The 113,163-nt window shown below is 36.1% G+C and overlaps 7 protein-coding genes across 7 annotated transcripts; all 7 read left to right on the top strand.

Moving 5' to 3' along the window:
• Nucleotides 1-11,992: 11,992 nt before the first annotated feature.
• Nucleotides 11,993-68,450, top strand: LOC118262451 (acetylcholinesterase). Its single transcript, XM_035573808.2, has 5 exons — nt 11,993-12,137; nt 48,269-48,353; nt 58,404-60,213; nt 63,378-63,553; nt 65,418-68,450. Exons 3-5 carry the CDS (start codon nt 58,436-58,438, stop codon nt 65,546-65,548), a joined length of 2,085 nt encoding a protein of 694 aa, XP_035429701.2. The 5' UTR covers nt 11,993-12,137; nt 48,269-48,353; nt 58,404-58,435; the 3' UTR covers nt 65,549-68,450.
• Nucleotides 68,451-73,188: 4,738 nt separating this feature from the next.
• Nucleotides 73,189-76,407, top strand: LOC118263051 (uncharacterized). The gene is made up of 8 exons (XM_035574808.2): nt 73,189-73,238; nt 73,394-73,483; nt 73,834-73,972; nt 74,480-74,619; nt 75,085-75,145; nt 75,515-75,626; nt 75,753-75,848; nt 76,225-76,407. The coding sequence occupies exons 2-8, from the start codon at nt 73,411-73,413 to the stop codon at nt 76,282-76,284; spliced, it is 681 nt and encodes a 226-aa protein (XP_035430701.1). The 5' UTR covers nt 73,189-73,238; nt 73,394-73,410; the 3' UTR covers nt 76,285-76,407.
• A 4,136-nt stretch (nt 76,408-80,543) lies between these two features.
• On the top strand, nt 80,544-83,716 carry LOC118263052 (uncharacterized). Its single transcript, XM_035574809.2, has 7 exons — nt 80,544-80,662; nt 80,972-81,110; nt 81,560-81,699; nt 82,162-82,222; nt 82,535-82,646; nt 83,115-83,210; nt 83,561-83,716. Exons 1-7 carry the CDS (start codon nt 80,590-80,592, stop codon nt 83,618-83,620), a joined length of 681 nt encoding a protein of 226 aa, XP_035430702.2. The 5' UTR covers nt 80,544-80,589; the 3' UTR covers nt 83,621-83,716.
• A 669-nt stretch (nt 83,717-84,385) lies between these two features.
• On the top strand, nt 84,386-87,847 carry LOC118262973 (uncharacterized). The gene is made up of 7 exons (XM_050697236.1): nt 84,386-84,529; nt 84,938-85,076; nt 85,749-85,888; nt 86,189-86,249; nt 87,170-87,287; nt 87,377-87,472; nt 87,693-87,847. Exons 1-7 carry the CDS (start codon nt 84,448-84,450, stop codon nt 87,768-87,770), a joined length of 714 nt encoding a protein of 237 aa, XP_050553193.1. The 5' UTR covers nt 84,386-84,447; the 3' UTR covers nt 87,771-87,847.
• A 713-nt stretch (nt 87,848-88,560) lies between these two features.
• Nucleotides 88,561-93,688, top strand: LOC118263150 (uncharacterized). Its single transcript, XM_035574960.2, has 8 exons — nt 88,561-88,621; nt 89,117-89,203; nt 89,723-89,861; nt 90,386-90,525; nt 90,832-90,892; nt 92,446-92,557; nt 92,848-92,943; nt 93,569-93,688. The coding sequence occupies exons 1-8, from the start codon at nt 88,594-88,596 to the stop codon at nt 93,632-93,634; spliced, it is 729 nt and encodes a 242-aa protein (XP_035430853.1). The 5' UTR covers nt 88,561-88,593; the 3' UTR covers nt 93,635-93,688.
• Nucleotides 93,689-95,569: 1,881 nt separating this feature from the next.
• On the top strand, nt 95,570-100,848 carry LOC118263164 (uncharacterized). The gene is made up of 8 exons (XM_035574974.2): nt 95,570-95,645; nt 96,205-96,291; nt 97,191-97,329; nt 98,013-98,158; nt 98,317-98,377; nt 99,224-99,335; nt 100,171-100,266; nt 100,733-100,848. Exons 1-8 carry the CDS (start codon nt 95,618-95,620, stop codon nt 100,790-100,792), a joined length of 729 nt encoding a protein of 242 aa, XP_035430867.1. The 5' UTR covers nt 95,570-95,617; the 3' UTR covers nt 100,793-100,848.
• A 1,288-nt stretch (nt 100,849-102,136) lies between these two features.
• Nucleotides 102,137-106,638, top strand: LOC118263085 (uncharacterized). Its single transcript, XM_035574868.2, has 8 exons — nt 102,137-102,197; nt 102,794-102,901; nt 103,280-103,436; nt 103,997-104,142; nt 104,619-104,679; nt 105,201-105,324; nt 105,913-106,008; nt 106,349-106,638. The coding sequence occupies exons 2-8, from the start codon at nt 102,802-102,804 to the stop codon at nt 106,436-106,438; spliced, it is 774 nt and encodes a 257-aa protein (XP_035430761.2). The 5' UTR covers nt 102,137-102,197; nt 102,794-102,801; the 3' UTR covers nt 106,439-106,638.
• Nucleotides 106,639-113,163: the final 6,525 nt, after the last annotated feature.

The following is a 113,163-nucleotide window of genomic DNA, read 5'->3' as shown; positions in this document are numbered from 1 at the left end:
AACACAAAGAGTTGTTCTGTGCAGGAAGCAACGCCTTAACACGTTTCGTAGCAGTCAGTTGCCCAGCCACTGCGCTAACTGTCTACTGTAATCAAAAGTCATTTCATAAAATTTTCAGAACCCAGTCGATATAATACCAATTTAAACTAAAAACCTATTTGAAAAATTAAAGAAAACTCGAGAAAACCCGCATATTCTAGCATATAGCGTGAAGCCATTAGCATATCGAAATCAGTTATAATTCTCGTAGTGGTGAATGCAATACCGTTCGCATTGCGCCACTACTGGCCATTATGCAGATCACGACCTAACTACTGCTGGCTGTTCTGATTCATTTCTGATATAGGCTCACTAATAAACATAAAATTCTAACTAATAACTATTAAAGCACACTCGCCTATTAAGGCCCACTTTATTTCAAAGCCTCATAAAATCTTACACATCAATTAACTAAACAGAAAAGATATTGGAAATTGTAATTTATTTAATTAATAATTGTAACGAGATATTCAAAAACGTAGTAGAATTATTGGCATTTTAACTCAATATTAAACTCTTTTTAAAATCGTGGAAATGGTCATCTTTGGCGACTGTACCTTAATATAAATGCGAAAGTAAAAGTATTGTTTGTTTGATACTTCTTTACTTTTTATTTAGGCTTACTGTACACGACATGATGAGGAAAGCTAACTGACGGCCGAAATTGATTTTTAATTTTTTTATACAATTTGACATTAACATAATTTGACATTGTTTTATATATATTTTTTTCCTTTTATATTTTTATATTTCCTTTTAAAATTGTTAGTTTGAGGACCGTGTGAGACTTTTGCTAGTCATTTTATTTTTAGTAAATTATATTCTGACAGTTTGAGCATTTGTGTGGCCTACCCAAATGTTCTTTTGGTTGGTGTTGTTCGTCGGATCATTCAGCAACAGCCGTCAGCTGAGCTGATTGTAAACTGACACATGCGTGCTGCCATCTGAACAGGTCCGCTCAAACTGCTGTGGTTCTTTCCTCAAAAGACCACTACAGAATCAACTTGCACGGTTCTCCGACATCTTTAATTGATTTTGTCTGGACTTTAAAAGAGACTATGACCTCTGAGTTTGTTTCGGCATTTCTTCTCAGAGTAGTCAGATAGGAAATGCCGGCCTCATCTAGTTATTTAAGAGATTGACGTGTAAAAGTGTTATTTTATAACCTATTTGCAAAATAAATATCATTTATCATTTATCATTTAACACCCTGTCATCATTCCTATTGCAGCCCGCCTATCATTATCTGCAAGACAATTTTATTAACTATGCCACCGACTGTTGATAAAATTGCAAAATATTATTTAAAAAAAACGATCAGTATAAAGGTACCCGATCACTATTATCTATGCGTAGAGCGGAACTATGCAGCGATAGCGCCCGGAGCTATGGGATTATGGGACTTCTCATTTTTCTCTATAAAATTCATAGCCGATGGGAATTTATTGCCTCGTATCTCTTCTATCTTTTAATAGACTTATGCAGCTCCGTATTTTACTATGGAGATAATATGTTTAATAGTTAAAATGTGTGTTTATTGTTATGTGATGTTGTATGTTGAAGCTATGTCTATAACAGTGTTAAGTTTCCACCATAATTATCCTAAATTTTCAATAGAACTTTGCAATGATAACTAACAATATACTTTAGTTTTATTATTGAATACCGTCACGCCTTCTATCCCCGAAGGGATAAGCAGAGGTGCACATTATGGCACTGTACAATGTACACCCACTTTTCACAATTTATGTAGTAAATCCCATGTAGGTGGTGAGCCTATTGCCATATATCGGATACGTTTCTAAACTCCGTGCTACTACTGAGAAAATTTCGAAACATGGAAAAAAACCAGCAATAGTTTGCCCAACCTGGGAATCCAAGACCCCTTGCCCTATTTATTTCAAATTGAACTTTCATTATTCATCGATTTCGAATGGAATGGATTAAAACTGCCCACGTAGATAGAACATTTTAATAAGATTAGAAAATATCTCAGTCGGGATGATCAGTTACAAATCTGTTTCCCGCGTAATATCTCAAATGTCAAATGGAAATAAATCCGATTACGGTCTTATGACTTCCATTGTAGTCGGAAAAGTTAAATCTGCGCTCACTTTTTAAAAGGCTATGTAGATAATATAATTTAATTTGAATAAACTTAAATGTCAAGATATGTCTGTACCTTATAATTAATGTTTAATCTGTGACCGGGACCGATGGTTGACATTTGAGTAATTCTTTTTTTAAATGTGACCGTTTAACGCGGCCTCCATCTTAGAATTTTTGCACGGAAATATTATGTATGTTCTTGAATAGTGAGTTTCGTGAATGGGGTAGCAACCTATTTTATTTTGATATCTGTCTGGTAGATTATTATAAAACATTTGAGACGTATTTTTTCCTACGTTTTGACTAAAAAATGTGTCTAAATTTTTTTAATTATCTAATATTGATAGACTAATTAGAATTTTCATACCCTGTACTGCTCCATTACTTATGCGAAACTCAAAATAATGTACCAAGTATGAATACTTGGTATAATCTGCGTATTTACTTGTAGGAATAAAGTGAATTAACTATTGATCGGCCATGACTACCTTATTTTTCACTTAAGTACACCCAATAATGTGTATGGTCGAAATGTAGAAAGAAATCAAAAGAAATATAAAACAAGAATACTAAATTCAAGTCAACAATGAATACTAATTTCGAATAAATAAATGTTTATGACATAATTGAGGGTCCAACGTTGGACAGTGGACTGGATGGAGTGACGGTTCCGACCGCGTTTGATGCGGTCTGTTGCCATAATTGACGAGTAAATCAATCAATTACGACTGTGGTGAAATCAGTAGTTGACGGGCGTGCGGTCAACGCTCGTCGACAACTCGGGCTACAGTCGGAGCCTGTAATTGCGTATTCCCTTTACATTCAATAAATCCAATGTAAAATTCATTCGACTCTATAATTGTGTGAACAGCTGCGTAGGTTGTAATTGATTTACTTTAAACTATACTAGTTTCGCGTCTGGCTTCTCTTCACGTTATTTACATAGGATTTTTGTTACAATTTAATTTTTTCATCTTTTTTTTTTGTAGGCTACTCTATAGTTATAGCTCTCAGTGTTTAATGTGGAACTTTCCTGATTACTCGTAGTATAGAATAGATTTAGGCAACGAAGATGACATTCACAACCAACCAATTTCCTTAAGGCACCATACTAAAAGATTCAACATAATCACTAGAAGAAGTACAATACCCATTCTCAATCTCACCCCAGTATCATTAAATCATCATTATTTTAACTAAAACGCTGACTGCGTTGAATAAAAAGTGGAAGAAACCCTACCAATAGCCAGGGGCTGATTCAGTGAGCGTCCAACGTAAGCTGACCTCCCCTAGCCCCCGCACAAAGCGCAAATTGAAAGCCCGGCAACGTACCTAAGCTCTGGATAAATTGGACGACCTATTCACGTGGAAAACGGTTGCGATTCAATTTGATTTTGAAATAGAATTGTTTCATTCTCGTTACTCGATAAATGCATATCTGTAATTATATGGAGTCTGTTAGTGTGTTGTTCGTTCGTGTTTTATGCTGAATCTATTGGATTATGCAACATGTTTTAATCTTGTTTTCTGTAGTTTACTAGAATTTAGTTGCAGTTTGTTTTGTCACATTTTTGTTTCAAGAGTATAGAGATGCTGAGAAGTATCGGTTAGGAAGCACCACATTCTTATTATGTGTATATTGTTTGACCAGATTAACTCGACGGCCTCACAGAAAACCGACTTGATATGACGCTTGCGTTGTGTGAGTGGTTACCGAATGCCCAATTACCCCCTTTCCCAATCCCCGATTCACCAACAACCCTTAAATACCAAGCCCCCAAACGGCAACGCACTTGTAACGCCTCTGGTGTTTCAGGTAATTAGACGACCCTCGCTTTTTCTAACTACTGACAATCTTCTAACCCAGCAAATTTTAAACAATCCTAACCTACCTAAGAAAAGGGCAAGAAAAAAAACAACCTCCAAAAAGCAATATACCACTAAATACACTATCCATATAATAAACATTCCTGCAACGAAATCCCGTACAAAAGCACAGGTGTACAGTAATTGAAATGGTGGAGATAATGAATTGCGCTGCAAACTCGCTCCAGTAGGGAATATTAAATATTTTCATTTCACTCTGCAGTTATAGTTTTGCATGGAGTATTTTTTAATTAAACGCTGTAGTGATGTGGGAGCGTCGATGTATTACAAAGGCGATAATGCATTTATGTATGGTTTCGAAGAAAATAAGAGGATGGATGTTTTATTGAACTTAAGAGCAGCGGATCAAAATATCTTGTCTGCACTCACTGGTCATTGATCAATTTGGTAGTTCTCGTTCATTGCCAATATTACGTGGATCTATTGTGGAGGGAAAATGATCCGATGTCTTCCCCCACCTTGTTTGAGGCGACAGGGAGTGTCCTACTCTTACTGCCACTGTACAATGTACATCTACTTTTCACCATTCGTGTTATAAGTTCCATATAATAGTGGGTGAGCCTATCTGGCTCGTAAAGCAGGAGTAGGAACGGGGTGGTTTTTAGTCAGTAAGAGTCTAACAGCTCCTCTCAACTCGCTCGAAGCGAGGGAAGCCACTACATGATTTTCCTCCATAAAAAAGCAATACTTTACTTAAATATCTATTTTTATTCTACGATAAACCCAAAACACAAGATGTCAAACATTGTATAGAACTTTCATTACAGATATAGCAAAGACTGACATTATTCTGGCAAATTTATTTAAAGCAGTGACTTGTGATCGCTCTAATAATAAACTTTGTAAACAAAATAATTAGTGTGTCATGTAAGAAATTCTATTAATACAACGCTTATCTACGATTCGTCGCGCAAAATTAGAAAACTTTTCTGACATTTCGGTATAGACATCGCGATCGTTCATCGACCTTGTTGATTAATCCGGTTTTATTTCAATCAACTTGCTTAAAGTTAAATTGATAAGTACATATAACTAAAGTAAGATAAAATTACGTCAAGGGCGTTTACTTTTTTGTATATTACGTATTAGAGTTGCCGCAAGTGTTCTTCTCAAAATGACCCATTTTGAAATTGATCGATGACATCGTCAGAGTCGCGGGGAACCAGTGGATGCAGGTGGCGGCTTGTCGTTCTATGTGGACGACTAAGTGGTAGGCCTTTGTTCATCAGTAGACGTCTTACTGCTGATGATGATGAGCGCCCGCCAGGCGCTAGTGAAACATCATCGCATCGCGCGCTTTCAGCTCGCAGTCGGCGCGCCGTAAGCATGCTGGCACCTAGCGATAGCCACAATTAGCAACCACGCTGTGTCGAAGCCGAGACGGAGCCGTACTTCTTATATGTGTTTTGGTCTTTACAGATTATATCAAACCCTCTGATGTAGAGGAGGCCCGTAATCTAGCAATAGACTGTGATTCAATCTAATGATGTTTATGACGTTAAAATCTTACTAATAAGCGCTAGATTCGTAAAATTTTGTTAGTTTGTAAATAAAAAAGATTGTATATGGCAGTTGCTATTGTGTACAGTGTGTTTATTATATTAATGTGTAAAGTTAGTCCCAAGTATATTTAGTTTGCTTGGAAGTAAGTGCGACGCTGCAGATGTTTTGACTTCATACCTCGAAGGTATTATTAACTCTAATTAAATTTCGGTAACCTAGTTTTCGTTAGTACTTACTTAAAACTTTTTTTGGTTTTCAGCTTAGTTTTTTTATACTATAAGCCGATAAACGAGCAGGCGGGTCACCTGATGGTAAGCAAACGCCGCCGCCCATAGACACTCGAAATACGCCACCTTTTGGGGGTTAGAAATTTAAGGGCTGTGGGGACTCGGGGATTAGGAAGATTGGAAAGAGGGGTAATTAGGTCTCCTGTAACCTCACTTATACAACACAACGCAAGCGTTGTTTCACGTACGTTTTCCGTGATATCACTCCGGTCGAGCTGTCCCATTCGTGCCGAAGTATGGTTTTCCCACACTTAATTAAGCTGAAACCGAAGTCTAGGCCGAAAATACATACTTAAGGCCGATACCAAACTTCTGGTATGAACACAGCCCCAACCCTAAAACCTTTTGTCTGGTAAAAAGCAGATTGAATTGGAAACGTTAATAACGTTCGCCGTTGCTTTGTGCTTCAAATTCATTGTATTCCTATTGCGATGTGCATTTTACTGTTTAGAATTATGCTGTTTATTAATTAATTTCCCCGGTCCGTAGTCCGCGATGGAACAAAGGAATAGTTCAGCTTTCCCGGATATATCATATTTCATTATGCATTCGCATTGTTCTCGCATAATACGAAACGTTTTTGGAATACCCGATTACAATATGAATTTTTGGGCTACGTGACATTTATTGTATGTGCCGTTTAATTTATGGGCTAGTTGAATTGAATATGTGTTTATTTTAATAGTTATCGTGGAATAATTTGTAGATTTTAACACATTTCTGAAAGTATAATTTGCGAGTTATAACATTCTATCGTTGACAGTTTACTAAAGTAACTCAATAAAGAAAATTCTCTTTTTTTCTCAAATAAAAGAACATAAGTCTCTTGACAACATAGAACCATTATTTCCATATATTTACACGAAACACAATTTGTAGACAAAACGTAACACTCTCATAAAAACAGTTCAACCGTCTGTCGTAGTAAAGTGCTACGTATTTGCTACGCCGCTACGGTGCTACGACGCTACGCCGTAGCAAAGTGCAGTCATAAACTTTATTACCCAGATTTTTATGTGAAATGTTATTAAATGCTGCTATTTTGAACATATTAAAGTGAATGTCTTATAGTGCTCGTTTCTATAGTAATTTGTTTGTGAAATATCACGGTTATGAAACGTGATACTCGGGATGAGAAGAATCTCTGAATGGAGAGAATAAAGTCTGAATGAGATGAAAATGAGAATAAGTGTGTCTGGAAGTTGTTTTTGCATATAATGAGATGAAGCTTTGGTAGCAGGTGCAAGTAGCAAAGGTGTACATCATGAAATGTTACACTCATTTTTCTTTAGATATGTTATAAGTAAGTCTCATGTAATAAGAGTGACCTTTTAATGTTATAACACGGATCCACAAAGTATTTTCAAAAACCAGTAACCCTATGATATTTCATTCGAACCCAATATCAGATTTTTTTCTCACTAATGCAATACAAGTCAATCACGTTTCACAGATCACTATAAACCTTCTCATTGAACGTTTGTTTATCAAGATCCCATTATCAAAGAACAGTTCGACGCGGTCGTTATCAAAAATAACATGTACATATGCAGGTGCATTGCCGACCGGGCCGTGTCATCACTGGCCCACAAAGTTGGGAGGCATTCTTGTTAATTCGTCGTGTTGCGCACCGCACTGCAGTCGGTTAAAGTTTAACGTGGAGCCGTTTACGTGACGCTCACGTTGTGCTATCGAACGTGGCTTCATGGTATCTGTGTGGCTCTTGGCTATCAGATGGAAAAACTTTTTGTGTGTGTATGTTTGTTTGTGTAGTGTAGATGTTGCTTGCGTCATTGTATCTGGTGTAGTGTCTACTATGAGGGAATTGTGGAAATATATATTTAATCATAGGTTTTTTTTTGTGAATATAATATTTTGAGGTTGGAAATACGTTTATAACTATAAAAATTATAATGATTCACTTTCATGAGAAATAAATGTTTATTTTTAAGATGATTATTGTAATATCTAAGTGAAGATTACTATTATTACAAAAAAACTGAAGACACAAATATATTAAAGGTAATAAAGTGATTTTGAGATAATTCGGTCATTAAATTGGAAATTATTTTGATTTTATATGGAAAAACTATGTATTATGATTATCTATCAAAATCACGATCGTTCTACTTGTTTTTGATTTCAAAATTATGGCAGTCTTTGTACATATACATTATGCCACAAATAGAATGTATGAAGTATTAAATATCGTAAGCAGATACATTCAAATGAAATAAAAGAAAGAAAAATGCCTGTGGCATTATGTCCGCCTTTGTACCATGCACCTCTAGCTACCCCTTCGGGGATTAAAGGGTGTGACGATATGTATACCATGCATTAAGCTTAAATAAATAAAATATAGTCATTCATAAACACATTTCAGTCTCCGAACACACAAGTTGTCTACATGACAATTAACCTCGCGGATCGATATAAAACGATATTTCTTCAAATCACTAATAACACACAATAATATTATTCTTAGCCGGTTCTTGGAAGGTAAACTTGAAGTTACTGCTCTACTGAAAAATACATGGCGAGCAACTTGTGACCGTATCTTTATATGCGGCACACGATACAGGCTACGGAATTTTGGTATTACTACTTTTTTGAAATGGAACAAAGGTACTACAGAGGTAATACAGGCATAAAAAAAAACACTTAAAATACCTGATAAGTGGAGAATTTAATTATATTTCATAGAAATAATTTACCTCTTTGGAGTATTAAGATATGGAGTTTGATTTTAACAAAGTTATTACTTTACACTTTGGAATGAGCACCTAGCATCACTGACTGACTGACGGACAATTCAATTTGACGTTTCAAAACTGCTTAATTAACGGTTAATTGAAATAAATGCTTAGACTTTGGACTCGAAGTAATTTAAGATATGTTTATTCGAAAGAAATGCGTTTTTAAATGAATAAAATCAGTATTACGTTACAATAATACACAGAAGACGATAAATAAACTAGCATACACATGGACCTACATCTCCAAAAAGTCAATAATAAAGGTTTCCTCTAAACGCGAGCCTGACAACATGGTGTCGCTGCGACCGGTTCGAAGAATTATATATTTATCAAATGGCAAATTGAGCTAACATTTCTGGTAGTAAGTAGTGAATGTAGTGGATGTACGTCACGGTACGTTGTACGTCTGTATCATCATTGTAAGATGAAGAACATGTTTTTTTTTTATGCGTCCTGCATATATTTCATAGTCTATGAAACTGGTTATAGTTCACCAGATGCATAAAAAAGAAATAAAGAAAATTATTTATTTAGGTGCCAAGGAATCGAAATCGATCGTTTACTCTGTATAACGCTCAAATCATTAAGCAGATAAATAAAAAGAGAGAAGATGTGAATGACGTATTTATATATTTTTTATGGAATTGAGGGCAAACGAGCAGGTGGGTCACATGATGGTAAGCGATCAGCGCCAGCCATGGGCACCCGTAACACCAGAGGAGTCACAGGTGCGTTGCCGGCCTTTTAAAAGGAATACGCTCTTTACTTGAAGGTTTAAAGGTCGTATCGGTTCCGAAAATATACTATATTACTGCAAATACGCAATGCATCAACAAACCACATTTATCAAACTATACTGACACAAAATACTCTCCAGAAATATGTTCAGCGAACCAACACTATCAGATATCACACGAAAGGTATTGGGTTCGTGTATAACAAAGTTTCATCTCGTCTCATTGTGACGCGGGCAGCCCGCGGCGGCGTCCAGCAAATTATGCATGTGCCCCGTTACCTGACCGGCTCAATTGAATCGTAATTGGACTACATAATAGCACCCTGTTTCTAATTCAGTGTGTTGTGTTGTGATCTTCATTATGGCCATTTTGTGGTTACCTTTGTATGGTTTGGAGATTATTGTTATGTGTGGCTTGATGGTCATTTTAAAGGGTGGAACCTAGCGTCATTTGTGTCAACTTAAAGTTAATTGCCTGCTATTTCCGCGGGTGTTATGAAAATATAAATCGTTTAAGGGACTGCATACATGATAAACTACTCGTTGATAAATATGAAAATGTAACCTCCAATCCATTTGTGCACCTTTGCCTACCCCTTCGAAGATTAAAAGGCGAACGCTTGATGTCATTAAATAATGTTCTACCTAATGAAAAAATACATGAATAATGCTTCATACGTACACATCATAAAAGCTCAATTCAGAGCAATTTATTGATGCAAATCAATCCACCCCGACTCTATTGTGTAAAAAAAGTAAAATAAATTCTCGTACAAATGTATAGAGGCAGTATGAACCGTCCCCCGGTGCACCAGGATCGTCCATCTCTCTCTTATTCTATCTCTTTCTACCCTGTTCCTAACTCGCAAATAAATACAGAACAGATATCAACCTTTTTTATTTTTATCTAATTTATGCGTGACCATGTTTCGAAATAAACTGGCCTTGCTTGTTGCATTGGAAACGGGTCGATTTGTGGAATTCTACAATCATTGAACACTTTTCCGACCTTAAGTTGGAAAATTCTCATCCCTTCGTCTGGAATTTTGGAGACATTATTTCATTCTTTGAGTGTTTTTTTGTAAGGGGGTAAAATCATCCAATTACCTCTCCCACCTTGGGCGGGGCGAGAGCAAGTGTCAGACTCTTACTGACTAAAAACCGCCCCGTTCCTACTCCTGCTTTTCTAGTTGGAGCCCCGGTAAACCCGCTAGGTAACCCGCAGCTTCGGATCTGGCAATTCTTTGAGTGTAGTGGTAGAATATTAATCGATACAAATTGTTTTGTTTCTGTTCAATTTTGTAATTCTAAAAAACATTATGCGAGTACATAAGTGCTTAATACTTTTGGCCAAGGTTGTATAAGACCGTAGAAATCTACAGTTTTCCAACTATGTTATTCGATATAGTTGAGCTGTGTAAGACGTTGATATTCCAGGATAGTTGTTGGGTGAAATATTGTCGCTACAAGTATTTTGTTTCCAATTAGTGGAACCAATGCTTTTAGTTTTATATGACGTTTAGTTTAAGTAAACAGTCTGTAAATCCCTCCAAAACCTACAGGTACAAGCTTACAAGCTTGTCAAATTTTCCGGGCTTTAAAAACAAAGGTTATACTTATATAAAAATCACGGTTTACTCAGGTACATTAATAGAGAAAAATTATTAAGTCACAAAGAGACTTAATAATTTTCAGTAATATGTCTCACGATAGTTATTATAAAAATATACAAAGATGTATAGATTTGTTTTATCGCTAAGTGTGAAGTGTCAATATTGCTAACCTTGTAATATCAAGTCATTGACAGTACAAGGTTAGAAATATTTTGCCATTTTTTATCTTTCAAAAATAATATGATTAGATATGAGTATCGATCACAGAGCGGCAAGAACTTCTTGAGTATCAAAGTTACCCGTACTCACTAATACTGTGACCTTCACTAATGTCTGGGAAGTCCTCCTGGAAAATTTCTCCACAAGTTTAGTACGAGTAAGCACGTTGTTGAAATGAATTTGCGACATTTAACATTCATGTTAGAGATACAAATGACAAGTTCCACGAGAGGTGTTCGCTTTCCCCTCTTACGACTGCAAAAGCTAACATTTCCCGGCGATATGAATGTTTCATTCGCTCTCGCTTATAGTAGTGTACCGGCATTACCGAACACAAATGCGTATCTCCATACTGAGACACACCCTCTTTGTACACACCTACATATACTACGTACCGTTTGCACTATCATGCATTTTAATTGATTGCCAATACTGTACGTACGTCGGTCTCGGTACCGACTGACCATTCGACCGAACCTCCCCCCAATATCACCCACCTAAGCCCCAATATCGTACTTGTACCTATCATTGTCCCCGATCTGTGCAATCATGGAACTTAAATCCAAAATCTATAACGCTAGACTTACTATCTGGGCGGAAAATTTATTTGATAACCATTATGCTTTGCTTTGATGACATCGCTTAGTTACGTTTGTAGCATACATTGCTTGTTTGGCACAGTACGGTTAGCGTGTATTGTTCGAAGAGCGCGCAATGGTGAGGTGACTAGGAGAGGATCTCGCGAGAGCTTTGCATGTGTGTGTGGAGCAGGCTAGGCCCACAGATCGGGCCCACAATGCACGTTGTTTATCCGCTAGGGCGCGGGGGTGCGGCGCGGGGCGCGGGCGGCGGGGCTCCTGGCCGGGCCCAGTCAGTGAGTTGCCAGCGCTCGCAGCAGCCGCACGCGACCGCGAGTGCATCAGTGCCCGTACACTACAAACACTGACACTCCGACCTTCAATCCGTGGGAACGAGACATCTATATCAGGTAAGGTTCTTTTTTCAAAAAGGATCGGTTCCGCATGTTTTCCGGTTTTTTTCAGGACCTTCAGGAGTGAGATCGAGATGAAAGTTATATAATATTAACTAATTAACGACGAGATCGTATCGACATCCCATCCGAGCAGAACCGCGGTAACTGGCGAAAAATTGTAATTAGTCGCTACGCGGCCACACGTTCCCGTAGCGGCGTAGCACTGGCGTAGAAAACAATGCGTTTGGGATCCTACGAATTTCGCCACGGAGTTTAATTTCGCGGAAGTGGTATTGTTACGAGAGAGAAGGGAGTTCTTACTTCGTACGTAGTTGGGTATTTTTTCACGGTCAAGCCAAGGACTTTGTTGGGGGTGGTTGATGTTGGAGGCTGAAATGGGTGTCACAATACGCTGTTATCCCACGGCCTAAGCGTTCGTACGAGCGCTGTCATTTTGTCATAATTGTCCTGAAAGCCTCGACCTTGTTCCGTAAGCGCACCATGAGTTCTTTGTTTCCGCGGACTGTTTTTATGGCCGCGGAATGTTTTATTATGCATTTGTTAGAGGTCACATCCAGTAATCTTTATCGGTGATGTGTATGTTATTATCGGCAGGTTTTAATAGAAGTTGGGAGTCATTTTTAAGGTTGATATTAGCTGAGCGTTATTATTGATATTGAAACGTTGTAATTACTACATAATTATTGCTAATCAGCATTATAATGTTCTGAATTTGGATAAACAATTAAGCATTAATTATAATATAAGTAATTTAGCTACTAATCATGTACCTGGTTGCAAAAGATTACTTACAAAGCCAATACAACTGACAGGCGTATCCAAAAGCATCTCTACTTACCTTTTCTGTATAAACAGACGTGTCACATGATTCTCAAATTATTAGGACTTGAAATAACAGAGTATATCAGTTAGTTGAATCGTCACAGTCGCAACAGTCCGAAGGGGAAGAGTACCGGCTGTAGTAGTTAGCATTTGACAAACGACTAGCACAATATTTTAGCCAATCGTCGCTCTGATACACTTTGGGGATATGATTGTATCACTACATTCATATTCTGCAGTTATTTGGTACACAGGAATATTAATCATGATCATTTTGTTGTAGAGTAATTGCTATTCACATCTTAAAAGGTATTGATGAGAATATACGGGACAGCGGCACGAAATATCACGTTTTTCAGGAAAATCCTATTCCTGAAATTATTTTTCAGTAATTTTGTACAGGTGAGCTTAGTGACATACACTGGGCATAATATTGTGTTAAAGAGCTATCTTATACATTTTTATCAATTTAAGGATGAAAGTTTTTGCACACAATTTAAACAGGGCTATCAATTATCATATTAGCTACAAGATGTACACTGCTACACATAGGTTGAGAACGAGGGTTTAAAACCTTTTTTGAACAAGGACTATTTATTAAATATTTTTGTTAGGCCAGGGGCCACTATTACTATTACTTTTCTTATGTGGTCCCTCGTAAGATTTTCTCTATAGTTATGAAAATGGGATCTCTTGTTTAGCAGTGGCTCTTATTACTATTGCTGACACTAACTTTAACGACCAAAAATGTTTATAAAAATAATTAAAATGCATGGTTAAGTACATCTGTATATGTGCTATATTCATCTTTAATTATTTAATTAATAAATAGAAATATACTTAGTAGTCGGAATCGAATATTGTAGCAGGAATAGACTACGATATTCGAGTACAGCTGAAGGTTTCAGCTTCAAAACCAATCTCGGGAAAGTAATGTTAAATTATCCAAACTTACTCTATGTGAAAAGCCCATCCTGTATTTTGACTAGTCTAGGAATTTCATAATTCATTATTAAATAAAGTTGTTCAGTACCTAATTCAATGAAAGACTCGACAACTAAAAAAACCAATTTAATTGCCATATTTTTATAATAACTATCGTGAGACATATTAAATTAAATAAAAATCACGGTTTACTCACGTATATTAATGGAGAAAAGCTCTACTAGTTTCGAGTCACAGAGGGACTCTTCACCATGAGCAGGTGACTCGAAACTAGTAGAGCTTTTCTCCATTAATATTCACGTATATTAATGAAGAAAAGCTAAACCGTGATTTTTAGTTAATTTAGTAAGTAGTAGACCGGGTTTTTATTTAATTAATCGCCATACTAAAGTTTACATTAATTTCATCCTTCGAGATTCAAAATCCACGCAGACGAAACCACAACCATGTAGCTGGTAACACACATACTCGTACATACATATCCACGGGACCCTAATCCGAATATGAGTCGAGTTACCGGCGCCTTTCCATCACTCATCGTGCTGTCAACGGTCAGGTTATTGAAATATCGGCTTCCGAGGGATATGACTGACCTTCAGTCGTGCAAACACTGAAATATTATAACCAAGTAAACCTTCACTTTAGGTTCTCCAACAGCTATTAGAAATGCTTCTTCTATTATTGGGTTTTTTAACTTCTGGTGATAGAGTTGGGAATTGTGCTTTGTAAGTAGGTCTTCTGCCTTATATTGTTTTGTGATATGACATGGTTGTCCGGTGGTTAAAGACGCCCGCTTCTTATACATGAGATTGTTCGAAACCTACCAACGTGACCAAGTATCAATTTGACTTTTTCCGAGTTAGATGTACTTCCTAAGATTATTTAGACACCACTAACAAACGGTGAAGGAAAACGTCGTGAGGAAATCTGGGCTTATAATTTCTAATTATAAGTTTAAAGTCGTCGACTCGATTTGAGCAAGCGCGGTGATTAATGCTCAAACCTTCTCCGTGTGAGAAGAGAGGCCTTTGGTCAGAAGTGGCCACTAATAGGCTGATTTATAAGTCAATCATAAAATATAGTCATTATTTCCAGCAGTTGGTTCGCTCTCCAAATGCTCTCCAAAGTTAATGTTATAAAGTAAAATTTTATCTTCAAAGTTTTTCATTTTTGATTTATTTAATTAGGAATCTTAAATAAGGATTCATTTACAATATTGTGTATGTTTATTTAGAAATTTTAAGTCTCCATTAAATACGAGACTAATATGACATCTTGAAGCATCCGTAACGGATGAAGGGAATTTATCCGTATTGTGGTTCCTTGAATTTACTGCCTTTAGTATAAATACTTATAGTTACTTATAGAAGGTGAAAGACTTTACTTTTTAAAACAGTAAGTACATCCATCCGTAATATTCCGCAGAGAAACATGGCCAACATATTTCTGTTATTTTCCGGTAGATTTTTCCCGAAATTCGGTTTGCATTAAAAGGCTCAGCGTACTAAGACTCAGTTCGCGGGTTGCTTGCCCGCTACGTGACCAAAATACTGCCGGCAACTTGAAATGAGGGCACGGAATACTTGTTTAGGATTTTCCGGAATCTTAACTTAATGTAGTGTTTATTGTATTGGTTGGAGGTAGGACTATGTTAGCTCTTACGCAGTTTTAGCTAGGTCTCATTTTTCTTTTTTCCTGACCTGTTTTCCGCTGAGTTGAGATGTGTCCGTGGTGTGTTCAGTAAAAATGGCTGATTCTTCATATGTTTTTTACTTGGGCTCATTACACACTACTTAAGAAGATCTTGAGGCTCTTGATCAGTCTTTTTGAGTTCATAATACATCTGGAACTGAGTTAAGCTCCGTCAAATTGCGGCCACCGATAGTTGTGAAGTTTGCTTTCTTACAATTGCCACAAAGAGTGATTCTAGGTGTTTAACTATGCCTTTAGCTTATTTAACTTTCTTATTTACCTGCAGTGCTCGGCTTATCATAGCCAATGCTTTATTCATTTCCATTAGGATCATTAATGAACTAGATACTTTTTAGCAAGTTTGCATTGGCTCGCGGACCCATAGTCTATTTACTATTAAGATATTATCAATTTCTTCCGCCTTCTATCAATGCACTTGAGTCTGTCTGTTTGTCTGTCTGGCACGCTTCCCGTCTCACGATCCCTACTTAACCATTTGTCTTCATCGACAGTCTGTTACTGTCTGTTGTTCTTTAGTCAGTTATGTAAAAGCTTTAGTACCTATATTATTGGGTGAAGATGGAAATTATTGTTTCCTTGAATTAGTAGAGATGTAAATGCAATTATATTTTTGCTTGATACAACGTCTTGAAACTGGCTTACACTCTGTAATATATATACGTTTTCTGAAAACATCTTGTCAATAATTATCACGGAACAAAATAACGACAACAAACAAAAAAAAAAATGGTGGAAAACATTGCAGAAAGGCATGACAAAATGTTTCACAAAAAAATCTATTAAATTTTTAAACCACGTTCAAATTGTCAATTGTCAACCAGAACCCTAACTAAATAAACAGCAAGCATTTAAACACAATCACCCCATTTCTTCAACGACAGTCATCAACATGATATTAAGCACAGCTAATTCAGCTTAAATCTTCCATAGGTCGGTGCTGACTCATCCCCGGCCTTGCAGTTTGCAAGAGCTCATAATATTCGTATATTTCGTCCCCGTGTCGGCTCCGTAGCCTCATTACCGTTCACCATGACATTTATATAACAACGTTCCTACCGTCCAAATATTTGTTAAACACCGCCATTACAGTGTTTGTCGTTTTCGCCTGAGTTATGCTAGCTTTGTTTATCAGTGAGGAACACCTGCTTTATGAGTTGTTCAAGGATTGTTCGTGTGTGCGTTAGTTGTCAGTGATCAGCTTAATTGATGATGTTTGTGTTTTGGTGGTTGAAGGATGATTAATGATTGTGGATTTGTGTTTGATTTTAGACATTCGCCTTTATATTCGATTTTAGCTCTGTCTTAGTTTATGTGTCTTAGCAAATGTTTAGGTATAACGCCTTAATATTCTTTTGCGGTATAAATCAAAATCATTCGAACAATCCTTTCAATAATATAATGAGAAGAATGTTCTGGTTAGTTGAATCTCCTTTATGTAGGACATGGACATGTAAGACATGGAACAATAAACCCCTGAAGAAAGAACCAGTTCCCAATATAGATCCGTAGGCGTTTGACGGACATATACAGAAATAGCTCCATCACAATGACAAGAGAACGCTGACAAATCACGTGGGTGTCCAAATTCTTAGCAAAGTCCTTAAAAGAAAAATCCATTCACATACGAAATAAACTTAACACAATGATACGTGGGAGTTCCTGAGGCACCACTCGAGGGAAGAAAGTGCTCTTTCTAGCGTACATCTTGCAAAATGACAGTTCTTATATTATCCACGTGATGTAAATCGGCCATATTTGCAAGGCTGAACCTTGAACCCGTTCCACCCACGCTCAGCCTTTATTTTGGTGAACGCCCACGCATCGCCAGCCAGCTGATTGCTACGTGATAATAAACTTTATTATTCCTTTGACCTACTTTTGTAGTGCTCTTACTATAGCGTAGGTTATGATAAGGAGTTTTTAACAGTCCCGTCAAAACGAGTGGGTAGATTTGTAGGGGTGTGTTCGTAAAAACTTCGGAAGGTATTTCAAATGCGACTTACAGGAAAAATATATGTTTGTAATAAGGCTTTTAATAAGGAACATCGTTGTAAAAAATAGTAGTGCTGTCCTCTATTTTACTTTTTATTTCAAACAGTACAAGTTTGCATCCGACCAGTTAAAACATGTGCACTTTAATACTAAATAAACTAAAACAGTGTATAAAAGGCAGCTCGATACAAAGTAAACAACACCACTAGTCAAGTTATCGTTTTTTATTCCCATGCGACGGGCAGTTCACTAAATAAAACGACGTCGACCAATCACGGCATTTGCTTGTAACTGATACACCAATTAGCGAGCTAGCTGACGGAAAACTGAGAGGATCCTAATGAAAACGTATTTGTTTACGTTTGTATAGATACTCTTTAGTAAACAATGCTCGGGGCTCCGGAAGTACTCTTTAGATGTTTTTCAATACGCAAACAAACAGGGTTGGAGATTTTGCTTGAAGATTTTAGATATATCTTAGAACGTTGTATCATAATTGCCTCGTTGACCTAGTGGACACAGGAGAGGTTTTGAGTTACGGGTTAGAAAAATATGATTTTCAACAACAAATAGCTCTAGATTTGAAAGCTGTAGTGAGAGAAAAATAGGGGTATCACGGAGTATTATACAAAACTGGATATTGGTGTTACATTATTCTCACATAATTGAACCAACGAAACAATGTAACCAAGAATTGTATTGTGAACCTGATTGAAAAAGAGTAACCTATGGAGTTTCTTGCTCGTTCTTCTCCATAGAAATCTACATTTTGGAACGAGCAAATAGCTTCACTAGAGGACTGATCGATAGACAGAGCTTTAGTTTTTTTTAATATTGTAATATTTGCTTTGACGTTCAAAAGTGCCTTCTCGGTCTATTTGACCTTGGCTTTGAAAAATGATTAGACTTAGTTATCATCAACCTTTTCTTAAAACATGACAAAAAACAATGATTGACTTAATCCATTATCGAATACTATAGCTAATATTAAGAATCGCCATATTATTTCTAGGTATTGTAAAGTATGAAGCACTTAACCACCACGTTGTAACTATCGTCTGACATTGAAGGAGTTTACCATTGTTTCCACGAAAAGTCGTCTGATTGCCGACCAACGTTACGTGGAACAACAATTTCTGGAAGTGGCTTCGTTCTTCGATCTCAAGGTCATTGAATAAAAAGCGCATTTTGTGGAGGACGAGGATGAATTGTTTATGTCTGTTTAAAGTTCAGGTTAAATGTCGACTTCGATTGTTGTTTGAATGGAAAAGGAATTTGGAATTAATGTGAAGATGTTTTTCTTTGTTTGATTTGTTTGTTTATCTTTCAAGTACGAGTATGATGGTTGGATTATGGATACGTTTTTGGGGTTGAATAAGAAAGTTTACTGTTATTGTTTTATATGTAGTCTTTTTTTCTTTATAAGATGAGATATTGTATTTATGTTTGTATATGTAATTGATTTCCAACTAGAAGCTTGTCTTACTTAGCTGGTTTACAGAACTGTACTGCTATGGAACAGTAATAGTTATTGGATTTTACTATTTACACAGTAGAATTAGAAGAGGTTTTTAGTTCCAATTGGAAAATACATAAATTGATAAACATTTTAAAATTTATGAACTGGAATAATCAGCATTACTTGTCTTATAAGCAACATTAACTGAAAAAAAAAATATTCCAACAATACTCAAACAACAATATGAAGTCGTTTCCAGTTCACAGAAATCATTGGCGACTCTTTCTTCAACCACACTTGACCTTCTGATTCCGTGAGTCGCAGCGATATATCATCTGTTTGCGGGTAGATAGTCCTGCCAACATTTATTATAGCTTTTTTCTTTCTTTATTTCGATATCAGAACTATGTCGAGGTTCGAATTTACTTGTAATATTATTTCGGTGTTTGGAATAAGACTTAAAATGGTAATGGCCGTAATTTGGTGTTTTAGGGTTTTTTTTCGTTTCTTTTTCTTTATGTTATTGAAATGTTATGTCTATTATTTATACTTTAAATTCGTTAATGTTTGAAAGTTAGCTTGGTTCCTTATGTTTTAAATCAAATACTATTTTATCTAGAACCTTAAATTCAACCGTATCATTGTTCTCATTGTCAACTAACTCTCTAATAGTTCTGTTTCAAAAATTTCCGCAAGGAGCTAACCTGGGTCCACCTCATTTTTATACCACATCATAAAACAATGCAAGACACTTTCCATATTCACCTTAATTATTTTTATTTGTAAATACTTTTACACAAACTCTAGTTAATGAGAGACAGAATTCTTACAGTAAAACATAGTGTAGGAGCTGGGAACCAAAACCAATCCCTTGATCTCTAATAACAATACTCATTCAGATGTATGGAAGCCCTTCTACCATGTACCTTACACAGCTTAACCTTAAGACCCGAACAGGCCCAAACATCACGTTTTATTTGCCGAATATGAACCTTTTTTATTACAAGGATCGAAGTAAATCCATCATCAGTTCGTGTTGGAAATATTTTGTTTTTCTTTCTATGGATGTTTTCGTATGAACAGGGTTTTGGATGTGGGTTTTTAAAAAGATAGAATAATAATTTGAAGTTATGATTAATCCGTTGTATTGATGACATTTTCTATTTTTTTTTAAAGGAACTTTGAGGAATTTCTCTTTTGCCCTGGGTGCGTTTACAAACATACGATTTCACATGCTCATGACATCCACACCCGAAACAACAATTTTTGGATCGCACTAATAGTTGTTCCGTGCGGGAATTGAACACAACCAAACGTGCACCGTCTCATAACACAATCGATGCTTTTCTGACGTAATTTTTTTTTCATTTAACATAGATCTATTGGTGAACTTGTTGGATTGAAGGAACGAATGACAACAAACAACTACGTTTTAATTTTTTTTTTAATATAAACCAGTTTGCGATTATCGGAGTATTCGTTTGCAAAATGTGTGGCATTGGAGTATCAACTAGTACATATTGATCATTATATTATTCTTCGTAACATTTCATGGACTTCTGTTGGCCATGGACATACCTGTAATTCTCCATTTGCCTTCAATAAAACTGATTTCTCAGTACCACTTAAATTTTGCTATTAGAATATCACTTATTTAAAATTATGGAATACCTTGAAATGGAGCTTTTCCGACCACCAAGTATTATTATAATGTCAAAAAATATATAGTCAAAATTTAAAGAAAAAAGACAGAAACCATGCCATACATTAGAATCATATTTAAAAGAAATAAACTTATTAAAAGTACCAGAGACTAAAACCATAAAAAAAAAACAAGAAACGACCACAAATCGAATGTACCAGAACAGCATTCGAATCCAACGAACATTCCGCGCTCTCTCCGGCCAATTACACTCATCGAGCGCTAGTGTTGGAAGGTGCTTGAGTTCAAAGCCATAGTCGAATATCAGTATCTTCATAAACGATGTAAATATGAGCCAAATAACCAGTTGATTCGCTAGGGTTGTGTCGCGACCGCGCCACTGCCGCAGCACACGCCGCACTGCGGTACACACGGCGCGATTCTGTCCGGACAACCCGAGTTGGTTCGAGGAACACCGATATCATTTAGATTTTTGGATAATTTCTGCTAAGTGTACGCGTGATTTTGTTGAAAATCTACCTAGAATAAGAGAGCACAAATGTTTATAGGAGAAAGAGATGTGTTTAGAGACGTGAGAGAGTTCAAAATTGGTATCAGAAAATGTTCACTGAGGTAGCGAATGTCTAATTTTAATTTTGTTTAATATTGATCTATGCTCATGTTGCTAAGAGCTAACTGCCTCAGAACAACAGCAGTATTAAAGAAAATAATATTTTCAATCATAATACCACTATTTCTTTTCATTTGTTATGACTTGGAACACCGTCTCACGACACCACAACGAGCGTAGTTTGAAAACATTACATACAAAAAAATTCGCAGCATCATCCTCTGAAATATCGATTTAAAAAGGTTTTATCACATTAAGGGCTATACGTTATTCCGTGACACAGTGATCCGGCGACCTTGTACGAAACGGGACCGTTCCCGACACACCGAAGGGATTTATAATTTTTAATTTAGCTCTAATAATATGTGACGCGTTACTTTTTTGTTTTCCAATTTTCCGCGCGAAATTAAATAATGGATGTGTGACGTGCCCCCGCTCGCTTTATTCGAATTTTGATTTTGGAATCTGAAAGTGACAATCTGTTTATTACAATATTTTTTTTTGTTATCATTTTTTTTTTATTTTGTTTGTATAACGAACTTTTTGGAAAGATTAAAAATATGTAACAAATCGCACCCTTAGAATGAAAGTGACCGAATTCAAAAACTGCAAGTTGTGGGAAATGAGCCAGAAAGTCTCAAACAATTATAGTATAGAATACATTTTAGTATATATCTTCCGTATTCCGATTCGATTGATTTTTACGAGGTTTATGGATTAGTTTTTTGGTTGTAGAGTATATTTTATAATTATGATAAAATCTAATGTTACAGAAATTTTTTGTTAAGTCACTTTCATTCTTACTTTGAAAATATGTAGTTTTACTTACACAACAGGAAGAAAAACAAAAAATAAAACGAACTAACGAAATAACTTACTATTACGTTCAAGTCCACGTTTTCTATTCCCAAACCACATTCTTTTTTTTTTGGTACGGTACACACATTATTTGACCACTAAAAACGGCCAGTAACATTATGAAAAAGGCAACACATGCATTATAAAGGAGGTCCACTCAAAGCGGTCGGTAGCAGGGTACCTTAGGACTAGTTACGAGTATATTAGGCATGAATTGACGGTACAGCGGACTTACTAGTGGAGAATTCAAGGCTCTAATTGACACTCGTTCAAGTTCCCTCTCGTCTATTTCAAAGGAGTAAATTGTATGGTAGCGAGATCATGAAATGATTGAAGGCAACATGTTTGAAGTATTTAATATGATATGAGTGTTTCTGATAAAGAAAGTTGTAATACAATAGCAATATATCGTCACATTCTTATATTCCCGAAGAGGTAGGCAGAAGTGCACATTACGCCACGTAATGCCACTGTACATACAATGTACACTCACTTTTCAACATTTGTCTCATCTAATATGTCCCATCTAATCTGTAAGCCTATTACCATATACCAGGCACAATTCCAGGTTACGTGCTACTAAATTATCGAAAAGTTGGCCTAGTAATACTTTGCCCGACAAAGGAATCAAACCCGAGACCTCTTGTCCAGCATTATATTTAAGTGTAGGTTCTTTTTGTATAACTATTTCCAGGACTATGTTGATTGTCTGTTTGGTTGTTGATTGATATTTTAAAAAAGGTGAATTTTTTAGGCGTTTTTTGCTACCATTTATCGATTAACACTTTCGTTAATGATTTCATCTAGAGTACTTATAATCCCAATTTTATCTTAACAACTCATATTATAAACATCATAAAATGATTATGAAATTAGAGTCAATGGTTATTGTTCGATGTATTTAAGTTTAAATTGGTGATTACATTTTATTTGAGTGGAAACTCAATTTTAGATTGTCATAGCCATAGTAATATTTACAAAGTAGCTTCTGCTAGCGGCTCATTCGCGTTCCGTTAAAAAGTATCCTATCTCCTAAGTCAGCATATTTACTGTCTGTACACCAAATTTCATCTAAATCCGTTCAGTAGTTTCAGCGTGATTGACGGACAAAAATTTTTTATACTCATAATATTGGTGTGAAAAGGAACGGGATGGTTTTTGGTCAATAAGAGTCTGACACAGATTTTCCCCCTGAAAAAAATGACCCCGCATTGAGCAAGCGTGGTGATTAATGCTCAAGCCTTCTCCGTGCGAGAAGAGGCTTTGCTCAGTAGTGTAAAAATGTAGACCAAAAACGTATCACTAATAAAAATCATTATAAAACAACAATAATGTGTTATTTAGTAAATGAACCTAAAAAGTTTTGATATAAACAGCGACCAATTATATCGATATAAAGAATTCTTCGTGTTTAATAACCGTTTTCCGTGATAACTAGTTATTAATAATAACCTCGTTTTAAAAACATTTAGGTTATTTTCGTTTCGTTTTTTGTTTATTTTAGAATTGAGTGAGATGTTACAGTTTAAGTTTTAATTTATTAATGTGATTGTAAATTAATATCTCTATTTTAAAATACGTATTTTAAAGTAGAACTTTTTCCTTCCAATAGAAGAACAACAGCCCCATTACAGGATACAAAATTCACACAATGAAGGAGCTACAATGTTTACAGGTTTTGCTTGTCCTTTAAACTTAAAACGAAATTATTAAAATGAATCGGTTTTATAATGTTCTATAGTTTGATTGTCGCGTTGAGTAAAGTATAGTACTGACTTTAGTGGTTTACAAGTTTTTAATAACAGCAACGCAATGTAAATAAAAATAGGCTCTTAGCCTATATCTCCGTGTTTTGTTCATCATTCACAACTCGTTATAAGTAACTGCTGGACTATGTGCCTCTTGTGGGTTTTTTTATTGGGACAAACCCACCCCAATCTTCCAAACCGCTGCAACTGCTGTAAGCCAGGGTCTATAGCGTCTCAGAGACATGAAGAATTGTCTTGGATCTCGCAACGAAATAAATCAGAAGAAATAATTGGAGGAGAATAAAAGAACTCCTGATGGTTTGCCATAATAATTTTCATATTGCTCAGGCAGGTTACGGATCCTCCAATTAAACCCTCATAAGTAGAGGAGGACTGTAGTCCAGCAGGAAATTGCTGATGATGACGATTGATGAAACGCAAACAAGATTTTCGCCTGAATACTGAAACGCTATTCAATTTTAAGTTGTACTATAATATCGTGCTATCTCTGTCATTTTTTAAAGAATTAATAGGGGCAGAAATAGTTTTGAGAGCGTCTTAAAATTGAGTAGCGTTTGGGTATTCGGACATTAGACTTCTAAACCTTTTAAAGATCTCCATTACACCAAAACACACGCATATTCTATTCTACACGAATATAAATAAATCGGAAGCGGCTTTTTGCCTCAGCAAACGAACAGGCGCGGTCGTATTACAGCGCCGTGTGTTTATCTATAATGGAGAACGCACTAATATTGTTAGATAGAACAGGCCTTGGACATTCTAGACTTTTTTATTCCGCGGCTTTGTATTTTTTAGGTAAAAGGTTTTTATTATGTAACGTTTCAATGTTTTTGCCTTGTTTTCGGTTGTTGAAAGCGTGATTATCGAACAAGGGGTGCTAAGTTTACACCTATCAAGAAAGTCAAAAGAGGATCTTATAGTACTGAGATCTATTCATTAAATGACATCTGTCTGGTAGATATTTTAAAGTTAGTACTGTGTCCACCGTAATTTCAACTAGAAGGCTTAATACAAGTTTCTATTACGTTTAACGAGGTCGAAACAAGAGCGTGTCAGGCGCTCTGATTGGTTGGTTCACTCGCGCCGGCCAATCAGAGCGCCGAACGTGTTCTCGTTTCGTTTTCGTTCAACGTAAAGTAAACTCGTACTGAGGATATTGTATCCTTGGTACTTTCATAAACTTACAGTAACTTTACCACAACATTTTTTCTTTTATTTTCGAGAAACTTTCCAAGAGTTTTGAACAGAAGTTTTTAACTTCTAGTTTCGTGTGTCTATTAGGTAGACAGTATTCATGCGTCATAAGCCGTTTAGTAAAAATAATTTCAGAAAAAATTGCCTTGTTTTTTGTTAGACATGTTTTGTACACTGAAATGTTAATTATATTAATTATAGCTTTTATTTTGTGTTATGACGTCGGAGTACAATACTTTACCTCTATTCTTCCTGCGGGTATACCAAGAACCGAAAAGTAAAATATAACCACATTAGATGAACGAATGAAAGTGTGTCATGCATTACACTAGATATATGTATAGAATTAGGTCGACTTAACCTGTAACCTGTACCCTTAGTACGAGTTTTACGCACTCTGATTGGTTCGTTTATTGGAGCCGACCAATCAGAGATCCGAATGCGCTCTCGTTTCGATTACTTTAAATGTAAAGCAAACTCATACTAAGGGTCCTGTATATGTGTTGTGTGTGAGTAAAATGGTGTGAACAGGACTGTCAGTAAACATACCGACACACAAGTTTGATTTGAAAAGTTTTCGTTGATACCACATACATACCAACGTACATATAGGACAGATATGTTGATCCAATGCACGCAGTTACATTGAAACTAAATCCTTATTCGATCGGAATACAGTTTCATTTCGTTTGTTTATTTTATTGACAACTTTGTAGTAAAAATCTACATTATGTATTTATAGGATAGATTATTGTGTTGCTGCACACAGTTACATTGGAGTTTAATCGCTATTCGATGGAAATAAAGTTGCATTTCAAATGATTTGTTTATTTTTTTAACTTTGTAGTGAAAAATTGTGTTTATTTAGTAGCGAGAGATTACATAGTTGTTTCGTACTCGTGTTTCAGTTTGTATTCGCGTTAGTGCAGAACATATCACGTTTTTATTGATTGTATTGTTGGTCGAGTATCTGCTATTATATGAAAAGGTGTTTTATTTAGTCCGCATAAGTGCCATTTTAGACAAGCAATGGTTGTGTTGCAATTTTGCCTGTGTTTGACTATATGATGCTGAGTTTAATTTCCACTTAAAATATTTAATATTTTGTGATTCTTAAAAAAAGTATATTTGCCCCGATTTTTATCCCCGAAAGGGAAGGTGTGATCCACATTACGACACTTAATGCCACTGTAATATCAACTGTTCATCGTTTGTGTTATAGGGGGTTAACATAACCTATTGCTATATACCGGGCATAATACCAGACTCCGTGAATAAGAAATTTTCGAAATACCAAAAAATAAACCAGAGGCTGTGCCTGACTGAGGATCGGGGAAATCGCATTTTAGACCCCTAGCTCGGCAGTAGTCTTAATATTTAGTTTATCTTTAATACTTCTTGGTTTAAAGCAGCAAAAAAAGTAAATCATTTCAGAATCAAAAAAGGATTAAAATCGCAACAAATCACCTCTTTTCTGTGCAACAACAGGCATAATATTTCTTACAGACAAACACAGAACCCTTACCATATATAGTAGAACAAAATATCAATATTTCACACGTATCCACTGAAGCTCAGTAACCTAGCTGGAAGGACCCTAATGTTTGACTATCTTCCTAACATAGTATTCAGATAGAATCAGCATGGAGATAAAATATTCAAGTTTCAGTATTCCCTTCAGTAAAATCCTTCGGAGTCTGAGTTCTTGTGTCCATTCTGGCGGTCAACGTTTTGTTCTAGTCTATGTACATAAGTATATATAGGTATAAGTGGTATGTGTTATACTTACTTGTGTGTGTAGGTAGATACTTATTTATGTGTTTCAGTGAGGTAGGCAATTTTATAAGTTTGTAAACTGACATGGTCATTGCAAGGCGATCATGGTGCTTGCAACAGTCCCGAAATGTCATAAACTCATACACAAAATAAACATGGTAAATATCCCGTTTTAAGTTCTAATGTTAGGCAATTTTAATTGATGTATGCGGTGATTATTTATGATTCATTTTATTGGTTGATAAAGAGAAGTTTCAAAAATGAATAAGTAAAGTCTAAGTAAAGTTCTACATAGCATAAAAATAATAGAGGTAGCAGACGTTTTTCGACCACAGCGCCACCTACCGTACGCAAAAAATGTGCAGAGTACTAAACACGCCTTACTCACGCAGAACGTTAAATTGGTGTTATCAAAGAAAAATGGTATTGAATACATCATATAGAAATATTATATCAGTACATGTAGAAACAATAATATACCAGTAACATATATGTGTATGTAATGGATATATGAGGAACAGGCAACTAATGAGCTCAATTTGAAAGAAACACGTATCGAGTGTAGGGGAAATAAAATATATGTCATCGAATTTAATTCAAGTATAGCTATAATATATGTGTTGCTACGACAATGTATTACTTTTAATAAGGATTTTGTGTAGTTAGATGTGAGTATATGAAGTATAATCTCTTAATAATTGACTCGCAAAAAATTAAATTATTTCTTAGTAAAGATTTTATTCCTAAAACAATTGCTTAGAACTGGGTACCCATTAAATTTGGTGGTAAGACATTAATACTTTAAACACATCTGCATAAAAAAGGTTCTAGCTGAAGTTTGTGATTCGTGTCGTGTAGTGTTAGTGACAAATTCTATTTTAATGAGTTAAAATAAAAATCCAGCGTTTAAGCAGAAACAGCGCCACGAAAAAAGTAGTTGTTTTACAAAAAAATACTCAAAGTACCAGTCTACCAGACGACAACAGAGTTCTAAAAGAAAAAACTAATTCATGTCCCAATTAAAATAACCAACAGCAAACCACTGCAAACCAAATAATATCTTCGAAACTGTTCTAGAACTGTGCAAAAGGCTTTACGGCAATACTATATCTAGGTTAGACCGGGCACTGCCTGGCAATCAGTCTAAGTACTCCGGTCAATAGATGGAGCCGTCACTTTGTGCCAAACTGGTCAGCCAAGCTTATACATGTACCGAGTGAATGCATGAATGGATTGCAAGGCTTTGAGTCGCTTGTGAATTGTGTTACATAGCATTTATGTAATTGCTATGTAGAATGTTACATAAAGGCTTCGTTTGAGTGATCATTAATTGTCACATAGAGAGTGTCTATATATTTATCTACATACAGACAGTCTAGTCAGTAATTATGTAGTAATCTGATTGGGAGTACTAATTATAGGATATTCTAATTATTATGTTATCGGCTTACTCACATAACTGTTTGACGAGAAACTCGACTAGTTTTAAACCATGCTAGAGGCTCATATTCATGAGCAGCATTTCGCGACACACGACACGGCGATTGTCGCGCTGCTACTGAATTCCTCGTCAAACAGTTACGTGAGTAAGCCGATAACATAATAATTAATTTAGTATGTCTCACGAAAGTTATAACAAAATTGTAGAATGGGTATTCATTGTTGCTGTTGTAGTTAGACACTACGTTTATTATTGCATATTTTGTATCTACAAAGTATTAATATTATTAGTCAGTTAAGGTAAAATGAAGTCAGGTATGCAGGTGTTTTATTTTGCTCAAGTTTTTACTTACGAGAATTAGACTGTGTTTCTCTGTAGGTACTCTTTACTAGGTATATGTACAATTATATATGCAATTTCAAGATTGCGTTAGTAGATAAAGCGTAGAGCGTATAACAAATAATTTTTATTGAAATATTAATAATTTTTGCATACTAAGCGAGGTGTTCACAACGTAACAAAACATATCAAGCACCTATCTGTAGAAACAGCGAGTTGTTCATTTCACACTGCAACTAACACAAAACGTACCGGTAAGTACATACAGAACACATGTCTCAGTACCTCAGTACAACTGGTACAGTCACACTGGTACAGTCACACTCGTCAGTTACATACGGACTCATAAAGATGTCAATTGCTAACGGATGCCAGCACTGGGGTTATGATTGCTATGTCAATTCACCCGAACACCGCACACAACTTAAATTATACTATCGTGAACCGGTTACAGCCGCTTTTTACCGGTGATAACTGCTTTTTGTTTCCGTACAGGTGACTGTTTTCCTGTTGTTGTTGAAGGATGTTGTGTGTGTGTGTGTGTGTGTGTGATAGTTTTCTTAGTTTCTTTTTGTTTGTGTGTGTGTGTTTTTGATGTGTTTGGGTCTGGACATGGTTAAATTTTGAAGAAGGGATATAATTATGCTTATATGTATCTTGAGAGTAATAATTGAAACACATTAGAAAGATTTTTAGACTCAATCAAAATTGAGTTCTTTGAATTTGAAACATAGTTCTTAGTTCAGAACAAATTATCTACTAATAATTATTGTTTGTGCAATATACTAAATAAATTTGTTAACCAAATCATATAGTTTTATTTTCACTTCTTTACGGAAGTTTCTGAATCTAATAGCACATAATAAAAACCGCGATTCACGGCCGCATTAATATGAGAGACAGGGCAATTTAATTCAATAAATAATAATATTATGATCACATATCAAACGGCGATCACATAGTATTGGACATGCGAGTCACAATATGCGTATTAGCAAAGAATGGAATTAGGTGTAAAAATAACAATAATACTTAGGTATAAGATAAATTAATTTGTGCGTTTTTGTATGATATTCGTAATACATCTGGTGAAGGATGTGTTCTCTCGTGGATACATATATATTTTTTTATGGTAAAACCCGGTAAACGAGCAGACGGCTCGCCTGATAAACAATCGCCGCAGGCCATGGACACCCGAAACACCAGAGGTATTACAGAGGTATTACACGTGTGTCGCCGGCCTTTGGGGGTTAGGAATTTAAGGGCGTTTGGGGAATCTGGGATTGGGACTCACTTACACAACAAAAATATGCAAGCCTTGTTTCACGTCGGTTTTCTGTGAGGCTGTGGTATCACTCCGGTCGAGTCGGTCCATTCGTGCCGAAGCATGGCTCTCCTGCACTCAGCATGGCATTAGCATAACATCTCTATTTTTAAAGGATATAAAACGCATAATGTCAAAAATATTAGTGTGTTAACTATTTTATAACGAAGCGTTTTAACTTACAATGCCCATTATCAAACGTATTAACTTCAAAGGGACTTCAGTATGAGGACGTAATGTGCGGAATTCATTTGAGAGATCTTGAAAAAAGGCCAAGTGTTAAGCACTCTTAACCGGCGCGTTTGTATGACCACATATATGAACGAGAAGGAAACTGGAAAAGTATTTAAAGACCTTTGTAAATGTACCGTGGTTTCTATTTAAAAAACTACTAGTTAGTTCAAAACAAGACCTTAATCTGTTAACAATGGAATCACTTTTCGAACAACAACCAATCAGATTCAATCCGAACATGAATTCATATAAGCTTTACAGCGTAGTAAATAACACTGCAGTAGATCAATTCCATTTTCCAGTTATTACGTGAAATGTAACGAGAATTAATCGGGTCATTGATTCGAGTTGGCTACACGCCACGGTACATGCATTCTGCAAACATCTGCCAATATGTTTGCCTTCAAGTAAATAAGTCTTACAAATATTATTTGAGTTGGCATCTTGGCATTGGAAAGAGGTAGGTTGGGCCAACATTTTTACTTGGCTTGCTAAATATGATTTGGTAATAAAAGATAACATACTATGTGACTTACATTTTTAATGCAGTGTTCTTTTAGCCTTTCATGTTGACTGACTTAAAAGTAACTTATTAAATAAATAGGGTAATAGTAGAGTAAATACGCCTATTCGCGTCCATCCTATCCAAATGTTCGCACTTCGCACAGTTATTAGGGAAAGCCCTTTAAAATTCCCGAAAATAAGAAAACTACCATCATATTAATAGTAGTTACTACACAACTGTTTAGTCTTACACGTTTTAAGTATCTTACATTAATAGCGATCCATAAGATGGACGTGAACTGGCGATTTTACCCTACATACTCGTACATCTTTTAAATCATACTTTATCGTTGTTGTTCTTGTTCCTAAATTGTCTTGGTGTTTTACCCCTAGCTTTAAGTGGACTGAAAATTGCTTAATGACTAAGTATAGTTTTTTTGGCCATCATCATCAACAGCCTATAAGGTGGCCACAGCGGACCAAAGGCCTCTTTTCACACGGAGAAGGTTTGAGCATTATTAATCACCATGCTTGCTCAATGTGGGTTGGCGATTCCAAACAATTTTTTTTTGGCCATAATCAACATTAATATTAAAAAAAACCGCATCACACATTAAGCACACCTTTTTTAAAAGACTTCTTACAAAAACAACCAAAAATATTAGACCAAAACTAAACCACGTACCCTAAAACAATGAGCTACACTCAAAATAATTTATCGTTGACCTTGCACTGACGTCCAAAATCTATGTCTCAGTTCTGAATAACCTAGTTTGCTGTCTAGGAACATTCAAGTTAAATTTTATTAGCTTGTTATAATGCAGTAAAGAAATGAATTCGGCCTTATCTGCATTTGCGGGTGGCGTGACTACATTTTAAGGTCGAAAGTGACTGTGATGCATTGGCTAGACAAGTATGGAACTCCATACCGCCGAAAGTTTGCTTTGCTTTGTCCTTGCGCCACGATTTGTAGATAGTGTAGATTCTATCACTTTTTTCTTTCTTTTGTTGCTTGTAAAATTGTGTTACGTTTCTTTGTTAAAAAGGAAAGTGATTTTGATTTCTATACCTAACTAGCTTCCGCCAGCAGCTTTGCACGCGGTTCCTGGGATAAAACGTATCCTATGTGCTATTCCAGACCATAATCTACTCCTGTTCTACCAATTTCAAACCAATCTCTTCGGCCATTTTGATGTGATTGAGTAACAAACATACACATTAACGCAAAAACATTCGCATATATATTTTGTTTAGTTAATTTTGATGAATTCTGGTGTTAATTTTATACGCAAAATATGGAAAATCGATTTAATTTAAATTTTTTATGGGATAGTTCTATAAAATTAGAATTAAATCTTAGTAATAGCGCATTTTTCTTGTAAAAATACTGAAGTACTTACGGGAACCTTTGTTAAGGGGAGGCCTTTGTTCAGCAGTGGACGTCAGCTGATGATGATGATGATGACTTACGGGAACATATGAATGATCTGGAATTAAACCTATCCCAGACAGTATTCTAATAACAAATCGCTCAGCAACATAGCTTATCGCACCGTCCACTTGAAGAAAACGTTATGTAGCCGTAAAATAGTAAATTTTAATAGGTATTAGTAGGTTAACAGGGTCTGCGGTAATTAAGTCTGATACGATCTAGCAGTTGATGAGAAATCTTGTATGAACTTTGACGTTTTACAACAGCTCGCGACCTCGTCTAAGGTTAAAAGTACGGCTACGGAATATTGCTTTGCTTTACACTTAAATTAGTGCAGTGGAGTTATTGCCAATTTATATTTTTTTATTGTTGGGGTGTTGAGAGAAAATTGCTTTTTTGTAATTGAGTAGTTTAAACACATGAAATTGTCATGAAGTTATTTGTTTTTATCACATAAGCCGGTAAACGAGCAGAAGGTGATCCGTCTGCCTATCCTACCTGAATGGACACCCGAAACACCAAAGGCATTACAAGTGCCATTGTGCCAGTTGCTGGCGTTTTGGAAGTTAGGAATTTAAAGGTTGTCGAGGAATCGGGGATTAAGCCTCTGGTAACCTCATTCATACAAGGAAATACAACGCAAGCATCGGTTTTCTGTGAGGCCGTGGTATCACTTCAGTCGAATCGGCTCATTCGTGCAGATTGTCAATACTTTGCCCACTACGTAGTACTTAGTCATTGGTGCGATGACGATTGTAGTGGATAAAATACAGAAAAGGTTATTTTGGAGCCGTTACTTAAAAAAACCGAACAAAAAAGAGTTTCCACATAAAAATTAATTGGAAACTTCAACATGACCTACCAAACGGTACTGCCGTAGTTTTCCTAAGTAGAACAACAACTGCGCCACAGTTTTTTGGTCATGAATACATTTTCTAGGCACTTTATCAACTTCCAAAACATATGTGGGTGGTTCACATACAGCAGGTTAACAAAATGCATGTGCTGTGGCGTGTTGCCAACCCGAATCAGTGACCCGATTACTTCTCGTTGCATTTGACGTAATAGTTCGCAAACAGAATTGATCTACTGCAGTGTTATGTGCTGTGGTGCTTGTATTAGTATGTTAGTGTTGTTGTTTTGTTCTTTTTTTTTAACTGGTGATTAGGGGACTTAAGATGTGTGACAGAAATTTTGACGAGATATACTTGAATTTTTATATTTTTAACTCTTATTAAAATTCTTTCGTTTACTTGATTGTTGCATGATTAGAAAATTGGAGTTATTTTTCATTATCAGCAAAACCACCATCAGTTTTATCTTCGGCTTTAATTTGCTTGCCAAAAAAATGTTCTTGTTCAATGTCTTCTCTCGCCTTGGGCGAGGCTGCTTTTAGTCAGACTCTTACTAAGTAAAAACCACTCCGTTTCTACTCCTGCTTTAAGCCCCGGTAAACCCACTAGGTATTCCGCAGCTCCGGGTCACAAATGACCTTTACCAGCCAACCATAATCTTCAACCAAGGTCATCTGGCTCCAAGAAAGTCTACATCCACATCTTCACACAATTTACAGTTTCATTATTAGGGCATTTATAACGGCAGCTCTTGGCTACAAATCATAGCGTTAAGCTAGACAGGCTGGTCAATTAAGGGGGGATGCCCTCAACGCCACAAGAATATTAATTTAAAATTGACGAACTTTCCTTAAGTATGATGTCAGGAGTTTTGATTACTTTCCATCTTGTTTTTTTGCGGTTTTTCTTGAGGTTTTTTTGATTGGTTCATGGTTTGATGTTAGGAGTGGATTTTTGCAGTATTTTTATAATGTTGGTGTTAGGGAAGAAGATGATGCTATGTTAGTTATCTTGCAACGCCTTTTAACTCCGAAGGGGTAGGCAGAGGTACATATGCTTCTATACAATGTACACAATAGGGGGTGAGCCTATTGCCATATACTGGGCAGAATTCCAGTCTCCGTGCTACTACTGCGAAAAAAACCCAGTAATACTTTGCCCGACCCGGGAATCGAACCTGAGCCCCCTTGTACGGTACTCGTACTTGCGACCACTATCGTCCACAGCGTCTATCCTTATATGTAAATGGATAAACAGTGGTATATTACAGCCGATCCCCTTTAGAAACGATAATAACGTTACGAAACATAAGTCGAAAGTAATTTAAATCAGTAATCTCTTAAACCTCAACAATTTCCAAACTTTTCTATGACTTACAAACACAATGAAAACAATAACTTGGCGAAACAGTATTTTGTTAGCCCTATTTTCTTCTGTCTGCGGCATTAACGATCGATTCTCAACTTTATAGCTTACACTTACGGTATTATATCGTTTGGTGGGATAGAAATATGAAATATGAAATTTATTACCAAATTGGTAGTTACGTTGTAATGGTACGTCACGCAAGGGATAGGTGAGATTTATAAATTACGAACATGGCTTAATATGAGTTATTCACAGGTGTTTTATAGCTATTAAATAACTTGATAATTAATACTATGTGTGTGTGATTAATGATTTGTAGACGGTGGGTTGGATGATTGCTTTGTTTGTGTGTGTGGGGATATGGAAATGTGATTGTGTTTCGCTAAAAAGTAAAGGAAAGAAAGAAGATTTTTAACTTTATCTTCTGGATAATTAAGAAAAGCTAAGACTATGTATTTATTTGGCTGAGAGGTTCGTAGTAAATATTTCTTTTTTTTTAAGTCGTTGGCTCACATACTCGCTATGGTTTTCTCCTATGCCATGGGTGCGTTTACAAACATAGAAGTTCACATACACATGACACCCAGATCCGAAACAACAATTTGTGGTTCACACAAAGAGTTACTACGTGCGGGAATCGAATCCGACACACATTGCACGACAGCCGCACCAGCCACTGTAGCAGTAATGGTGCAGTGCAATATTATTTATATGATTCTTATAACCAACAAAACAAAATATAATTCTTCAAGTTAGGCTTACATTACCTTGACCATAAATCGAAAACTGAAACTACCCATAACTTAAAAAAGGCGCATCTAAAGCCACTAAAATAGCGTTCTAAAAATAAATGCAGCTTTACTTTACACCGTCTAAACAGTTTCTAAGTTCAATGGGTCAAAAGTCGAGTCACACATGCTCTTTGTAAGCAAAGGGAAAGCAACCCTCTGCGAGGCCAATTTCCGGATGCCGACACCGCTTGACGTATCTATTGCTACTCGCGCCATTGTTCGCAACTAAGTTTAAACTTTGAATGTTGGAATCGCATTCTATTTGTCTGTGATTGATTGTCTGTTTGTTTGTTAAGTTGGCTGCTCTGGTTGTTTGATTTTGAATTAGGAATTGATTGATTGTGTGATCTAGTATTTCTTATTAAATTACTGGCAGGTAAAATTATTTATACGTATTTTGAATTTAGAAATGGAATGCTGCTATATTTATATGTGCTATAAAAATGAATGCCAGTGTGTTTTTTACCGATTGTTTCTAGGTTTAATTATAATTTTGATTGACTCGTGAATCGAAAGCATCATTCAGTATTCTGCACTAATCAAGAGCTGCGGACTACCTAGCAGGTTTACCGGGGCTCCGGCTCGAAAAACAGAAGTAGGAACGGGATGGATTTTAGTTAGTAATAGTCTGACAGTCACTCTCGCATCCACTAAGATGGGAGAAGGTACATTAGATGATTTTTCCCCCTCAAAAAAAATAGTACTCTCGACACCCTCAGTTGCAATCACTCGATTAATAAGACCGTCAGGTTGGATAATAAATATATAGAACATGAACTATTAACCTACAAAGATATCTTAAAAGTACCTACTACTAAAATTCCTACCACTCTTTTAATCCAAAAAAGTCACAATCCCCAAGCTCGAACGTGATTGGTGTAATGTAAAGTCAAACGAACAAAAAGATACGAATCACCGTTCAGAATGAAACAATGCGATTAATAAAAATCAAATTAGAAATGGCGAACTAGGTCAACTCAGACACGTGACCTGTTAATTTTAATTAACCACGAAACTGGTTCCGTTAAAATTTATATAACAAAAGAGGTTTAATATGATTTTAGGTGCGATAGAGGTAACTATTGTAGTCAGAAATAATACCGAGCCTTTACCTGAATTGTAGTTCTATTTTGTTTCATATTTTTGAGGTTAGAAGCTTTTCGAACGATACGCTGTTTGAAAATTTTGTTTTGTGCCAGTGTTATTTAATATTATAATGTTAATATTCTGTGCTCATCATTATGAGAATGGAGACGATACGTCATTCTACGACGTGTTCAAAATTCTGTGTATTTTAAATAGCGTGTTCGGCGCTCTGATTGGCCGATTCATGACAATTTAGTGATTCTCTGTAATGACAGATACTTAACTGTCTAGAGGCCATGGGGCAGAGTATTCATCTTTGTAGCCAATTTGACAGACCTCTGATAAACCTCAAACTTATAAAATGCGATTTCCAATCTGCCTACTGAGCGTGAAAATTGTAGTCGATAAGACCTGACGGGTTACCGGCGTTCCAGCTCGAAGTGCAGAAGTAGGAACGGGGTGGTTTTTAGTCAGTAAGAGTCTATCACTTTCTCTCGCCTCATCAAAAGCGGGAGAAGTCATTAGATGATTTTACTCTTAAAAATAAGTCTCAATATCCATAGCCACATTACCCTAATAAAGATTTGTTGACGTCTTATCAGAAGTTCTAATAAAGGCAAGATAAACAATAGAATAGAATCCCTCGTATAATTCAGACATTCGCGTCGGTATACGGAACTCATTGGTCGTAAAAATATGATTATGGCGTACAAAAGGTTATTTGATTTGGCACATGCGAGCCGGGCCACAGGATTGACATCACTGGCGGTTGGCGCTGTATTGATTTCTACAGAGTTCGACTCGTGTATAAAAATTGATGATTCGAATTTTGAAAGTATGTATTTTTTTTGTGGTATCTGTGTTGATTTAATTTAAAGAGTCCTTCTCCATTCGAAATTTGAATTCTATACTTTGGAACGAGTACAACCTAGCCTCACTGACAGACTTCTTTGACTTTGTTGTTTTTATAAATGCGTATTGATTAAAATTTCTTGGAATCTGAAATGCAAGTTTGTGATTTGGAAGTTCTTGGTTCAAGGTTGCTTTTAGATTAGAAAAATTCAAGCAAATATCCTAATATTATGTGACTACTTTTATTCATTAGTTCTTGAGTCCCATATTATATTTATATTTTTTACTAAATCCGTTCATTAGTTTTCGCCCTTTTAATTTCATAATTAATCATATTCACACATTTTCTCTACCTACTTTTATACGGTTCATTATAATACCACTTATCGATCGTATATTTTCAAACCAAAACGCGATTTTCACGCTAAATTCTAGGCCAATGTGTTATATAAACAAAAATGTACTACAATCTAGTATAAGCAAGCAGCCCATGCTTACAGGGGCTACAAAAACTTGGGCCAAGTGTGGCAAGTTACCGGGCACCGGGTCAGTGTAACATTTAGTTGGACGAGCGAGTGGCGAGCCCACCTCACTCCGGCTCAACTACTTTATTAGACAGTACAGTTGCTAACAAAAATCATTTGCTACCGTTTGCCCAGCCAGTTGATTTCCAATTGGTTATTCTCGCTTTGTTATTAAGTTATCGATATTTTGTCGCTATTGTTTTTTAGGACGAGTGGTCGCATGTGCAATTGCCGGACAAGAGGTCTCCGGTTCAATTCCCGGGTCGGGCAAAGTATTACGGGGCTTTTTTCGGTTTTTCGAAAATTTCTGAGTAGTAGCACAGAGTCTTTTTTTTTGAGGGGGAAAATCATCCAAGGACTTCTCCCGCCTTGGGCGAGGCGAGAGGGAGTGTCAGACTCTTACTGACTAAAAACCAACCCGTTCCTTCTCCTACTTTTTGAGCCGGACCCACGGTAGGCCCGCTATGTATTTCGCAGCTAGTCCAGTATATGGCAATAGGCTCACCCCCTATTACATGGGACTTATAACACAATTGGTGAATTGGTGTACATTGTATAGCGGCATTAAGTGCCGTGATGTGCACCTCTGCCTACCGCTTCGGGGATAAAAAGCGTGACGTTGCTTTGTTTTTTACTGTCCATTGTTTGGTCTTCGCTAGTTTCATATACATATACAATGTAGTTTATGCATAGTTATACATTATTTATACACTTATAATGTGTTTGTTTACGTTGTATGCAATTTCCATAGTCCATTACTTATTCATCTTACGCCTGGTAGCAATTACCTTTAACGATAAGGCTACCCATTGTATATTATTGTTTTAATTTGTTATTTTACTGTATAGGTACTCGTAGATACGTTTTTATTGATAAAAATCAATGTTTAATAAAATATTTTCTATTGTTTTGTATGGTATTAGTATTATCAATTTTACGGTCCATAAACGATGTATTCTATTTATGATTAGTTTGAATATGTGTATTAAAATTGTAGGTATATTGTAAGTTTTTCTATTGAATGAGAACTATTAAATCGAATACATATCTACAATTAACAATAATTATTGATATGTTGCTGTACTAATTTCATAAACTTACGGATCGTAAAGAATAAAGTTATACACAAAGATTGGATCAAGTCAGAGGAGAAAACAGTTGCCGGAGTTTGTGTTTCCTGATGGGTATAACCTGGGTGTCTTCAAGGCTCGAGTAAATAGGTTGCTTATGGGACGTTGCAGACGTTCTCCATCGTAGGCCGCATCATCGCTTACCACGATAGATGAGTAGATGGTGGTCGAACGTCGACCAGTCAAATATTTATAAAATGCATATTTAAAAAAAGCTGTAATCTTTAAAGACTTCAGTTTAAAACGTTTATGTACGGTCTTTGACAACTGTGTAGTCCCTTAGTTAGGTCTCACGATACCCGCAAGAAGAGTGACAAAACAAAACAAAAGTATTCAACTCTATCACACGCACACGCCATACTTTCATTAACCTCACGTTACCACTTGTGTAAGCGACTGTACTCGGAGCTTCAGGGCGTGATGATAAGAAGTTTTTCTACGGTTGCCGCTATAAAAACTTTGCGATTGCCGTCGAGGGTGTGGCCGTCTTCAGCTCATTTCTAGCTCAGTTCCGCTCCACTCTTTCTATTTATTCGATGCCAAGTTTTAATTGACTAGAAAATAATATGCGAGCTGCTTCGTTGAGGTTTCTGGTTGCAAGTTTGGGTGCCAAGAACGTGAGGAGGTTGGATAATGTATTTATTAATGGCTATTTTGCTAAATGTTAAATGACTGCCTCTTTGGTCGAGTGGTCGCAAGTGTGACTGCCGGACAAGGGGTCTCAGGTTGGATTCTCGGGTCGGGCAAAGTATTACTGGGGTTTTTCAGTTTTTCGAAAAAATTTCAGTAGTAACACGGAGTCTGGAATTGTGCCCGATATATGGGAATAGGCTAGCCCTCTATTACATGGGACTTATAACACAAATGGTAAAAAGTGGGTGTACATTATATAGTGGCATTACGTGCCGTAATGGAAACCTCTGCTTACCCCTTAGGTGATAAAAGGCGTGACGTTGCAAGCATTTTTCTAAATAAATAATGCTTTTTATCTGTTTTACTCTACAAAGGGTTAAGTAACATATGACCGGTTCTGTGTATAATTTCTAACTACTATACGTGTATTTATAGATGTTCTGTAATCAATGATTCTACATAATTAATCAACCAATCAGACCCACTTTGTAGCAATTAGTGAATCTCTCTTCTATTTCCGATACCCTTATGATGTTGTGCAACGTGTAATTTATGTAATTATATAAATTTGTCTTTATGTATTATATCTTAAGGTGTAAGTGTACAATACTGTGTAACCACCACACGGCAGCAGATCTATACTTATATATATATATATATATATATATATATATATATATATTACATATAATATTATAAAGCTGAAGAGTTTGTTTGTTTGAACGCGCTAATCTTCGGAACTACTGGTTTGAATTTAATAATTCTTTATGTGTTGGATAGTCCATTTATTGAAGAAGGCTAGGCTATAAAACATCACACTAAAACCAATAGGAGCCGAGCAGAGCGGGTGAAACCGCGCGTAAGTAGTTAGTATTAATATAAATCTGATCAAGTTTTTAAAGAGGAACTTATTAGCAAACTTAGTAAGCTTCACGAAATCCTCATTTAGCTTGGCTGTACCCTGGTTTTAGTGAATAGGTCGCGTGCAGCCACGGCTGGTATTCCACTGAATATATTAAAGTCTTGTATCTTTTGTTTTTTCGCTATCCAATGATGTGTACGTTGCGATGACGCAATAGAAGCCGGAGTTTGTAGACCGCAGGGCAAAAACTGGGTTTGTGGGTAAATAATATTCATGTAGGTTTTAGTATTATTCTCTACGACGTAGGAATGGGGTTAGTAGAATATTTTTCTTAATAACTACTATTTGATTTAATATCATGGGTTGCGGAGAACCGTAGGAGTTACTGTTGTCCTCCCTCCACTCTTGTTTTACTCATTTCGGGAGGAGTCATTTAATGGCTCTTCCTCTTTACTAGACGTGAGACTGTAAGTAACTTTTTTTGCTATAGTCCTCATGTTTGAGTTTATGTTTATCAGAGACTACTGCCCAGTGTCTGTGAAATGTGTAGTCCCTTAGTCGACACCGAAGGAAGCAGGGAGACGCTGGATACAGGCCGCTTTCAACCGATCAATCTCATATACGGATAAATATTTCTTGTCTTACCAACAGTTATTAACCTTATTACAATCTTATATGTTACTTATACCGACTACAATAAACTCATTCAAACTAGCCATTACTAAACTATTCAATAAACACACACTTAATAGTCGTCTTTCGCATTTAATATTCATGTTCACACACACACACACACACACGTAACCCGCTACAGAACTTAGAACATGATGTGTAATTTGCTAGTGTAAACAATGGATCATCAATTATTAGAGACAGCTCATTGTCAGCGATGATTGATGGAGTATCGACAGGTGTAACTAGTGCTGGTGTAATGGTTGTAATCGTTACTCGGTCGGTAATGATTTTAGTGGGAGGTATGATTTGGGTAGTATTGTAGGCGTTGTTGTTTGGAGTTGTATTTGTAGGGGAGTTTTACGTCTGTTGTGTAATTAGAGTGTTAATGATTGGAGATGCCGTATAGAATTTGAGGTTATCGGAGACCCAATTACCCTCCTTTCCAATTCCTGATTCCTCAACAACCCTTAAATTCTTAGTCCCAAAAGGCTGGTAGTGCACTTGTAACGCGTCTGGTGTGTCAGGTGTCCATGGGCGGCGGCGATTGATTATGATCAGGTGATTCGTCTGGTAGTTTACTGGCTTATACCAACGGCACAATTATTTGTGTCTCCTCCATTTGACTAACACTCTCCTCGTGAGTTTCGTTAGAGATTATTCACTCATTTGATAGGGACGGGTTTGTGCCCCTTGATATACTTAAATCTCTTAAACAGGGGTTTTGAACATGATTATCATGCTTTGCATCTTCTTTCATTTAAAATTATCTTTTCACTTTTCAGGCGGATATGAAAACGTGATTGTTATATTATTGTTTTGATTTAGATTAATTTATAATGCAGTTTTTACACCCAAAGATTAAGTGCTACAACTACCATAAAACAGTACCAACTAAGCCGTGTTTTACCTCAGCAAATATAAGAAATAATCCTCCATCTTGCTCTTTTATTTCTTTTTACCGAGACTAACGAGAAATATGAAAAATAAAGCAAGTTATTGGAAGGAAATTAAGGTCGTGCCGTAGTCTTTAAGTGATTTACTGGTTAACTCAACGGACTAACTCAAGTGTTTACACAAGTTTCCTGACCAAAGAGGTTCTAGTTTAACGTCGAAGCAAAGAGTTTTTCGTTTGTTTTTTTTCTCTTCTGTCGTAGTTCCATTTTTAATTTGAAATTGCGCGCGAAAATTAGAGATTGGTGGTGTGGTTTTAATAATGTGGTTAGGTATTATTTTGTTTTTATTGTGGCTGGAAAATTTTTGAATAAAGAATTTAATTATTTTATTTTGAAAAATAGAATGTAACTCCTACTCTTAAAGGTCCCACAAGCCCGCATCAGCCCGCATCAGTACGCATCGTATGTAGGCATGATGCGGTGCGTACGATACGGATGATGCGGATCAATGGACGCAGTTGTATGAGTTTCTATACAAGAAAAACTAAAATCCGTTGCGTGCGGTGCGTGCGATGCGTACGATGCGGGGCTATGGCCGCGTACATTAAATCCTTTGCACACGTTACCTGCAATACGTCAATTTAATTCAATTTTTATTTCAATTACTTTCAATATCAGCATAAAACAACATTATTAGGAGCCCGTGAGGTAACATACATACATAAGAAGCTCCTATATGTAGATATACGCGAAAGTAGAAGTAAACATTGGCGACTTACGCAGTTAAGTAAAAACTCCGTATTTGTTCGTTCCCGGAGGCGCGGCCCGAAATCAATAGCTGACGAGTGATCGCACGTGTAGTACAGGGTGATACACCTTCAGGATACAGGGTGTTGCTGAATTGTAGTTCACAATTATTGCAGATTTTTATTTTCTTAAGCAGTAGGTAGGTAGATTATTTAATGTCCTAATAAGTAAAGATGCGCATAGAATGTTACAACTACTTTTCAACAGTTTTTTTGAGAAGGGAAAATCATCCAATGGTTTCTCTCGCCTTGGGCGAGGCGAGAGGAGTGTCAGACTCTTATTGACTAAAAACCACCCCGTTCCTACTCCTGCTTTTCAAGCCGGAGTCCCGGTAACCCGCTAGGCAGTCCGCAGCTCATTTTTCAACAGCTACATTTGAAAGAATTATTTTAGACTTTGCTACATTAAGCAAGAAATACGAAAATGCCAAACACCGTGATACCAAACTAGGGACGTTTCAAACAGTCGCTCATGACACCACTCACCTAACTATTACATAAATAAAACTAAACAATAACACTAGACAAAAAAATAAAGCTGTCTACATATCGACTGGCGCGTACATTCGCGATAGTATGGTCACGAACAAAAGGCGCGTCCTTGAGTCCGCCTGTATCCTTGAACCGGTCCAAGGCCACGAACTTTGCGCGCCGACTGTACCCTAGCGGGCGTAAACATGTGTGCACTTACACAGGATTCTAATGATGAGTCTTTTTGTGGTTGTGTGAGTTTATTTTTTTATTTTTGTTAGATTTTTTTTGTTGGTAATGTGGGAAAGTATGGAAGAAGTTGAGATATGATTGCAATTAATTTTAGATTCGTATTATTTGTAAGGGTAGAAAGGCCTTTGCCCTGCAGTGGGACGATCATGGCCGAAATAGAAATTGAATTATTTGTAAAATAAATATAAATATCGTTGATTATTATTATATAACGGTGTAATTTTATTATGGTAATGATATTTTCTTTAATATATATAATACATGTGTGATCATCATAAAATATCAATTTAACTAATTGAATAACTTAATTATTATGTTTTTCGGCTTACTCACGTAATTATTTGACGAGGAACTCGACTAATTTCAAGCCATGCTGGAGGCTCCTATTCATGAGCAGCCTTCCGCGACACAACGCGGCGACTGTCACGCTGCTAATCATATCCTCGTCAAATAATTACGTAAGCCGAAAAACATATTAAATCAAGAAAGTTATAATATATATGAATAACGTTGAAAATATTTTATGTAGAAAATGCATTTACATGACCCAAAACCAAAAATCAACATGAATCTGCACATTCAATGCAAACTCTTCGTTACACAGAAAAAAAAAACAAAAAAAAAAAAAACGAAAAAAATGTACTACGCCAAAACCTTTTCACATTAAAAAAAAAACGCAGCTCGCATTTCTACTGCAAAAAGGCTGCAGAAATATTTTCATCACCCGAGTACTTTCAAGCTAGTTAAAAAAAAAGTTTGCGAAAAAAAAACCACCGGTAGCCGGTTCGTTCAGAAAACTAGGAGTTGAGTTTAGTTTCAACGGAGAGGCCACTCGACCGGTAGCTTGGACAAATTGCACTCTAGTGGCTTAAGACCCTCGGGCGCAGAATTGAGACGTGGACGTTGCGCTTTTAGGGAAGATATAGGTGAAAAATTATGAGCTTTTTATTTAATTATTGTGTTATCGGCTTACTCACGTAATTGTTTGACGAGGAACTCGACTAGGTTCAAGCCATGCTAGATGCATGCATTTTATTTAATTGGTTCACATCACATCAACAGTCTATAAGTAGCCACTGCTAATCAAAGGCCTCTTCTCACACAGAGATGGTTTGAGCATTAATAACGACAATCAGCTTGCTCAATACGAGTTGGCGATTTCAAACTTATAATTAGAAATAATTATGAGCCCAGGTTTCCTCACGATGTTTTCCTTCACCTTTTGTCAGTGGGGTCTTAATTATCTTTGAAAGTACGTATACTCGGAAAATGTCACATAGGTACTTGCCGTTGGTAGGTTTTGAACGAGAGCGTATTTAGTGCTTTGATTGGTTAGCTTAATCGATCCGGCCAATCAGAGCGCCGAATTCGCTGTCGTTTCGATTACTTTAAACGTAAAGCAAACTAGTTGCAGAAAGGTTTGAATATTAGCAACAATAGTGTCAAAGTATAATTCAGCGCGTCGGGCCTGTCCATACCACGTTCCCGTATGTTTCCACATTAAAACTCCATTTTCCGCATTCGTCCGTCTAAATTTCAAATGCTATGCTGACTCTCTAAGGGTTTAAGTGTAATATTTTCCTCTTCACAGAATTTCTTGGCATAGTTTTTTTATTTAAGGAGAATAATAGATGATGACAAGTTTTTCTATGTAGGGATGTATTGAATTGTTCATTTGTCTTGTTGATTTTTTACGGGGACCGGTTGTTTATTTTCAGTGCTGGGTATATGTTTGGAAAATGGAAGTTTTCGATATAGTCCAGTCAAATTAGGTTAAATTAGGTAAGAATCTCGGAATGCGAGATACCCAGCTGTAATTTTGTATATACTTGTCTATTGACCCCCTAAAACTTGTCTCAAAACCTACATATGGTAGGGTGTAAGCAACCCTTAAAATTCAGGGTCAAAGGGCCCAAAAGTCGTTTTTTTGCGGTTTTTTCGAAATATCTCATTTCCTATGGGTTTTTGGTAATTGTATTCAATAGCAATATTGTAGCGTACAAAATTCTCTACAACTTTTGTATAAACTATTTTTCTTACGGTGAACCGTTTTCGAGATAGAGGGCGGAGAGCGCGGTCACTGCATCTCTTCAAAAATTTTTTTCGTCTCACCTATCCGTGATGGTTGTCTATGGATAGGACATTAAAAAATACGTCATGGTTCCTAAAACCATTTTTCGTCAAAATCAATCGTTTGAAAGATAGACGCTTCCAAAGTGGAAAAATGAGGTCTATAGAATGTGTCCTGCCCTCTAACTTTTAAAATAAGTGAGTAAGAAAACTAAAAAAATATATGCTGTAGATTTTAATGGAAACTTTCAATGAAAATTGGTTTGAACGAGATATCATAATTAGTTTTTAAGAATTGATTAAAAGAATTGAGAAAGTGGAAAATTAAGTGTGTTTTTATTAAAAATGTATCAATTCTTAAAAACTAATTATGATATCTCGTTCAAACCAATTTTCGTTGAAAGTTTTCATTAAAGTCTACAGCATATATTTTTTCTAGTTTTCTTACTAACTTACTTTAAAAGTTAGGGGGCAGGACACATTCGATAGACCTCATTATTCCACTTTGGAAGCGTATATCTTTCAAACGATTGATTTTGACGAAAAATGGTTTTAGGAACCATGACGTATTTTTTTATGTCCTATCCATAGACAACCATCACGGATAGGTTAGACGAAAAAAAATTTTTTTGAAGAGATGCAGTGACCGCGCACTCTCCGCCCTCTATCTCGAAAACGGTTCACCGTATAAAAAAATAGTTTATACAAAAGTTGTAGAGAATTTTGTATGCTACAATATTGCTATTAAATACAACTACCAAAAACCCATAGGGAATGAGATATTTCGAAAAAACCGCAAAAAAACGATTTTTGGGCTTGACCCTGAATTTTAAGGGTTGCTTACACCCTACCATATGTAGGTTTTGAGACAAGTTTTAGGGGTTCAAAATACAAGTATATACAAAATTACAGCTGGGTATCTCGAATTCCGAGGTGAATTCCTAAATTGACTGGACTAATATCGATCGCCATGCAGTAAAAAAACGTTTTATGTAATTATTTCATGAATAAAATGTTTTTTGTCTTTATGGGACACATGGAAAAGTATTGTGAAATAAGATTTTTTTTAAATATAACTTAAGAATAGTTATTTTCGTCTCGTTTTCACGTTGCACCAAGTTCCCGATGACGTTCTCATCGACTAGTAGGTATAACTCCAGGTTTTCATGTTTAAAAGCATTTCTGGCGTTTTAGAGTCAAGTGCCACTTCTGAAAAGAGCTCTTTACGATGCTTTCAGCGCTTTAAGTGGCCAAAGGGTATGGAGTTTGAACAATCGATGTCAAGTTCTAGATGTCGAATTTATATGACTTCCATTTTGTTCAAGTATCAATTACGCTCTTGTTAGTTCCGGGGTAACGCGGTGGATGGCGTTAGCTATGATAATTGCTATCTTAATTAGTGTGTCAAGGGGATTATGATAATTTTCGCTTTTAATTGGATTTCTTTGTTGATATCGGTTTTTGTTTTATTATGAATGGCTTCAGAATGTTTAGGGTGTATTCAGATCTCAGATCTCACTCAGATCTGATGAAAGCGCTGCTCAAAAGCATTTCGCCGATTTGGACGCGTGCATGAAAAATAACACAAATACAATACCACATTATTCATCAATAACTACGATTGATACACCTTAAGTAATCACTAGTACATTCCAAGCCTACTTCAAACAGAGGGAACTACGGCCTAGCAAATAAATCAACAGTAAAAGTACAATAATACTCTAGTGCTCCAGTCGAGTAGATATAATATGTCATTTGTTGAGTACAGTGACACACCACTTCTTTGAAGGAAGTTGGTAAACGAGCACATGTATCATCTAATGGTAAACTATTGGTGCCGGCCATGGACACTCGCAACACCTGAGGAGTTGCAAGTGTTGAGCTCTTTTGAGGATTGTGTATCTGGTAACCTCACAGACAACACAAAGCAAGCGTAGTTTCACGCCGGTTTACTCGGAGGCCGTGATCACGTGTATCACTCTATTCCAGCCCATTCGGTGTTGACTAAACAGCAGTGTAGATATTTTATAGTATACAATAAAGTCGCGGTTATCTGTCCCTATGTATGCTAAAATCTTTAAAAACTACGCAACGATTTTTGATACGTTTTTGATATTTAGTGATTCAAGAGAAGGTTTATTTATACACTTCACGTGTGCAAAACCGCGGTCGAAAGCTAGTTCAACTATACATTTGCTGAGTACAATGGTATACAACTATACATTTGTTGAGTACGAGTACAGTCGCGTCCAACAGGCAATCAGTTAAGTGCTTCAAGATTGAGGCTCGTGCTTGTTACTATGGGACGAGGGTGACTGTACTATGTAGTGGTAGTAGCTGGTATATATGTATAGCTATGTATATAAACGGTAGGGTTAGGTAATCAGGTGTATTGTGATTTTATACTGAAATTGATTATTTTTATAGGACATTGTGATGATTCAGTCAGTTTTTATTTCAGAATTTACAATTGGTGAATATTTGTTTCAGTAGGTATATTGTACAACACTCTTCTCTTAATTCCATAAATAAATAATCAACTTGCGTTTGATTCTTGGGAGGCCTTTGTTCAGCAGTGGACGTCTCTCGGCTGATGATGATGATGATGATGTGTGATTCTTAAAAGAGTTGATTGAGCTGTTAATGGAATGGTTAAAACATAGTGTAAAAATATTTACATTAACCATTACAAAAGGTTAAAGGTTAAAACCTTTTTTGTTTTATTAAATATGATATTGTAATTTTTCCTTTAATTTATTTTTGTATCTGTCTTGTTCCAGGTGGTGACGAATAGGATGTGAAGTGGTGTTCCCTGCTGCACACGCGCCGCTAGCAGCGGGCATGGCGACCCGGAGATAGTGCCAGGTGACGTCATCATACCATCATAAATTTATTTACAAAATGTGGAAGAGCCATGCTTCGGCACGAATGGGCCGGCTCGACCGGAGTGATACCACGGCCTCATCAAAAACCGACGTGAAATAACGTTTGCTTTATGTTTCGTTGTGTGAGTGAGGTTACCGGAGGCCCAATTCCCCCCTTCCCAATCTTCCCAATCCCCGATTTACCAACAACCCTTAAATTCCTAACTCCTAAAAAGCCGGCAATGCACTTGTAACGCCTCTGGTGTTTTAAGTGTCCATGGGCTGCGGCGGTTGCTTATCATCAGGTGATACGTCAGCTCGTTTACTGGCGGCGTGTCCTATAAAATAAATCTGTATTTTCCATCAAAAGTACAACGAGCTTCAGAATATTCTTGCAACTCCATTTTCCAAAATGACCGTATAAAAAAGTATAGCAAAAATGTACTGCATAGATAAGTTTCAGTAACATATACATACATACATACATATAAGGGTTAAATATGATGCTTGTCGTGAGGTTGGGCAGAGAAAAATATAATTAAGTCGTTTGTATGTCCCGGCACGGAGGCAGGCGTGCGGGGACTTTATGGAGTTCACTCTAGTGATGGTACGTGTGTAGTATCGATACTTTTATTTTTTTCTTTTAACTATGTTTTTCTACTAAATTGTACTGGTTTCGTGTACGTCCGTGATTCACTTGGGGTTAGTAGAATAACAGCGCAAGGCCCTGTCTTGCACATGCTGTCCCATTTCAAAATGCATACATTGTCATGTTTCTTGCGTGTCCAGTAAATTATTTGTTTTTGTTTTTTTCTTGTTAAAATTATAAAACGCAATGTATTGTGAAGTTGGGAAAACTTAACCTTTGATTTCAATTAGTTGAAATTATAGACTAATGTAAGTTCGAATGAGATGTTGAATGTCGTAAACTAAAATAAATAAGATTAATTATTAAAATATAAATGGTAGAAATAAAAATAGAATTTTGTGCAAATTGAAATCTCGACACGCAAAAGTATTAGTCTTTCAATCTTATTGTTTTGATGAGATACTAGATAAAAAATCTACTACGCACCTCTAATAAAGTAGTAAACAAACACCGATAAAACAATAACATATTTACAAAAATAGATGACGTCACAACATTGTTACGTTTATCGATAACTTCATCTCGCCACTATCGTGCGGGGCCTGCACTATGCTATCTCAACTTGACATGTCTCGTGCTTAAAAAGCGCCGGCTAAGTTTTTAATAACATCTTTCTTGTTATATTCTAGTTTATTTTGTCACGGAAACCCCTACTGGGGAAAAATGCTTGTGTACTTATTTACTTACTTATATTCAGTTCTTGGAACATTCTATATACTTAGTTCGTTTAGTTTGGTTGAGTTTTTTAGGTCTCGTTTTCAGGAAGGGATGGTTTTGTCTTTTGGTATAATGTCATTGCTTTTTTTTTTGAGTGGGAATAATAAACCAATGACTTTATTATTCTCACGGTCGCCTTGGGTGAGGCGAGAGGGAGTGTCAGACTCTTACTGACTAAAAACCAACCCGTTCCTATTCCTGCTCTTCGAGCCGGAGCCCCAGTAACCTGCTAAGTAGTCCACAGCTCCAGGAATGGTATTGCCTGATGGTTCAAATTCAATTGACCTTTCTTACTTGAACGTGAAAGATCCTTATGGAGCTTGCTCCTCATACTATGACCATTCCAAATTCCTCATCATCACCCTGATGGTGGGTCAGATCACAAAACCTCAAACTTATGTATAACTACTTACTACTTAAAATTAATCCTTTTACCCAAAATTCTTCCTGTTTCCATTCAACTCCAAAGATTCAAACTGCAATTTCGCTCCAAACATTCACTCACAAACTAAACTACATTACGAACGAACGTACGACATGAAATATCCCATGAATTGAACAAACACTCAAACACCACACATTCCTAGGAAGAGGCATTTGAATTTGAGGAATCCCAACAATCCGGGACCCTTTGCCGTCTCACTTACTCCTTACACAAAACATCTTTAAGAAATTCTCTGTCTCTTTCCAACGCAATATTCACAGTTTATCCTAGATAGTCAGAGACTCGGAAATACTCTCGACCACGGAAATGAGGAAAGAATGAAAACTCATTAGAACGGTTATTAAGGCCGGATTACACCGCGCTCCATTAACGAGAAGTTTAAACTGAGTTTAACCTATTTTCTTGATATGATCGTGATATTAGTGAAATTGTGCCGGATCTTAGTTTTGATAGTTGACTTTAATCTGTTTTGATAGTGATCTTTGATTATCAAGTTATCTATGATTGTAACATTCTTTACGATTGAAAAAATCTGTTATCATTCAGCTAACACGTGGATTGTCACGCATGTAGGTACATATGTAACGTAAAAAATAGTGATTATTATCTTATATAACCTTGTGGAATCATAACACTACACGAGGTTTGTTATTCCCCGGCTATTCAGGAGTCATTGAGAAGGAGTAAATTGGGACACGAGGCGACGATATCATGTCCATGACTTCATCAGCAGCTGCATTCAATGTTTTTATTAAACAGAAGAGATATTGATAAGAAGATACTTTATATTTAAAGTCCGCGAGCATATAACTTATTTCAGACTCAAAACAATTTTATTGAGGAAACTTAAGTATTTTCCATTATGTGTATTTTATTATTTATGTAGTCGTTTAGCTTCAGATATATATTGTATTATATAATATATTGTATTCTTATATTTATTCTTTTGTGCTTGTGTTTTGGCTTCGCATCAATCCGCTTCATTTCTCTGCACTACCCTATGGTTGACTGTGCCTTAAGGCATTAAGTCCGCCATTCACTATTTTTGTGATGAAGACTAAATAAATAAATAAATACGCCTAACTTCTCGCGTACAGCGTGAACTAATGACATCATTGGGACAAAGTGACAGATACATTATTTTACACTTACGAACCAATGTTTAGAGCACGTGCCAATGAATATTTGAAAGATAAGCACTCGATAGTCACGCAGTTGACAGACCTCATAACATTGTTAATTGTGAAATATTTCGCAATCTATCGTCTAAATCTTTTTAATATCTCTTCGACCGATAATTAATAATTACTGGGCACGTAGTTGAATTGTCTATGCACCTGCTTGTAAACAAATAATTCTTTATCAGTACAAATGATAGTGCTAGTGTCCCTAGGTTTTGTGATTTTCCGCTATGATATATTTTTTAAGTATCTATAGAACTTGACTTTAAACTAGTTATTTTTTATCCGGAGCTGCGGACTAGCTAGCGGGTTTACCGGGGCAACGGTTCAAAAATCGGGAGTAGGAACGAGGTGGTTTTTAGTCAGTAAGAGTCTGACACTTCTTTTCGCCAGAAATCATTGGATGATTTTCCCCCCTCAAAAAAAGCTAGTTATTATTTACTAATTTCCTATGATTTATCATTTATTAGTCTCATTAATTTTATTTATAAAATTATTTTTCGGTCAACTCACTGATGATTGATTGAAGAAATCAACATCTTAGTACATATATTCAATACCTACTTCTTGATTAGGAGTCGCATTTTAAACTGACTTGACCAATAACTTTAACTTTAAAATCTTGACAAAAAAGTAAAACACAACGATACTCTTGTAAACCCGCAGATTTTTTCCAACGACTAACATTCTAACTTGGAGTTTAACCGTCGTTAAAACTATGTAATCGGCCGTAAATATTCCGCGGCCGTAATTCGTGGTTTGGCGGAGGTGCCATTTTATAAATTTATGAAGCCACCGCCTGCCTCTCATCACACGATCGTAATTTTGTCCTCAGAAAATATACGCCAACTTCTCAGTCTTTGCTTTCGAGGGAACCTCTACCAAGATTCCGGACAATCTGTAGGGTGACTACGTACGTGATGGGTTTTGGACATGAGCCTTTCTTAAAAGTTTCCTTTACTCCAAGCTTGTTTTAATTTAAAAGTCAACCTGCTGGAAATCTCTTCAACCAAAACATCCACAAACATCTTTTAAAGTTAAAACATAAAAGCAACAAGATACTTTGAATGACAAACACTCCTTTACACATTTCTCAAACAAACACTACGCTTTGCTGCTAAACAGAAACGTAATCGTCAACGAAATCTACAATTCTAACAGCTGAACTCAAATATTAAAATGAAAATCCGACATTTAAATTTATCCTCGGGGTGACCCAAATACATGGAGTGCCGACTTCAAGAGTTCTCTTTACGCTGGTCGGTCGGTACGTAATAGGCTCCCTTGGGGTATAAAATCGCCCATAAATTTCGTTTTGAGCTTCTCGTTTTGAAGACGACGATATCGGCGGTATAACGTGTCGAATATTCCTCTATATTCTCACAATATACTGCTGAAATGAGAGAAGTGTCGTAATCAAATTGGACATGTACTTGGAAGGGTGCCGTGTAAGTTGGTTTGACAGGTTATAAATAATGGCTGACGTGTAGGATGGTGGCGATAGTGATTGATGGCTCTCCGATCTAAACGCCTGAAGGTCTACTTAAGAAACAATATTTGGGAATAAAGTTGCTGTTTTCTCTCTTGGGGGGACTGAATGGATGATTAAAAATACTGGGAATTTTGTAGATGAGAATTTCGGAACTATCGCTTTCTTTTTCTTCTCGTCTAATACGGATTCTTCTGATTTATTTCGTTGCGGGATCCAAGAGAGTCTTTTATTTCCCTGAGACGCGCTGGACTTCAGTGTTCCGGTGCTTTTATGGTTGTATCTACTGTTGATCCTGGCTTATAGGAGTTGCAGGTTGTGTCGGGCTTGTCCCAAAAAAAAGGATAAGAAATTGGAAAGGATCTGACCAGACCCGAAAGAAATGACTTCTGCACACATACACGCTCCCAAATCCTTTCACCAAAACCTTTAGCTTTGGTAGCTAACTCTAAAAGTAAACCATAGCAACAGACAAGAAGACAAACTAAGAAGTGAAATAGGAAAAAAATAGTGAAGTTCTCTTGAAAGCTGTAGTGAGGCTCGCGATATCGCGCGGTCGCGTGACCGAAGGTCGCCGGTGCAGATACGGACGATTTGCAATTCAAAAGCAGACGGTGAGGGGTGGCAATGCGACAGCTCTTGCTATCAGTTGCTTTCGTCTATGGCCTTGGCGAGACTTAATTGGTGCTTTATTCGTGATTGGGTGTCGACTTGGCACTTCTTGAAGGTGCCATGAGTTTTATTGCTTGACCTATTTAAGTGGAACACCTATTGTGAATGTGAATTCTTGGCCTAGACAACGGTGCTCTGATTGTAGACAATCGAGGTTATGGTTGGTGGATTCTGGATCAGACTTTTTTCATTTTTAGTATTTTAAGTTAGGGGACATATAGCAGTTAGCGTGGATATTTGAAGATTTAATTTGGTCCATCCAGTTTAATGGAAGATCTGGAGCTGTGGACTACCTAGCGGGTTTACCGGGGCTCCGGCTTGAAAAGCCTGAAAACTCCTTCTTGCCTCGACCAAGGCGGGAGAAGCCATTGGATGATTTTTACGTGAAAAAAAGGAAAATTGAAGATTCATTTTCTTTGTAAGTTTTTATGTGAAATATTATAAGACTTTTGAGCATTAGTCTATATGTATCAATATGATGGGTTGTTGATGTGAAATAATTTAGATACAATAGCAAAATGAAGTTCCGTTAGTTTAAATGTTATCTCTAACATGTGACCGACCGGGTAATTAGAACATTATTTTAATCCAATCAAAACATAGAAGTTTGTTAGATAACTATGGAGATTAGCAATTGAATGTTGCTAAAGATACTATACATCAAGATAGTGATCGGGCAGATAATTGATAGCCAACAAAACAATGAATTTGATATTCTAGCATAGAAGTAGTTAAAAAAAAAGATAGAAATCTTTGAGGTTTTGCGTTCGTTGCTGTAAATGTTTTAGGATGTACACTGATAGACAGTAATGTGGGCAGACCTCCTACTAGGTGGACCGACGACATCAGATAGTGGATGCAGGTGGCGGCTTGTCGTTTTACGTGGAGGACTAAGGGAGAGGCCTTTGTTCAACAGTGGACGTCTCTCGACTGATGATGATGATAGATAACACATTAAACTCATTTCCTTATAGTTACTAAGAGATGTTACATTTGTATGTGTACCTTCACCTACTCCTTTGAGAATTAGACGGCATGACACTAGATTATGTTAAACCCATATGGGGTCACTGGTGTTAGTAGACTTTTTATCTTAATTAGGTAATTAATAATTCGCAAAGTTTTAAATGATTTTTTATTAAAAAGAGGTCATTGAATCAGTGTGTCACTAAGACAATCACAATCGTTGATATTATAAATTAAATTATTTTATCAAATGTTACAATGTCTAGATTTCCTTCAAAATTTGTAACCTAGATTTTTTGCTGATTGGCTAGAATTGGTTCGGGTGATATTATTAGGTACTCTCACTATAACCTTCTGCTTTGAGACAATTATATTTGCAACATTACTTATTGATTCATTTATTTTACCAAAATTTAAAGTATATTTAATTTTGTTATATTATGTTTATGAATTTAATAAACTACGATTGTTTTTTCTTACATTTTATTGGACCGACCACATTCTCATTGCATTACCTAAGGTTGGCTAGCAAGAATGCCTATGACATTAAGCACATTCTTGTACAATAAAGTTGCAAAAGTTGAATAAGTAAAATAATTTATTCTAGATCTACAAACACCCTCGCTTATAATATTATTTATGTGGATTCCTTCTGTATACTAGGTATTTATTTTAAATTCTTCTTTAAATAAAAAGATGTAATTAAATAAATAAATCAAAATCCCAAATAAATTACGGTCAGTTATTTATGTAAATCTACAATAATTCTACGGAGCAGATATTATTGCAATAGATTTTGATTTTATACTGAACAGATGCGACAATAAGAGTTTTATAGTACAACACTATTTATTACAACAAAGAAGAAATAGCATCCTGTGTTTAGATTGTGAAAATACACATATTGACGGTTGACGGACTAAAAATACCTAGGAATTATTTCTGGATTGCATTCTCCTAGTTTTGTGATCGGGACTTTGACGTGTCGCGAGTTTCTTGATTTAATACGCTTTACTCACTTTACTAATTAAATGGGTGTTGTTTTTTTGATAATATTTATTGTGAAGCCATACTAAATTAACAAAAATACATGGTATTGCTCAGGTAAATTAATGCAGACAAGCTTTACTAGTTTCGAGTCACAGAGGGACTGTATATCATGAGCAGCGAGCGCAGACGCTGCAACGTCACGCAGTCTACCTACGGCGCTTCAGCGTACCATGCTGCGCGACAAGCATTAAACGTATGAATATAACTAATAGTCTTGAACATAATAAACTACAAGTTAATTATGACAAAAACAAATAGGTACACATCATTTGTCGTCATGCGCAATTAATTTTAAATACGCATATACGTAGATATTAGTGTACGGCATGTCATTCCGACGTCATTTAATGCATATGCTCATTCGTCATTCTGACGCAGATAATATCAAAAATCAATCAATATTAAATGATTGTAAAATCTACAAAAAATCTAAAAAAGCGAAGTCCTCTTATAACCTTTCTGTGACTTTAGATTTTGGAATGAAACTGTGATTGTAGTGTTTTTGATAACGTGTGTCTGTGAATTGCCGTAATTTTTATATTTTTTTAATTAACTCGGTAGACTCACTATTTGTAATGAATGTCACGTAAATGCTTGTCATTTTTTTGATTGGGGAAAAATTATCCAATAACTTCTCCCACCTTAGGATGAGGCAAGAGAGTGTCAGACTCTTACTGACTAAAAACCGACCCATTCCTACTCCTGATTCGAGCTGGAGCCCTAATAAGTAGCTAAGTCGTCTGCTCATTTAAATAAAATAAAAAAAATGAAAATCCGTAAAATCACCTACTGATTTAAATAAAAAAAGCCACTACTCTCTGTTCCCAGCAATAAAATTGCAACAACATGAAATAAAATTGTATTCCACGAGGAAATGCCTCGTTTACACTATGAAAAACAGAGACAGTAGCTCGGGAGAGTAATCCAGTAATCTCGATAGCGGTTCAATATTGACTGGAACGAGCCAGCGCCGCCGGCCAGTACCGGCCCGATTGTTTGTGTTGACAATACAGTGCAAATACTCTCCTCTTTATTACTATGAGACCCACACAACAAATATTGAAAGTTGGATAACATTTTGATGGAGTATTTTTTATGAAAATTCAATTGTACGAATATTTTCGTTCGTGAATCTGGATTGTGTTTACTTTAATGTAGTTGGGGTAAGAAGATTTTAAATTAATGTGTGGTAAATAGTGTGAGACATGCTAAATTAATTGAAATGACTGCACGGTTAGTGCGGTGGCTGGGCAACCGGCTGCCGCGTAACGTGTAGAAGAGCAACTCTTTGTGTGATCCACAAACTGTTGTTTCGGGTCTACACACCAAGGCTCGGAACCGGTTTAAAAAATACCGGTTAATACCGGTTTATATCGGTTTTCCTCGAACTTTTCTTAAGAACGTGAACATTAAAGAACTTTATTTTAACCTAAATTAACCGGTTTATTCGACGAGGGGCATGTCGGTACACGCGTTGAAATATTATTATTGAAATAAGCTGAACAGCGCGCGGCGTTTCTTTGATGTGCGTCGTATTAACCGGTTTTTATTGCTCTAAACCGGTTAATCCGAAAAAACCTTTATGAAAATACTGTTCCAAATACCGGTTTAAAAAAACCGGTTTCGCGAACGAAACCCAATGTAAAGGTTTTGCGTACAAGTACATAATAACGGTTTGAAAATTTAACCGGTATCCGAGCCTTGCTACACACAACACAAGAGAAAATCCTAGTGTGGGGTAACGTTAAAAATTAAAATGATGATTACTTAAGCTATTCCTTAGTGACGATTTTGTTCTGAAAACAATTGCTAAGGATTGGGTTAAGTAACCATTAAATGACTCTGAATACGGCGAAAAGATCAATAGTACGAAAATGGATATTTCAAACATATAAACCCAGTCAGGTCTATGAATGGAAACTATGAAGTTCAGATATTTATAGTGGATCCTTTAGCAGACGCGGATTGTTTTAGAACATTTCGCCAATCGATTGTTATATTTGGCATCGTAGTTCCGATTCTGAAATAATTCCAAATTTATTGTGAGAAATCTGTTCTGTGCTGTTAGACATTTATTTGCCATATTTGCTAAAAGATCCTTTTTAAAACGCCGGTAACGAACCTGTAACTCTTCTGGTGTTGAATGTGTCCATGGACGGCGGTGGTCGCTTACCATCAGGTGCCTCCTATTCCATAAAAATTTTTTTTTACCTTAAACTGCCTTTTCCATTAATCTGTAAGCGATAGTGGAGATTTTTACTGTCAATTTAATTATGTTATTAATGTGTTCACTCATTAGTAACAGATTAACAAAATACAACTTGTTTACATTCTTCGAGAAAAGCGATTAGTTTATTGGTTAGTTCAGTTTACGCTTATCTGTCTAATTTTCCTAAAACCAGTTTCAAGTGTGCATCTTCAATTTATTAAAGTTATGATTCTATATTCTATAGTCCTACAAATGTAATCAAAAGGTATGACAGATTCATTTATCAACAACTTATTTCTCATACAACATCCGAATTTAATTTCTCATCTCTAAACATTAAGGTTTCTTGTCTATCGTCTGCAAAATTTCGCTCTTCACAATAATATTTCCCGCTGTTGTACTTTTGTATTCATTTGATGAATGTCAGGTTTGTTCTGTATTTGCCTACACACAGAGCTATTGTGCGGAAACTTATTTGTCATTGGTTGTCTCCTGAAATCTTTTGATGCTCTGCACAATACTAAATGTTTTCCCCGGGACTTGGCGGCGCGCGGAGGGAAAGATTGGTGGCAATTTAATGATTTGTGAGTTATGGCTTGGGGCTTGTGACGGATTGTACTGGTTTTATGTTGGTATAAAGCAATTTGACGAGATGAATGTGTTTGGATTGCAGGTGGTGTCAGTGGGAGCGGGAGGAGCGGCGGCATGCGCGTGGTGTTGGCAGCGCTAACGGCGCTGGCGGCGCGCGCGCTCGCCGGGCCTCACGAGCACCGCGCGCGCCACCACGCGCCCGAGCACCCGCCACACTTCCCCGCGCCGGCGCCGCCACAGCCCTACCGCGGACATGGCGAGGCCGTCCGATACAACCCCGAACTAGACACTATACTACCCCGACTCGAAGATCACGAGACTTCCTCCAAACGAGCCAAGTTTGAAGATGCAGAAACCTCTTCCAAGAGAGCCAAATATGATGAAAGATTCTACTCGAATCACGAGCGAGCTGATGAAGAGCCCATGGCTGACGAGCCGCAGCTCGGGCCAGAGGACGACGATCCGCTCGTCGTTCGTACTAGAAAGGGAAGAGTCAGAGGCATCACGTTAACTGCCGCAACTGGGAAAAAAGTCGACGCATGGTTCGGCATTCCATACGCTCAAAAGCCTGTAGGTGACTTGAGATTCAGGCACCCTAGACCGGCAGAGAGCTGGGGAGATGAAATATTGAATACTACGACACTGCCACATTCATGCGTTCAAATTATAGATACTGTGTTCGGTGATTTTCCTGGAGCGATGATGTGGAATCCCAACACAGACATGCAGGAAGACTGTCTCTTTATTAATATAGTCACACCCAGGCCACGGCCTAAGAACGCTGCTGTCATGCTGTGGGTCTTTGGCGGTGGGTTTTACTCAGGAACTGCTACTCTAGATGTTTACGATGCAAAAATACTCGTATCAGAAGAGAAAGTAGTCTATGTTTCAATGCAGTATAGAGTTGCGTCCCTAGGTTTTCTATTCTTTGATACCCCTGATGTACCGGGTAATGCTGGTCTTTTTGATCAGCTGATGGCTTTACAATGGGTGAAAGATAACATTGCTTACTTCGGAGGAAACCCGCATAATATAACATTATTCGGTGAGTCGGCGGGAGCAGTTTCGGTTTCATTGCATTTATTGTCACCTCTATCGAGGAACTTGTTCTCTCAGGCGATAATGCAGTCAGGAGCTGCTACTGCGCCGTGGGCTATTATATCAAGAGAAGAAAGCATTTTGAGAGGCATCCGATTAGCAGAAGCTGTCCACTGTCCACATTCCAGAACGGATATGGGGCCCATGATTGAGTGTCTCAGAAAGAAGAGTCCAGATGAACTAGTCAATAATGAATGGGGAACTCTTGGTATTTGTGAAGTTCCTTTTGTGCCCATCATAGATGGTTCGTTCCTAGATGAGCTACCCGCTCGATCATTAGCACATCAGAACTTTAAGAAGACGAATCTTTTGATGGGATCCAATACGGAGGAAGGTTACTACTTTATACTTTATTATCTTACTGAGTTATTCCCCAAGGAAGAGAATGTAGGGATAAGTAGGGAGCAGTACTTGCAGGCAGTCAGAGAGTTGAATCCGTATGTGAATGATGTTGGAAGACAAGCCATTGTGTTCGAGTACACGGACTGGTTGAACCCAGACGATCCGATTAGGAACCGAAATGCTTTGGATAAGATGGTGGGAGATTACCACTTTACTTGTGGAGTGAATGAAATGGCCCATCGCTATGCAGAAACTGGAAACAATGTCTTCACTTATTACTACAAGCACCGCAGCAAGAACAATCCCTGGCCATCGTGGACTGGAGTGATGCATGGTGATGAAATTAACTATGTATTTGGGGAGCCTTTGAATCCAGGAAAGAACTATTCGCCGGAGGAGGTGGAGTTCAGCAAGCGCCTGATGAGATATTGGGCTAACTTCGCGAGGACCGGGTGAGTTATTAACTTTTAATTGGTGCAAATCAATCTCAATTTATTTGATACCGTCACAGATTGTGTTTAAGATGCTGACGTTTTAGAGTCGTGTGATGTGATGATCAATCATTTTACTGCAAATGAAAATGATGAAATCTTTAGTAAGAAAGATTTTGATAACGGTATCAGTTACTGTGTAATAATTTGCTAAATCAATTTTCCCTAGAAGTTGCAAACACTAATATGTAACTAATTAATTAAAGAAAATGCAAAAATACGCTATTTTAACATTTCCTTGGTTGATACACGATGCCTACGTTTTAATACATCCGACATTGATACATGAAGACATTGACATATTGGTGAAATTGATTAGATGCACTGATTTGATGCATACCAATCGCTGTTCCAATTTAATGTAGGTAAGGTTACTTCAGGAGATAATATAACATATAAGGGTGAATTTCAACAAATGCCATTTTTTTTATCATATCGGTGCTTTTTTTGTTTATGTACATATTTTGCTTATTTTTTAGGTTTTATGTAATCTTTAGGATAGTATATATTCCCAAATTTAACATCATCAACATATCATGTAAAACTTAGAAGAAAAATCAGTTTGAATTCTGGTTTCCACCGATATGATAAACCGTCACCGATTTTTTTTTTATGTACACCGATATGAAAAGGTTATCCACCGATATGATAAATTTATCCACCGAAATGATAAACTTATCCACCGAAATGATAACATATCCAGCGATATGATAATCTATCTATCTTTGAAATATAGTTAGTATAGGTGCCTATATATTTTTACAAGGGTGAACGAACTGAAGACCTGAACTGTCTGGTCTCATGAAAGAAGAATACATCCAACGAGAATTGATTTAAAAATAAATTATACCTATTTTATTATATTTACTTTCTACTTTTTCTTTTTAATTATTTTACTATAGGTTGTTAGAGTTTTAATAAAGAATATACATTTGTATTACCAATGTCTTTATTAAAATGAAGCACAAAGATAAATAAAAAATCTCTTAAGGGATAAAATTGCAAAATACACATTTATTACTGTGGAAGATCCAGCTAATTGTTTTACAATAATAACAATAAAAATAACTGTAAGTCTAAGGCCGGGACTCCACCAAAGCAGAGATGTGTGCGGTGTGCTGTGTGCTGTGCGAGAAGAGATGTTTTTCAGCTCGCGGGACTCCACCAAAGCGGAGATGTATGCGGTGTGCTGTGTGCTGTGCGAGAAGAGATGTTTTTCAGCTCGGGTGCGGGGCGTGGTACTAGCAAGATGGCCGGCCGGCGCGCGCGCGGGTTCTGCGGGTTGCTAGCGGGCGAGAGGGGGGAGGGTGACATCGCTCACTGCACGCCGCTCACATCTTTCGTCTCCACTGCGCGTCGTCCGCGCACAGCTCACATCTCCGCTTCCATCGCGACATACAAATATTACACATCTCCGCACAGCGATCTCCACTGAAGCTGAGCGGAGAGGAGACGTGTCAATAACTCAATTCTATTGGTTGTTTAAAAAACATCTCCTCTCCGCTCGTCTCGTCTCCGCTTTGGTGGAGTCCCGGCCTAAATACCTAATTAATCAGACTTTTCAGTTTAACATTAAACATAACCACACTACAATAATCACAGCTTTAATTATTATTTACCTTAAAAAAAAACTTTGTTTTCAGTACAAATCACAGATTACAGATCGTTTATATCTAACATCAACAATCAACAGGGTTATTAGTAAAAAACTAACAACCTCTCAGGACTATATTACTGAAACCATAAACATCAACTTTTGTTTTACGACTTTTAATCATTTATCAGATTTTAATTCATCAAACTTTTATACAGTACACTAAGAATACATACCGAGTGACAGTGAACGGGAGTTGTAGGTACGACAAAACAAATTTAAAATGTGTTAGATAGAACAACGAAAACTTCAAATTTACTTTTTGTTATATTATTATGTATTAACGTTTTGTAAAAAGTCATAAAACAAAAGTTGTTGTTTATGGTGTCACTAATATAGTCCTGAGAGGTTGTTAGTGTTTTACCAATAACCCAATACTAATAAATCATTATTAGTATTATATAGTAAGTTTTTATAATAACCGCAGCCACATCAACATCGCTCCGGCGCTGGCGCCGCGACCGCACCGCACGAAATTACACAGGATCTACCGATATGATAAAAAGACACCGAGATGATAAAACAATCCACCGTTATGATAAAGCAATCCACCGACATGATAAAACAATCCACCGATATGATAAAGCATACACCGATGTGAAAGAAACTGTACGTCCATAACACCGATATGATAACCTAGGACACCGATTGAATTTTCTTATCATTTCGGTGTAAATCATATCGGTGGTAAAAAATGCCACCGATTACACCGATATGAGAACACCGACGTGAGAAAAAACACACGTTTTAGAAGATTAAAGAAAATGTATATATATTATATTTAGGATAAATTGAGTAACAGCCAATGTAGTTAATTCACTTGCTGATGCTGTTAGAACCAAACAATAATAATAAAACTACTCATTACACTGAAAAATGGAACCACCGATAACATAAAATAATTGTCCGGGAGCAACTGAAATGGCATACTTAAGTTATTGGCGGGAAAATGCAGCGACTTGACACGCGTCCGTCTTCACTGCGCGCTAGCGCACACGTAACGAGGGAAATAATATTGGGGTGGGGACGCTGTCGGACCCGCCGATTAAAGTTAGGTTTACAATAACTTATCAATGGCCGGAGAGCATTTTTCGAGACAAGTAAAGTATTAAACAACGTGGTTCATGTACTATCGATATGCTATTGTTTAATCTAATAGGTATTTATATTGAACTTCTGATTGTTGCTACGAATTTTTCGCATTTTTGTCAGTAGTAGAGGGACAGCCACCGATCTGAGAAAAACTTGAGGTTTTAATTTTCCTACATTGATTGAGCTTCATTGGCGTCCTTTCGTGTAGTTTTATCTTTAATTTGGACTTATACTGACGAGTTTGAGATAAGTGTCTGCGTATTTTAATTACAAAATATTAATGAGACAGACAGATACTATTTGATTTATATATTGGTCTGATGACGTCTACATGCCTTATTTAAAAATAAAATAAATAATATTTGTTTCTTATTTCTAGCAACCCATCTATAAATCCGAATGGAGAATCGACAAAGATCTACTGGCCCGTCCACACGGCTACTGGCAGAGAGTACTTGTCACTGGCAGTCAACTCCAGTACAGTAGGCCACGGGCTGAGAGTCAAGGAGTGCGCGTTCTGGCAAAAGTATCTGCCACAATTGATGGCTGCTACCAGTAAGTAATAAAATCACATTATATTCCTACTTTTTATAAGATAGCAGAGCAAGCACCTGATGGTAAGCAGTTAGAGTCGCCCATGGACGTCTGCAATACCAGATGCGTCATAGACTGTCGCAGATAAAGAAAGAAAAATAGTAGGTAACGTAAAGATAAGAAAGCAAGATTTCCCAAAATATAAGGGGTAACATATAGCTTCTTGAAAAATAATTGTCAGTCTTATTAGCCTCCAAACCCATACGGCCAACCAACTTTGAAGAAATGAGCATGCTTGTGAGTCCTCTGTAGCTATGGATGATTTTGAACGGCGCTGATCGTGCATCACGTGATCCATCTGTCGGTTTACCTCCTAACCTACAAAGAGAGTCTTGTAGCATACATCTCTATATTATGTAATACGACATTAATGTTATTGTTATAACCGTTTGTATATCATTAGTGTCAAATCCCTAGATAGCTGCTATCATAGACATAAATCTCAAAATCACAGTAGCGGCACGTATTAATTATTAATTAATTTACAATAATTATCAATGCCGGTGATAAAATGAAACAATTGTTCATTACTATCGATTCAATATTGTTTATCAATAGGTATTTATATTGAATTCTGATTGTTGCTACGATATTTTTCGCGGTTTTTAGTAGGTGTCTGACTCAAAACTTCTTTTAATTTTCCTACATTGATTGTCTTTACGTGGTTTCCTTTAGTGTAGATCTTTAATTTGACTTAGTACAAGTCAAATTAAAGAGTTTGAGATAAGTGTCTAGATATTTGAATTACAAAATATTAATGAGAGACAGATAATAATATGATTTATATATTATATATTGATGACGTCTACATGCCTTATTTAAAAATAAAATAAATAATATTTGTATTTATTGGGACGATTTATGAAATGTCGTTATCACAAAAAAGAGATTTTGGCTAATGTAGTTTTTGGCTGTTGATTAACTGCCTAGAGGCTAGCATCTTTTTAAGTCGATGATATCCTCTTTAATTATAGTAAATGCTTGTGTAGAGTTTATAAATTTTGTATAAAATAAAAGAAAATTATAGGTACACAAAATTCCAACAAATGATGCAATTTAGTTTCCAAATATTTTGCACACGTTTATAAATTAGTAGTAGCGATGAGCGAGCTTTTTTAATATTATGTGAATGTTGGATTTCCCAATCGTTACGACTACGTAAAGATCGATATCATGTAATTTAGCAATAATATATGCCTAATAATAACATTCTTAAAATCAGATTATATCATTATTCATATAACCGGTTAGTATTGTTATTATCTTTAATTATTATGAAAATTTCGTCATTCAAGTAGAGATATACTTTTCTTTGAAATATGGTAATATTTAATTTTGATTTCGCTGTTACTAGGCAATTATGATCAATCGTCTTACTCAAGTAGTTTCTTTAAATGAAACTTTACAATGTTTTAGAACGTTGTGGAAGCTTCTTGATCGAGTTTCGATCGACAGTTTATAGGTATAACGGTAGCCAAGTATAAAATAATTGACTCGATCAAGAAGCCAATACCTATCGTTATAGGAAATCAATAGAGTGAGCGTCTTATGACAATAAGTGGCTGTCAATTTCGGTATAATGTTTTTTAATTTAACACTTCGACGAGGGTCAACGGTGACCGACGTTGGTGGAGGATTTTTTTCAACAGTTTTTTATTAGGCTTTAATAGTGGTTTTATTGGTTTTAGCCTTTATTCGACAAAGCTCCAAGTTTAAAGATTTATTCTTGAAGGTTTTCATATCATACTGAAACGTCTCTGGATGATTGAAAAAAGTCATTAAATATTTTTCATTATACCATAATAATTCCCTTTCCTTGTTCCAGATAAGCCAGAGCCTCCAAAGAACTGTACGAACAGTGCGGCGCCTATCAAGGTTCCGTACGAAATCGTCGGAGTAGGTGTCGTCATCGCCACTGGTTTGGCCAAGACCACCATGTTCAAGTATATTGTGTAACTGTATTCTGTGGTCTTCGAGTCTCTTAGGTTTATTTGCTTCGTCTACTCTTCTTTGCTCAGAAGATTCGGATTGTCTGAAATATGAGTTTTGAAGGTATTATTTTTCAATGAATTACGGCTACGGTAGGTATATTGCTTAATCATGAATAAAGGATAATGCAGATGTTTGATTGTGAAATCATAATTGATCGTATCTACATATAATTACACACAAATTTCACAATTCGGTATACCTACAAGACCTTGAGCTTTTTTTTAAGGTTTTGATTGATTAGTGTTCAGTCAATGCTTTGTTTAATTTTGCCAATTCGAATCTTGTGAGTAAAGAAGTAATTAAATAAATTAGATTATTTATTCGTGTATAATATTATGTGTTGCCGCCAAAAAATCTCTGGAATATTTTCTTATTAACTTATTTTTATAATGTAGAGTATTTTAGTTGTAAGCCACCTGGAGTGTTGAATTGCTGAGTCCATTAATATTCGTCTAGATATCTGTTAAGTTCAATAGCTAAATGTAAGCGATGTAATGTATTGTTTAAATTCTAATGTTATACTTTAAAGGGAGTGATTTCTCCAACTACATATCACTTGTTAATAACAAATTATAGATTACTGGTAGACGTAATTTCGTCATAGTTTAAGTACTATCTACATATCTTCTGTAGGTTAATGAACTTCTGCCATGTGGTGTGACGTCATCATGAATGTCAACTTTGTCTTCATAGTGCTAAGGGGCATGATGTTTCAATTGAGTCTGCAGTGTGTTTCGGTGTTTCGGAGTTCTGAAGGCGTAGATATGAGAAAATGATTAAACTGTTAGCTTTAACTCGCCTCTAACGCAATACATATCACGCAAAGGCATAGAAAAATTTAAGTTCATTATAGCCTTAGAGTAAGTTTAATATAAGCTAGATCATTTCACAACTCTGTAGCGGACCAATATTAGAAAGTTGTACGTGTTGTAATGGTTCGATGTAGTGCGGCGGAACTATGCGGATCGTGCGCCATCATTTACGGAGCCGAGCAGAACAAACATTTTCATACTAACGGACAAATCACCAAAGAAATTCTAGATACAAAGTTAAATAAGACTAAAATTCATAGTAATGTTACAATATTATACACTAACGGGAGCGAATGTACACGAGACGCAATCCAGAGGGCGCTGAAGGAAATAAAAGGAAGATGTACAGAAAGTAGTATACTGAATGTATTAGAGAATACAAAACTTAGTACATTACATTTAGGGTCGATACATCTAGTTTAGAGATCGTAGTTCGAGCGGTTCAGCTTTCAAATATTGGTGGACGATAGAAGAATCTTTACAATTCGAGATTTAAGATAAATATTACTAGTACAAGACCGTGAGGTTCTCGCGACAGTTGACTGGACAACTGGATAACTTCATTGTTGTAAATAAATGAGTGTTAGTATTGTAGGGACTCGCGACGCCCTTGGTTCTTTTTTTTAAAGGGTCGATCAGACGGGTGCCTATATCGTATATATCGAGAAAATATTAACCTGTTGTGAAGGACGATACCTATGAGATATAGTTAAATGTAATTTTTACGTAGTTATCTGTGCTTCTGTTGGTTTGTTTACACTAGGCTACGTGACGTACACACGGACGGTGTCTCTCGCTGCGTTAGTTAATGTATAGTTCATGTTCTAGTTCCACGTTCAATGTTTCACGGATTACGCTTATTTTAGATCTGCGTATATAAACCTATAGAGTGCCTCTTATTCACTTTTATATATATTGATACATAGGTGATACTGGTAGATGTAGTTCGCGTTATTTCTCGATGCACACTTTATTTGATTTTGTATTTCGTATTCACACAGACGCGTAGTGCCAAATGAGATTGAGATATTCGAAAAGGGGTTAAAGATTTGAATTTTGCGATACAGTACGCTTTCGACATAAGAAAATTGTATATTTGGAACATTCGATACGAATGGAGAAATAAACGATTTGTTCAAAATTATAGCTTTTCCACTATGCGATGGTGTTTTGAGGTTATGGTGTGGGAATTGGGGAGTCAAATTCTGTTTGAATATCCAACAATCAACGCACATCTTTTATATATTATTCCAAGACGAGATACCATACTAATATGTATTTAAATGAATGAAATTTGTACAACAACATAACCTCAAAACATGAGAATATTTTTGGAGACACACAAAATTGCTATGACAATAAAATTTTAACGCAAATCTTATTTTTTACGATAAAAATTTGTAATATTCTAATACTTTTCCTAACTGATCTTAGATTTATCTTTCCTTAATATTGTTCATTGGATTTTACAAAACACAGATCACCTGGCTATTATGTTTTAGATATTTTTTTTATCTACTCTAATATACGCTTCACGTGTATTAGAGTTTTTCGATAATGTATCTTCAGTGACGTTAACAAGGTCTGTTTTTCCTTAACAATCTACTAAAAATGCATGCATTTTTTCATAAATAAATAATTTATCATTTATTTTTTTTAATCCAATGATTTCGAATAAAGAATATACATCTTTATTTTTAAATTGAAATATTTTTAAAGCCAGCATCATTGTTTTGTAAAATTGAATATAATATAAAAAAATAAATGTAAAAATTCCGTTGCTCTTGTAACACCGATACTTCGCTTTGATTCCGCTTGGCTATAATGTTAAATGTAAAATAAAATAATCAATGTATTACGAATGGCCTAAACTGTAGGAGGTATGACTTGAGGCCTACGATAATTTTCCGTAATGTTATGTTACATTAAAAAAAGTTATCTTTTTTCAATTCTAATAGCGATTCAAGTAAGTTAAAATACATTAGTGCTATGATTGCATTATTGAATGTTTGCAAAGTTTGTGTTTAATTATAAAAATAAATGCTTGTATATAACATTCGTTTTTATTTGTTACCTTCGTCGTATTTATTTATAATGGAAGCCTTGATATAAATACACAACAGTAGCTAAATAAAAAAGTTGCTAAAATAAGTATAGATGAATAATTTTGTACGTGTGGCACGTTTCACGATTAACAGAAAGTCAGGGGAAAGACTGTAGATTTCATTAATTGAAGAGAATATACTACAATTAGGACAAAGTTATCATAATGTCTTCTACAACAAGAAGTACCTAATCCTTACTTTAGATTACAATTATAGATATTCTTCAGAGAAAGAAACATGTTTAATTGCTCCCTAAAGCGAGCTACCGCTGGCGTATGCGTGTATTTGTATGTGTGCAGTGTTGCCAACAAGACTAACATGAAATTTGCTAATAGGCTGTTGAAAACTTGCCAAAATTATGCCAAGGCTTTATAATTTAAGCTAAAAATTATGCTAATAATTTTCGATGTCAAATAAAACGTCATTTAACTTCAAATATTATTTAATCAACATTGTTATCAAATATATATTTGATATTTGATAAATATATATTTATTTTGGTTAGGTTTTAATCGTGTAAATTATCAAATAAAATATTTATATCCTGGTCTTCATCCTGGTTGCCAATATAACGACAATGTCGTTATATTGGCAACCAGTGTTGCCACCTTAGGTCTCATGAAATGTCGACGATATTTACATCGCAAGGTATCAAGACAGTGGTTTGTTTCATGGTTTAACTTTTATTAAATAATTAATTGATATGCTAAAAAATATGCTATATGCTAAATAACAAAAGAAAAAGCTAAACGATATAAAATTATGCTAAATATAGCATAAAATATGCTAAATTGGCAACTCTGTATGTGTGAGTGTAAATGTGAATTCGCGTGGGTTGTATGTGTGTAGGTGTGCGTGTTTTTGTTTGAGTGTGTGTTTGTGCGCGCGTTTGTGTTTGCGTTTGTGTGCGTGCGTGTGTGTGTGCGTATATGTATGTGCGGTGTGTATGTGGTTGTGCGTGACCATGCGTACGTAGGTATATGTGTGTGCATATGCGTGCGTGTGTGCGTGTGTGTGTATGTGTTCTTTTTGTGTTGGTATTTGTGTGTGTATTTCTTTGTGTGTGTGTGTGTATGTGTATGTGTAACATCTTGTGTAACTAACTTATAAATAATTGGCCGCAGTAACTCCCTCAACTGTACATTTTAATGGCTCTTCGTTGATGTATGAGTACATGGGATCAATTCCAATCTCTTTGACGTCCGCAGGGTTGACACCAACTTCCATAATATGGTAGTCGTTTGTATGGTGCTCGTGGACGCCAACTGAAATGATGTGGAATTATAACTATAGAACTTGTGTAATAGAAAAAAAAGTAAGAGAGCGATCTATGCTTCGACACGAATGGGTCAGCTCGACCGATAATACTACGGCCTCACAAAAACTGACGTGAAACGCTTGCGTTGTGTGAGTGAGGTTACCGGAGGCCCAATTACCCCCTTTCCCAATTTTCTCAATCCCGATTTCCCAACAACCCTTAAATTCCTAACCCCCAAAAGGCCGGCAACGCAATTGTAACGCCTCTGGTGTTTCGGGAGTCAACGAGCGGCGGCGATTGCTTACCATCAGGTGATTCATCTGCTCGTTTATCGGCTTATACCATAAAAAACTTACCATTCTCACGAACCACAAGAGCACTAACATCAGCTACAAGAAATGCGAAAAATACGTAGTGACTCATTGTACTTAAAGAATATTCTTGATTTATATTTAAAGCATTAACTGCCGAAAGAAAACTGTTGAAGGCAAATCCTTGTAAGCTTTGGCCACCATTATTCGACGTAGCGGTTACCGTGTTAATGTAAGGATGTATACTTTGCAATTTTTCTCTTTGAATAACATATTTACTAACAAAAACTGGTATTTATATGAATATAACATCTTTTGTTTACATTACTTCAGGTAAAGTTTTAAGATCTATAAGATAGAAGAAACCTTTTTTATATCTGTCTATCTATTAAACAAATGTTTACTATTTTATTTGTTTTGTGTAGTGTCGATGACTCTAGTGTTATCGTGAATTGAATCCTGATCGTATCAATACCTAACTAAGTATTGTTTTTGATTTGTTGATAAAATATTATAGTCGTCGTGTTAAATATGCGACGATGTGTATCAAGTTTAACTCTTTAACCAATATAAAGAATCATCATCATCAGCCGGAAGAAGTCCACTGTTGAACAAAGCCTCCCTTTTAATCCTCCTTCTACGTAGAATGAACAGCAGAAAAATAACTTAATTGATTATTACCGTGAGACTTCATGCTTAAGAAACATACACGCGTACAAACCGCATAAAAATCAGAGTTTAGCCAAGCATGAGAACCTCCTTTTTTGGTTGGTTAAATATAAAGCTTTTCAGCCTATTCCGGAACCTAACAACGAGTGGCGCAGCGTTGGCAACATAGTGCATTGCTGTGCGTTTATATGAACCCATCGTACATTAACATTTTTATATAAAGCCGATCTCTTTTATTATAAATCCTTTTTATAAAGCAGCGACACTTTTATTTCATGAATTGAATTTAAGCAACTATTTTACTGCGAAATAATAGGTAGGTACTAGGTAGGCCTTTAGGGGTTACCAAGTGAGGAATTTTATCAAGACATTACTATTAAATCTTGATAACACAAGGTTTTTCCCAATTATAAGATAGTAATAGATAAGATTTTTTGTTGTCCTTAGATACTATTAATAATAGATAGATTTGCTATTATTACGTAAAGTAAAAAAATATGTTAAGGCTAAATATACATTAATAATGTGTATTAAAAAAAGAGGGAGGCCTTTTTTTTGAATAACTTCTTAGGCCTGTCTGGAGCCATTTATACTCCGTATATATTTCGAAAATTAAATACAAGATTACGTAGGCCTTATTTATAAGCATACGTAATCTTGTATTTAATTTTTTTAACCTTTTGTTAACCATCCATCGATTTCCACCAGGGAGATGTTGGCTAAACAAAACATCGACCTATTAAATATTATAAAGGGAAAAATGATTAAATTTTCTAAATAAAAAAAAATGTTACCCCACACTAAGATTTTCGTCTGTGTCGTAGGTGCGTTTACAAACCTATAAGTTCACATACACATCTCACCCAGACCGGAAACAACAATTTGTGGATCACACAAAGCGGAAATCAAACCCGTTGCACGTTCCACGGCAGCCGGTTGCCCAGCCACTGTGCCAACTGTGCGGTCAAACAAATTAAAGTCCTTGATTAAGCTATTGTTGCCAAGTCCTTTAATGACATTCTGACATGCATATATCAGATAATGTATCTAGTTATCTATATTTAATTAAGAAGTAGGTCTTCTAAAAATGGCGCCTCAAAATTGATTGATAAAACATTTTATCAATTTTTCATTAATTTTTTGTTCCGATAACCATCTAATTAGAATGCTCATTGTTCTATTTAGATATGAAAATAATTAATGTTATTAAATATGCAATAGATTCTCAAAAAAATAAGCCAAACACGTGCGACATAAGAACTTGGGATGAAACGATGTATATTTCTGTAAATAGGCAACAAAAAGCTACTTACTCTACACATACATATATATTCTGAAAATATTTTATATATAAAATATATAAAATATATACGTAAATCTTACACAAAAAAAAGTAAAAAAAAAATGGCAGCGAGGCCTATTCTCTGTACCCTAAGTACAAGTTAACTTCACGTTGAACGAAAACGAAATGAGAGCGCATTCGGCGCTCTGATTGGTCGGCGCGAATGAATCCACCAATCAGAGCGCCATACGCGCTCTCGTTTAACGTAAAGCCAACTTGTACTAAGGGTACTGCAATGGCATATCTTATCTTAATCAACTTTTACAGTCGTCTCTCGTTAATTCAAAATTAGAGGGACTCTTAAAATATATCAAACTGCCGAATGTACGAAATATCAAATAGTTCATTTGGACTAGCCTCAAAATGTTGAAACTTATGTCTGCAAGTTCGGCAGTCTTTCTGCAACTCCGGGTTGTCGAGATTTTGACGCCAATAAATTTTATTACGTAGCAACGATTTTTTTTCATTCGAATTACCAAGTGTATAAAACTGTATTGCTTTAGTTCGAAATATAAAGAGATTTTCTAGGATTTTTTGAATTACCGAGAGATTCGAATTATCGAAGGTTTTAATTATCGAGAGTCTACTGTATGCCATCAATGTGAAAGTTTGTGAAAATTTATGTATTTACATATCTAATTAGGTTTGAAACCTTCTTCTACTACTTATCCCAGGGACACGTGTGAACCCCTTACAGAAGAAAGTAAATCATAAAATAAAAACGTTATTTTAAAAAACCGACTTCAATTTTATTTACTGCTTCAATTTTTTTAAGTCAGGTAATATCTCTAAAACCTTCTCCTAAGTTTAAAACTATTATGTCGAAGACTGCATTAGAATCTGTTCAGCCAAACGCGAGATAATCGCGCACAAACATATGTACATACATACGTACCTCCTTTTTTTGAAATTTTGTCATTCTAACGTTTCCCAAAGCTAACAGCTGACACCCATACGTTTTAGCTCAAGATCATAATTATTTTATCTAAGTTTGATAGTACGTACTAGTACCGATAGTGTACGCATAAAATAAACAATTAAAAATATTATCTTTTGATGTGACGACTTGATTACAAACCGATTAATTGCTTCCGAATCATATAAATACGAAATTTCAGTAGTGATTTCATGTTAATCAACTTATAAAATTTATTCAGGTAAGACATTCAATTAAATGTTGTGTTTATTTTATTAAAACACGATATTTTTTGGTGATTTTTCAAATAAATTATCATTAAAAATATTTATTTTTTAATTATACAATTTAACAATATTGGGAAATATTTTTAACATAAACATTGTTTATTTTTAGAAAAGATAAAAATCAAGATGAAATTCTTCATTGCGTTCGCTGCCCTCATCGCAGGCATTAGTGCTGTACCATATCCGGCCGCCCATCCAAGTAAGTAAACGTAAATTGACAAAAAAAGTAAGGAATACCCATAAATAACATTGTTACAAACTACTATACTCATTACGGTGATATTTTTCATCTCTATAAATAAAAATTAATTGCTGTTCGTTACTTCGCTAAAACTCGAGAATCGGTCCACGATTTGACTAATTTTGAATTTGAATTATTTGTGGAAGTCTAGAGCAGGTCTAAAAGTTGAGACAAAACGCTGCCCCATACTTAGAATAGACTTCCAACCTATTTTTTTTATTAAATACGTAGGTAATATTAAATTATCCGTAATCTATAATAGTAATAAATTGTTATTTTCTTTTTAATAATTCTAATATTAATTGCAGTCGATTTTACTAACGAGCGTTTGGTGACTGGTGCCATAGAAGACGCCATCAAAGATGTGAGCCAATCCATCAAGGACGCTGGTCTGGACCCCTTCCACATCAAGAGAGAAGACTTCAGCTACGAACTCCCAGTACCCGTGTAAATAACTTAATTACCTACATCACCACCGTTTTCATAATATCAGCCCCAAACCATTCAATAGTGAACGGGAATTTGTTTTGACTGACTGACTATCGAATTGGCCATTTGAAAGTAGCTCCCTGCGTTATTTACATAGAAACACATAAATTATTATGTTTATTATCTTATAGTCGTTCTCGCTTATTACATAATTTCCCTCAAAATGCATTCTAAGTTAATGCATAAATATTTAAGGCTTACTCTTGAAACCAATCTCATTTTTTATACAATTTTCATCCTATAAAATTTATTCAATGAAAAAACTATAAATCCCTGTCGTAATCATTTAGTTTACTCAATAACCACGCAATACGAATGCAATGGGCACTAGTATTAAAAATTATCGATCGGAATTGGATTGAAGAGTAAGCCCCCAGTTATCTCACACACAATACAAACACAACACAAAACAGAGTATACGATATTCTATGTACGGCAGGTTTAATATTAAACGCCCTTTTCCAGGCTCTTCAAGCTCGAAGCCTTCATTGAGGAAGTTCTGAGCACTGGTCTCAGTAACATCAAGATCAACAGATTGAACTACAGCGTCCTCCTCTCTCGCCTCCAATTCGACCTTGAGCTGCCTCTTATACACTTTTCTCTTGGTAAGTTAAACTATTCAAGTACCGTACCTTAGTATTTACCCTGGAAAGCTAGTAGTTTCATTTATATTTTTCAAAACTTCACATATCAAAGTATTTACTTCATCTATGTTAAATTTTAACGCGTCATGTATTCTGACGTTATTACTAAACTAAGCTTTATTTATTTGCAATGTCACAATGACTCTAACTAATAAGATTATATTATCAGTAACCTTAGTATGATGTGTGCTTTACGTTTAAAGTAATCGAATCGAGAGCGCGTTCAGGGCTCTAATTGATCTGATTGGCCGGCTCAAATAAACTAACCAATCAGAGCGTTTTTCTTTTACTCTAATTTAGATAACTTGGCATATAAAGCAAACTTGTACTAAGGGTACAGACACAAGGATAAACTTTAAATTGGTTAGGTTAATGACAAACAAGTAAATACCTACTTCGAGTTTCTAATATTTGTGAATCTTTCAGGCGACGCTAAATCTGACGCAGTTGTCTTCAGCACGGACCATGGCTTTGCTGGCTCAGGAAGGTAAGAGATACTACTTTTTTACAAGATTTACCAAGGGCCGATTTATCATTCAAAGCTAGTTAATTTTTACCGGCAGAATAATTTAGAATATTTCACAATGAATGCGTCGATATTAAAAACTGTCAAGTGTCAATTTAATCTTACATACTTCACAAGTTACACAAGTTATTTGTTCCCTCACAGAAGAAATGTTGGTACCAAATCTATTTTTTCAGTTGATATTTAAAGTGTTATCTGATATTTTTCGTTGAGTATGATAAATTTTAGGTGTACCAGCAATACTCAATACTATCATGTTTTTTAAATCTTTTTCAATTTTTTTTTATTTAGTTACTAAAGTATCATATTATTTCTTCATTTCTTCTACAGTGTCAACATTGAGAGAATCCGTTTTGTCGGTGAGGTCAGAGTCAACGTTGGTATCATCTCTGGTATCTCAATCCGTAGCCTCACCATCAACTTCACCCTCAACGACATTAAAGTAAGTTTCTATTACATTTTTCTTAAAGACATTTAATTTTATAGTTACTTTTCGATTTTCATCATTGCATTCATGACTGTAAAGTTCATTTTTGTGCGGTTTATAAGCATTTTCTTTCTCTTTCAGTCTGATGCCAAAGTGATCCTCTTCGGCAAGGACTACTCAGATGACTTCAACAACTTTGTCGGTGGAGTTATTCCTAACACCATCAAGGCTCATTACGTGAGTTCTTTTTAATTATTAACTATGTATATTTAGAAGAGTTTTTAAGTTTCATGTTTGGGAAAAGTTGATTTTATGTAGGCCTGCTCGATCTTATATCAAAACATCTTCGGAGCATCACAGCACCAAACGATACGAGAGCGCATTCGACGCTCTGATTGGTTGGTTCATACGCGACGGCCAATTAGTTTCATTTCATTTTGTACTAAAGGTACTGATCAAACAATTACACTGGTTTTCATTCTCAGTGACTTACAAAATCTAACTTTGATGGTATATTAATATCATACGGATAGAAGGAAATATCTGTTATTCTAAAGATACTTGAGACAAACTATCTCTTTTATTAACAATACTTGTATTTATCCCATTACAGAAAGAAATCAACAATCTATTGGAGATTGTGCTGTTAGACCTCATCAACGAAAACTTGTAGAGTGACTTAGTACACTCTAGCATAGCTTCACGGACTGTAATATACTCATAGTGTTAATGGTACAAGATCTATTTTATAATCTACATTATGCATTGTTTTATGAATAAATGTTTTTGTAAGTTATTCTGTGTTATTATTGCATGTTTATTTATTTACTAGCGTTTGCCAGTAGCTTCGCTCACATTGCCGTGGGATAAAAGTATCCTATCACCCAAGTGGGTGATCCTATTTTATGACCATTACCTATACACTTAGTTGCAATAAACGCTTTGACTTTGAGAAGTCAAAACACTGTATCTCTCAAATTTCATCAAAATCCGTTCAATAGTTTCAGCGTGACGGAAAAATAGCCAAACAAACAAACTTTCAGTGTTTAGAATATGATTTAGGCTATTTAAGTGCACAACATGAAATATGATGGTATATAAAGGCGTGCTTATAGGTGGTTGTAAGTACGTCACCTAAAAGTTGGGTGCCAATAATGGTCAAAACACACATAACAAGCACAGCTCCGGCACGGCATGGTTTTGAATTGTGGCTACCGCTAGTTTCCAGCGCGCTTACGGCGGCGGTGGCCATCTACATTAGCTGTTTTGTATTGACTTTATGAATTATATTATACGATACACGATTAAAAGCCCGTTAAGTGTGTTATGCCCTTAATACCACTAAAAACTAATAGGAAATGGATTTCCTATTTCTTATGGTTAGTATTTGTAGGTTTTGTCTTCTTATCCATCCACTGCTCTAACTACGTTGTAACTTCTTTGATACGTATAATATACATTGTAGGTAAACATTACGAAGAATGTATAATCATCATATGGGTCTTTAAATAGGCCACTGCTGATCAAAGGCAAAAGCCTTTAATAGTCACCCATAAGTGGTGAGAAAAATCTCACAAGGAGAAGGTTTTAGTATTAATCACCACGCTTACTCAATGCGGGTTGGCGATTTTAAACTTATAATTAGAAATTATAAGCCCATGTTTCCTCACAATGTTTTTCTTCACAATTTGTCTGTGGTGTATGAATGCTCTTAGAAAGTACGGGCGTCTTCAACCACACACGAAATTTGAAGGATGTATGCTTGAAACCAAGGTATATTCGAGGGAGGAACTATCTCTATAATCTGATGAAACAAAATTCATAGTTATTAAGGGACATAAATGGTAACTTATACAGAAGTGCTTTAATTTTTAAGTTTTAACTTAGTAAAAATTCTTCCACTTTACATCCTATTTATAACTGCTACCATGAAAGAAAGGCCCGGGTTACTCACACCCTAGGGTCTTAAAGCCACCACAGGTAGAACCCAGTAGGGTTGATGTCTGACCCGTAGTTGCAGACTATAAAGCGGGCTCCAGCTTGAAGAGCAGGAGTAGAAATGAGTTGGTTTTTATTCAGCAAGAGTCTGACACTCCTTCTCGCCTCACCCAAGGAAAATCGGGTGAAATCAATGGATGATTTTCCATCTTAAAAAAGGGTCATAAGGCCAAGTATTGCCTAGGACTTAGTTCTCAAGTCAGGACAGTTAGAGTTCGCGCTCATTTTACCACACAAGCTTCAGGGCGTGGCATCCAATTTCTTATTATAAGTTTGAAATCGACAACCCGCATGGAGCATTAAAAATTCAAGCCTATTAGTGGCCTCTGCTGACCAAAAACTTCTCGTCACACGGAGAAGATTTGAAAATGAATCACTAAACTTGCATAATGCACCATTCCAAATTTATAATTAGAAAAAACCTATACATTAAGTCCAGGTTTTCTCACAATGTTTTCCTTCACCATTTGTTAGCGGCATCTAAATAATCTTAGAAAGTACCTACATATCACTCGGAAAAAGTCAAATTAGTTCCTGTCGTTGGTAGGATTCGAGCCCGTGCCGTCATGCATGTGAGAAACGGGCGTCTTAAACCTCAGTGCTAGCACATCGATTGACACGATAACATAAAATATTAAATTAACATTTTAATCATTGACCTACATTCAAATCAAGTTATTGTAATGTAGCTTAACACTCAAATACATAGATAAATAAATAAACACACAGCAATGTTATTTACCTACATGTTTAACACACAGGTGGCGAATCGTACGATAGATATATCGAAAAAAAATACGTTCATATATAGATAAAATACGTTCATAGAAAAAACATCCAAAAAGTCCTGGCATAACACTGATAACATACAACATTCGACTGATAAGTTCATTCAAATAATTTAATAATTAATAATTGATTAATAATTATTAATTGCAGATTATCTGCAATGATCAAGGAAAATGTATGATAGGGATTGTTGTTACTCAAGTATTTATTAGTTATCAAGATTGATTTTATTGGCAGTAGGTATGTGAAAAGACGTCATACTAAAAATCCCCTTAAAAATAAATATAAATAGTATATATCTATATATTTATATTTAAAACCCTTTTTTTTTTTTTTTTTTTTCAGGGGTGAATATCATCCAATGACTTCTCTCGCCAGGGCAAAGCGAGAGGGAGTGTCAGACTCTTACTGACTAAAAACCACCCCGTTCCTACTCCTGCTTGTCAAGCCGGAGCCCCGGTAAACCCGCTAGGTAGTCCGCAGCTCCGGATTAAGCATCAGCCCTACTGGGCCCCATCTGTGGTGGTCTGATGGCTCTTTGAGGCGCGCGCGGAACGCAACGCGCTGCACGCACGGGTCTGGTTCTGGTCGGGCGGCGAGCTACCCTTACTCGCCGTCCGCAGACCCGCACTTACGGTGGCCGGAGATCGTCACGCGATCCCCGGCGCCCGGAGTGTCTTTCGCGTCGGCTGGGGCGTGAGGAAGTTCGTTCCCTCACGCGTCCCGCCTCCTCCTTAGCTAGCATGACTGCTTCGCAGAAGGAGGAGACGGCATCCCAGTCCCCCTCGCTCCGCACCATGGCCTGAACCAAAGCCGGACGCGAGAGGTCGCCGTCGCCGATCACTTCCCTGAGGGCACGGCGGTGTTCAGCCCACGCAGGGCAGACCGCAATCGTGTGTTCCACCGTGTCCTCCAGGCGGTCTTCGCAGTGATGACACCCGGGCGTTTCCTCCCGCCCAATCAAAAACAGGAACCTACCGAAACTCCCATGTCCGGTAAGCACCTGCGTCAGGCGGTAGGTGAGGACGCCATGGCGCCTCTCTAGCCACTCCTCAAAGAGGGGACTTACCGCTGCAATGACAGCGAGCCCAATATTTAAAACCCTAGGATTTTCTCCTGTGTCGTGAGTGCGTTTACAAACATACAAACTCAGATACACATGACACCGAGATTCAACAAAAATTTGTGAACACTGTTTTGTTAAAGGTAGTACTACTAATCTTATACCTAGTCATTATGAGTTTTTCCAATGATTAAAAAAAGTCATTATGAGTAGGACATATTTGTTTTATAATGATTTCGAGTTCTTCTTATATTCAAACCTTTAAGAAAAGAGCGTGCGCGCCCTCTAATGTTTCGAGTCCTTATGGGCAGCGCTAATTGCTCACCAACAGGTGATGGGTATAGTCGTTTTCTTTCATTCTCAATACTTTAAACGGAATTTGAACTAGAAAAATTAAGCACAGCAGACCCACAAATTGTACCACCTTTTGGCACAGATGGACCTCCTTAAAACGTCATTTGAAGGGGTGCCAACAGGAGCTGCGGACAACAAACGGGTTACCGGGGCTCCAGATTAAAGCAGGAGAATGAAAACCAGTGCTGGGTGCTTTCTGTGCCTAGCTCATACTGAGGTGGTAACCCTTTCGGCATGGGCATGTTGCCACCTTGTTTTTATATATGTATTATTTCATTTAACAATTATTCTTTTTTTGTGTTGTATGTTTGGTGCATCGTGCCAGGTACTGAATGAATTATTTTTCATTCTTTCTTTCTAAAACCTCAACCAGTATTATGCTGAAAATCACAGTATATTTGTAATAAACAATTAATATTGATTATATCTTTGATGTGACGTCTCGATTAGAAACCGATTAATTGCTTCCAAATCATATAAATTACTGCCGTCTTTGGATGTTACATCACTTTTTATATTTAATTAGGTAAGTCATTATGTGAAAATTTTTTTATGGAATAATTATTTACATCAATAATTCAAATTATTTCGGACAGTATGCCCGAAGTATCATGTAGTATGTATGTACTGAGTAGAAATTAGAATAAACATACTTATTACTTACTATTTATCAAATTAAATGTGTCATTAATTTTTCCTAATTGATTATTTTCTATAATATTTTGCAACTAATTACTATTTTTTTTATTTTTAGATAAATAAAACAAGTTCAAAATGAAATTCTTCATTGCCTTTGCTGTTCTCATTGCTGGCATCAGTGCTGTGCCGCACCATGACGCTCATTCAAGTAAGTACCACCTTACACAATCTTCCAAAACCCAATTCCCCAACAACCCTTAAATTCTTAACCCCCAATAAGCTTGCAATGCACTTGTAACGCCTCTGGTGTTTCGGGTGTCCATGGGCGGTGGCAATTGCTTACCATAGTACCAGATGATCTGTCTACTCGTTTACTGGCTTGTATCATAAAAAAAGTTCACTTTATTTAATAACATAATACCTATTTTTATAATTATTAAGTTTCATCAAAAAATAACAAATCAAAAATACATTCTTCTATTATTATAAAAGTTATATTGTTAATTGTTCATTTCAGTTGATTTTTCTGACGAGCGTGTAGTGGCTGAAGCCATTGAGGAAGCCATCGAGGGAGTGAGCCAATCCATCAGGGACGCTGGTCTGGACCCCTTCCACATCAAGAGGGAAGACTTCAGCTACGCACTCCCAGTACCCGAGTAAGTATCTTTGTTTAAAAAGGCCCAAACCTCCATCGGATCTTTAATCCTCAAATGTTTACACACCTAAAGGACAGTAACATATTTGTAACTACGTTGGTGTTGTTTGTGTCCATTGGCGCCACCGATTGTTTACCATCAGGAGGTCCGCCTGCACGTTTGAACCCCTATTTCATTATAAAAAAAGAATAGTCAGTATACACCAGCAACACTGAAGTAAACTTGTAACTAAGAAGTGTACATAAATCTAGCCTTTTTTGGGTTGCGTATCAAGCGCAATGACATACCACGGCATGGCGTTGGAACGGGGTGGGTTTTAGTCAGTAAGACTCATTTCGCTACTCCCATGGCAGAAGAAGTAACTTGACAATTTTCCCCCTCAAAATAGAGCCTTGTTTGAACCCACATACTAATATGGCAGTGTTATATAAATGACGGTATTTTTCCAGACTCTTCAAACTTGATGCGTACATCGATGAAGTTCTGAGCACTGGTCTCAGCAACATCAAGATCAACAGACTGTACTACAGCTCACTCTTCACCCGCCTCCAATTCGACCTTGAGATGCCTCTTATACACTTTTCTCTCGGTAAGTTAAGCAAATTACACAGGGTGTTATTATAATTCTTTGTATTTTGAAATCAGTCAACTTCAACATGCTTAATTAATTATTTATGTAATCGGCTTACTCCCGTAACTGTTTGACGCGACACTCAACTAGTTTGCCAGTAGCAGCGTGACAATCGCTGCGTTGTGTGTCACGGAATGCTGCTCATGAATATGAGCCTCTAGCATGGCTTGAAACTAGTCGAGTTTCTCGTCAAATAGTTACGTGAGTAAGCCGTTAACATAATAATTATATTAACATCAGCATGCTTTGTTTTCTCTATATTACCCCAAAATCTTCAAATAGAAATCTCCTAGAATGTTGTTAAAATACAAACCAACACCATTTACGTTTGTAGGTGTACCTCTACCTACATTGTGTCAGCCTGGTTACATTAGAAACAAATGAATACTTCAGCTAAACGCTCATATTATTATTTTTTAGGCGGTGCCAAATCTGACGTAGTTTTGTTCAACCACGATCTTGGAGTTAGTGCGTCTGGAAGGTGAGTCTTTACAGGACATATATGTACTTTCTAAGATTACTTGGACACCATTAACAAACGGTGAAGGAAAACTAGGCTTATAATTCCTAATTATAAGTTTGAATTCTACAACTCAGATTGAGTAAGCGTAGTGATTAAGCCTTCTCCGTGTGAGAAGAGGCCTTTGGTCAGCAGTGGCCACTTATAGACTGTTGATATGATTATCATTCATTTCATTCAGTAACATTAATATTTAATTCTGTAGTAAATTTTCAATCTACTATCCTCTCCTAGCTTTTTATATCGTTTTAACTTTCTTATTCTTCTTTACAGCGTCGACGTTGAGAGAATTCGTGTTGTCGGTGAGATCGACCTGTACATTGGCATCATCACCGGTGTTACAGTCCAGAAAGTTGATATCTCCTTCACTCTGAATGACATTAAGGTAGGTCTTGATATTTACTTTCTGTATTAATTTTGATTCACAGTGATACTCTTATTGATTTATTCTTCTTCTATTTGTATCATCATCATCATCAGTCAGAAGACGTCCATTGTTAAACAAAGGCCTCCTGCATAGTCCTCCGCGGCCTTCTATATTTATATATTTAGCTCTTATTTATTAATGTACACACATACAATACATATATAAAATTGAGGTAACGCATATTCCTATTAAATTGCTTCTGACGGAGTTGTGAGCTCTCCTTATTTAGTAAAGATTTTAGTATCTTATATATACACTCGTCTAGATTGAAATCTTTTGTAACTTAAGTCGAATCAACATCTGTAACAACTAACATTCTCAAACTTTTTTCATTTCACTATTAGTTACTTCACGATTTTCATCATTGAAGTCATGATTTTAAAGTTCTATTTCAAGTGATTTTTAAGTTTTGCCCTTTCTTTCCAGTCTGATGCCAACCTAGTCATCTTCGGTGAAGACTACTCAGATGACTTCAACAATTACGTCGGCGGAGTTGTTCCTGACACCATCAAGGCTCATTACGTAAGTGTTTTTAAACGTTTCTAATAGATTTTTTTCATTTATTAAAAAAATAGTTAATTGACGTATATTTTTTGTCTACTTCTCTACCGGTCACCTGTGAAACTAAAATTTACCATACAAAAAATAAATATATATGGTAAACTAACTGGTAGACGTACTATATTGAATCAATTGGAAAAGGGATAATAGTATAAGATTAAGTTTATTAACCGATAAATAATATCTTGTCGATTTATCTACATAAGGACAAAAGTCCTCTAAATCTAAGTATTCTAATCCACCCAACAAGCAACGAACATTATCTAAATGAATAATACCATGTATTTAATATTTCTATTTCTATATTACAGAATGAAATCAACGAGCTCTTCGAAATTGTGATCACCGATATTCTCAAGGAAAATTTGTGAAGTGATTTAAAAAACTCTAGCTTAGCTTAATGGTAACAGATCTATATTTTGCATAGTTATAATATGATAATGAATAAATATTTTTTTGTAAGTCAACCTGTGTCTTTTTTTTATAAAAACCATTTCCACACTGTAGGATTTTCTCCTGTATCGTGGGTGCGTTCACAAACATACAATTTCACATACACATGACACTCAGAGCCGAAATAACAATTTGTGGATAACACAAAGAGTTACTCCGTGTAGAAATCCAATCCGTTATATGGCAGCCGATTGCCTAGCCACCGCATCAACCGTGCTGCAATCAATGTGTTGTTATTGTACTTAGATCACATTATTTTTAATGCCTTGAAAGGATTTAAAAGGGTTAATGGATTTCAAATATCCATTGAATTTTTTAAATTTAAGTGTAGCCAAATATGAAAAGTTTTGAGCAATTTTACTCGTGGCAAACAGAAAAGATAGGTTTTTCGGAGTCAACATATTTTTTTTTTATTTGTTCGCATACGGAATAAATAAACTCAAATGGGACTAAAAACCTGACCTGCGAAAACAGGATGTTTCATAACCTGTAACGATTTTCACCTACACTTAAGTGATAAGTTTAAATCTCTAATGTTTATTTATATGTCTAGCCAATGTGTGTTAATGGTGGTTGCTACCATCATGTGCCATCGTTAGGCATTAATCAGCCACTAATTGTTTCATTTCGATATATAAAGCAGGCACAAAACACGTAGTAAGTAGCACTGTTTGTTGTAGTGTAGTGAAATATTTTGTTAAGTGCCTAGTTGATTTTATTTTACAGTATCTAAAAAATAATCAGAATGAAACTTATAGTGGTTATCACCATATTTGTCATCAGCGTCACCGTAAATGATGCCTTTCGTGCGTATAATGAGACTGAAGGTAGGTCCTTGGAAATACACACAATTATATATAACTAGCTACTTCCGCGCGGTTTCACCCGCTCTGTTCGGCTTCTATTGGTCATAGCGTGATGTTTTATAGCCTATAGCCTTCCTCGATAAATGGACTATTCAACACAAAAATAATTATTTAAATCGGACCAGTTGATGCGTTCAAACAAACAAACAAACAAACGACCTCTTCAGCTTTATAATATTAGTATAGATTTATACCGACAATGTTCGACTGTGACGGTTAACGTGTATTAAATATTTATCCCTAAAGTGTATCTATACCTAGGTTAAGTAGGTAGTTAATTACTATATTTAACTATCTTAAATTTTTTTAAATCTTCTAAAAACCGCCTTGAACTAGGGGATAAGTAATCTTTAATCAATACCTTCACAGTGGCTCTCAACGATGAACGGGCAATGGGTGGTTACATCAAGAATGTGATCGCTGACATGGCGCAGTCCATGAAGGAAGCCGGTTATGATCCTTTTTATATTGAGAGACAAGAATATATCTACCAGCTGCCTGTACCGGTGTAAGTTTATCGGAATTTATTTTATTTAAGTTCAAATACATCTCCATAAGGATAGACTAATAACACAATCACATACTTGGCTGGAATAGCTGGCTGAAATATTGGTGTTACATTATTTTCTCATAATTGAACCAACGAACCAATGTAACCAAGTATTGTATTGTGAACCTGATTGAAAAAGAGTAACCTACGGAGTTTCTCGTTCTTCTTTGTAGGAATCTACACTTTGGAACGAGCAAATAGCTTCACTAGAGGACTGACTAACAGACAGACATTTTGCCTTTTTATATAGTAATATTTTCTTTGCCGTTCAAAAGTGCCTTCCGGTCTATTTGAAATAAATAATTTTGACTTTTAACTTTTTACTCTACCAGTCAAACATTGGGCTGTGTAATTAACTACCTTTTTTTACTAGAGTTCACCCAGATATCCCAGAAGACATTCTATTGACACCAAAGAACAAGTTATATTAACTTTCTTCATCGGGTACGATATCCAGCAAAAATAGCAAAACTAACACAGTAATGTAACAATTTACTGCTTCTAAATTATTTTTGGGGAGCCGCAGCATTTAGATTTGGTCCAATAAATCAAAAATTCGAAAAACTTTATTGACCTTCTTATCTTTTTTAACGATACCTTGTACCTAAACGTCTTTTGTTCCTTATCCAGTATCTTCAAACATGTAATTTTGATTGAACAACTGTTGAGTAACGGCATCAGCAATATCGTGGTGAACTCCGTCAACTACAGTATACTCGCATCTCGACTCAGCTTCGATATCGAACTGCCACTCGTTGACATGGGTGTTGGTAAGTAAAGCTATTTTTAACTAGCGACCCGCCCCAGTTTCACCTGTGTTCTATTTCCCGATGTTTTCGGTAGATGTGTAATTTTGTTGTCTCATACAAACCTTGCGTTGCAAAAATGTACTCGACCAAAACAGTTACACAATTTGGTAATAAGTTTTTAGTAATGCGGATAGATTGTTTCACTGTTATTAAGTCATTCGCGGATACCGAATTGAAACATGCTAACTGTCAAAATATACGTTATGATAATAAACTTCAGAACCAAAATTGTGGTTTGTTCAATTTAAAGTTTTATTTCAGGCTCAGGCTCAGTTGAAACCACAGTTTTCGGGAGGAACTTTACAATGAATTCGTCTGGAAAGTAAGATTAATCTATTTTTTTTATTGTGTTTTAAAATAAATAAAAGGCATACATAGGTGCTACACACAAAAAACAATTTATTTTTCGATAGGACATCATCCCTACTACAAAATTCATTGATAATATCTTATCTCACTAATATTATAAATGCGAAAGTATGTGAGTTTGTATGTTTGTAATTCAATCACGTCAAAACGACTGAAAGAATCGGGATGAAACTTGGAACAGGGGTAGATTATGGTCTGGAATAAATAAAATACATAGGCTACTTTTTACCCCTCGGGAACGCGGGCGTACTCACTGGCAGAAGCTAGTAATAGCATAAAATATTGTTGCTATGTTATTCATTTCATTGTAAACATCGATCGATCATTATGCATAGAAATAGCCTAGTAAATCCAACCACAATACTGATAAATAAAAATATCATTCAACTGATAATTTCATTCAAATCATTAATAACTAAAATCAATTTAGTTAATTAAATAATCCCGGATTTGATTATTTAGTGTTCAAGGAATATATGTAAAAATAAGTTATCAACATTGCGCTTATTTTCAGTACAGTATCTATCTAAAAATTATACGTCATATCTGTAATTGTTTGAGGATGTAAACAGATAATATATTATTATTATGTTCTTATTACTGATCTACAAGTTTCCACTTATTTAGGTAATAAAAATGATTCATTGATGTATTTCTACCTTGCAACTCGATTTGTGCTGATTAGCTAATAGCACCATCTATGAATTTAATGTAGAACTATCTGGGATCTGCTGTGCTAGAATGTAAACAGAGTGATTCCGGAGTCGTCTAATAGAGGGCATTACTTCAACTGTACACACAGTTGAGATTTTTTTAGCAAAATGCAACTTTTAAACTCTAATTGTACAATTAAGAAATGTTTTAAATCTTCAGGGTAGCTGTTCAGCGCATGCGTTTCGTTGGTCAGATCCGCTTCATAGTGAACCTAATACCCAAGATCAGCGTCAGTGTTCGTAGCTCAGATATTGCCTTTACTATGGATGGGATCGAAGTGAGTGCTCAATAGTTTCTATTTCATTAGTAGTTCTCACTGTTGAGATTATATGCTGTGGAGATTGTACCTTTTTGTCTAATTTCCAGTCCGATGTAAAACTCGTCGTTCAAAATGAGGATTATTCTGACAAAATGAATGAGTTCCTGAGCACGACAGTCCCAACTACCTTCAAGGAATATAGGGTAAGTCACAACTTATTTACAATAAAGTAAACTGAAGTGCAACTGAAGTGAAAAACTTGTATGGTTATAAAGATAGTAATATTTGACTGCAATAATGGATTTTCTTTCGGATAGTTACCTTTTCGCAAGGCATAGGAGGAGGTTTGTGGTATTGCATACTAGAAGTATGCAGTACTAGAAATGCAATAAAAAAAAACGGTAACATTTTTTTTTCTTACAGTCTGAGATCAACGAACTCCTGGGGATCCTGTCGGTGGAATACATCAACAGTTATTTGCAAGCACAGCAGAATAATTAGACTGTTTCCACACCCGTGAAGATTCCTGCAGATTATTATCAATACATTTTTAATATTAAACATTTATGTACAAAGTATTTGTGTTACTTATTTTTTTTTGTCATGAGACATATTAAATTAACCAAAATCACGGTTTACTCACGTCCATTAATGGAGAAAAGTTCATAGAGTACCTCTCCCACATGAGCAGTGTACGCTGACGCGGCACCATCTGTAGTAGGCTGCGCGACGTCAGTTACTTATTCGTCACAGTAGCCAGAAACCTAATCTGAAATTTTACTCTGCCGGCATCTCACTTGGTATACCCGCAAGGTATGCAACCACAAGTTCAGGGGTTGCAGAACAATGCGTTTCCCGCAACCTCGCACCTACATATGAGACGGGACACTGGGTTGGTTTTTAGTTATTAAGAGTCTTCAGACTGCCCTTTCGTTCTCCCGAGGGTCCATGAAGATTTTCCATATTAGGATAAAAAAAGAGATAGGTTTTGTCTACTGGTGATAGTACTTTTACATTGCGACTTATTCTACAGTCGAGAAAACTTATATAGAAAATATTAAACGTGATTTCAAAACCCAAAAATATTTAAAACATTTCATAATATAAGTAACACGTGGCAGCAAAGATACAATTTTAATTCATTACAGTATTAGGTCATTGTTAAAGACTTGTGGCTTAAACAAATATTTGAATACCTACGTAAGATTGTTTATATCCAATCAGTTCGGGCGCAATTTTACTGATTACAAGGGATTAACTACTTAATTGACTATCTTATTGTTATCGCTTATAATCCAACTTCGTATTAATTAAGTCAGATTTTATGGCAGTTGTATTTGGACATTTAAAAGGTAAGTCAGTCAGTAATAAGATTTTTTTTAAGTTTCGTTTCATCTTCTGAAGTTCTCTAAGTGGGTTATCTTAAAAATACCTTAAAGAGATTGTGCCCAGAAAGATAAGTGTTTCATTAACAAACTATGTATTTTTAAACTGTGATTTTTTGTGAACATTAACGTTTTAAGAAGAATTGCACTGACTTAAACACAGTACTTTAACCTTTCATATCAACAACCATATAAAATACATTGTGTCTCGCGTAGATCTGCGTTTCGGCACATCAAGAGTTAATAGTTACATAATCATTACGAGATTTATATATGTATCCATATGGTTTTTATTAAAAATTATACCAAACTACTTCTACTGCAGGAATAAAAATATAGATTCTGAATTTGTGGTTATAGTGATTAGGGCAGCGATGACGGGATTGTCCTTATAAAAAAAGGTTTGAAGTGTGACCGGATTTAAAGACAAAGGTGATCAATTTAACAATTTGTTTCATTCAGGTACCTACATCAAGATGAGAGCTGTGGTACTTTTTGCATTATTTCTCTGCGGTGCCAATGCCCTTCCCGAAGTCGCACCACAGATGAGTAAGTCAAGTACCCAACATATTGTTCTTATTACCCATGTCAACAATGGAATTAGAATAAGGATGTCATAAATGAAAAGTTTGCCTTCAAGATAAAGCCTAACTTGGTTATTTCATCTTTAGCAAAATAGGCTGCTGTCCGGTCTCTGTCAAATACTCGAATGTAGTCACAGAATAAGGGTGTACTGGCAATATGTATTCTATTGTCACCACATTACTTGGTTCAGTTATTTTCTTGTGCACTCGAGATAATTCTTTGGGCTGGAGCTACGGACTACCTAGTGGGTTTACCGAGGCTCCGGCACGAAAAGCAGGACTAGGAATGGGATGGTTTTTAGTCAGTAAGAGTCTCACACTACCTCTTGTCTCGCCCAAGCCAATGAATGACTTCCCCCTCAAAAAAATATAAAAAAATATTTCTTCAAAATAATGTTTAATAGAATAGAAGAAAGTACTTTGGAAATAGATATTGGAGGAAATTATAAAACTGACGTTTTATTAAAATAGTTTGTGTTTGCAGTGAGCGAGCGACAGGCGCGGATAATCACGGATCAGGTTATTGAAGACATTGAGGACATCAGCCAGGCTATAAGGGACATGGGGCTGGACCCATTACTAATAGAACATGACATTTATGACTATGAGTTGCCGGTACCCGTGTGAGTAAAGTATAATGATGCATTTACGTCTACCAAGTTACGTCTTTGCCTTTTTATGTTCATATGCCGCGCGACACGAGATGCTGACGAGCGGCGTGCAAGCGGGTGTTTGTGAGCTGTGGACGCACTATATACCCTTCAAACTGTTTTGTACATATAGACTTGACCTTGAATCAAATTGTGAAAACAGTACACCTTGTATAACCTTTCTATCTTACTTACTAGCTTACCATAGGTGAACAGGAGCTAATTACCTGATCGACCTATATTTTATTCAATAAAATACATTTTTTATGGGTAAGCAATCGCCACCCCCACTTGTAACAGCAGTGACGTTACGAATGCGTTGCCGGCCTTTTGGGGCTTAGAAATTTAATGGTTGTTAGGGAATCGGGGATTGGGACAAGACATAATTTTAATGTTCTGCAATAATAGTGACAGCACTATGATTAGTGTCCACGATTTTATTCTTTTATATTTTATTATGTATGGATAAAAGGTTATTGTTTAATTCTATGTTACAGGATCTTCAATGCGGCTGCCGAGCTCGTAGACATCAGGAGTTTTGGTCTCAGCGACATTGTGATTGAGGATATGAGCATAAACATATTGCAATCTAGGCTCGATTTCCGTGTAGTTCTACCTCACATTCATTTCTCTGCTAGTAAGTAACCTAACCTAACGTTTACCTAACGTTCTCACAGAATCCAAATATTGTTCTCACACATCAATAATTTTCTGTAATTACTCATTTTAATGTTAATTTTCACTCTAACACTTTCTAAGACTAAATTACCTAAAAATCACGGTTTACTCACGTACGCTGCTCATGATGAAGAGTCCCTCTTTGACTTAAAATAAGGTAGAGCTTACGTACGCTGCTCATGATGAAGAGTCGTGAGTAAACCGTGATTTTTAATTAATTTAGTGTATCTCACGATAGTTATTATACCAAATGATACATTTTCAGAGAAAGCAAAAGGTGAAGTTACGTTGTTTGGTGAAACATTGACTGCAGAACTTGACGGCACGTAAGTTTAATATTCTCAACAACGATATGAAACAATATTAAATATTGTAAATATTATAAATTTTATAAATATTTTTCATAATTCTGTGTTCAAAAATAACAAAAATACTTGACTTTGACTTCTTAAGGCCTAAAAGTAGCATCATAATAGTGATGATGGCATACAACAATTAAAAATCTAATTAGTCCATCAATTAGATAAAGAAAAATTATTAGAAAAAATATTATTAGAAATTACGTTTTTTACATTTCGTCTTAAAAATAAACAATATTCAGATAAAACAATTAATGTTTATTAGGGATTAGTTTCTTGCAGGCGGTTACAGTTGCGTAGAATTTAAGCACTTCACTTACTAGTACATTAAAATAAAAATAAAAAAGGCTTTATTTCTCATAATCCCTAATACATAAATCTAAATTTTAGTTATTGTGATTTAAATTGTTGTGCTAGTACATATGACCTTGTAAATATGTACACCAATACAGAATTATAACATGTAAATCCCTGTCGATTCTAATCACATTAAGGACGACTTTAATTGATTGTATTTTATGTACGTATCATAAAAATATGTGATTAAATGTTGAAGGATTAGAATTGATTGTGAGATAGCAGGATTACTTCGGATTATATTTTTACCAGTGACTCAATGTAGAAGGTATTTTATACGTTTTCTGTGAAAGACTGTTCGTGCAAACTAGTAGTAGTATTGGTTATTTTACTTACTTTACATACTAGTTTACATACTAGTATTATACTTATAGTGTTATACTATACATACGATATCCTCTCGATCCTCCTCTTCCTTGAGGATCTCAGGGCGGGAGGATTGTGAAATACTGAGTCTCACGAGTCGAGATGTAAGGCATTAAACCACAATAAGTATTGGTTATTTTACGTAGTGTTTTGAATGAAATTGTTTATCGTGTCTATTTTAATCTTGGTCTCGTGACTAACATGACAAGTCTTATTATCTTATTATTAAACAACAACTTTAAAATGTTTACCTAATCTTCAAGTTTCGCGAGATATCAATCCTTTACTACCGTACTCAGAGACATTGAATGATTATTTAAATTATTCTTTAGTAACGATTTTGTATCGAAAACAATTGCTAAGGACTGGGTAACTTACCATTAAATGACTCTGAGTGCGGCTTTTAGTTCTACTCTAAAGCGTTAGGCAGAGTTGCACGATTGCACATGCTGAATGTAATACATACTTTTCATTAGTTATGTTAATAATCCCATGCATTAGAAGGCGAGCCAATTGTCATAATAATTTACTAGGATCAATTCCATACTCTTTGCTATTACGAGTACCTACTAAACATTTTGATAATAAAAAGCTCCAATTTGTCAATCGCGTTAAAACTTTGACTGCCAATAAAAATCTGTTAAAGGCAAATCCTCCGCTAGCGCCGGTCACTTTTGCCCCCCATAGCGTTTAATGTGTTAACTTGAAACAAAACCGCCCTCTGTTAGTTGAATCTGTAAGTTTAATAGCTCTTGTGAGGAAGAGTAACGATACTTGATGATTTGTTTACTTTTCAGTGTCGATGTGCGAAATATAGACGCGGTGGGCCACGCAAACTACCTACTTGGGCTTATCTCCGGAATATCCATACCTAATGTTGATGTCGAATTGATAATCAGTCAAATTACCGTAAGTTTAATTATAAGATTAAGAGTTTAATAACTATTTGTCTTATAAATACTACAGATTGATGAGAAGTTAATACCATCTGGTGAATTGAACTTACTGAATTATTTTTACCTTTTAGTTTAACAAGTTATCTACTTTATTTACTAAGTTATAAGTTATTATATTATGTATTAGTTTACAAAAGGTAAAAATAATTCAGTAAAGATAACCCTAATTAGCATAAATAATATTTTTTATGAAATAAAATTTTTAAACGTGATTAAATTAAAGAGTTTGTAATTTTTTAACAGTCCAGACTTCAGCTGACCATCCAGGGTGATGATTACTCTGATGATATCAACGATTTCATCAACAAAACAGTGCCTGGAAAACTGGATGAATTCAGTGTAAGTATTCCATGCAGTTTAGTAAGTAAAAAGTTTTGAAGTAACATTTTTATAAGGGGCAAGCAAGGGGTCTCGGGTTCGATTCTCGTGTCGGGCAAAGCAAAGTATTGCTGGCTTTTATTTGGTTTTTCGAAAATTTCTCAGTAGTAGCACGGAGTCTGGAAATGTGCCCGGTATATGGCAATAGACTCACCACCATATTACGTGGGACTTATAAAACAATTGGTGAAAAGTAGGTGTACATTGTATAGCGGTATTACGTGCCGTAATGTGCACATCTGCCTACCCCTTCGGGGATAAAAGGCGTGACGTTTGCTTTTATTTTTATAAAGGTATATCCTATACCTAATTTGCTTATATAAGAGTAAGTTTCAAGTAAGACCTGCAGACGACCTTTCGGGTTACTGGGGCTTCTTTCAACTCGAAGCAGAACTACTCCTGCTTCTTTGACGTTCAAAAGTGCCTTCCTAGTCTATTTGAAATAAATGATTTTGACATTGACTTTGACTTTATCGTTTTAAGTAAAAGTGGAAAATCCAATGTCAAAATTGATAGATTTGAGTAGGTTGACCTGCCACTGTTTCCTATATGTACAGAAGTTTAACAAAGTATATTTTACTTGCAGGATGAAGTAAACGAGCTGGTCGCGATGATTGTATTGGACATCATCAACGAAAATTATCTTAATTAATTACTGAATACGAGTATAGAATACCAATAAATAAATGGACTGTTTTGAAAAGTATTGCGTGTTGTTTTCTTGTCAATTAATATTTAATTTTGTGTAATATATAGATACCTATGTAGCTTAATTTTATAAACACCTTTTAACCTAAGAAAGGTTTCAATATTAAGCATAATTACCGATTTAGCCTCTGAATGGGTTCAGTAGTGCCCGTGTATGTGTATGTACAATGGTGGTCACATGCGCCTGACCACTACCAAGTTAATGTTTGATTGCACCTGATGAGACCCGTTCTCTAGCACCCATGACCTTGAATTGATTAATGAAGTAGCGTGGTGGGTAGTTCTGCGTATGGCTAAATGTTTTTGCTGGGTTCAAGCAATAACATTAAGCTTTGCCCCATAATTGTGCGGTTTCGTCCGCATGGTGTAAAAAATATATAGTACTCACTGTTGAGGAAAGGTCTCTTTTCACACGAAGAAGGAATTAGCATTAAGCACCACGCTTGCTCAAGGTGAATTCAAACTTATTATTAGAAATTAAAAGTCAAGGTTAATTCTGGAGTTGTCTAATAAAGGGCATTACCTGTTGAGGTTAAGTAGTCATAGGAAAATGCAACTTTTAAAGTTCAGTAGTAAAATTACTACATATGTAGTATAAAACAAAGTTCGTTTCAGCAGAAACGAACTTTGTTTAACAGCAGGACAGACAGCAGTCTGTCCTGCTGAATAGTGATTTAAAAGGAAGGTGCATTATTATACAATGTGATAGGGGTGAAACTTCTAACCCGTTAAGGCTGAGTACTACATCTAATTTTATCGACAAAAGTCGGGGGTCGAAGGGGTCGAATCCCCTCCCCCTAAGAATTGTGGCTATTTTAATATATTATTTTACTTTTTTAATATCAGAGGTTGTATGCGTCGTAGAAACAAAAAAAAAAAACGACAAACGGTAGCTAATAACCTTGGCTAACTAATTCATTACTTTTTTCATAATGTTTGATAATGTTTTGGTGAGAAAAAAAATCATTTGTGAATTATTTTTACCGAAAAAATCACTATTTTTCAATATTTTCAATTAGGGGTTCAACCCCCCATATTATTTTTTTTGTCGATAAAATTACATGTAGTACTCAGCCTTAACGGGTTAGAAGTCTCACCCCTATCACATTGTAGTAGCAACCATTAATACAAGTGCGAAACCGGGGCGTTTCGCTAGTGCAAACAATAAAATAAATTATTTATGTATGTATGAAAGCACTATAAATGCAAATATATAGATACATATACAGAGGTTAACACATTGACTGCCAACAAAAATCAGTTGAAGGCAAATCCTCCGCTAGCGCCGGTCACTTCTGCCCCCCATGGCGTTTAATGAGTTAAACAGGCTAACAGTATACATTACAATTCTATATAACATACCACGTGAATGGCTTATAGTTTTCTTATAGTTTTCATCTTAAGTATGGGAGAGCCATGTTTCAGCACGAACGATCAGAGTGATACCACAGCCTCACAGAAAACCGACGCCGACGTGAAATAACGCTTGTGTTGTGTTTCGTTGTGTGAGTGAGGTTACCGGAGGCCCAATTATCCCCTTTCCAATCTTCCCAATCCCTGATTCCCCAACAATCCGTAAATTCCTAACCTCCAAAAAGCCGGCAACGCACTTGTAACCCTTTTGGTGTTTCGGGTGTCCATGGGCGGCGGCGATTGCTTACCTTTAGGTGATCCGTCTGCTTGTTAATCGGCTAGAAAAATCTTCACCAATTAAATAGTAATGATACGAGTAACATTTCAAATTATTTATGATATTTTGTCCTTGTTAAATAGTTCTAGTTTAAACAAATATTTGGGTAAGCACGTCAGATAAAATATAAGCAATCAGGTCGGGCGCAATTCTCTGATTACATAGGATTAACTACTTAATTGCCTATCTTATTGTTATCGCTTATAATCCAACTTCGTATTAATTAAGTCAGATTTCATGGCAGTTGTATTTGGACATTTAAAAGGTAAGTTAGTAATCCTTTAAGAATTTATATAATTATTTAAGTTTTATACTTTAAAAGTATTTTTTTAAAGATTTTTAGTGTGTGTCGTGTCAAAAAGTTTTATTTATTATTATGTTATCGGCTTACTCACGTACTTGTTTGACGAAGAACTCGACTAGTTTAAGCCATGCTAGAGGCTCATATTCTAGGCTACGATAGAGTAGCAGCGCGACATTGCCGCGTCGTGTGTCTCGGAATGCGCTTAGCATGGCTTGAAAGTAGTCGAGTTTCTCGTCAAACAGTTACGTGATTAAGCCGATAACATAATAATTATAATATGTCTCACTAAAGTTATAATGAAAAGATTTGTGTTCCATGAGGCTAGTGGAAAGTTGGATGAGGCTTTTACTATAATCATTTGATTAATGATTTCATTGCGGGATCCAAATATTTTCTCTTTGAATGTTCTTTATGGAGAAATTAGATGTGCAGTTGTAGTGATTGTGACAGTTATCACGGGAAAGTTTTATAGAATATTTTGCCAATGACTTAATATAGTATAATATTTTATTCCATTCAGGTACAGACATCAAGATGAGAGTTGTAGCACTTCTTGCACTAGTCCTCTTGGGGGTCAATGCCCTTCCCGAAGTCGACCCTCAGATAAGTAAGTTGACTTTCTGATATAGGTCTTTATTACACATTTGCTCAATTATTATGTTATCGGCTTACCCACTTAAGTTTAAAGCCATGCTAGAGACCCATATTCATGTGTAGCATTCCGCGACACATGACGCGGCGATTATCACACTACTGCTTGCTGTGATTAAGCCGATAACATAATCTAAATATATAAAACTCAAAGGTGACTGACTGACTGACTGACATAGTGATCTATCAACGCACAGCTGAAACCACTGGACAGATCGGTCTGAAATAATTAATAATAAAACACATTTTCTTTTTAATTTTAACTTCATTTACACTTTTTCTGCCAGTAAATAATGAAAAGATTGTCTTCTATGTAAAGTTTAACTTCCGTCCGTGACCGCCAATACCGGACTATGGGCAGGGTGCCCAACAGCCTCAACTTAAGAGATCGTAGTTTTAAATGTTCTGATTTCTATATATTTAGGCCCTTAGTCGGCTCTTGTAACACCTTGTGCAGGTATAATAGGGGTAGTAACAGCATATAATCTAGTTAATTGTAAGTAACAAGATTTTTTTAAGGAGTAAGTCGGTAAACATGCAGGCGGATCACCTGATGGTAGGCAATCGCCGCCGCCCATGGCACTTGATACACCAGAGGTGTTCAAAGCGCGTTACCGGCCTTTTGGGGGTTAGGAATTTAAGGGTTGCTGAGAATCGGGGATTGAGAAGATTGGAAACAAAGAGACACAACGTAAGCGTTGTTTCACGTCGGTTTTCTGTGAGGCCGTGGTTTCACTCCGGTCGAGCTGGCCCATTCGTACCGAAGCGTGGCTGGCAAGCTCTCCCACAGATAATAAATGAATTTTAAACGTTATTATGAAACTGCTTTTACTAACTAAATAGTTGTTTTTACAGCGAGTGAACGGCAGGCGCGTTTTATTGAGGATCAGATCATTGAGGAAATTGAGAACATCGCCCAGTCTATAAGAGACATGGGCTTAGATCCATTGTCGATTGAGCACGACACTTTCGAATATGCGCTGCCTGTACCTGCGTAAGTAGCACATTTTTTTTTACGTTTGATAGGTCGACGTTTGGCCGCTATCTCGCCTGATGCTAAGTGATGATGCGGCCTACGATGGAGCACGTCTACCCATAACCAACTTATTCACTCGGGCTTTGAAGACACCCAGGTTATACCCATCAGGAAACACAGACTCCGGCAAAGAATTCCACTCATTAGCAGTTCGCAAAAGGAAGCTTGAAGCGAAGCGGTGGTGGGATATCTACCATGAAGCGGTGGCGCTTTGCCGATTGTCTTGTGGTTCGATGATGCAACTGCATTTATGCATTATTTTATGCTTCATAGGTCAGTATTTGGCCACTAACCAGGCGAGTTAGTAGAGTGGTAAGCGCCGACATGGCTAACAATGGATGACGTCGACCTCAAAGCAACCTATTCACCCGTGCTTTCAAAACACCAAAGTTGTACCTTTCTGGAAGAGAATAATATTTAAAAATATAAAAATAGGAGCCGACCAGTAGCGGGAGCATGGTCCAAGCTGCCAGTGGTTAGGGCTCCAGAGACAGAAACCTCCTCACGATACGTGCCTTTTCGAGGAGCACTGCCTTCTGCATCGGGCCCTTGATCCATCCGCCCAACCCTAGCCTCCTAAGGTGGTTTTCGAGGCTGTTGGGTATTACACATGATCAAATTATTTTATTTGTTTGTTTTAGACTCTTCAACGCGGCCGCTGAGGTGGAAGATGTAAGGAGCTTTGGTCTCAGTAACATTGTGGTTGAGCACATGGACCTTCTTATTCTTGCCGTTTATAACAGACTCGATTTCCATATAGCTTTGCCACATATACATTTCTTTGCTCGTAAGTTCTGATGTTCATCTATTGACTAAGCTGTATCTACTGATGTTAATGTTTACTTTCAATATCTACTTTGCCAAAGATGATGATTGATACATGAAAATAATTTTGCAATGGAATTTTTCTGCTTTTATTAATGTAAAACAACGTTGCATTTTCAGGTAAGGTGAAAGGTCTAGTTGATACGTTTGGTGAAAAGTTGATTGTTGAGGGAGACGGCAGGTAAGATCGATTATTATCATCACAAAAATAACAAGAAAATATACAATCTTAGAAATTATAGCCATACGCGACTTAAATATTAATATGAATATTAATTGTTTAACTTTTGTATATTTTTCCTTCTTCTATTTTTAATTTTTTAAGGTATTGAATAGTGTCATTGCTTTGTACCGTTCTGTTCAAATAAAAAAATAAAGAAATAAGGTGCCGGGAATTTTATAAATACATACATAATATTATATTATGACATGCAATTAAATCCTTGCTGTGGATCCTTATCGTGTTATGGAGACATTTAATTGATTGTACGTATCATTAAAATGATGAAGGATTGGTAAGATTACAAGATAAACACACAAATACCAATAAGTACTACGTAATACGTACGGATTATAGTTTGATAGCGAAGTGCGATTGTATGTCAAATAACATATAGTTGAACTTGGTATGAGCGCTTAAATTTTTAATGGATAGAGCAGCGTCCATAAACACTTGCAACACCAGAAGAGTCACAAGTTGCTTGTCTTATGAGAATTCCCAGAGTTGCGGACAACTTAACGGTTTACCGGGGCTTGGGTGAAGGCAGAAGTAGGAACGGGGTGGTTTTTAGTCTGCCGCTCCCTCTCGCCTCGCCCAAGGTGGGAGAAGACATTGCATTATTTACCCCCTCAAAAACCTTACAAAACTCCTCTGTGTACAGACGCAGTACTGTTTAATTATTATGTTTTTCGGGTTACTCATGTAACTATTTGACGAGGCTCAATATTTAACTATAGGTATATTCGTAATAATGTTCTCACAAACTTTCTGATTTATTAATGATATTTTATTGTGTTTTTTTTTTAGTGTGGATATAAGAAATGTAGACATTGTTGGTAGAGCATACATCAATCTTGGCATTTCCAGCGGCATCACTGTATCTGGCATAGACATGGATTTTAAAGTCGGACGAACTAGCGTAAGTATTCTTAAATTATTATTACATACTAGCGACCCGCCCCAGCTTCGCATGGGTGCAATGGTGATATATAATGCCTGTATTATTCATATAAACCTCCCTCTTGAATCAATCTACCTATTATTAAACCGCATCAAAATCCCTTGCGTAATTTTAAAGATTTAAGCATACAGACAAACAGACAAAAATAGCGTCTTTGTTTTATACTATGTAGTGATTATGAGAATGATAATTGTCATAACTACAAGGTACATTTTTTGAAATTGAAAAGTTTGTTCCAATTCGAATATACTTCTGTTTCGTGTGGATTATAAAAGAGGATTTCACATTTTTTTTTGGTTTGCGATACCGACAACCTGACTTATAATTGTTATCGCTGATTACCTAAGAGTCAACGTAAACCATTAATTTCAATGATTATTTCTGCGAGTCATCACAAAATGTATACTTTTACACATCACACGTCAACAGCCTTTAAGTGGCTACTGCTGACCAAAGGCCTCTTCTCGCACAGAGAAGATTTGAGTATTAATTACCACACTGGTCAATGCGGGTTGGCGACTTCTAACTTATAATTAGAAATTATAAGCCCAGGTTTCCTCACTATCCGGAGCTGCAAATAGTGTAAAAGGTTACCGGGGCTCCGGCTCAAAACAGGAGAAGGAACGGGATGGTTTTTAGTCAGTAACAGTCTTACTCTCTCTCCCGAGGCGGGAGAAGTCATTGGATGATTTTCCCCCCTCAAAAAAAAGGTTCCTCAGGATGTTTTCCTTTACCGTTTGTTAGAGTCTATAATAGATGGTAATAAATGTGACTTTGACTTTGTTTTTTGCAGTCCAATATTCGGTTAGCCATCAACGGACAGAATTTCTCTGAAGAAGCAAACCGAATATTCAACACAAAAATTCCTAACGTTCTGGATGAGTTCAGTGTAAGTATTTCTAGCAGTATACTAAGTTACGAGATTTGAGGTAACATTACAGTTTATATTGATTATAAGAAGAAGAAGATTAAAGAAGAACAGTCTGCGCTGGACTATGAGACTCTTCTACATAAATTGTTTCGCCTATGTCGCTTGGCACGGATTGAAGATCATAGTTTATATTTCAAAATTGTTTGCTCTTCACGCACTAGAGTCTTTATATTCATAGTTTTTCAGTCAATAAAATTAATACAAAGATACACCACGTTTTAAAAACGTGGTGTGCATAGGCCCTAAAATGTACACAATTGAGATTGGAAAATAGAGGGGGGCGTAGTGCGCTCCCCGTAACTGTCAATCCAGTTATGACACCACCTCTTTGTATTTGCTTCATGGTCTGATTTTATGTATACCATGGTCTTCATGGTATCATTATACATAAAAAGTTTAATAAATTATATGTTTCTTCTTCCAGGATGAAATCAACGAGCTTCTCGAAATTATCCTTATAGACATCATCAATGAAAACCTTTAATCGACGTGAATACGAGCAAATAATATTTATAAATAAATTGACTGTTTTGAATAGTATTGCATGTTGTTTTCTTGTTAATTATTCTTTTAACTTGTATATCTTGTCAAAAGTGACTGCCTCGTTGGTCGAGTGGTCGCAAGTGCGACTGCCGAACAAGGGGTCTCGGGTTCGATTCCCGGGTCGGGCAAAGTATTACTGGGCTTTTTTCGGATTTTCGAAAAATTTCTCAGTGGTAGCACGGAGTCTGGAATTGTGTCCAGGATATGGCAATAGGCTCACCCCCTATTACATGGGACTTCACAAAATGGTGAAAAGTGGGTGTACATTGTATAGCGGCATTACGTGCCGTAATGTGCACCTCTGCCTACCCCTTCGGGGACAAAAGGCGTGACGTTGTGTGTGTGTGTGTATCTTGTCAAAAGTGTGTTTTCGAAACGGTTTAGTTTCAAGGAGATAGTAATAACTTGGTTTGACCTATTTCTATAAATAACAACAACCTCTTAATATATCCATTATCTTGTATTTGCCACTCCATTGTCCATCTGTTTGAGATTACTTTACTATTGATAAGATTAATCCAAGGATTATTTATTATTAGACTAAAAGGTGTACGAAATTAAATCTCTACATTATATCAATTAAGCCTAAGCTATTAATGTTTTTTTGAAAACGAAAACCTACATCTTTTTATTAGAGTTATTAAGCAAGGTATATCAGTGTTAATACATTTTTATGGATAATTCTGATCTATAGGTTACTGTATTGAGGGTTCGATTCCCACACATCCATAGACCAATTATGTAATCTTGGGCATTTGTGTTGGACACGTTGTTATTGAAACAGTAAGTCCCCTCTTTGACGAACAGCTTGATAGGCGTTACGGCGCCTTAGCCTACTGCAGCAGGTGCTTACTTGACATGGGAGATTCGAGCTCTTCCAATACCACGGCCTCACAGAAAATCGATGTGAAACAACGCTTGCGTTCTGTGAGTGACGTTACCGGAGGCCCAATTACCCTTCCCTATCTCCGATTCACCAACAACCCTTAAATTCCTAACCCCCAAAAGGCCAGCAACCCGCTTATAGCCCCTCTGGTGTTTCAAGCATCCATGGGCGGCGGCGATTGCTCACCATCAGGTGATATGTCTGCTCGTTTACCAGCGTGCTCCATATTTTTTTTTTATGAGAATAAATGTCTTTCATTCTTTCTTTACCAAAGTAAAACAACACACTTCTCTTTTGTTTATTGAATTAACACTTATACGTAATTGGTGTGAACACTAAGAGTGATTTATCGACATTTTTAATTATTTATCCTTATCGTTTAAGCAAATAGTTGATTAAGTATTTATCTGTGAACACGGTTTTGTCATCAGCAGTGTAACGAGCAGTTCGTGAAAGACAGGTATGTACAATCTGATATTATTGATATTAAGTACTTAATAAAGTAATTAGTTGAGTTAATTTGCTACCAAGCAGGATAATTTGGCATAGTATCTGTATAATTAGTTTTTCTGTGTAAATGTATTTTACTTTTTGCAATAAATAGTTTTTGTAAGTAGCTTCAACGTGTGACATAGTGTAAAATTATTCTATAGAAGCATAAAAGACTGCATGGTTGGCGGTTGGGCATCTGGCTACCGTGCACTGTATAGCGGGTTCGACTCTTTGTGTAGTTCACAAAATGTTGTTTCGGGTGTCATGTGCAGGTGAACTTGTATGTTTGTAAACGCACCTGCGACACAGAATAAAATCCTAGTGTGGGGCAACGTTAAAAAGAAACTGTAGCTTAGGTACGTGTTATTCCAGATAGTTATCTATTTGCTCCTACACAAGATGTGTTGCAGGTTAGATTCCTGTATGGAAAATATCTTGGAATAATCTGTTGATTTATCTGATTGCACCGAAGACAGCAGAAATTCCTAGCTACTAGTACGTTAAAAAAAACCAGATGATATGTAAAATTCGTTTAAAATTAGGGTGAATTTTTAATGTTTTCAGGTCCAAAAATGCAGTCCCGTGTAATATTATTGTCAGTCCTTAGTCTGGGCTTAGTAGCAGCCACGCCAGTGGATGTCTCAAACTTCAACCAAATTCAGCCCAATCAAGGTAAGAAGATTACACTATTCTGTCTTTCTTAAATTATAGTTTATGAGCGAGGTTACTGGAGGCCCAATTATACTCTTCCCAATCTTCACAATTCCCGATTCCCCAACAACCCTTAAAGCCCTAACTCCCAAACAGCCGGCAACGCACTTGGAACGCCTTTGGTGTTTTGAGTGTCCATGGGCAGTGGCGATTGGTGATACCGGTAAACGACCAGATCGATCACTATCAGGTGATCAGGTGATAAAAACAAAATTTCAGCTTTAATGTTTTGGTATAAAATTGAAAATCCAATGAATACGATACTTAATGTTACACATCTATGTGCTCCTATGCTTAACCCTATAACAAAATAAAGGTTATCTTGCTATATTATTATAGTTGCGGCTCCCCGTAACCCATTGATAGAACATGCCATCCTGGAAGCATTGGAAGGTTTAAGGAAAGATATGGTGACAGGCTCTAATGATATACCAGTACTTGATCCTTTGGAGGTGGAGCATGTACATCTGAATGAAGAACTACTTTCTTTACCTGGGTAAGTGTAACACAAAAATGTATAGCATAAGAACACAACATTTACATTTTGAGTTCCCTGTAAAAAGGAGCAGGCATAAATAAATCGGGCATTATTACTGTCTCGACTGCTACGATTATCGAAAACGTCTTCAGTCAGTTTCATATACATAAATACCTACCTACCTAGATAAAATCAAGTCTTTTGCCCCACAGGTATATGCAGAAGTCTACAAAACACAATTTACTATTCTTAAATATTTATATACTACTAACTGCCTCGCTGGTTGAGTGGTCGCTAGTGCTAGGGTTCGATTCCCGGGTGGGGCAAAGTACTGCTGAGTTTTTTTCGGCCTTTCGAAAATTTCTCTTTGAAAGTATATGGCAAAAGGCTCACCCCCTATTACATGAGACTTATAACATAAATAATGAAAAGTGGGTGTACATTGTACAGTGGCATTACGTGCCGCAATGTGCACCTCTGCCTTCCCCTTCGGGGATAAAACAATATTTCTGTAGTTTCCATTACCTTCATACATTTGGTTGTCAATACATATCTTATCATTATACATTTTGTTTCAGTTCCCACGTGACCGTAAAAGACTTGAAGGTGAACAAACTGAGTACATTCGTGGTGGACACATTGTCTGTCAACGTTGAGACACTGCTGCCTTTACGGTACCGCATTACCTTCGACATAAGGGTCCCTGAATTACCTGCTGAGGCTAGTTAGTATTGTTTTAAATAAGCTAGGTAAAGTTTTAGATGGGTTACCTAAACAAGTAAAGTGAACGAACAGTCTTGTCTCCTGGTAGTAAGTAATTTCACCCGTAGACACTTTCAATACCACCCGTGCTATTGTGAATATTTTTTCCGATTTATAATGCTCTCTAAGATTATTTAGACCCCACTGACAAACGGTGAAAGAAAACATTGATATTCAGGATAGAAAACATTGGAATGAATTAGAAATTATAAGTCCAGGTTTCCTCGATTGAAATCGCCAATCCGCACTGAGCAAGTGTGGTTATTAATGCTTAAACCTTTTCCGTGGGAGAAGAGTCTTTTGGTCAGTAGTGGCTACGTAAAGGATGTTGATTTTGATTCTTTATGAAAAAAAATATTGATTTTATTGATCTGCAACTAATTTAGTAAATGTCATTCTTGATTTTCTTACAAATTAATAAATATTCATTGTTTGCAGAGAACTACGATCTCATGCTCATTGCACAGGGTCTAAACATTTTTGGAAACGGCGATGCTAAGTGAGTATTCATTTAATCTAAATCCACAGGAAAAATATATAGCACTATAAATTAATCGAATAAAAGAATCATTTGAATGATCGAATAATATAAGAATACAATTAAGTTAAGTTATTAATGCGTAGTAAAACTATTGTTTTGCCGCTGTTTTGACGAGTTTGGCTACTATCTCGCCCAGTGGTAAGTGATGATGCGACCTACGATGTATTAAAGTGCTTTTCCACCAGAGATGTGCTATCAATAGAAGATGTTATAGCTACGCTGTATGTAGCTGTGCGAGGCAAATGCGCCGCTCGACTATGCTATGTATCGATCGTAGCAAGCCATCTATAGCAAGCATCTTGCCATATAAAAAACATAGCCCAGTTCAATCAGTTTCCACCAGTGCTAAGCTATGAGTACCAAGGAATATGATTGGTGAAAGCCAATCGGATCCACAGCACCGTAATGCAATATTGAATTTGACGTATGCAATTTTTTTTTTACACCTCTACCTAATAGTATATATGATTTTATTCCAGAGTGAAACTGATTGAGCCGAAAGTGTACGGTCACCTCGTGCTGAGCCCGAGGGTCACGATCGTCTCCGGCTTGTTCTACAGCATCACAACCAGTAATGTCAATTTTGCATTGAAAGGATTTGAAGTAAGCGTTTAATGTGTTAATGTTATTTGTAAGTAAAAAATAAGACTCCAGATTAATATAAGGAATCTTAAAAAGTGCTGATCTTTGCCATATACGTTGGAAAGTGTAAACCCGTGGTATGTTGGAGACATACCTATAATTCTGTCGTTGCAACGTCACGGCTTTTGTCCCCGAAGGCGTAGGCAGAGGTGCACATTACGGCACGTAATGCCGCTATCCAATGTACACCCACTTTTCGCCACTTGTGCAATAAGTCCCATGTAATAGGGGGTGAACCTATTGCCATATACTGCGCAAAATTCCAGACTCCGTGCTACTACTGAGAGATTTTCAAAAAACCGAAAAAAAAACAGTAATTTTTTCCTGACCCGGGAATCGAATCCGAGATCCCTCGTCCGACAGACGACCACTCGACCAACAACGCAGACAATTTTTTCATTCTTTCCTTTTAATCTTCATCTAATGCAACATTACGCCTTTTATCTTCGAAGGGTAGGCAGAGATTAATACAGCTTCTTCATCTAACACCTTATGAAATAATCAACAAAGTGATCATTAAATGTTTAATGTGATCATCATTGCTTACAGTCCGAGATCAACGGGTTGATGAATGATCCCGAAATGTCAGCATTCATCAATCAATTCTTGGGTCATTTCGTGCCAGATGCCGTGGTTGTGTACAAAGTAAGTATCTCTACATGTTTTTATGGTATAAGCCGGTAAACGAGCCTACGTATCTCGTAATGGTAAGCAATAACTGCCGCCCATGGACACCCGAAACACAAGAGGCTAGAGCGTTGCCGGCCTTTTGGGGGATTTGGAATATAAAGGCTGTTGTGGAATCGAGGATTGGGAAGATTAGGAAGGGGGTAACAGTAATGAAAACTTTCTCTTTTACTAGAACACTTACCTATTTACTAAGACAGATTTAAGTATCATTGCACGAATAGTGTTCTGATATAATTTAGACCATGTTTGACACACATATAAAAAGAATTGTGATTAAAAATTTGTATTTTTTCAGGATGATATTACAAAAATCTTAAGTGAAACCGTAATGGAGATCGGAAACGAACTGCTGCAGGACTTCAACTTAGGTGGAATCCTTGGATAGAAAACTAAGCTTTGATTTACAAAAAATCACATCAAGTTGCCCTAAGAATTAGTATTTTCAACTTTACTGCAAAAGATATAAAGTTGCTAATGTATAATTATTGGAGTAACTCGATGTGGTGGCGTTAATAAATACCTTAATCTTAAAATATTCCACGCTACGTCTATATTTTATAACAATAAACAAATGCAAACACGATATTATTTTGTTTTATTATAATTTTGTTAAACTTTTAAGCAAAGCGCCATCTAGTGAAATTTATTAGCAACTCTGTGTCAGCGAAACCGAGTCAGCCTTTTCCCTTAGTATTTCAAGTTTACAATAGATGTCGGTACCGATATAAGCTAAGTTAATTTAGTTAACTTGCAAAAAGTGTTTTGTGAAAATGTTTCTAATTAGTAAAAAGTTTCAGCTTTTTCCCAAGTTCATAATGAGATAGACGTCTGATAATACTTGTACTTTAAAGTCGGAGACATAAGTTAGTCTGTAATGAAATCGTACGTTTAAAGTTATTATTTTGTTATATTGCTACCGTTTTACCGAGACTATTATTTTTTTACATCACACATGACAATCAACGACCAACTGCTGACCAAAGGTCTCTTCTCGCAAGGAGAAGGTTTGATCATTAATCACCAAGCTTGTTCTATGCAGGTTGGCGATTCTAACATTCTTCAAATTTGAAATTTTATTAGAGTACAATAACATACTTTAAAATAAGTAATTATCTTCAGAATTTTAGCCTAAAACACAAGAATCCACAACAACAATTAAAATAATCAACATTGTCTGTCTGTTATTCGATGTAAAGAACGATTTCACTATAAAACCGCTGTTAAACCGTCGTAAAACGAAACACAATATTAGGATTTTGATACATTACGTCGTAAAATGTAAAATTAACGGGTGTCTGACTTCATGACTATAGTAAAATTTTCATTATGACGCAGTTATGGGGTGCGGTTCAAGGCTGGCTGATGTCTTTTGTTGGAATACGATATTGGATAACATTTGGCCAGGGAAGGTAAGATTATTAAAAATTGATATGCCGGCTCCTCCATCATATAGATGGTTGGTAGGCCACACTTGTGCGTTCCTCTCAAACAAAACTCTGGAATAAGCTGTCGTCGGGGCTATTTCCGAACCGATACGATCTTCAATCCTTTAAGAAAAGAGCGTATTTCTTTTTAAAAGGATGGTACCGTACCAATGACTCCTCTGGTCTTGTGGGTGTCCATGAGCGGTGTTGATCGGTTACCACCAGGTGATGTGTATGCTCTTTTGCCTCCTATCCGACTAAAATATGTTTAGGACACACCTGGGTAAGGTTTGCCAGATTACCAGATCTAAGTTATAAAAAAACCACTGTACAATAAAGTACTAGCTCTACCAAGAAATTGGGGAAATAACAAGAGTTACAATATATACTGTCTTCTATCAAGGTGACTACGGACTAAAATCCTTTGTATTTACATCACATCATGCAATGTAAGTAATGAGTTTGAGTTTAAATCATTCGACCTTAGAACTCCGTACTTAAGTTAAGCCGACTCACATCGCTCACGACCAAACTGAGATTCTAGAAACGTTGGTTTAATTGGATCTTTGCTAATTCTACTCTATATTAGTCACTGTGTGAAGTTGTTGAAGTGACGGTGAAGTTTTCAATGGCGGCTTGTAATTCAGTCTCGAGGTCTTATTCTTATGTAAGGAGTGTGGTGTTGGTTTGTTTGGGTTAAGAATGTTAAATTGTGGTTGTTGTGTTTAAATGTGGGAGAGCCATGCTTCGACACGAATGGGCCGGCTCGACCGGAGTGATACCACAGCCTCAGAGAAAATCGACGTGAAACAACGCTTGCGTTGTGTGAGTGAGGTTAGCGGAGGCCCAATCACCCTTCTTTCCAATCTTCGCTATCCCCGATTCCCCAACAATCTTTAAATTCTAACTCCCAAAAGTCGGCAATGCACTTGTAATGCCTCTGCTATTTCATGAGTGGGCGGCAATTGCTTACCATGACGATGCACCTGCTCGTTTACTGTCTTATACTATAAAAAATGTATACAAAAATCTGCCCATATCTTTTTGCACCCAAAACTCTACTAACTACTTTATCAACCATAGAAGAGAAAAATATTTCATTTTTATCGTCCAATCTTTTGAATTTTAATTTCTTTTGAAGAAAAAATTTCAAAAAGTGCCAGAAGTTTGAAACTAGTTCCCCTCTTGTTCCGGAAACTGCGTTCATTGTGGTCCAGGGCTGTCGAGCTAGACAACACAAATGCTCAAAGGAAACTTTGAAATTAGTTTGTCTAGTCATAATTCTTAGAAAGATGAAGGTATTTTGAAATGAAGTCGTGATATTATTTCTTGTCTTTGTGGAAGAAAACATAATTTAATATTTAGTTACGTTAATGGTCGTCGGACTGTAGTAAATGTAGTTTAAAAATTGCAAAGATTTTTATCTTGTGCTGAGTAGAATATAAAGAAAGAAACAAAAGAAGCATTTGTACCTGTATCTGTACCTCATCAAAATCCGTTGTGTAGTTTTAAAGATTTAAGCATACAAAGGGACATAGGGACGGAAAAAGCTAATTTGTTTTATACTATGTAGTGAAGCGACAGAGACGGGAAACTCCCTTTATAATAAACGCATACGTAGATTTTTTGTATAAAAAATAATAACACCCAGACCCAACAATTTGTGGATCACACAAAGAGTTGTTCCGTGCGCGAATCGAACACACGCTACACGTTGCTCGGCAGCCGGTTGCCCAGCCAACGCCCTACCGTGCTATCAGATCAAACCTCGTTGTTTCTTTATGTATGAAAAAACAAAGAAAAAATATTCCATGCATATAAATATTGAATCTATATGTATGTGTGGGCAACAAAGATATTTTCATATAAAGTGAAATTGACGTCAGGAGTTAATTCAATACGAGGTAGGTATAGTTTTCTTTTTGTATGCGAAAACAAGATGATTGTGACTAGCTTCCCACTTCGAACAATGATATTAAAGTTTGTACAGTGTATTTGTGTGTTCTGAACCTGTGAGGATGCTCCATGCTAAAAAGTCTGATGTACAGGCCATCATCCACATTCTTAAAACCACTATACATGGACTTTTCGAGCAGTTACCCAGAGATTCACATACACGAACCGCTCTTGCAGTTAGAATCAATAGCTTGAATCTGCCATTCATAATTGCGCAATTATCTTGAATTTGATCCACGCAAACAAACGGGCCAAGCTAAATAGAACCGTTTAAAAATAAATTAGCAATATTGTTATGTACCTATAGTTGAAAATGCGAAAATAAATTGTTACCAAAAATGTTCCGATCTTTTAGTGCTTGCCAACCTTGCGATGTTCTTTTGAATGAAACTGCAAGTTGGTCCCAAAGGACAGATTGGAGGAAGCTGAGTTGACTCTATAGGCTTTCCTTTAGCTACTGCCGATTTAATAAATTAAAACTTTGGTCTATGTTTCATCTAAGCTTTGATAAGGAAATTATTAAAGAACATTTTTACTTTTAGATATCTGAAATTGTATACAATATTTAAAGTAAAAGAGATAAAAATGTAAAGACAATCTAAATCATATTAGTAAACTTTAGAAAGAGTTTCATATTGTAGGTAAACAACTATTTAGCGTGGCTCTACATGATCATTCGTTTTCTTTTTAAAACACGCCCGCTACAACTTTCGCCACTTTATTCAATTTATATTATTTCAAAGTTTTGTATATTTAGACTTATAAACAAATAAAAAATACTGCTTGCAGTTACGTGAGTAACCCGTTTAACATAATCATTAATTTAGTATGTCTCCGCAAGTAATAATAAAATTACAATTGATGACATTAATATACAGTATTAATACTGAAAACAAACCCATAAGATGCTCATCTGTCTGTCTATCCAACACCATAAAACCAGTTACTACAGCGCTACTAACAATGTATGTCCCATTCACAACTATGTAGAACTCGACTACTAAAGAGGGCAATGCTTTGCATTCAAATTGCAGAATACGGTGTATGGCCATGCATAAAGAGTACAATGCCTCTATAAAGTTTTCATTGTTGCTCTATAGTTGGTTGAACTTCAAACAGCTGAAGTTTTTGGTGCACTGTATGCATATAAGTTTCTTTTTTATGATTATTATGAAAGTGTTTTAAGTTTTAAGTATTATAGTGACGAAATGTTATGTAATATTATCTTATATGCTCTTTTATATTTTGCTACTAAGAATTTTCTCTCTATACTTTGCAAATATAATTAAAATGCTGAAGTGCAGCAATACTGTTCGACTGAATCGGCTGTCACCGCGTCGTGTGTCGCGGAATGCTGCTCATGAACATGAGCCTCTAGCATGGCTTGAAATTAGTCGAGTTCCTTGGCAAACATTTACGTGAGTAAGTATCGGTTTATCGGCGATAACGTGATAACTAATTATGATGCTGTTGTCATAATAAATCTCTACGTGTCATATAAAGTATAACCATCAGAGTATTTCCCTTAGTGACATCCTAAGAGCTTACCTCTTTTTTTCGAGGGGAAAAATCATTCAATGTATTCTCTCTTCTTGAGAGAGAATACATTGAGGAGGAGTGTCAGACTCTAACTGACTAAAATCCACCCCGTTCCTACTCTACTTTTTGAACCGGAGCCCCGGTAACTCGCTAGGCAGTCCACAGCTCCGGATACTGTAAATCAAGTTTGATAATTTCGCTTGAAAAAGAACAAAACACATTTAGGGTACCTAGATAGCGAAGCTGAATCTACATATTCAGTCATTAAACTAGCAACCATAGGAGCAGCGGTACAGTCAACAAAGTTTAAACCTTATATTATGGAAGTTAGAGCTCCAAGTCAAGTTGAATTACTTTTTAAAAGCAATAAAATTAAAATGAAAAGCAAACGGAACGGTATAAAGTTTTGCTTGTAGGTTTTATATCACTATTTTTGTACTTAGCAGTCGGCAAAACTTTTGCGATATAAGCTACTAACAAATAAAGAACTTTTGGCTAATATAAAGTACTTAATTTCATTTGAAATTGTGACTTATTCTAAGTTTTAGGAATAGGGTAGATGATTAATTTTCATTTTAATGTCCGTCTTTTACATTATTTTAAAATATTAAACACGTATTTTGTATTTTCTTACGGAAATAAATACTTTCGAAGATTTGAAATATCGCCTGACGTCACTTGTAGGTACATTTTATACGTAACAATCACTTATTTGCTCCCAATCTTAAAATTTGATTCGTTTATATGACAAAATAAAAAATACATGTCTAATATTTTTTCCTTACATAACTGACGGGCTAAATAGATTTTTAATTTTCAAAACCCCGTCAACATTCCTATTGTTTTGGTTCTTATAATGAGACTAGCGATCCGCCCAGCTTTGCACGGGTGCAATGGTGATGTATTATACATATAAACCTTCCACCTGAATCTCTCTATCTACCTATTAAAAAAAAAAACACATCAAAATCCGTTACGTAGTTTTATAAAGATTTAAGCATACAAAGGGACATAGGGCCAGAGAAAGCGACTTTGTAGTGATTATACCTTGAATGCCGACATCAAACTAGCAAAGGTAAACGCTTCAATAATGTCTTCTACATATTGACATATTCAACATAACAAATCACATTTTGGAACAAACCACTATAATATTTAGAGGCGTTTCAATAGCTCAATAAACGTTTATTGAATAACCGTCATTATAATATAACTTCCATCAAATCAATTCACTTTACCGGTAAAGCTTTGAGCGCTGTATCGTCGCAGCCCTGTTACTAAATAATGTATTGTTACAACACTAATTACATTAGTTACTGTTCAACTCATTACTTATTCACAATACTCTAATTGTGAAATAGATTTGAATTGCAAAATACGTGTTTAAATTCTATATTGGTTAATCTGTGATTAGGTAATATTTAGTGTTTCGTGATTAGAATTGTTTTATAGAGATTTGTACATTGATTTTGTTTAGTTGTTTAGTATGTGTAGTTTTCTTATGGGAGTGTTAACTAATATACACGGTGTACCAAAAAGGGGGTATAGGTACATATCAAGTGCACGGTTTCTAGACAACATAACAGGAAGGGTTTTTTAAACTCATGTTTTCATGGAACGAACTTATGATTTTTTATCCTCCGAGCTCTGGCTCGAAATGGGGCAGTTTTTAGTCAGTAAGAGTCTGACACTCTCTCTCTTTACTCACGCTGGGCGGAAGACGTCAATGGATGATTTTCCCTCCTTTAAAAACCTATCCGTGTAAATCAATATGTATTTCATTCATTACTCCGGATAATATTACCATTTAACAATTCTCTATAGATTACTCAGAATAAACATTTTACAAACACATAAAATAACAATATAACGCAAAGGCAGCCGTATTTCGACCAGGGATAAGAGCCGGAATCCCCTATATCCGTTTCTAAATAAATACACGATATTGTGAAGGAAAACTTTTATAGAAAAATATCAGAAATATACCAAACCATAGCTTCTTAGGATTTCATTGAAGATTTCTTATGAATGGAGGTAAGCTGTGCTTATTGGACAGTTTTTTTGATATTCGGTTTCGACGAAAAGGCCGGTTCTTTAATAAATATATCAAATGTATTTGTAACCGATAGTTTGTGAAGGCTTAACAATGTTAAATTCAGTAAACATGTTTGTGTTTTGGTCATATTATTGA

The sequence above is a fragment of the Spodoptera frugiperda genome, chromosome 12, assembly GCF_023101765.2.
Source record: "Spodoptera frugiperda isolate SF20-4 chromosome 12, AGI-APGP_CSIRO_Sfru_2.0, whole genome shotgun sequence".
In the NCBI taxonomy this organism is placed as follows: domain Eukaryota; kingdom Metazoa; phylum Arthropoda; class Insecta; order Lepidoptera; family Noctuidae; genus Spodoptera; species Spodoptera frugiperda.
The sequence above is the reverse complement of the archived record's forward strand: the minus strand, read 5'-3'. Positions and strand labels throughout refer to the sequence as shown.

Coding starts and splice junctions, on each gene's coding strand:
- LOC118262451 (XM_035573808.2), top strand. CDS start 58,436: ATGCGCGTGGTGTTGGCAGCGCTAACGGCGCTGGCGGCGCGCGCGCTC. Junction 60,214..63,377: donor GCTAACTTCGCGAGGACCGG/GTGAGTTATTAA, acceptor TCTTATTTCTAG/CAACCCATCTATAAATCCGA. Junction 63,554..65,417: donor ACAATTGATGGCTGCTACCA/GTAAGTAATAAA, acceptor TCCTTGTTCCAG/ATAAGCCAGAGCCTCCAAAG.
- LOC118263051 (XM_035574808.2), top strand. CDS start 73,411: ATGAAATTCTTCATTGCGTTCGCTGCCCTCATCGCAGGCATTAGTGCT. Junction 73,973..74,479: donor TACGAACTCCCAGTACCCGT/GTAAATAACTTA, acceptor GCCCTTTTCCAG/GCTCTTCAAGCTCGAAGCCT. Junction 75,627..75,752: donor TCACCCTCAACGACATTAAA/GTAAGTTTCTAT, acceptor TTTCTCTTTCAG/TCTGATGCCAAAGTGATCCT.
- LOC118263052 (XM_035574809.2), top strand. CDS start 80,590: ATGAAATTCTTCATTGCCTTTGCTGTTCTCATTGCTGGCATCAGTGCT. Junction 81,111..81,559: donor TACGCACTCCCAGTACCCGA/GTAAGTATCTTT, acceptor GTATTTTTCCAG/ACTCTTCAAACTTGATGCGT. Junction 82,647..83,114: donor TCACTCTGAATGACATTAAG/GTAGGTCTTGAT, acceptor CTTTCTTTCCAG/TCTGATGCCAACCTAGTCAT.
- LOC118262973 (XM_050697236.1), top strand. CDS start 84,448: ATGAAACTTATAGTGGTTATCACCATATTTGTCATCAGCGTCACCGTA. Junction 85,889..86,188: donor ACTCGTTGACATGGGTGTTG/GTAAGTAAAGCT, acceptor GTTTTATTTCAG/GCTCAGGCTCAGTTGAAACC. Junction 87,288..87,376: donor TTACTATGGATGGGATCGAA/GTGAGTGCTCAA, acceptor TCTAATTTCCAG/TCCGATGTAAAACTCGTCGT.
- LOC118263150 (XM_035574960.2), top strand. CDS start 88,594: ATGGCAGTTGTATTTGGACATTTAAAAG. Junction 89,862..90,385: donor TATGAGTTGCCGGTACCCGT/GTGAGTAAAGTA, acceptor TCTATGTTACAG/GATCTTCAATGCGGCTGCCG. Junction 92,558..92,847: donor TGATAATCAGTCAAATTACC/GTAAGTTTAATT, acceptor ATTTTTTAACAG/TCCAGACTTCAGCTGACCAT.
- LOC118263164 (XM_035574974.2), top strand. CDS start 95,618: ATGGCAGTTGTATTTGGACATTTAAAAG. Junction 97,330..98,012: donor TATGCGCTGCCTGTACCTGC/GTAAGTAGCACA, acceptor TGTTTGTTTTAG/ACTCTTCAACGCGGCCGCTG. Junction 100,267..100,732: donor ACGTTCTGGATGAGTTCAGT/GTAAGTATTTCT, acceptor TTCTTCTTCCAG/GATGAAATCAACGAGCTTCT.
- LOC118263085 (XM_035574868.2), top strand. CDS start 102,802: ATGCAGTCCCGTGTAATATTATTGTCAGTCCTTAGTCTGGGCTTAGTA. Junction 103,437..103,996: donor GAACTACTTTCTTTACCTGG/GTAAGTGTAACA, acceptor ATTTTGTTTCAG/TTCCCACGTGACCGTAAAAG. Junction 104,680..105,200: donor TTTGGAAACGGCGATGCTAA/GTGAGTATTCAT, acceptor ATTTTATTCCAG/AGTGAAACTGATTGAGCCGA.